This window comes from Semicossyphus pulcher, unplaced genomic scaffold, assembly GCF_022749685.1.
Source record: "Semicossyphus pulcher isolate SPU_LCO1_2020_fin unplaced genomic scaffold, fSemPul1.0.p SCAF_1, whole genome shotgun sequence".
Taxonomy (NCBI): domain Eukaryota; kingdom Metazoa; phylum Chordata; class Actinopteri; order Labriformes; family Labridae; genus Semicossyphus; species Semicossyphus pulcher.
Genome location: NW_027211603.1, coordinates 5913685 through 6057863, shown reverse-complemented (window position 1 = coordinate 6057863; position 144179 = coordinate 5913685). Strand labels below are relative to the sequence as shown.

Genomic DNA, 144179 nt, shown 5'->3' with positions numbered 1-144179 from the left:
CATGTGTAGTTATGTATTTAATACATGTTCTTACAGCAACATTTACATTTCATAATCAGAAAAGCATTGAGTCATTCTGTTTTTTGACATGATACATGTTATATTTGAAAAAGAAATACCTGATTGATTACTAAGTTGTAGGTCTAGCGTAAAGCACTAATCACACTGATTGGGTTGATTTGCCCGATGCATGTTTCAGCATTTAAAGGGGACATATTTTAGCTATGCAATTAATTTTCTATTATTCTAATGGGTTTTTGAATCACGAATAAAGTTCGTTTCGTTTTAAAATTTGTATGCATATTTTAATTCAATTATTTTTCAGAGCCTCTCCTTCCTCCTGAAATCGTTCACAGGTTAGACCTTGGCCACGATTGGCTGACAGTGTTTGGAGCGACCGCATAGCCCCTCCCCCACATGTGCGATCCAACATGGGGGAGCGGCCGCACTGCACTGTCACTGCAAAGTTATATGTACGAGCCAGAATCACCGGGAGGTATCTGAACGGTAAGTTCATCAACTCACGACTGGACTATTGCAATAGCATTCTTTGTGGCACATCCTCCAAAATCCTCAACAAACTGCAATACATCCAAAACTCTGCCGCCCATATGCTCACCCACTCTCGCAGAGAGCAGTGTTGCCAACTCAGCGACTTTCTCGCTGGCTTTAGCGACTTTTCAGACCCTCATGGCGAGTTTTTTTCTAAAAAGCGACGAGCGACAAATATAGTGACTTTTTCAGACCAGTGAAATATATAACATTGTAATTAATTCCCATGTATGCGGCTCAGAGTATATGCAGCTCCTCTGCCAACTGCTCCAAGTCTCTCCTTCTCCTCTTGTCCCGTGCTAGCTACTTTCATTGGAAAGCAGTTGGCAACACTGCACCAGAGACCACATCACCCCTGTCCTACAACACCCCCTCTGGCTTCCAATTCAAAATCCTACTAATCACCGACAAGGCCCTTTACAATCTTGCCCCCTCCTACCTCACTGACCTCCTTCTCCAATACATCTACTGATGCCAACCTCCTCACCCCTCTCAACCGAAACCAAACACCGGACCTGGGGGGACAGAGCCACTGCTGCCCCCTCCCTCTGGAACTCTCTCCCCCAACACCTCAGAAACTCTCCCTCAGTTCCTTCCTTTAAAATCGCACTCAAAATCCACCAATTTAAATCTGCTTTTAACCTTTGATCTCTTATTATTCATTCATGTCATTGTACATGTTCTTAATGTATTTGCTATTGCTGCTTCTGTTCTTTCTTTCATGTAAAGTGCCTTTGAGTACCTTTTAAAGCACTATATAAATATGTATTATTATTATTATTATTATTATTATTACGTTGAAATCTTGATAACGACTTGACTACAAGCTTGTGCAAGAAGGCAGCCTGAGGTGAACGACTGTGAATGACGATTGGTTGATTTCAGCGAAAGCAAGGTTCTACGTAGAAAAATGTTATAAAAATGTCATTCTGGAAAAACAGACGTATGCAGTTTTCACTTTTTGTGAGCAATTAACACCCATGCAAATTATGAGAATATCAATTCCACAGATGCACAAATGCTGGATTTTTATCGACCTGTGTTGTGATAACATGAAAGGGGCAGCAGTCTGTCTTAAAACAATAGACAGGTTCCCAGATGAGCATGGAAAGAGGTTTTGCCTGCAGTAATTATTCCTCCATCTCACACTGTCCGGTTAGTAATTCCTTTCTAATGAGCTTCCTAATGGGGAGGGATCCACAGTCCTCGCTCTGTGCAAATATGTAATCAGAGTTTATCTAAGATTAATATGAGACTGCAGCAGTCTGAGTCTGAGACAAATCAAGTGGGTATCTACCAAAGTTTCTTTTTCAAGTGATTCCCTTGTTTCCCCAGACGGAGTCCTACTGCTAAGCTACAGAACAGTTGAGGCATACATAGTTTTAGAGGAGGGGAATTTTGTGCTTAAGGACTAAATTTGGAAGATCCCCACTTGATTTGGATAATCCAGACTGCTGAAACCTCATCTAACCTTCAGAAATACCGAGCAAATGCAGCACGGTGGATTTCGCTCCGATCTCTGATGTTGGAAGTGCAGTGGGAAGGTAGCACTTAAGAGTCTGAGTACATGAGAAATTCACTCAGCAAGCAAAGTAAATTCCAATGTTCGGATGTGCAACAGACATGAAAAGAAATGGTGAAATCAGAATTAGTATTACTTGATAAGGAAAAATAAAATACATTCACACGCAGCAGTTCAAAGCAGTGATGCTTCAAAACCAGAGAACGTGACATGAACACCGCCTAGATTTATTTTTATCCTGGTAATTAGCAATGAGTGTTGCTCTGCAATTACGAAACACACAGTGTTCTTTCTTTTCTTTGTAAGTTCTTCCTACAAGGAACTCTGAGTGTATTTTAGGATTCTGCGGTGACATGAGGCGGATGAAGCTGACAGACAGCTTCTGTCTATGTGACCGTAGTCCCAGAATGACAGTGATGGAATTCATTAATCATTAGCAGCCTGCAGGCATCTGACCCACACCCAATATGCCTGCTGTGAAGCCTGTTAAACTGAGCCAGTCAGCGAGTGCCTTCACACATGGATGCCGAGATTATTGGGTTATACAAATATAGATCTGCCAAAAGGAATAAAACGGTGTTATTGGGTTTTCAGGTTTGCTCGTCTCTAACATTCCTCCTCTCCGTCAGACCCACCTGTGCCGTTTCAACATGCCATCCTTCACCTCCCCTTGGCGCATGGTAATATGTAGCAGGATTCGTGATGTGAGTGGCCAATTTTAGAGCAGCGCAGTGGGGTCCAAGAGGGAGCAGAATGATTTAAAATGGAACCAACTTGCCCTCAAGCAGACCTCGTAATTGAGAATGATAAGAAATGATAAAACTTGCACATTAAAGTGAGAGATAATGCATTTGAAATGAGTTATTTTAGAAGCAAGAGCAAATTGTTTTCTCACACTTACATATTGTACCACTTGACTTTCTGTTGTGTCCTGCGTGAAATGATTGCAACACGTTGTGGGTATGATTTCCCCCCGCCCACCCATCTTTTTGTTGCTATGCTACAGTGCCTCAGCCATTGAGGAGCAGATCTCTCAAAAGGTCCCCTGAGTTCTCAGAGTTACAGAGCAGCATTTTAGACGGTCATAAGGAATCCCAAGAAGAATGCTGGCTGGAAGATAATGGTGGTGTTTGAAAGTAACAACAGGAATGCAGCACCAGACTGCAGTTCAAAAATAAGAAAATAAAAAAACACTGTGCAATTTTTGTCTTAGCACTGTAATAGAGCCGCAGGGGTATGATAGTGTTTTTGATCAATAGCCGTTTCTGTAAATAAAGCTTCTCGAGGAATCTGAGGTGCTGATATTTCTGGCTGAAAAGAATAAAATCACTTTTGTCTTCGTGCACTGAAAGTAAATCACACACTTGATTTAATGGTCATTTCATATACCTGAGTACTGAGCTGTATGACAAGCGGTTCATAAAGGTAAATGCATCTTCACAATGCAAGTAATCAGGGTCACAGTGAGCTGCTGGTGCACACGCTGTACCCTGCAGAGTCAGCATCTTACCTGTGGTACACCTTTATTTGGACTATAGGAAGAAACTGGAGCAACTGAAGGAAACTCACACAGAGAAACAGTCAGAGAGAAAAGAGTGCAAAGAAAAAGATTTGTCCTGAAGAAAGTTATATTCTGTAGTACCAGTTATTGTTGCTGTAACAAGCGGAGGAAAGATTTCGCTCTTAGTGTGCCGACTCAATACCGGAGTTTCAATACAGAGGCAAAGCTGTATAAAACTGTGGCTTTTTTTTTTGTTGTATTAGTTTTGTAGGAGAAAAGCACGTCGATGTCTGTGAAACTTCTCAAATGATAAAAGTCTAATACAAGCTGAACAGCATCGATGCCTTAAAAAAGTTTTGAGTCATCTATACAGCATAAATTAATCCAACAAGACATTCTGACAATCTGGGGCTTCAGTTTATTAAATAAAGATTTAATTTACTCCAACAGCTGCACTGTAGTTCCAGCAAAGATTACTCCAGGAATAATGCTCTGACAGCCAGGTTTCTTTTGCTGATTACTGTGTTTTTTTTAAAATAAGTTTGTTGTTCATCATGTATCGTTCTGTATGGGAAAGATGAGGCGCTTCCAACAATAACAGAAACTTTATTGATCCCCAAGGGAAATTCACTTGTCTGGCATCTCATCGACCATTTACTGAAGAATTAAAAAGTCTGATGGCTGTGGGTACAAAAGATCTTCTATATCTCTCCGTCCTGCAGCCAAGAGAGAGGAGCGTCCAGAGATGTTTTGATTCAACCAGGTTTCAGCAAAATACAGAAAACTGCACTCACGGTATACTTTCTGAACCTTCACCAATACCTAGTTGGGCAGAGAGTTGACACCTCCCATGATGAATGATGGCAGAAAGGGCTTACATCTCCATTTCCAAGCCTTCACCTCTGCACCAGCACGGCAACCACGAAAATACCTCTCCATCTCAGCTGGAATAGGGTGGTTTCCTCCAGAAGCTCTTCTCTTGAACAAACTCTTCTCCCCACAGAAATGTCCATCAGTAGTTGACAAAACATGATAAAAATAAAGTAAAGATTCAGAGAAATTCAGAGCTACCAGACTTTGCTGCTGCTAGTTGAAGCGCATGTTGTAGAATGTTAACTGCGTCCCTTTAAGGCCAGTTCAGATCAATGATTCGCAACAAGTGTGGATGCAACTGCCAAAAGAACTCCTTAACATCTGATCGTAAACGTGGGCCGTTCACATCAAAGCAACACAAACGCACACAGACACAGCTGACCGTCTCCATAGCAACGACGCACTGACAGACCCCACTACTTCTGCATTAATACTATATCACATTAGAATAAGGCCCAGGTTACATGAATTATCTAGCTTGATTTCTGTTATCATTATAAAAAGAAGTGGGTGACATGCTCACAATTTAGCTGTAACATGATTAATAAACGTCGAAGACAGAGAGTTTGGAAACACAGGATCTGGAGCTGTCTTTGGCTACTGCAGCACCAGAGGCAGGGTGCCTCCGCCAATGTATGCTGTTTCCTGATTGGCTGAGGTGAAATAGCTACATCATTCAGTTCTAAAACTGCATTTAGAGATTTAACAAGTCAAATCTTCTGCAACTCCACGTAATGACTTCAGGCGCTCTGCATCTAACTAGTTCACAATGCTGCAATTTTCTCTGCAACCTGAACTGGGCTTTAGATTTGAATGCGTCAGAGACGCAGGACATGTGCCTAGCAGCAAGACTGAGTCTATGATATTAACAAAAAATTATAGTAATAAAGCTGGTTGGCATCACTTAACTGCAGTATTGCTACAATGCCAACCATAATAGCAAAAATATGTGTAATTTTGTAAAAGTATTGTCATGCCCATATACTGTAAGTATGACTAATAATAATAATTGTAGCAGTTGAAGTAAAACAGGTCTCTTAACAGTTAATGAGGTCCACAGCAGCAGGCGGTCTGCAGGCTTAGATTAATACACATTTAGTGCACAGCTAAAGTAAAAGAGTATCTACTAGCAGGACCGTGATAAACACTAAATAAACAACAGTGCCATTGTTCATTGAAATGAAGGAAGGTGTCGCCCCGTGCAAAACCCATTGATTTTGTAAATGTCAAAAATGAGTAAGCTTTATCAGACTCTGGCCACACAGGCAATACTTGTTGTTCTTCAATTTTCAATGTAATCTGTTTTGTTTCGGGGCGCACCGTGCCATGAGATGCAACATTCATTCCAAACCACAGTCAGCCGTGGTGTTTGCCTCTCGAGTACCACATAAAAGGTCAAAACCAACTCCGTCTCTGAAGCGTTTTAAGTGCAGTTTCATGTAGTTGTTGTCCTTCTCATTCAGCGTTTCACATTAGTGCGAACATGTTCTTTCCTTATTCTATCACATTTTTGTTTCCAGAAAAAAAACCCTCCTCTTTATGTCAGCCTGCCAATCAGAGCCTTCAAGGTTTAGGTTAAGTGCTTAGTTTTTGTACCACGTTGCCTCCAACACGAGAACACACACAAAGCAACAAGTTATATAAGACACCAAATACACAGGAACTACATCTAAAGTCAGTTTGCATATGGTGCTCGGCCCGGATCAAGGTTTGTAGTAAGCTAAGATGCATGAAGAATTCATCTCCCATATAAAGAACAGATGGCACTGAATATCAAATCACCTTGACATAACAGCTTTTTGTATGAGAACATCTGTCAAACCGCCCTCACACTGATCCATCTCCAAATGAGAAGAGAAAATAACAAATCCTGCTCTTAAACAGGGAACGGCTGCATTGGAAAGTTATCTGCAACCTCTGACTATAAGTCTCAGGGCTTTTTATTAAGGGTTTGGCATGAGGCAGAAGGCTAATTAAGCAAATTCATTGAATTAATGGTCTCTCCCTAACCTCCGGATTTCGAGCCGGTGCCTGGCTGCTTTAGAAAGCTGTTACTGCCAGCAAGAAATGCCGCAGAGAGCAAAGAGTCAATATGATAAATCTGCACTCGTGCTTCTAAATTCTTATTTGCAGACAATGTGCACGAAGGATTTATTCAGCAGTATAATCATTATAACTTCAACGAGACTCTGCAGTGAAAAAATTAATGATGACTGACAGGATTTTTTCCAGAGTTGCAACTCAGGTTCATATTTCAGTTCCTATTTTCATGGAAATAGACCCTGTGTGTATTGTTAGCACCGAGGGTAAAGGATGAAAGAGTATTCCGCTCCAAGCATTTTTCTCTCCTCACAAACATGCACATGCTCGACAAACTCCAAAGTTATTTGGCAAAGATTAAATGCCAACATTGCTTTAATGAAAGATGGGCAGCTGTCACAATTATGAAGAATTTTTTTACTGTCTCTATACTCTCAACGCATCATGGTCAGAATGTCTCTCCAATCACAAAGGACTTCTTAACTTTTACCCTGCATTTAAGTTTAATACAGTTGCTTTCTTAATTTCCTTAGATTAATTAAATATTCCTACAACTTTGATATTTAAATATGATATTATAGTCGAGGATCTCAGTTTCGTTCTCTTTGGTGGCACTCATGGCGATAAACGGTAATTGCGGGAGCACACTTCCCAGATATCCAGACAGTGTTGCATGTGTGACGTCCACGGTTGGCTCCAGTTGTAACTCTTGATTTTCCTCGCTGACGGTCGCTTTCCTTTTCAGACTGTTTACTTCATCTGAGCGTCGAGTTTGTTTCTTCTTCTTTGGATTTTCACTTATTGTTGAAGTTGTATCTGTAGTCATCCATCTTTTCTTTGTTTGTTCAGCCATAGTAGATTACTGTTTACTCGCAACACATGCAGAGACCGGAAAAGCGGCCGCTTAGCTCCGCCTACCCTCTCTGGCAGACCAACCACTGCTGGCTGATGGAAAACACGTCATTAACTTGGCACCGCTTGTGATTTTTTTCCACGAAAGTTGCCACAGATGCAAAGGCTTTCATCAGTGAGCCATCTGCTCAATCACCATCGTGTTACCTCATTCGGCAATAGTGACTTAACAGGCGTTATTTAAATGAATATATTCGAGATTATTACTTTAACTCACTTAGTATCGGTGTTAAAATCAAGGTTTGACACACACTCTTGGTCACACAAACAAACCATTCAAGCATTTGATCAACTTCCCAGTTTAATATAAAACCTGACGTGTCTCTTAATGGGTGCATGAAATGTTAACATAACCACTGAAGTGTAACTATATGTTGGTATAATATTCCCTCCTAGTAAAAGTCCCCTGCTAGAGTAAAACATTGTGGCTCTATGTTTTACGCCTCCTCACCACTCAGCTTAGGGGCACTGAGATTGGTCTCCTTTTCTGCATTTCACTTGTTGGGTATAGACACAGACAGGAAATGTTAGTAGACAAAGAGGGTGTATTAAAAATTCAAAGCCAAATGTAAAACTTCCTTTTTAAATTAAAGTGAAAAAGTGCTTCATCAAAACAAAGTTGTCTGCCGTCTGGGTCTTAAACTACTTGGAACATTCAAAATTCAACAAAATGTCTTTTCTTTTATATCCTGTTTATATTTTTCTTTTTATACTGACTTGTACTTATTGCATCTTGTCTGCCTTTTTATGTCCTATGTAAATCTGAATCGACTTGCTGAACTTGCCTTGCTCTTGGCAATGCAAAGGTAAATGCACATTTTATATATAATAAATACATATATATACATATATAATTACACGCATGTCATATTTAATGTTCTTAAAGTTCGACTCCAGTTTATTGTCATTCCTATATTTCACATATTTTTGTTGGAAAAACGTAAGAAGGTTAAAAATGTGAGCTTTTGCTCAGATGAAATGACGCATGATTTAAGGAGAAGCTACAAGTCATACCGCATCCTTCAAGTTTGTGCAAGTGAAATGTCATGACCTGAGGTCGGCATTGTGTTAAGGTTAAAGTTCATGAACTTCAGTGTATTTCTGGGGCGCAGGCCTCACTGAATACTGTACAAAAAGACAGATTTCTGACTGTATTCACTGTCTGCTGTGAAACTGGATCATATTTTATAGAAATAACATCTCCTGGTTTTCCATCTGATGACTCCCGGCTGCTCTGAATGAACTCTCTGTGATATACACAGTGTCTGATGGACAGATTGTTTACTTGTTGCCGTTAGCTACTAAGCTCAGTTGGAGTCTGAACTGTGAGCACCGGAGGAGTGTTAGTGTTTACACTGGGACTGACAGAGGCTATTTACAGGTTCAGACAAGGACTTCGACTCTGTGGACGATGAAGATGGCAGGGTTATGGCGGGGTCATTTCCAGGGTGCCAGGAACCAAACCCAGCAAGAAATACGACCTTGTTCTGGCCACTATGGGATCATGTTGCTGTCCAACAGATAAATGCTAGTCCAGTATTAACTCTCTCTTAGCCCTATTTTAGTTCCCCAACATCTTTTGAAGGGATACCTCGATGTTAAGCAGCTAAATGCTCCATTTAATCAATAGCTAGTCTATGAAAACAACATGCAACCGCTTCCACGTGTTTTCATGATGTTATTTCTTACATTGTAATAACAAAATGCCTTTTCTACAAACAATTATTACTCACACATATTTCATAAGGTTAAGTGGGGCTCTGGTATGCTTAGCAGGTGCAGGAGCATGCAGAGGGCTCTGGTCAAGAGGATTCATCAGAAATAAGGATCGGCGGCATGGCTCTGCATCTTGTGATGAATATATTTGAGCTCAAGAGCACATGTAATGTGTGACATGCATTAGGTCAGTGAATACATTTAAAATGCCCTCTGAATAAAGGACCCATTACCCAGATGCAGCGCTGCACTTGAATGAACAATGACATGAACGCTCTTGGACGGTCCGTAGTGCAGAATGTAGGATGACAGAAGCCGTGCCAATTTCCTGACATTTTATCATTAAAAGAGCGTCTGTATAAAGCTTAAGAAGGGTTATCCTCCCTGTGCTGAATATAATGAGTATCTCACTTCTCGCTGCTACTGATACTCAGGCTCCATCTCATTGGAAAATCAAACATTGTATCCGGCAGGTCACTGTTAATGCTCCGACTGTGTGATTATGCACTTATAAGAAGTACATCTAATGAGGGATAATGAGGTTCTCTGCCTTCACACCTGTTAAGGTATAATATTTAATGCATTAGGTGAACTTTTGTTCAAGGCCGCCATTAAGACACAAATACTAAAATGGATGTTAACTGAAAGCACCCACACACTTCGAACTGTGTGAAAAATATCTCTGGCCTCTTTACAAAGGAAATACATCAGTTCACATCACATGGTGTTCTGCATGTTGGTGCTTAGATGCAGAGCTGCAACAGTTCGTCCATTAACCAATGAGTCAATATTAAAATTAGGGATGGGTCATGAATTTTGAATATTCGAAAAGTCATTAATTTATAAGAAATCGAAGAGTTCATGCGGATATTATATCCTCTTAAAAATATATATTTTCCATTGTTTTATCGGCGCCTGGTTGTAATGCGGTACTCCCGCCTGACCGTGGCTGAAGCGGATCTGAAAGCTGTTTGCTAACCGCCATTAAATAACAAGAGAAGAAGAAAGCACGGCGCGAGGTGCCGGTAAAACGGGTGTAGCGCTGTGACATTCGGAAGTGGAAACTGGCAGGTAAAACTACAATATCATAAGTCTACAACAACTATGCACAATATGATTCTGATTGTCACCGTAAGAGGAATGATCCATGTCTGTGTACTATATAGGGAAGATGCACAGTTTATTATAACTAGGGCTGTCAAAATAACACTAATTAATTAATTAATAACAGAAAAATAAGGAGTAAAAAAATGAACGCACTTTATTATATCCCCGGACCTCATACGTCATCGAGCATACAACCGTATACGGCAGCTTTGGAAACGGGCCGATGCTTCGAGTAATAGTCAAATAGTTCCCGGTGAATATCAAATAGTGCCCATCCCTAATTTAACCTTTATTTAACTAGGTAGTCCCACTGAGATTAAGAATCTCCTTTTCAAGGGAGACCTGGCCAAGACAGCAGCAAAAAACACAAAGGCGCACAAACAGGGACAAATTAAAAAACGAAACGAAAGTTGTACAAGCAGGCAATTTAAAGACATCAACATCTTATGGAATCTGCCTCTAAGTCTTTCATTTTAGATTTGAAAGCATTTAGCGAGAGCAGTTCCTTCAGTTTCAAGTCATCCTGCAACAAATTAAAATGTATTTTTTAAGCAAGTTGACAAGGAGCCATCATTTTAAACTCTTCAAATGTGCTGTTTTTGTCTTATGTGACAGTAAATTACAGTTTTTTGACCTTTATGATGTAATTATTTGACAACTGAAAGACGATCAGGTTATGGATCTGAAGATAATTGTTAGCAGCACCTACGTCAATGCTTTTTAAAAACTGTGATAGCCAGCTAGCTGCTCAGCAGACACGTCCCTGTGCTGTGAGCTGGTGGTGCTAACAACTGTCCTGTGATGTGTTCCTGCTCAAGGTGCTGCTGCAGTCTGTCAGAAAATGTCACATACATGTCAGCTTCACCTTTAAGGACAAAGTCTCCAATTATCCACAGCTCTGAAACCCTTCTTGTCGAGGCAGGTCTGACTTATTTAAGATCAGACACACACTCTCTCTCTTTCTGTCTTTGATACAATCAAAAGATATGAGGATATAATTTGGGGCCGCCTGATTAGGCATACTTGATGCCTATTTTTAATTGCAACAACAAGTAGCTGCTTCAAACAAAGCACTGAATCTAATGTACAAAATGCAGACACTAAAGAGATTTACTGACTGTTCAGCTAAGGTGAGGTACATGGCTACCTTTTAAGGAGCCTTCAGCCCCTTGTGATTTACCTGCAATAATGTGTCTAGTTTTTATGACAACAGAGCAATACACAGCAACACGTGTCGGTGGCATTACCAGGCAGATTTGAAGCCGTACACTCAAACCCCACAAATACACAACTATGTGTGTGCAGAAGGGAATCTCTGAATGCATAATTCATTGAAACCTTGAAGCAGAGGGGCTCCAGCAGCACAGGACTGTGATGGGTTTCACTTCTGACAGCCAAGAGCAGGAAGATACTGTTGTGCTATAAAAAGGGAGATTGTGATTGCCAAAAAAGTGACTGATGATTGAAGAGAGGAGAAGTTGACTGACAGGACAAATCTCCCTTTTTGATGGTTAGTGAACCTTATAAATCCATGAATCCTGTCTAGTGTCAAAAGTCCAGGCTGGTAGTCAACAACTTTGAGATGAGATGGGAATATATTTGCAGCTTGAATATCAGGCAGTCACATCTGCAGGAGCTCTGTTATATTGTCACACCAGCGGGGTCCTGTGTTGAATATAGAATATCGTCACGTAGATGATGCCATCCTAAACAGGTTTACTAAATCAAGTAGTAACAGAGTGTCTGCTCGATACAGCAAAGAAATCTGCTTTAAAGATTAGCACTAATTAGTCACAGATTGCAGAGAGTGCTGCAAATGTTTTGGGATGCTCAGACACAAGAAAGATGGATAAAGGGAAAGAGTGAAAAAAGCACCACATTAAGTTGGATAATTCGAGGAAAGAATTTAAACTAATAGGAAAAAGAACAAAATCTTCCTGGATCGATGTTAAACTCATGTTCATCAAGCGGAAGCTAATGAGAGATCTGCTTCGGGTTAATTGTCCTCCGGAGAATATAATACCGACAATCAGAGACGTTTATAATGAAATTTGAAAATCAAATAATAGCTGTTTTAATAGCAGGGCCTGGCCATTAATAATGATTTATTTTCGATTAGGATTTTGGTTCAGAAAGATTTTGAAAACAAAATAATTGAGGTAAAAAGCCAGCATTCTTCTGAATTCTGCCCTCTGAAAAGTCCAAAGTCGTGCTGCATTTTAATGGATCCAGACAGACGGCAGACAGCAGAGGGACAACACCATCTGGACGGCATGGTATTAACAAACAAACAGTCAAGCAGAATAGCAGGACAGCAAAATTATCAGCAATTGTTGTCTAGACTGCCAAAGGTTTCCGCTATTTATGGTTGTATTTTCTGTCAGGGAGGAAGAAAACTTCTAAAACAGTGTAACTTTGGACGGCGATGTCTTCCATTAACGTTACAAGTAGAGCTGCAAAGAAGAATCAATCCAAAGATGATAATTGCCAAATATTTTGATAATAGATAATAATTATATAATAATAATTTGTGGTGATTTTTCTAAAGAAAAGATGTCAACCATTTGCTCATTCCAGCTTCTTCAAATAAAGCATTTGCTGCTTTGCGTCTTCAACAATCAAATCAAACGAAGCAATTTAACTTCATCACTTTCTTGAGGGCCTGTCCAGAGCACCAGTGTGAGAAAAATGTTTGTTTTTTTTACTGTAAATTATGCTAAGGTGTTCCACACAGTTACCACAGACTGAAATATGAAGCTTGAAATTTGCATAATACCCCACCTTTAAGGCCAAGCTAAGCTGTCTGAGTTATTGTGTGAAATTATTCTGACCTCGATATTGGATAAATAATAGTGATTGAACAAATACCAGTTTAACACAGTAGGCTACTATTTGGTAACCACAAAATGTAGGCTCAGAAATGTTCATATAGGTGATTCAGTTATACAATATAAGTTTCACGGAGGTAGAATCCATTGCAAAGTTGTTTGTAGTTTAGATATTTGTAGCCTATAACCTGGCATCTTATTTTATATTCCTTGTCATTCTTTATTTTCTCAAATCACTGGAACGAAAACAGGAAAAACCATAAAAACAGAGTGATGTCATGTCAGCTTTTGAAAGAGAGATGTTTGTTTGGCTACCTGGTTGTCCACCCAATTACAACTGTTTCTGTCTTGAGATTGACAATCAAATTATTTTGCGCAGGCATGCGCCAAAGAGGAGGTATTCTATTAAATTTGGTGACCCTGCAGGCAAGCTGAGACAACGTCAAAAGTATTTGCAAGATGGACCAAAAACAGGAGGACATTTAATCATGCTCAGAAACATCATGCTAGTAAATCTGATGACCGCCTGACTTTCCCTGTATTACAACCTTCAGCAAACACTGCGTCTCCCTCACAGTCCTCTGTATCACTACTTCTGTTCACACTCATTATCAGAGCTGTGGGGAGCAGTCCTGTAGTAAGCACTGTGCAGGCAACAGCCCTAATGAATTTGTCCTGTTTCTGCTGAGATAAAAGAGGAATGACTGCAGGGAAAATGCTGAACAGCCACTGCATAAGCCCTCCAGCACGACATCAACTCTAAATCTAAGCATTGCTCTTTTCATCACAATATAACAGCAGATCATAATCTGTCAGAGGGAGCAGAGCTGCAGCGTGAGTTGTTTCACTTGACGGCACAACATGCTGATGAGTTATACACACATACAGGAGACAGGAACAGAGAGAGACGATGATGTGGATTGATGTTACAAATCAATATTTAACCATTAACATGGCGTCACTTCCCGAGCTCCGCTTCCAGCACCAAAAATCCCAGGATGTTTTAAAAACAGAATTAAAATTAAAATTGAATACGGTGTCATGTCACTTTAATTATGAGAGCACTTTTTTGAATGCATAATGTTCCCCGCTTTAACTTTGTAATGTGCGCAGCAGAATTGCTTTAACTCTTAGACATCCCGCTAGCTCTTGTGGGATCTGAAGTCTCATCAGCTCACTGAACAGCTGCTCATTTAATACATACACTATGACAACGTGTAGATATAATTGAAAAATCAAAGCCTGCTGTCATTTCACGGTGAGTCTTGGATGTGCAGTGTCTTTAAAAATAGTTCCTTATTATGTGGGTCCTTTCAAAATCATTTTAATGCACATACTGTCCTTTAGGGCTGCAACTCACATCTGTTACTAATCTGATTTATTTCCAATAAATCAATAGGTCAAAAAATAAAAATTCATACTAAAATTCTCTGCGGCCCTGATAACAAAACCTTAAAATATTCAGTCACGAAAAAGCAGCAAACTCCCACAAGTTAGAAGCTAGAACGAGGGAATAAATGGATATTTTTTTATGCATGTAAAGTCACAATGTAATGTAACATATCCAAGATGGCGGATAAAGTCATACGCTTGATATCTTGCCTTGCACTGCCTGTCGGCACCAGTGTCCAATCACACTTGAAGCTGTCTGTTGGCACTTACTGACTTTGTTCCTTCCTGTCTTGATTGTTGCTTGTGTTCCATTAACTCTCAGATGTATGTTACATATCAGTGCTACATGTTATTGGACGGATCCACAAATCAATGAGAGAGTGGAAGAGAACATACTGACTGACCCATCGGTCGCATGAACGTCATCACCTTGCCCACTCACTGGCTGTGAATGTTCCTGACTATATCCCGCTGTGTTCACACATCGGCTCACCCCGACGTCTGAGGACGCTTTGCTCGGAGACCGGCTGAAAAAGTCTGCATGAAGTCGGGGTGAAAAATCTGGCTGTTAGCGTTCACACATGCAGCCCACCCGCGCGGGTAATTATCAGGAGTGCAATGCATGTGTGAAATCGGCTTCAGTCTCAACTTAACCCCAAAAAAGACTTTCAGTGAACTGATATGGTAAATGGTAAATGGACAGTACATTTCTAGTCTTGCGACCACTCAAATATGCTTTTACACTACATGTCACATTCATATTCACACACTGATTGCAAAAACCTAAGTGCCAATCTCCAATCAGATCTATGCCCATTCATACCCGATGGCTATGCCACCGGGAGCAATTCGGGGTTCAGTGTCTTGCCCACACTTCCACATGTGACTAGCAGTCAGGGATCGAACCCCCAACCGATTGAGAGACGACCGACTCTACCACTGAGCCACAGCCGCCCCATATAACTTCTCTAATACAAAAAAATCAAGTTTAATTTTTCATCTGCTTGACTTGTTTTGTTTTAGGCTGCTTATTGAAAAGCACTGTGAAGGAGAATTACAGCGTATAATTGAAAGATTTGCTTTTCTTCTTTCAAGACAATAATTTATTTAAAGCTGAAGGCTGAATTTACACATATTTAAGTTCTTGCTGATCAAATTAATACATAAACAACTTAATTTGCCATGTCTCTCTGTGACATCACTCAGCACGCAGTAAGCATCAGTGTTGCCGAGGTTACTGTGGTGCCATGATTTTCATGTGAAAATACGAGGACTTGGCAGCATGAGCTGAGCCTGCTGAAAATAAAATAGACTGTACTGTATTTCAAGCCACATTACGCCACTGCCTGGCTGTCAGACGTGTGGTGGGGGAGGGGGAGAGGGGGGTCTGCGGTTACCTCGGTCCTGTCCCTGTCAGGGTTTTCATCTCACACGGTATATCACATTCACATCTTATTTCATGGCACGCAGAAAACTGAAGTCAACTCACCCTCAAGTGTGCAGTGCGATTCTCAAGCGTCAGTTCAATATTATGACGTTGTCCTGTCAGATTTGGCGGGAGGAGAGAACATCGCAGCAGAAGGTAGTCAGATTAGTGTCTGTTCAGAAGAAAAAGCAATGATCGTTTTGATTGTGAGGCAAAAGATAGTGCTCTTTTACCTGAAGCAAGGTTGTATTCACACATTTCAGTCACACAAACCTGGTTATCAAACACTCTTGGCCATGAAAAATTAAATCTGCTTTCCCAAAAAAGTGCATTTGTTCGCATAACCATTTTAAGATATAAATATAATTTGAGCTGAAATTGTACCGCAATCACACGTCTCATATTTAGGAGTCCCTCTCCTGTCAATCTACTGCTGCTAAAATAATATCAGAGGCTTTGTTCAGACTGCAGGCAAATCTGAGCTGTTCTTAAATCAGCTCTTAAAGACAGGCTGACCTCTCTGCTATTTGCAGAGTGATCAGACTGGATTTGTGTGCTCGATCATCACCAACCTTTCTGCTTAGGTTGCTGGGGTTATTGTGCAGGTGTCCATAACTACGTATGCTGGGGACACAGCTTTCCAACATGGAAGCATGGGGAATGGAAATCCATTAACTCGTCATCCAAACAATCTCTGTCTTCTCCTCTGTTGAAACTAAGATTTGAATTTCAAGCCACCTTTAAAGTGATAATCTTAAAGATTTACATTTAAATAAATGTCTGTTTAGTCACTATCTATCGCCGAATGAGGCAACACAATGGTGATTGAGCCTATGGCCCTCTGATGAAAGCCTTTGCACTTGCAGTGTTATGGACTGGGTGTCTGGTGCGACTTTGGCGGGAAAAAATCCATCAGCCGGCAGTGGTTGGTCTGCCAGAGAAGGTAGGCGGAGGTAAGCGGCTGCTTTTCCGGTCTCTGCAAGTGTTGCGAGTCACGGTAATCTACTATGGCTGAACAAACAAAGAAAAGATCGATGACTACAGATACAACGTCAAAAATAAATGAAAATCCAAGGAAAAAGAAACAAACTCGACGCTCAGATGTGCGTCAGTCTAAAAATGAAAGCGAACGTCAGCGAGGAAAATCAAGAGTTACAACCGGAGCCAACCGTGGACGTCACACATGCAAAACTGTTTGGATATCTGGGGAGTTGGCTTTCGCAATTACCGTTTACCCCCATAGTTGCCGCCAAAGATTACAACTTTAAATGAGGCGTAGATTTACAAAAGTCCTATATGGTGTCTTGCAGTTCACGCCTTCTAAAAATCAACTTGGATACAATCTACATATGGCAAGACGAGCAGTTTGAAGAAAGCCTTAGTGAGCCAGCAAACTTCCTTCACAGAAGTCTTTTTGGCTATAGAAACATCTCGTGTCATCATCACAGCAGCTTCATTTTGATTATGCATGATTTGCTTGGTACATTGGTTCGACAGCCGGGCTAAAAAGCACAAACTGCAGAGCTTTATTAAATGCATCCGCTCAAACTTATGTTGGTAGTAATGGATTCAGAAGGTAGGACTGCTGCAAGTACAGCTCAGAGTACAACTGTAAGACCAAGGCCAGTGTGAGTTATTGTAAGGTGCCTTGAGTGAATGATGTAGCCAGAGGATGTGAGGAGTGGTATCAGGAGTGCATTAGTATTGCTTTTAGTATTAGTATTAGTATTTGCAATGACATTCGTACTTTAGCTGCTGTTTTTTGATGTTATTTATTAATTTTTGAACTGATGTTTTTGGAATTTCAAGATTGTGTTGTTTTTGTTTCCATGTTGAAAGTCTTGTGCTTCTTTGAGTTTTCTTTGTCTTCTCTGTTCTTCTCTCTGTGACTGATAATCCATAAATAAAATCAATCAATCAAATTCTCTTTTCGTCCCAGCACAGACTCAAAGGGCTACTCTAAAATTATGAGTGTCTAACCTCTTTTGAAAACTTGTTTAGGCTATCGGATGTTTGCCACCAAAGTGTTCTTCTAACAGAATTTTAGATGCGGAGATTAGGCGAGACGTAGATGTCAAAAATAGTTTGAGCCTCGAGTAAACAGACTGTCTCCTTCCAATGATGCAAAAACTGAAGTTTATATCACATCAAACAATACTATCTTCTGTGCTGTTGGCCGTGTGTAATGTTACAAACAACTTTTTAATTTACTTCTTAATTTCATTGTTATGAGTTTATTAAAAATGTATGAAATTTAGGAGAGTTGCAAAAAACATAATGTGTTTACATCCCGAAGCAAAGTAAGCTCGGTCAATCAATGAACATATCAAGCTCAGTTCACTGCAAGACTTCATTATGCGACGCCTTTAACTATTTACTGCTTGTTTAATGGCTGCTTGCATGTAATTTTCATTACAGTAATTACTGCAGAGATGAATTGCTCTTGACCAATTTGTTCCGTCAGACACAGACAGCAGCCGCGTTAAAGCATGCTATACATTCACACACATGACTGCAGGCCACTGCACGAGGCAGACGCTCAGCAGGACAATCAAACCATTCCCTGCCTCAGTTGGACTGTGAATGCTTCATTCATTCTGTCATTGTCCTTCAACTTATTGTTCCGATACCTCCTGGAGATTCTGGCTCGTACATATAAGGCCAAATAAACGATCCTAGAGCGGCCATGTTTTCTACAACTTTGGAGTGACAGTGCAGTGCGGCCTGAGGGGCTACGCGGTCACTGCAAATACTGTCAGCCATTCGTGGCTCAGGTCTGACCTTTGAATAGCAAAACGGCTTGTTCGTTTCAGGAGGAAGGAGAGGCTCCAAAAATAATTAAATTAAAATGTCAATACAATTTTTAAAACGAAACAAGCTTCACCAACGTGATTCACAAACTTGATTGCATAGCTAAAATGTGTCCCCTTCAAAACCAGTTTAAAAAACTGAGTAAAGCCGTTATACATTAGGAAACAAGTGCCACCCCCCACTGGGGGTTTGATCACTTTAAATTAAATTGGCTTAATATCCCGCTGACAGCCAACAATATTCAAAAACTCTGACAAACCTCCGTTTTACAGGTTAAACTTGAGACTCGTAAGCTGATATTGGAGTTTTCAAAAAGCACTCTTCAGAGTGGGATCCAAGTTTAAAGTGCCAGTTCATAAACGGCCTTCATGTCTTCAGGGCTACAGACTCGTAGTAAAAACATGTCTACATTTCAGCCATCAAACACATAGGCATCAGGGCAGGCCTTAAAGGCTGAAAGGCATAGGCATGTTTTCACTATGTGTTTACATCCCGTAGCAAAGTAAACTCGATCAATCAATTAACATATCAAGCTCAGTTCACTGCAAGACTTCATTATGCGACGCCTTTAACTATTTACTTCTTGTTTAATGGCTGCTTGCATGTAATTTTAATTATAGTAATTACTGCAGAGATGAATTTCTTGTGACCAATTTGTTCCGTCAGACACAGACAGCAGCCGCGTTAACAAAGCATGCTATACATTCACACACATGACTGCAGGCCACTGAACGAGGCAGACGCTCAGCAGGACATTCAAACCATTTCCTGCCTCAGTTGGACTGTGAATGCTTCATTCATTCTGTCATTCTCCTTCAAAGTGGACCTTCAAAGGAAGAATGTGTCATAAAGATCTGACATGGCTGGCCGACTTCAAAAACCTTCAGCAATGCATGTTTTTAACTACGGCTGCCCTCTAAAAGTCGATGATTCAAATCATCATCCAAGCAGACCCCGATTCGACAGGCACTTTTGTTTTTTAGCTGTGTAATTTAACGCAGAGCAGCAGCTAGGCTTTCTACTTTACAAATCAAGTCTCAGAATGACCCCTCAATGTTCAACATTCACAAGGTTTATTATTCAGAGCTGAATTATCCACAGAGGTCACCTCTTCTTCAAAACAAACTGGCCCTGGGATAAAAACCTGTAACAACACTGGATAAAGCAGTTTCATGAATATATCTGTTTCCAGGTGCTGGTTTAGCTCAGTGGGCAGAGCAGGCGCCCCATGTGCAGAGTCTCCTCCCAATATTTTCTGTCTATCTTCAGCTGTCCTATCAAATAAAGGCAAAAGCAAAAGCTGATGTTCTTAAGTGGACGCAGGACTTCAGACAGGGCTGGGATGGAATCCCTTTAGTGTTCATTGTTAAAGATCTTTACCAGGAACCAAATTATTGGAGACCTAGTTATTAAAGGGGCCGTATCTTTGGAATGGATACTCATATTTTCATGGGTTTCACATTTTTGGGTGTTTATTGTTCACAGTGAAAAAGTGAAAACTGCATAATTCCGTGTTTTTCCAGAATTACACGTAGAACCTTGCTTTCGCTGAAACCGACCAATCGTCATTCACCTTCGTTCACCCCAGGCTGCCTTCTTGCACCAGCTTGTAGTCAAGTCGCTGTCAAGATTTCAACTTATTGTTCCGATACCTCCTGGAGATTCTGGCTCGTACATATAAGGCCAAATAAACGATCCTAGAGCGGCCATGTTTTCTACAACTTTGGAGTGACAGTGCAGTGCGGCCTGAGGGGCTACGCGGTCACTGCAAATACTGTCAGCCATTCGTGGCTCAGGTCTGACCTTTGAATAGCAAAACGGCTTGTTCGTTTCAGGAGGAAGGAGAGGCTCCAAAAATAATTAAATTAAAATGTCAATACAATTTTTAAAACGAAACAAGCTTCACCAACGTGATTCACAAACTTGATTGCATAGCTAAAATGTGTCCCCTTCAAAACCAGTTTAAAAAACTGAGTAAAGCCGTTATACATTAGGAAACAAGTGCCACCCCCCACTGGGGGTTTGATCACTTTAAATTAAATTGGCTTAATATCCCGCTGACAGCCAACAATATTCAAAAACTCTGACAAACCTCCGTCTTACAGGTTAAACTTGAGACTCGTAAGCTGATATTGGAGTTTTCAAAAAGCACTCTTCAGAGTGGGATCCAAGTTTAAAGTGCCAGTTCATAAACGGCCTTCATGTCTTCAGGGCTACAGACTCGTAGTAAAAACATGTCTACATTTCAGCCATCAAACACATAGGCATCAGGGCAGGCCTTAAAGGCTGAAAGGCATAGGAATGTTTTCACTATGTGTTTACATCCCGTAGCAAAGTAAACTCGATCAATCAATTAACATATCAAGCTCAGTTCACTGCAAGACTTCATTATGCGACGCCTTTAACTATTTACTTCTTGTTTAATGGCTGCTTGCATGTAATTTTAATTATAGTAATTACTGCAGAGATGAATTTCTTGTGACCAATTTGTTCCGTCAGACACAGACAGCAGCCGCGTTAACAAAGCATGCTATACATTCACACACATGACTGCAGGCCACTGAACGAGGCAGACGCTCAGCAGGACATTCAAACCATTTCCTGCCTCAGTTGGACTGTGAATGCTTCATTCATTCTGTCATTCTCCTTCAAAGTGGACCTTCAAAGGAAGAATGTGTCATAAAGATCTGACATGGCTGGCCGACTTCAAAAACCTTCAGCAATGCATGTTTTTAACTACGGCTGCCCTCTAAAAGTCGATGATTCAAATCATCATCCAAGCAGACCCCGATTCGACACGCACTTTTGTTTTTTAGCTGTGTAATTTAACGCAGAGCAGCAGCTAGGCTTTCTACTTTACAAATCAAGTCTCAGAATGACCCCTCAATGTTCAACATTCACAAGGTTTATTATTCAGAGCTGAATTATCCACAGAGGTCACCTCTTCTTCAAAACAAACTGGCCCTGGGATAAAAACCTGTAACAACACTGGATAAAGCAGTTTCATGAATATATCTGTTTCCAGGTGCTGGTTTAGCTCAGTGGGCAGAGCAGGCGCCCCATGTGCAGAGTCTCCTCCCAATATTTTCTGTCTATCTTCAGCTGTCCTATCAAATAAAGGCAAAAGCAAAAGCTGATGTTCTTAAGTGGACGCAGGACTTCAGACAGGGCTGGGATGGAATCCCTTTAGTGTTCATTGTTAAAGATCTTTACCAGGAACCAAATTATTGGAGACCTAGTTATTAAAGGGGCCGTATCTTTGGAATGGATACTCATATTTTCATGGGTTTCACATTTTTGGGTGTTTATTGTTCACAGTGAAAAAGTGAAAACTGCATAATTCCGTGTTTTTCCAGAATTACACGTAGAACCTTGCTTTCGCTGAAACCGACCAATCGTCATTCACCTTCGTTCACCCCAGGCTGCCTTCTTGCACCAGCTTGTAGTCAAGTCGCTGTCAAGATTTCAACTTATTGTTCCGATACCTCCTGGAGATTCTGGCTTGTACATATAAGGCCAAATAAACGATCCTAGAGCGGCCATGTTTTCTACAACTACGCGGTCACTACAAATACTGTGAGCCATTCGTGGCTCAGGTCTAACCTGAAAAGGCTTGTTTGTTTCAGGAGGAAGGAGAGGCTCCAAAAATAAGTAAATAAAAATATCAATACAATGTTTTAAGTGAAACAAGCTTCACCAACGTGATTCAAAAACTTGAATTGATTGCATAGCTAAAATGTGTCCCCTTCAAAACCAGTTGAAAAAACTGAGTAAAGCCGTTTTACGTTAGGAAACGAGAGCCACCCTCCACTCTGACAAACCTCCGTCTTACAAGTTAAACTTGAGACTCGTAAGCTGATATTGGAGTTTTCAAAAAGCACTCTTCAGAGTGGGATCCGAGTTTAAAGTGCTTAAAAAGGTCTGAGGCACTCAGAGGGCTAGTTCATAAACGGCCTTCGTGTCTTCAGGGCTACAGACTCATAGTAAAAACATGCCTACCCATTCCAGCCATCAAACACATAGGCATCAGGGCAGGCCTTAAAGGCTGAAAGGCATAGGCATGTTTTTACTACGAGTCTGGCGCCCTGAAGAAATAAAGGCCTTTTCTTAATGACCCCTCTGAGTGCCTCAGATCTTTTCAATAACTGATATTGGAGATTGTTGTGCCACTTAACTCCAGAATAAAACAAAACAATAGTTGAAGCTTTATACTAAGCAACATAATCAGGCTATAATTTGGTACAACCAACAACTGCAGCCCTTATGTTCTTATAATTACCTTAATGAGCCCATCTGGGAGGCTAGTAAAGTTTGAGTCACTCCTGTTGATTGATAACTCTTTACAACTTTTAAAACTTTCTTTCTGAATATGGATTGCAGTACTTCTAAGTGGGAGTGAAAGTTTTAATGCAGCTCAAAATTTATGGCCTTCACAAAACAATTTTTTGGGGGAAAACTCTTAATGGCCATAACTCAGCTTTAGTTCAGTCAGCCTACTCACTGAACAGGATGTTGTGTGAATACAAAATCAAGTGGAGTTGATATCTGGCATCTAGACTGACATTGTCACTACAGCCACAAGCAAACACCGAGCTCAGCACAGCAGAGATTGGGAAGCGAGGATGATAAACAAACCACGTCCAACCATTTCTGGGAATATACTTCTATCTGGTGTGTGAGATGGATCAATCTAAAAGGCCTGAAATCCAGCAGATATGCAGCAACAGACTGAAACACAGCAGCTTTGCAGCAGATATCTTAAGCATATCAAAAATCACAGCATTTCACAGCTTAGCGAGCAGAGAGCCTCTTCATATTAAATGTAATGTGGTGCTGATAAGCAGCAGATGACCATCAGTACATGGGTATGAGCTTCAGGGTTGACAAAGAGTGCAGCAGACTGAAGCAGCAGGGTGAGAACAGGAGCTCAGCAGCAAAGATGTAATTATGATATGATGAGCAGTAAAGCAAGCTGTCACACAAATGCATTACTTAGTTTCTCTACTGCTGAAGTGTGTGGGGGAAATCTGAATTACAGTGTAGTGTGTGTGAGAGAATGTAATATTACGGAGAAATAATTATGTGAATTGCCTATTTGCGGGACAACAATTATGATCATGTCTATAAGTGAGGCTGCTGTTCATATTTTACCACATGGATACAAGTCACCAAAGCACCATTTGCTAAACCACAAACAACTACAGAAATAAAGCCAATATAAAGGCAATATTCCCCATTAATGTTAATGCAAATAGTGCACAAGATAAAAGCCAACATTAGCATTGCAGGGCAGCACTCAAACAGTAGTAGCCACAAAAGCAACTCTCAACTTAAAACACAGCTGAGAGTTCCACTCAAAACCTAGGCTTTAACAAAATAGGACCAAATAACCCACTTACCTTGCAGTAGTGAAGCAGGGACTCCCAGCATCTCAGTGCAGTCTGTGGGAAAAGTCAACATCGACCAAAACCTCCAAAAGCAGGACAGGTAAACTTCACATGAGGCTTGAAATTCTCTCTGGGGTCGACAAAGTCAACAGAAGTCCGCAGTAGCAGCAGAGGAGCCTCTTGAAGACACTTTATTCCTCCACTCTACAGCGAAGTTGCAACGTTAGCTTATTATGGAAGTTCTACCTGAGCCGCAGGTTGTTCAAACACGCTGCGACGCCGCAGAAAGGAGCTCGAGAGTGGGCGGAGCTTCTACAGTGTAAATAAATAGACTCATGGCGCATTCACTTTATTACGGAAATATTAAGTACAGCAGCTTTTGCGTACGCTTCTTCATTATTTTGTAGTTGACACTTAAATAAATAAATAAATAAATACATTTCGAGTTGACCTGTTTACTACGGAAGCCCTTGGTGGACATGCATCCATACATTTTATTTACTTCGTTTTCCTGTGATAACGAGTTATTTCTGGCCGTTTTCTCAAAATCTCAACTTTGCAAAACAAAGCTGGTTTTCCCATTATAATCCCTTTTTTGTTTTTTTCCAATTCATTATAACAGATTAATTTGGCCAATTATCTCTAAGTTAACAAAGCTCGTTTTCTCGTGATAATGGGATAATGTTCTGGCAAGAAAACAAAACAACAGTCTGGTCACTGTGATATTACAGACAAGGACATACCCACAGGAATGAGGTAAGTTTTCTGCTTTTGGAACTCTGGGGATACAAGTTATGATCATCTGACATTATGGTGGTGTCGCGTTGTTATCTCGTGATAACCTGATAAATAAGTCGAGATCTTGAGAAAATGACCAGAAATAACTCATTATAACGGAAAAAGAAAAGCCATCTTTGGACTTCCTGATGGCTTGCATGATAATCGACAGACAGGAAAATAAGAATAAGAAAACTTGAAAGAACCAGAATATGACTTTAATGATAAAAAGCATTGCTGAATCATTTTTGCTTGATTTCCTGACTATTTTGTCCCCATAAAATGAAAGCACAATAAGTCCACAGGAAGCCTATTCTTGATAAGAAATGTTTCATCATATAACACGGTAAGAATAGAGAGGCCAGAACAAATTAAAATTAGAAGCCTCTACCCACACATATTTAAGCACAAATTTTAATTTCCATTGACTGACCTTTTCAACTCTGAGGCAGCCGCTTTCAAAAGGGACTGTGAATAGTTTCTTAAATGGACAGTGACAGCTGACGAAGACTGCCTTTAATCCTCACAAAATCCAGCATAGTGGGGTATGTGAATCTTAACTCGAGACCCTTCATTATGTGGACATAATGACATTTTTGAAAGGGCACTACAAGTCTGCAAATTGGGGACATCTTCTGAAGTCAGTGGTGCGGAGTAGTTCTAAATGTAGATTCACGAAAAGACAGTTTGGGGTTATAAAAGACAGAGTTAAGCACACACTTGAATTTGTTGAATTGTGTATGTGAGGATGTGATGTATGTGATCTATAGAGCCAGAGAAGGTGTCAAAAAGGGAAAGAAGAGAATTGTGTGTGTGTATGGATGTGTGTGTGTGTGTGTGTGTGTGTGTGTGTGTGTGTGTGTCTGTGTGTGTGTGTGTGTGTGTGTGTGTGTGTGTGTGTGTGTGTGTGCGTGTGTGTGTGTGTGTGTGTGTGTGTGTGCGCACGATTTAATAATTCAGGCCCTCTCTTCAGCATAACTTATCACCTCCATGCCGTTGGCTGCTCTTCTCTGCATCTGTGAGATTGTTAAACATATTTTACAATATAACAGACTGCTGCAAAGTTAAAACTTGATAATGCAGCAGATGTCATCCATTGTATTCAAACTCCTGGCTGAAAGAATGTGCCGTGCGATTAACCACTTTAAGTAGGACCACAGATTACTGATGAGTGCACACAAAGGATTAAAAAGACAGCACCGAGTCCAAATATGTGTGCACAAATTATAAATGAATACATTTATAATTATAAATAAACATTAATAATTAATTCAAGTGATACACAGTTCTGTTTATACTATTATGTGGGAGTGTGGTTCTAAATAAAGTGGAAACAAAAGACATCCACGTTAGCTACTTTGGCTTTGCTATCCCTACAATTAACATAAACCTCACAAGATGGACTAATAATGTTCTACAATTACAGGAAGTAAACAGTGCTTAACAGGTGTTAGAGACTACAACAGAAATGCTTCTCAATAGGCTATATATGAGACGGATAAAAGATACTACTTAATACAAACTAGCTTGTAAATTGCTACATAAACAGCTGGTAAACTTACAATATTAAAGTATAAATTTCCAACAAAAACTAGTCTTAACAATCAAAAATCAGCACTTCCTTGTGGTCATAGACGCACACAAACTGTGGAATCAACTGAAACTTAGCTTGTTAGGATTGACTGTTTAACCCTCTAACTATTAGCTAAAACTAACTGCCATTCTTTAGGTCATTGCCTAGCAACAGGTTAAACCTCACTGTTCATACATCTTACCATTCCTTGAGCCTTTTGCACAGGTGGTCTGCTTTGCATTGCTAGTTAAGATGTAGAGGAGTCTGCAAATTGGGTCAAAATGAATTTTTGACCATGTCTTTTATGTAATTTTATGTTAATACTGTGCAACAGGGAGTAGAACATCAAAGCTGAAATGGATCGGTTTGAGATGTAAATTATGGCCTGAGAAAAACAATATTCCACATTTTCCTGCCTCCTGGTAAACTGGTTTAATCCACTGGAAAGTGTAATTTCATTAAATGGAACCCAAATATAGGCTTTAAAAGGAGATATGCCCTTTTAGATAGGAGGGGGGGCTTGGGACGTGGTGAAACAGCCAGTACAGGATGCTAATGTTTCGTATGGTTTGAGTTAATGTTCTTATGGTGTTTCCAGAGGCCACCTGGGAAGTTCAATCAACCTCCAGGGCTTTCCCAAATAATAATTTCCATAAACGCCTTTTTATCCCAACTGTAGAAACCATTTGATCCGTACAGTACGTATGCGGCATGACTTACAAGCTAGTGATTGCATTATGCCGCCCACTTATTCATGCTGTTTTGTTCAACCCTGTATTTGTGTCCACAGAGTCACGTTCCCCAGTTCTGCAGCCTCAGATAACTGTTCTCAGACTCAAAGCCTCAGTTGAACCTTCACAGCCGTGTTTCCTCTGTGCGTATCCCCACTTGCATGTGCTTGGTTTCAATACATAAAAGATACACAACACTACTTTCCAAATATGAACTGTCAGTTTTCCAACATCCATTAAAAGCAAAGCAATGAGTCTGTATTATCTCGTCCACCTCGTAAGCTGCTGTTTAGGAAATTGAGACATGTACCCAAACTAAAATTAAATCCTCTTGAGGCATTGTTGCCTTTTGGCCTCTTGAGTTGGACAAACTTGTCTTTTAAGTGTAAGTCACATTTATAGGCTGCATCAATACTTTATTATGTACAGTGATGGGTACTGGCATTGGACATTTGGATTCCCTGAGGCTTAGAAATATCAAGACCATTACAACACATCCTCACACCAAACTTGTCGTTTGATCTGTAACCCTAAGCTCCAGACTATCGAAAAAAAGCTGTCAGTTTAGCAATAATATCCAAGGCACATTTTACAATTTTTGGAACGTGACCAAGCACTACTGCCTGGTTTAGCTTGTTATGTCAGTTTGGTTATATGTAAGCACAAAAACCACCGTAATATTCTGAATCTAAATTGGACCAGAATGTAAGACGCAGTCTGTTTTGGGGGTTTATTTATTGCTATTTATTAATAAAAACGTGTATAGAAGTTATTTCAACACATTACATTTAAAACACATTCAAAACACACACAAATTACAGCCTACCATCTGTTTGCACCATGTCGACCCTGCTAGCTACCGGTGCTGTAGCTAGCGGTAGCTGGCAGCCTACGATAACACTGATTGTTGTGAGGGTGGCAATGGCGATCATGACGGTGCATATCCGTGAAGCGCTTAAAACAGCGAGGAAAACAACACTGCGGCATATTGTAAATATGAGACATTATAGCGGCTCGAACCTGGAAACAGTATAATGCAGAGATGTGGAGTCACCATTTAACAACTGGATAGCGCCATTATCTGGGTAAAATACCGTAACACAATAAAATATCTCTCTGCATTTTATACAGGTATATAGGTCGCACTGGTATAAAGGACGCAGCCCACTTTATAGATGAAAAAAATATATTAAAAGTGTGTCTTATACAACAAATTTTATGGTACTTGGTTAGAATAAGGAAAAAGTTTATGCTATTAACACCTTGTTGTTGATGTAAAAAGGACATATGTTGTTGTTGCTCTCTTTGCCTGAATCTATCCTGCATCACCTTCTATCCCACTTTTGGGCCCATCCAGTCGAGGCAGGCGGCTGTTCAACATGAATCTGGTTCTGCTCGAGGTTTCTGCCTGTTAAAAGTTTTTCTTTGCCAATGTGCCAAATGTTGTTGAGTGCTACTCATGGTGATTCATGTTGGGTCTCTCTTTAAATAACATAACAAAGAGTCGGTCTAGACCTGCTCTTTCTGTAAAGTGATAACTTTGGTTATGATTTGGCGCTACACAAATAAAATTTGATTTGATTTGATTTTGAATTTGATAACCTACATACTTTAAGTAACTAATGCATATGTCATACCTTTCATAAGTACATTACGTAACTAATGTATGTTATTAATGTATTTGTAGTCATTTTAAAAGTAATCAACTTCCTGAAAGAAATCCATGTTTACTGGTTTCTAAAAGGAATCAAACCCTGGTCTCATGGATCAAAGCTTGGTGTCTGTTTGACCCATCCATCCTCCCACCTCTGCCCAGAGTGGACTTGATTCCCCTGACTTCTCGGCCAAACAAGAAATAACAGGACAGCATCAAGAGGAGTGCCTACAGCTTCGTATTTTGATGGGTTGTTTTTGACTACTTGGGACTGAGAGTGGGCTGATATTTACAGCAGAACGATCACAGATTCATCAAGATTTGACCTGTGACCCACTGAGAGACTGGATCCAATTACTTTGGCAGTTTGGAATGAAATCATCTCAATGGAAACACATTGAGTCACTTCAGTCAGACCCTTGTTCTGTTATTGTCACAACGGCTCCTTTATTAGTCATTTTGCCCTGTGGGTGCCCTCTGTATGTTCCCGCCAATCCCCCATTCTTTAAATATCTCCCCTGCATAAATCAGCCTCTCTCCCCAGTCGTTTGCTTGATCGTCTAAAGTAGTACCCAGTTTTAGCTTTCCAGCCTTCATCCCTGTTTCTTGCCTGCCCCCTCGCCTGCTTAGTTCACCCGCACTGACTGATTGCCTGTTGCCAAACTCTGCTTTGAACTCTCACCAAGTAAATGATTGATTGCTTTCAACCGCTCTGCCTCTGAGTCCTGCTTGTGAGTCCACATCTCTGTGCTCAGAACTGCAACACTCTCTGCCGCTTCTCCCTGTAGCTATCTCATACAAACAATTGCTGCTCTCGCCTCTTCCCTGTCTTCTTTCTTTAAAAAACACCCGGTTCATTTTTTGTTCTATTTTACACTATTCATTATACATCACAGTCCCATTTCTTTGTTGTCATCCGGCTCCTCTTCTCTCTAGCTCTCACTTTCCTTCCCTGCAGCCGCTCATCTCCCATTCCAGACAGGGCAGTGCTGGGTGATGTCAGGATAGGAAGGGACTGCTTCTGCTCCATAGCACAAGGCGGGACAAAAAACCCCCGCACAATGCACATCTCAGAGTGCTGAGCGTGTTGACTGGGCTTACACAGAGCTGAGGCACAGAGTCTTACAAACATCTCTGCCAAGCTGTTGAAGCATTGTTTCCCCAATTTTCAGTTTGCAAACAGTCCAATGAAATGAAATCTGTGTCACACCGAGAGTGGACAAGATGTCTGCAAACCCACTCCGAGAAACATATCTTAATTTTTATGGATCGCTTGGATCTCTTACATCTAGAGAATATTGATTCGGCCTCTGTAATCTGGGCGAGTAAACCCAATGTCACATAAGTGGGAACACAGTGCATCATTGCCAGGGTATTACAGAACAGTGTAAGCCAGTATGCGTTCTTAATTTCTCCAACCGCTGACAAATGCTGGAACCCCAGACAATACTGTTCCCAGAAACATCTCATCTTAGGGTTGCCCCTCTCACTAAACTCAGCAGACCACGCTCCACTCAACAGACAAGAGTAATTTGTTGGATCTTTGAGACTGCATAGACCAACTGCTTTTTTTTCTTCCGCCTCTCTGACCAGGCAAATATGTGCATCAAAGCAGAATTAAAATAGTAATTTGATATTATTACATAATTTCCAGCTGATGCAATCGTTCTCAACCCTACTTGATTAAAGAGAGACTAAATACCAACTGAAAATCGTCTCTTTTCTGACTGAAGTAGTTTAACCACACTGTGGCATTGCTGTTGTGTATGGTTACTGGGGCAACTTATTTTCAACCTGCTTGAGCAATGAAAACTGAATTTAAGTCTAATTTAACTAATCTAATAAATCCATCCATTAACCTACTCAGACCTATATCTACTGTGATACATTTCCATTAGTTATTATCGGCATGTATGGGCATTTGTGTTCTCTTTAGGATGTACATGTTTTTGCTGATCCCATCAATTTCTTTTAGCATCATTTTAAAACTTTAAAGACCAGCTCCAGTCATGTATTGGCTTTTTTTTAATGTCTTGTAAAAATCCTCCCAAGGCATCTCCTCCTTCTCCCTCATTATAAATTCCAGAATCTGCATAGGCCCCTCCCATTATGCACATTTCCATCCGCCCCCTCTGTCGCGAAAACAAAACACGTCTGCCATCATTTAGTGGCAACTTTGATGCTAGTATTCAGTAGTGAGTTTGCAAAAATTATAATGACGGTTACAGCTGGCTCACACATCGCCAAAGTGGTTGCCATTGGTTGCACATAATGATATGCATAGCGTCACCCCGTCCATTAACGGGATTGGCTCCTTAGGTTTGTGACGTCTCAAACCTGCCAATCTGAAAACGTGTTGTTCAGCCTGTCCTTGGTACACTGCAGTTTAAAAGCAGACAGGCCCAGCCATGGAGATGACTGCTTATGTTGTCCCTGATATGTCTTGTAGCACATGAAAAACACCACATGTTTACAAGGTTAAACACTCGATTTTCACTGGAGGGGGTCTTTAAAAACTCACCAGTATCTCCAATTACACCTGTAGAAGTGGGGCTTTTTTTGGCCACTTTAGGCTGCAGAGAAACCTTTCATTTAGAGACTTATCTTTGGCCACATGATGAACTACAACATTCACATTCACTATTTCACATTACATATGGCAGCTAAAAGATATTTTAAAACAAGAAATAAACAGGTACAAGTCTTTTGTCATCACACTGGATCCCTTCAGCCACAGCACTGCTGCACACTGGGAGCTTCTCATTAAACTCACAGCTCAACACACAATCTTATAGTTGCTGAAAAAAAGCGTAAAAAACGTTTTGGTTGCAGTCATGTGCATAATAATGTGTGACTTGCGAACACGCTAGTCTGACAAGCTGAATCAGTAAGATGTCGTATAATGGCCACTGCACAGCCCATAAATTGCTTTATTTCAGTAACAACTCTATCAAGTCGGCCCAAGCACCCCTAATTAAGGCGTTTTATTATTTGAACAATGTCATGCAAACCTTCACATTTCCCCCTTTTAAGCCCCAGTAGTGCACTTGTTCACGTTTAAGCTTTGACCAATACACTGAAAGGCTAATTCACAAGCATATCATTCTATAACCCAGGAAACCCGGCAGTAATTACTTTAGTTGTGTCCTTAAAAGACACAGACTAATGCTTTTATATCATTGTAATCTGATTTATCTCGACTGCTCCTCAGTAAGTAGGTAATGCAACCCTGGTGTTATTACTGATAATAACTGCATGTTAGGTTTTGATTTGATTTAAATATCTGACTGATCATTGTTTGTGCTTAAAACGATGTGGCTCCTAAATCTTCCATACAGTCTGTCGGCTTCTGAACTCCACTGATCAGAGCTTGTGCGGTGCCGTAATCCCCCAGACAGTTCTCTGTAATTGGCTATGACTCATCGCATAACACATTGTTGATCATGCATTGGTGGATTATAAGTATTGCATTCATGTTTAAATTGTTATCTTGATGAATATACACTTTTTTTTTTGCAATACATGGCATATGAATGGTGGGATAAGTAGGTGGCCGGGCTCCAAGATCCAGCAAAGAAGAATGAAAACAAGCAGTCAGTCGGGCTATCTGTTCCTTTAGATTGGATACCCACAAACACGTTTATTTAAGCGCTGCCATGCAACCCTCTTATACAACATTTATACTGGATTCATATTGCATAAAACTGTATTACAGAACACAAGGAAGAAGCTATATATAGAAGCTGTTTGGGAAAAAAAGGAATGACAGTATTCTCTGCTGCAGCTGTACTATCATCATTACTGCAGGTGCCACAGTTACAGCAGAGCCGATCAATGACAAGAGAAAGAAATATCCCAGTTTGGCTTTCCTGGGCTTAAAGGGCAGTCCTATGTTCAATAATAATCTATTGTAAATTAGTTTTCAACCAAAATCTCCAATGATATCTATCCATTCCTCTATTTTTCTACCAATTATATTTGAGGGAAACTCAAAGGAAGCGATGAGAGAAAGCACTTATAGCTGAGGGAAAATGTTGACATTTTAGCTCCTGTCAAACACACACAGTCAGTGTTTTTTATATTGCATGAGTAATTCATTATGATGTACATTCTGCATTACTTTTCAAATCCTGCTTTTAAATTTAAGGTTCTTGCGCTTTACTCTAACTGACACAGGGAAATGTGCCTCTTTAAAAGCGGCTAACCAAGTTTTAGTATTTAAAATGAGCTTCATAAATTCCTGAAGCAGATTGACTCTGTAGTTTGTTTTCTTGCAGAATATACTCAGACAGGAGTAAATAGTGCATTTGTTTGGGGACTACTTTCAGCTGTGGATTAATACACATTTGGCGCTCTGATGAGTATTTACAGCAGCATTATGGTGCATGTGTGACGGAGCCAAGATAAACTAAAGTTCTCATTTATATTCTATTGAAGAAACATGATATACACGATGCGACGGGCGGGCCCATTTATGTGTTTTTAAATGGAGATCCATGACACAAAGAATAAAGATAATACCAAAGCTGAAATTGAATTTCTTTATGTTTTAATATTTTTATGACATTTGTATCATAATAAAGGAATTATAGAATCCTTAATCCTTCAAACTGACCAGCATTGCTGCTTTCTGCTGGCTGTGTGTCAAGTTCAATCATTTCAGTGTTTTAGCTGCTTCTTACACTTGCAGTATGTGCAGTCTAACACTAAATAGAATCAGCTTTAACACTGCGCCTCTGCAGCTTCCATGTCTCTCGTGACAGTATTAACAATGCTGGCTGCCCTGGCTTCTTCTCTGCAGGCCGTCCAGTACGGGCGGCATGAGAAGCACTAACACCCCGAGGACACAACAACAGCAATTACACTTAACTCTTGGCATTTGAGTGACAAGGAAACTGATTCAAAAATAACCTGTAGCACAGAGTAGTGTTAAGTGCTAAAATCTTTGCCTGAGGGTGCTATCAGGGAGCGGGGCCAACACAACAAGCAAGTTGAGTTACTGTTTGGAACAGGATCTGCTCTCTTTTGTACATTTTAGAGGCTTCAACGAGAAATATGGTAATGTGCTTTCTGAGACACAGCATGCTAACTGGATGAGACAACATATCAGCATGGACTTTGGTTTAAACACTAGCAAGTCTCCAGCTGAAGAATAGATACAGGCAGTTCTTGGAGTGTGATTTCAAGGGTAGAATGTTAAAATTTTACCTTTTGAATTATACTCTCTAAAGCTTTGTCAGGGACATGGTTTGGCTCGGGGTGGTTGCAGGGGTCTGCATGGGTTAGATGGTTGTGTTCTTTACTGACACTTTGTGAGGGAGCTTTGATTTCTAACAACTGTTCTCTCCAAGGTCCACTTCCTGGTTAAGGATGGTGCTCTTGTGAACACGCGCACTTGAATGCCCCTTGCTCCTCCAGGTGCTGCCCATCTGGACTGTACCAAGTGACACTTTGGGATGGGGGAGGATGCAAAGGTTTTCCTTTTTGTGTTCTGTTTAAACCAGCCTTGGAAAATTAACTCTAGCTTGATGAATGATTTGTAGTTATTGTATATTTGAATGCCAAATGGAAAGATTATTGTTACACATATTTTTAATAGCTTTAATGTTAAATTTAACCCATGCTAGTAGCATTGTGGTTTGACCTGGAAGTATTTAAAGCTGTTGTTTGATCCGTGTGGCCTCTTTAATGCATCATTAAGCTGGTTTGCCAACTGCCAAGAAACACAAAAGAAGAAGAATGTCTTTGTCTGACAGCTGAGGACCCCCACTAAAGGGAGGTTCCTTTTCTTGGTAGTTGTGAGATTTTTCCATGTATCTAAGCAACAGTAAAGCAGAGCTCTTAACCAAGTTTCTGGATAGTGATTAGTTTTGTTCTCCAAACCTCTCAAATCTGCTGGTTTACATCCTGCTTAACAGGCTTTGAAATGAGTACCCTAACACAAAATCACTACTTATTCGCCTTCAGTCCCTTGAAAAAAAAAACCTTGTTTTTTGTTTCTAACGGCTTTAGAACCGTATCTTGAACGAGCAGGACAGTAAGTCAATAATTGTTTTTTTTATACAACAAGTTCCCTAAAGAATGTCTAAATGGTTTGTTGCTCAATGCTGTACATCCTTTACCCTCGTTCAGACTCATATGGTTTGAATTAATGACCAAACAAAATGCAAATAAACCTTTCAAGAGCTATAAATATTATTTATAACTTCTAAAAGGCTGTAGTTTACGGAGATGGCCTGAGAGTCTGTAGAGACATTTTGTAGTGGTCGTAGCTGGCGGTACATAATTTATAAAAGAAACTGCTGCACAGAAAAGTCTACATAAAAATGATTGCTTTTGCCATTTCATGGTTTAAAATGTCATGACTGACTTATCACTTACAAGTGTTACTGTAATGTAAAGCTCGATTTATACACAACAGCATTTGCACACAGGAAACGATGCCAAAAACTGCCCACAGCACTTGCAGGCGTGCCAAATGTCTTTATGCACACATACAGCCTGAGGTGACTATAATCTATTTAGCTCCGGTAATACAGTTACAAGTTTATGTTGGTCACAGCTGCTCCTGTGTCGGTCTCATCCCCTACCTCACTTTGTGTGTGTGTTTATGTCTCTTTTTCGATGATGACATCCTCCACCTGTCCACCAGTCAGACTCGCTGTGTTTTCCCTCGTGCCCGACTTCCTGCACAGCTGGTATTCCTCTACGCTACTGTGTCTCAATCGCACATTACATACTTATTCCTAATGTGTTAAAGGTATGTAGTGGGTGAGAAGAAAAAAAAGTAAGCTGTCAAAAACGAGTGTTTTTGGTAGATATGCTCTTTATAGTGAGAGGTAGAGCAGATGAAAGGTTGTGAAACCACATTTGGAAGACATGGGTCATTAAAGGGGTGTAATGCAGTCTCTTTGTCTTATATAACAAACATTTGTGGTTCCCATATGTTCCCCAGTCCTGAATGTTATATTTGATTTGAAGCTCAGGTGTATGCTGTTTTCAGAGGGAAGTGCAATAATGCAGTGATGCAGCTTAAATGAAAAAAATGATGAACCCGATAGAACTGTAATCTATAGATGAATCTTGCTTATATAAAAGGTACATTTTCTGGTTACAAAACAGCAAAGCTTCACGTTGTTGCTTACCAGGAATATCCCCTTGTGGCAACAGTTCACCCTTTTCCAAATGAATACTTTTTTGAAGAATATGTAACTGGACAGTGACTTAAGTTTACTCCAGTGACCTCCACAGTCGCTGGGTTGCAACCCAACAGACAACCTTCAGGACAAGTCACAACAGACCGGAAAATCTGCAAGATGGACCAAAATGTTTATGTAACACTCACAGCTCTTTGTTGAATCTGTTCCTCGCAGTATTTGCCATAAACCATAAAAGGGTCCATGGGTTGCAGTGTTTCACGTTTATTGGCAGGCTACAGCAAAGGGAAATGCAATTTGGTTTGAAGTCATTCATTCAGCCTGTTATGATGCTTAACTCTTGTAGGAAGCATTTGTGTTGTTTTTATAGCCCTAACCAACCACAGTGTGTAATGTAGCTTTCTCATCATGAAGTTCTCAGGTAGCACACCCATGCATGCCAAAAATGGGATCTTCATCTGAGGCCCAGCCTTTGTTTATCAGCAACTTCCATAGAGGCCCAGTATGGGGTTGGCCCCATGGGTTGATGAATGGCATTTTTGGGATCCATACAGGGCCCATATGGGTAGAATGTAACCCACTTGGGACCCAGCTCGTACCCATGTTGGATTTAAATGGTATACCCATTTTTAGCTCTTATATATGCCCTTATTGGACCCATCACCAAACCACTTAATAGCCCACTCTGAGCCCATGTCCGGTAGAAGCCCCCTTAATCTGGTCAAGCCCATGTAAGCCCAACCAGGAAATGTTGGCTTGGTTTCAGTGTTACTAAGAAGCAGTTGATGTTTTGAAAAAAGTTCAACACATTTTTCAAATAAGATTTATTTCTGTAGGTTGACTTACAACAAGCCCTCCTGCTTCTACATCATATACGCTTGTCACCTTTTGTCGGCCATTTATCTCTTGCTATCTACCTAGCATGCTAGCTTTGAAGTTAGATGAGGACTCATTCAAAATCCCACCTACAAAGTTGTGTGTCGACTATTTTCTTTCCTCCCAATGGTTGCAAGACCTATCAATGGTTGCAAAGCAAGAACTGTTTTTTTCTGTACAATATGAATTGGGGGAGATATTTCTTGGATTGGAAAACAGTTTTAGAAACAGGGAATCTAGAAAAGGCTGCAGCAGTGTTCTCGTAAAAAGCTAATTCTTCACCATATCAGCATGAGGCTCTTTCCAGAAATCCCTCGTGTCAAGCAGTTGCTCCAGTTGGTCAGTCTTAAAGTAGTGTATAGTATACATTTAAAATGTATCGTGTGTGTAGCTGACAGAAGGTAACTGCTGAAACACATTGAGGTTGAGCTAACAACAAAAGACTCTTCTAGATAGACAACTGGCAGATACCATGCTATGTGAAACCAGCAGACTTGTTTATTTCTGTAGTTCTTTTCAGCCGTCACTGTAACATTAAAAGAAATATACTTTAACATGGTAGACATTTGAAGCAAACAGGAATGACTAAACATACATAAGCTGATACAACTATCAATGTATCTAACTTACATTTAAAGAAATAAACATTCTGTGCGAGGGCAGGATGGGATTTGCAACTCATTTGCAACATAACAGAAAATAAAAAAACAATCTATTTCAATTTTCATTGCGAGACAGTTGTGCAGGGACAGTATTGTTTTCCTATTTCAACCTCGAGTTTCTGCAACTAGAATGAGCTCCATGAAGGATACACCAATTGCGTCCTTCAAATTCAGGCATAAGTGGGAGCCATTTCTCAGGCTGCATTCAGACGGGTCTTTGGAAGGGGACAGCCTTGTCATATTTGGTCTGGAAGCACAGACTTCAAAAGATGCAGCCACAGCTGAATTGGGCCACAGTGAGTACCACAGCCTGAACTCGGTGAAGCACAAGCTGGAGAGATTTCATCATTATTAATTGGGTTATTTCCTAAGATAAGAAACACTCATCCATCTTTACATGTTATATGCTGCAGCTTGATCAGCCATGTCTTAACAGGAATAGGCTTCGTCACTGATTTGTTTATACGACCACCGAGGGATGGCTTCCTCCTCCCTTTATGAGTTTATGTTGCTCATAAATATGGAGTACAATACAGACTGAGATGCCATGACTAATCATAACTGACTGTCCTGAACGCTTGGACAGAGCTTGTTTGGAAAGGATGTCTGTGAGGTACCATGCAGAAACATTTCAGCCTTATGTAACCGCACATGAGCTCAAAGCATGTATGACAGAAAAGATGAATCTATTGAAACTGTTGGTGCTCCAGCTGCGATTTTTAGGATGCTTTCCCTGCACCGTCTCAGAGTATCTTCCCCTCTCTGCTTTCTTTTATTCGACATCATCAATTAATTATATGAAATGTTATTGTTTGTTTCCTCCTGCAAACCAAATTATGCGTTGCTGCCGCGTCAGCCGGGGCTTGGGAGAAAGCATCCCTTAATCTCATATGGATCAGCCTGGGCAAATAACAGTTAATAAAAAAACAACCTGCTTGGTGTGCCTTCATGGAGGGAGATGTGCCTCTACATTTCTTCTACCTTATTGCAAAGAATGACACCAGACTAGCATAGCTCTCTGACTGCCCTCTGGCATCAACTTCAATAGGAGGCTTTTTGCTTCTCAAGGGAAGCCAGCCTGTCAAATTGCTTGTTGGACATGGGTTAAAATGCATTATATTATTTGCTCACTGGAGAACGAGTAAAGGATGATGCAATATGAATGTTACAGGTGATGTTTGGTGTGAAGTGGGGGAATTGTCAATTAAACATATAATACCTGTCTGGACTGGTGGAAAATATTACAATATTCACATCTTTGGTGTGTCAACAACTGAAAAATAGGAGCAGTTTTCTCCTTTTCTGGCCAAAATTGAATAGAAATGTCTTGAATAGGGAAAAAAATAACTATAATGAACATGTTTCCGCTTTACCTATGTAATCAATGTGTGCAACGTCAACAGGGCTGCAGTTAATAAATATTTATATTTAATATATCACTTTCTGTGACACGGTTGTGCAGCGGTTAGCACTGTCGCATCACAGCTCGAAGGTTTCTCGGTTAGAACCCCGATTCGGACAAACTGAGCCTTTCTGTGTGGCGTTTGCATGTTCTCCCCGTGCGTGTGTGTGCGTGTGGGTTATGTCCTGGTACACCTGCTTCCTCCCACAGTCCAAAGACATGCTCCTTGTGGGGAATCTGAACAGGCAACGTATTTGAAGCTTATTTTGACACGCGTGGGCCGGGACGGAACCGCCGCACCGATGTTGTTCAATGCTGCAATCTCCACCAGCTGCGTATGCTACGCAAGAAGCGGTGTAACACGCGGGTAATTTTCTGCTGCTCTGTTCGTTTTATGTGTCGAGTCTATTTTTCCCCGCTGCTGCGCATCAGTGAAGCGTAGAAAGCCACTGACTGCTATGTAAACACATGCCCACAAGCAAGGAATCATGTTAAACAATGTGATCTCTTCTTTTTGGCCAACTTTGATTTTAGTTTCCTGTTGAAGTTATTGATAGGCTTAGATGAGCAGCAATGAATATGTACATTTCCTCAACATCTGGGTACCAATCCTATTAATTCATTCTCATTTGACTTCTACATCCCACATAAATAAATGTTTGTGCACAGAAATCACTGCCAGGAATCACAACTACCATTGGCTAACTTTGAGACTCATCCTTGCTGTAGTCGCAGCCGGTGTAGAATGCAAAATAGATGCTGCCGTGATGCTTGCGTGTCGCGCAGTTTTGTCTGACACTACAGCGTCAGTGTAGATTCCCAGGTAGGTTAATCGGTGACTCTAAACTGCCTGGAAGTGTGACTGTGAGCGTTGTGTCAGCCCTGTGATTGACTGGTTGATAAGTCCAGGGCGAACCCCGCCTCTCGCCCAATGACAGCTGGGATTGGCTCCAGGCTCAAACACCATGTAACTTCAGACCTGATCATTTTACTTTTTTCAAATCAATTAATTTCCTTTCCTTTGAAAAAATCCTTCTAATGTTTTAAAAATAATCAATTGATTACCTTAAATGTATAAACTTAAGATGTTCAGGTTACTTGCATTATGGCCTTAGAAAACCAATTAATGTTGCTAATATTGCTACTCACTACTTTTATGCAAATGCAATGATCCAATCAACTAAACACCAACATCTTCTTGAACTGGACATGCCCTGAGAAATCCGACATTGCATTTCCTTCACACAATCAAATCTGGAAGCACTGTGTGACCTTCAGGAGTCCTGCCCTTTCTGTGTTAATAACCAAAAATCAAATGCTGTTAGTGGCACTGAACAGGAAGAAGCGGTGAGAGTTGTCTTTAATATCTACCTGGCAACAGATCCTGTCAACACATGAAGCCTCTGGACTCTTATTAAAGTCTGCTGCAGTGAACTTGTTTTCCTCCTCCTTGGACTTACTGAGCCAAGGTCAGTGCAAAAACAATCCACAGGGTAACCTTGTCAGACTAAGCTGCATGTGTCCACAGAGTTTCCTTGGATTACACTAACACCTGGGCTGACGGCTTTACTTTCAAAGTGTAATAAATCACACAAAAGACAGGAAACGGGTTCGGTTTTCCTGACACATGACCTATTTTTCATCATTTATTGGTGCTGCTTCTAAATTAAACAGCTTAAGGTGGAGGGGAAAAGAGAGAGGACGTGTTATTTAGATGAAAAACAGAACATAAAAGGCCACAATGCAGAGCTGCAACAGGCTCCTTCTTACAATATAGATCTGAGTACTGTATGTAGAGAACTGGTAATAACTTCCAAACATGCCAGCGACTCGCACGATGACTTCTTACTTCCTTCCAGCTGACAGTTTAATGAGGGAAAATGACTCACTGTCTGTATGTCATCTTGAACAATGGGAGGCCATTCTATACACTTCTGCAGAAACACTGTCTTTAGATATTAATTATTCTGACTCTGTCACTCTCTCCGCCTGAATTCATGACAATCTACAGTACAAAAATTAAAGCTATGATATAAATCCATTTTATTATGATGAGTATAACTAGAAGCTGAGGATGCATTACATGTCCATCTCAGAGACATACGCTGTGCATGCATGTGCAACAATGCATACAAAACAAGACAGTGAAAACAACAGCATTATCAAATAAATTCACAATCAATATTAACAATTCAACCTTTCTTTACTTTTGTGGTTATACACATTATACAACAGTTACTTCCAACCAAGTAATCTGACTGAATAAGAGGCATTGATGATGATTGATGTAGAGTACAACATGACTGTGACTTAACACTCTGTGTGTATCGCTCCGCCTCAGCCAGATGTTCTGAATACTGTGACAGCGCATGTCTACATTGATCAAGCTGGTACCTCTGAATCACACAGCACACTCTTAGTTCACCGGTTGATGATCAATTAAAACAAACAGATACATGTACATGATAAAAAACAGCTGATCTGTGGTAACCTGTAGACACAGAGTGCAGGAGAATGTTTGGGTTGCTTGGCAACAAAAGTCCAGTTTCAGTTAAGTTGTGGAGCGAGTTGAGTTGGTGGAGCAAAAAATAATCAGTTGTTGATTATTGTTGTTTACTACTATTTGCAGCTTGTATAACTGTTGCATAAAAGGAATATCACACTCGAGGTTGTGACTGAATATCATTATTATCTGCGGCCTTGTGCCAACGAACGAATCACAGCAACACCACTCTCATGTGATATTGCTTAATTGTCTATATTAATATCTTGTACTAAGTGATTCCTTATAGACAAAATCTATTCAGATTTCACACTGAAATTCACATTTTGAACACATATTTGAAAGATACTCGTCTGTATTATTGCTGACCTTGACATAAAAAATGAAGCAGGTTTGTTTTTCTGTTCTTGCTTTGATATGATGTCAACAAACTTGTCTGCATCATAAACAGTAACAAGTCACATTTTGTTGTTTCCTATTGATATTATCAGATTTTTTTTGCAAGAACGTTTTACTTCTCTTCACTGTCAAACTCCAGGTAAATACATTTCTTGTCTGTTGCGCATTTATTAGCGTGCATTTAAGTATTCACACATGCATAAATGCCTGTGAGAGTGTTGTTTCTCAGACATCGATGATGCGCAGACGATGAAAAGAACTTCTGTTGACACCGGCTTGTTTGTATGAGCATAGGTTTATTACAAAGAATCAGCATCAGTCAGGCTTCATGAATACCTGGGAGATCACCTCGCCAAATAGTGTCTCCTCGAAACACTTTTCTACTTGCACTTATATGATCGGGGTGTGTGTTTGTTTCTCTTACCATGTGTTCCACATTAGGACGAAATCCCCTTTTCTTTCCACCCAAAAGACTCCAAACTCATCAACCCATTAGACGTGGTCCTCTTCTCATTGACATGTTTATAGTGTCATGCATCATTTTAGACAGGGCATAGCATTTGTTTTACTACTCCTGCATAACAACATTCCAGAGCCACTTGTAGCAATTTCAAACCCTTTAACTACTAAAACTTTCATTGTATTTTTACTGAATATTTACCACAACTGCACTCACAGGTTTTTAAATATATTCTGAGTTTGCATATTGTGTTAAAGCTGTATCGGGGGGAAACTTAATGTTTCCGTGTTTTTTTCCACACATATTTTGGGACGAGTTCATCAGCTGCAAATTGCTTTCAAGCAGTTTTGCCAAACAGTAAAATGTCTGGACAGCTGGCGACTCACAGCGCACCGCCTGGCGCCCACAGCTCTCCAGGCTGATAAGTGCTCTGACAGAGGTAGGGGATATTCATTCAGGGCTGAGACTCGCCATATTCTCAACAACCCAGAGAGCCGTAAAGTTAGATTAAAGAAACACCACCCTGGTGATCTAGAGCGGCAGTAACTCAGTTGATGTTGCACTTTTATGCACCCCAACAGAAGGTGAGCGCGCATGGACGAACATTTGTCCGTTTGAGGGAGACAAAATAAGTGTGAAAAAGTTTAACAAGCGTCTGAAAAATAACGGAAAGGGACAATGGCTAATTCCGGATTGTACCATGGGAACAAACTGAGGTCCTCTGGCGTGGCACGTGGAAACAGACCACCGGATTTGGAGCTGTCGGAAACCACGTTTAGTGCGCACGATCCAGGAACAACTGCGGACAACGACGAGTTTTCTCAAAGAGAGAATATGTCTGAGGAAGGGAACACTCCCACGGAGGTCCCCCATATTCACCTCCACCCGTACTTATCTCATCCCCGCATGTCCATGCGGATGTCTGTGTACAGCACCGGGGCGCGTCCAGCTCTCACCCGCGCCTACATCCAAGGACGCGTGTATAACTTTTTGGAAAGGCCGTCTGGCTGGAAATGCTTCGTGTATCACTTCGCAGTGTGAGTGTTTTTTATTTTCCTAATCATCCACATCCACTGGGTATTCAAGGGTATAATTGCAACTCGAAGATTCTAATTAAACAGGGAGTTAATTGCGCGTGTAGAGCCTTGGAAGCCCTCACTACAAAGAACTGTTAATCCTGTGAATTTGAGAAAGATGCTGCTCAGATATCACAGCACAACCGGAGGTCCCTGCAGGAATATTACTAGGATGTTTAAGTCTAGCTATAACCGATTTAAAAAAGACCATATAATTCATCACAGACAAGACAATCTGAGACAAAATACGTCCTCGTGGGAGTACTAAAGGAATATTATACAGATCTTTCATTTGGGAGATTGTTTTCCTCAGCATCAGTGAGCATTTAATTATCCAGAACAGTTTGAGTGCAGCAACACACAAGTGTTTCTGCTTTGTATTCAGGGAGTCTAAAACAACCAAACTTTTAAAGCAGCTGTACAGGGGGAAGCTTTAGTATGGCAGGTGTATGAGACTACCTGCTTTTATGAGGTAAAATAGAAACAAAAGACAATAAAATACTTAAAATCTCCAATCTGAGTTTTATCTGCTAAATCCCCCGAATCATAAAGATGTCACATCTCGGTTCAGCAGCTAAATCTGATATGACAGCTTTGTCAGACTGCTTGAATTTGACATTTTTTGACAAATGATGATAAATATCTGTCTTTACACCACTGGTGTGTTTTCAAAGGATGCATTTCACTGTTTTCCTCTCTTGGTCTAACACTTGTCAGTACAGTAGATCCAAACTGAAGTGTTCCTGCAGAGGTTTAGGAATGCAGGATATGATCTTCCAGCTCCCCCCATGCGTGCTGCCTGTCCCCACTTGCTGGCACTGATAGCAGGCAGCTAAACTTGGCAGCATGTGTGTGCGCGCTGTGCAGGAGGCAGTGGCCCTGTCTGGCGCTTCCACCCTGTGACCCCGCGGTGTCGGAGGGAACGCAGGGGAATGCAGCCTGTCGGAGCAGGTTAGAGTCTCTGTGACTCAAAGGGAGCATGAGCCAACACAGTGCAATTCAAATAGGTTAAAGCATTACTAAGGATAAAGGCACTATACACGCAGGGAGGCTAGTGGCTACTATGAGTACAGGAAAATCTTTTGACTGCACATCAGGTAGAAACCAGCAGGATGAGCTGGCTTCTTATAAAGGCCACACACTACATGCTGATTCTAAGAAGGCTCAGACTGCAGGGAATAACAAGAAACACCATAAAGTGATAAAGTGAACCACAACTTTCACTTCCTCATGTGTTAGTTCTTGTGATTGGTAGAACTGCTGTTTCATCAGTATTTTAAGGCTGAAACACGGGGAGGTTCAGAATGTCTTTGCCTTGACTGACGGGTATTTCTGCAACTCTCACCCAGGGGGTGGACAGTGACAAAGTAAATTTACTTGAGTATTGTACCTAAGTAAAGTACAGATACTCAAAACATGTACTTGAGTTTTGGGGCAGCTTGTTACTTTTACTCCACTACTTTTAAAAGACAAGTATCGTACTTTTGACTCCACTACATTCTCTGAATGTTCTCGTTACTCGCTACTTTTGCTCTGAAGTCAGCTGATGAATTTTCTTTTCTTTTCTAAAATCCTAAAGACAATAAACTGTGTCTAAGTGGTGTTGCTGAACCTGTACCTTGTGTGTCTCCATTGTTGAACGTAGAGCAAAGGCAGAGATGTCACTCAGATCAGGCAGTTCATTAAGCGGTGGTAAAGGTGGCTACGGCAGAGACGGATGACGATTCTCCACCTGAGCAGCCACAGCCTTATCTTCAGGCCATGTTTGAGGTTTTTCTAATGAAGAATGATTCGTATCATTTAAAATGTCCGCTCTGTTTACCACGCGCAAACTTCATCACTGCCTACAAAAAGAGTAGTTTGAATACTGTAGATAACTCGAGTAATAATTTGACTGAGCAAATTTCACTTGTATTGAAGTAATATTTGACCAGGAGTATCTTTACTTTGACTCAAGTAATGAAGTGCCGTACTTTGTCCACCACTGCTCTCACCCGGCCCGCTTGGTCTGCAACTCGGCTCCTTACAGAGCCCTGTTTTTACCCACATTTAATTTTCTTCTGGGTTTAATATAGAGGCAAAGGTCACATTTTCCGAATGTTGAACGGAACTGCTCAAACATATACACAGTTTCTTTATTTGTTATACATTTAGAGTGGAGTGATCACAACTTGTAATCATGCTGAGAGAGCGATGCTGCAGTTTATAGTCTTGAAGTTGAGCAAAGGTGATCTTCAAGCTTCAAGCCAGGAGATTGCACCAAATCACGAAGCATCCTTGAATTTGAAGTGAATCAGAGTTTACTGACAATAAAGCTGTCAAATCCTACTTTTGAAAAGCTTTGGATAGCAACAGTCAAAGTATCTAGAGATAAACACATTTCCCTGAAGTGTAAACAGTGAAATCAGATTTCTAGTTTTGCTAAAAATCAAGCTTATGGATCTTTTATACATTCATGATGTTTACTGAGGGGATGGAGGGAGATCTGATCCATCACAGATGCTTAGAATAATATGATTTATGTATTGTGTTTCTTAGAAAACCAGATCCAATGTGTCATCGAGATTGGAGATCTGGCAGACTGCATCCCCAGATTTTTAGGCAATTGATTTCAGTGAATGTTCACTGATCTGCAGCACTGACTCTGCATGCCCCTGTGTGAAAGGATCTAGAGTATGACACAGATATTAACGTGAATGGATGGCATGTTTACTGATTTGTCAGAGATGCTCACGTATATTATGAGTAGCCTAATCTGTTGCAAATGCCAGAATTTCCAGGTCAGAAAGCGGTCTTTAGAGGATTAAATTTGAGGATATTATATGTATATTTCACGGTTGGGTATCAAGATTTGGGGATTTTTGGGTCTAATCCTGTGCGTTTACGGAGATATCTGCAAATGGAATCCCTCAAATATCCGGTGTGTAATCTTACAGACATTACTCATATGTTTAACGAACCGCCACCTTGCACAGGAAGGTATTTTTAATCGAGTTGTGTAGGTTCAGTTTGATAGTGAATATTCTACAACCAGGTGTTTGTTGTAAGAGCATAATGTTGGGATGTAAAAGCACCCAGCAGGTCCTCTGGGGTCAGTTCAGTACTTTGTTTTTAATGTTCGAGGTGGAGACAAACAAGAACAAGCTCGGCCTTATCAATGACCCAGAACTTGAACGTGACCCTCGGCCTTATCAGAGGAAGGTGTGTGCGTGCTTGCTAATGCATATGATTGTCAGCTTGTGTGTTTGGTGTTAAAGGAACAGAGGTGAAAGACAGCAGTAGTTCACTTCCCTGGAAAGCATCATAGTGTATATTCAGTTTATGCATAAGTAAAGTATATCCTTTGCTCTCCCTGGGTGTCTGTGCTACGAGTAAATGGGGTGTTTTGGTGCGGAGCAGCATGGATCCATCCCACATGCTGGTTATAAATGAGTCGATCAGTAGAGTTTAGAGAAAACCCAAATCAGACTCGGCTCCATTAAACTGAACTAGATGTTCTGTCAAACAGTATCAATCTGGAGGAAGTGAATCCAGACACTATTTTTTATGATAGAACAAATATGTTTGTGAGTTCGTGCACTGTTATTCTTTTCAATTTGTGTAACATGTCTGACTCCAGCGGTTTGTATTCTGCCCTATATGCTGGGAACTGGGGTAAAGGCATCAGTGCTTTTATCTGTCTCTCTCATGAAAGCACGGGAGCTAGGTTTGTTAATGGAGCACAGAGACAAGGTCACTCATTGTTGACCATGTTATGTCCCTCAGCTGTTAACCCCATAGTTGCCAAACTTTTGGCTGAGGCAATGTCCCAAAGCCTCCTGCGTGATCAGGCCTGGATAACTTTAACCCTTTATAAACAAGCATTATTTTTAATATTATCCTTTTTTAATCTATCTTAAATTAAATCTATGATAACTGGAGACGAGACGAGAGTTCATTATTTGCTGCTGAGCAGCTCACTTCTGTCTTTTGCGTCATCATGTTGTACTTTCATTGATGGTGGCATTACATTATGATACATGTGATGTAAAATGTAGACGTAAAATCTGATTTGAAATAATGAAAAATAAAAAACAATTCGAGCCTAATTTTGTAACTTATCTTTATGTTGCACAGATTTTAGGGATTTAAAGCTTTTAGAGATACTTCAAGAAATTACATCACAATAAGCTAAAATACCAATGTATGCCAATGTGTTTTTATTGCAGATGAAACTATGAAAGCCTTTGCACTCGGCTCACGAAAATCTATCCTTCGATATCTATCTATTTATCTATCAATAAAATAACTTCTGTGATCGTGTTGTATCAATAAGTTTTATGTTTATTTAGCAGTAAAGTCATATTTTTTGTATTTTTCAAATTAAAGTTGTAATCTCGAAGATCTCAGTTTCGTTCTCTTTGGCGGCACCTATGATGATCAACGGTAATTGCGGGAGCACACTTCCCAGATATCCAGACAGTGTTGCATGTGTGACGTCCACGGTTGGCTCCAGTTGTAACTCTTGATTTTCCTCGCTGACGGTCGCTTTCCTTTTTAGACTGTTTGCTTCATCTGAGCGTCGAGTTTGTTTCTTTTTCTTTGGACTGTCACTTATTGTTGAAGTTGTATCTGTAGTCATCGATCTATCTTTGTTTGTTCAGCCATAGTAGATTACTGTTTACTCGCAACACTTGCAGAGACCGGAAAAGCAGCTGCTTAGCTCCGCCTACCCTCTCTGGCAGACCAACCACTGCTGGCTGATGGAAAACGCGTCACTGATTGGGCGCCGCTTGGGATTTTTTCTGTGAAAGTCGCCACAGACACCCAGTGTGTAATACTGCAAATGCAAAGGCTTTCATCAGTGGGCCATAGGCTCAGTCACCATTGTGTTACCTCATTCGGCGATAGATAGTGACTCAACAGGCATTATTTAAATGAAAATCTTGGAGATTATTACTTTAAGTCATAATCTTATTACTTTGATGTATTATTATGGTTTATTGTCTCACTAATCTCTGAGCTTGTGTTGTACAGATTAAAGGGATATGAAGCCTTTGAAGATACTTCAAGATATGACATCGCAATAAGCAAATGCATGCGCTGGTGGACTCATTTCTCCAGCAGAGAACAAAGGGTTAACACATTCTGTTTTATCTTTTGACACACTGTATTCATGTAAACCTCTGTTTTGCTTGCATTGCTTTAATTTTATTGTGTTTTCTGACTTTAAAGCACTGTTTGTTCTAAACAGGATATTTGATGATAACATCCTGTGACACGGTCAGCAGTGTCACTTCTAACTCTCACTCTGTCCCCTGTTTTGTCTCTACATGCAGCGCACACAGCACACAACAGACTACAATTGTATCAGTCCATCAATAATAGATAGGAGCTATGCTTTGAGCTTTTGTTCAGAGTTCAGTGGTGCCTCTGTAGATGAGCCAATGTGTTATTTTATGTGTAGCTACACTGAGCCCACAGGAGGTAAAGGCAGTGAAATATGATGGTGCAGTTAGTATGGAGGGACAGACGAGTCAGATCGTCTCAGATGGATTAAAAGTGAAGCTGCAGTGCATGCGCGGCATACTGAGTGTGTATGTTTACAGCCATTTCTGATGCTCTGAAGTCATCTGAGCAGAGCTTCTCTGACAAATTACAACCATTAGCATACCAGAGTGTTTGGTCTGGAAAGTTTGATGTTCATTTTTGTTTCTTTTGATCCTCTTTTTAACTTCCTCCGACACATTTGAACACAAGCTTTTATCTATTTCACTGCATCCCGCCTTGTGAGCATATTTTGTTTGTGCCCTGCTTTTTCTGTATAGACACATTTGCTCCTATTTACACTCTGTAGATGTAATTTTGCAGACAACCCAGACACCACACTGAGTCATTTTCCCGCTCTGCATTGTCTGCTTGTTCAGTTCTTTCAGACAGGAACTGCTGCTTTGTTAGCCGTGTCGAACACCAGTCCATCCTCCCCAAGAAGGTCTCTTTCTCTCTCTGTCTTTTATCTGTGTTGAAGTGTGGCGTGCACGTTTAAGCCTGTGTGTGTGGTTGAGTTAGTTTGAAGGGGGGTATTTGGATTCCTGGCCAGTGCTCAATAAACTCAGGCTGTAGCATGCAGTGATAAGGGCCTCCATGGTGCAAACACTGACTGGAAACTAGAACTCCCTCTACACATAGTTTCCATCAAGTGTGCTCATATAGACAGGACAAGACAGTTATTCTTAACGGCTGCTTCTGAACAACCAGAGGACAGTGGAGCAAATAGATCCACCAACGCTGTCCAGTTTTGTCAAGATAACAGTCTCTCTCTTTGATCTTTCCCTTATGTGAAGAAAAAACTGAACTACTAGTTTTTATGTTCTTTTTTAGATCTTTGATTCTTCTTTACAAAGTTCTCTTGAGTTCTTTTGTACATAGCTATAGCTGGAAGCAGAGGTTGGCCGTGCATGCAAAACCATTTTAATGTCGGTATCTCAATATCAGAAGTTAAAGTAATAATCTCAAAGATTTTCATGTAAATAAATTTCGGTTCAGTCACTATCTATCACCGAATGAGGTAACATAAAGGTGATTGAGCCTATGGCCCACTGATGAAAGTCTTTGCATTTGCAGTATTACAGACTGGGTGTCTGTGGCGACTTTTGCGGAGAAAATCTCGAGCGGCGCCCAGTTAGTGACATGTTTTCCATCACCCAGCAGTGGTTGGTCTGCCAGAGAGGGCAGGCGGAGCTAAGAGGCTGCTTTTCCAGTCTCTGCAAGTGTTGCGAGTAAACAGTAATCTACTATGGCTGAACAAACAAAGAAAAGATGGATGACTACAGATACAACTTCAAAAATAAGTGAAAATCCAAAGAAAAAGAAACAAATTTGATGCTCAGATGAAGCAAACAGTATAAAAAGGAAAGCGACCGTCAGCGAGGAAAATCAAGAGTTACAACCGGAGCCAACCGTGGACGTCACACATGCAACACTGTCTGGATATCTGGGAAGTGTGCTCTGCAATTACCATTTATCACCATAGAACGAAACTGAGATCTTCCAGATTACTATTATTGCAAATAGGGCCATTCTCAGCTTCCATACCTATTGACACTTTTGATGTATGTATTTATATTACAAAGATACAACAGATGCATGGCACATCTTATTTTAAAGTTTTCCATTTTTTTTCAAAAAGCTCAGTTTTGGTTCAGTGACTTATAAGAAGTGCTCTTCTGTCTTTGAACCAACTTCCGTTCGACCTAAACAGAAACAAGCTTCTCAGGGCGTCCGTGTTTCCTTTGATTGAACCAGTTGTGGAAGTTTGTTCTTTCATCAGAGTTTGTTTGTCAAATGAACTCAGACGCTGCTAACGTGAATCCATTCACGAGTTCTGCCCGTCACCGGCACATCTCCTGCCAGCGGAAATGAAAACCTAATGACTTTGTCCTTCCCACAATGCCAAGCTTTCTACGAGCGCTAATGCACATTCATTCTTAATTTTGTATGATGTTCTGCTAACAGACAAACATAATGAAAGAGGGTGAAACATAACACTGACTGCGAGTCTGATAGCCGAGGCGATGCTGCAATAACAAGCAGGAACTAAAACAAGGGTGAACAAGGTTAGGAGCATGAGAATGGATCATCATCTATACTGTAGTCACTCCCATCATACTGCACTGTAACCACATTAGGACCTCTGCCTCTGACTTTTATCAACAGCCGTGAGAGAGAAATTTATTTGGTGTTTGAAGGCCTAAAATACGAGTTTCTTTTCTCTTAACTGCTAAACACATTAAAAAAAACAGTTTCCCAAATCCTACTTCTGTTCAAATATGACATTTTTGATCAAGAGTTTTAAAGAAGAGTTTTAATTCTCAAAACTCAAGGTTTCATTAGGGAACGAAATAAAACCTCCTTCTATTAAGAAGGTCGAGGAGTTACAGGCTTCTTTTTGTTTCTGCAGTGAAAACATATGTGACCTTGGCGGGGTATACGCCGCATGTTAAGAAGCAATTTTAGTCTTCCTTGATACTCTGTGTGGCCTGTGTGTATGTGTGTGTTTGTGCGTGCCAACCTGTGTGCTCATTATTTGGCAAGTTGTCATGCACTTTGCATTCATATGGTGGAGTTTAAAAGGTTCACAGAATTTCCTCCTGAGAGCTGTCCTTGAATGTTTGCTCAAATTCACTCAGACGCTTTTCATGACAGAAATATAAAGTAATGTTATGCTGTCTCGACTTTCTTTTTTTTTTCAGAAAGTTGTTCAGGAACTCCGACTCGAACCAGACTCCAAAGCTGACTGACATTTTGGTGTTTAAATCAAAGACTGAGATGTTGACATAAATATGAGGTGGAACGTTGAAAAGTGGATTGAGGAGATTTGTGTTTGCGTAACTCGACTGATGACGATTATGTAAAGCTTTGATTAATGGAATATAAGTGAGAAAGAGTTGGAAATCGTATCAAATTGGATTACATAAGAGTAGGCTAAAAAAAACCAATAAGACTAACCCTCATGAAACTAAATAAAGATCAATAATGTTTCATCTCTTTATTTCCCTGCAGGTTTCTCATAGTCCTGGCCTGTCTCATCCTCAGCGTTCTGTCCACGATGCCACAGTACACGGCCCTGGCTTACTCAACGCTCTTTTGGGTGGTGAGTTTTTAATTATTTTAAACAGAAAAGTAACACGTAGGGATTAACAATAAAAACATAATCTTGTTTCTAATTTGCCTCATGGTCAGATTCAATCTGTCTCCAAAGCTGTGTTCCAACCCACGGGCTGCAGCCTTGGAAGGAGGTGGTCCACGGAGGATGCATTAGTCATAGCCTGTGTAGACCGCTAAAGCCCAACTGAAATGAGACGATCTGGTCTACAGAGGATTTCCTGTTTGCGTCACCAGCTGTTCCCGCCCTTTCTCTTGCGTCACCAAACGCCGCTCCTGTCGCTTAGCAACAGGTAGCTAGCGGGTTAACTAGCTAGCAAAACTATCCATCCATTATCTATACCGCTTATCCTGTTCAGGGTCGCAGTGGGCTGGTCCCTATCCCAGCTGTCATTGGGCGGAAGGTGGGGTACACCCTGGACTGGTTGCCAGTCAATCACAGGGCTCACACAGAGAGACAGACAACCTTTTCTTTCACCAACCTTCACTAATTAACCTAACAAACTTTGGACTGTGGGAGGAAGCTGGAGAACCCAGAGTGAACCCACGCATGCACGGGGAGAACATGCAAACTCCACACAGAAAGGCCAACTTTGTCCAAACCAGGGTTTGAACCAATGACCTTCTAGTTGTGAGGCAACAGCGCTAACCACTGCATCACAGTGCAGCCCACTAGCGTAACTGTCATGAAACCTATTATTTTGAAGATCATTTGGTTTTTTAACATGTGTAACGCTAGCTACTCGATTGAGGTGAAACCAAAAACTTTTACATATAAAGTGTATTCCTCTCTCGCGTAAGAATCCGACATCTTGTGTGAATTGGTGCACAATGCATCTCAGGAGATGTTGGGCCGTGAAGGATTCACCCGCGGCCCGGGAAAAGGAGGACGCATTTGAAGGAGCCTTTGAATTGGGACAGCCTTGGACGTGCTGCTGTGACGCGATCTGCCGTTAAATGCAGCCTTCGAAGGCTGCAGCCCCTGGATTGGGACACAGCTCAAGAGTGGTTTTAGATTAAAAGCCAAAGATCGCATTGGGGGATTGTAATCCCTGTTGGACCGTCATAACCCTCGGTTGAGCAGGATTTGGGATCAGATTCGTGAAGGTCATGCTGCAGGGAATGTCGGCAAAAAACAGGAGACTTTGTGCATCCTTACCAACATGATGGTTCTGAAAAGTTGGTGATCTATTGATTAGTTTTGGAGCTTGCTAGTTTGGTCACGGACATGATGAAAAGGTTAAATTAGTTAATTTAAGAAATGTTTTTGTATCGACTGCTCTCTCACAACAGATGCTTCTCCATGCACACTGCAGCAGCATGTCGTATCAGGTCAGACTCCAGCAGGCAAAGGTTATACAAAGTTGGATGGAGAGACACAACTAACACGATAGCTTTCTCTTCTTTGAACCCCCCAGGTCTATTTTCTCGAAAAGGTCAGCAGTTCTAAGCAAGTGTTCAACTGGTTGGCTGTGTGAACTCAAATCAGTGTGTGCGTGTGTGTGTTCCAAAAAATCCATGTGGATTTACTCTGAGTGAGGATCTGTGGATTGCAGTGTTTTTAGAAAATCTACTTATTTCGTTCATACCTCTTTTTAATGCAGGTGTAAGAAGACAATTTAGGCCACGTCCACTGATGTGTTTTGTATTTTAAAAGGGCGTTTTAAAACCAAGAAGATTCACGTCCAGACAGAGGAGTTTTTGCACCATTTCAGATTTAATCCCCGTCCATACTAAGAACCTGAAAAAGACATCACATGACCAATCATATACACTGGGCTTGTACCTGCACACAGAAAACAGGCACTGGCTTTATAACCCAAAACAGCAGCTTTAATGTAGGGCTGATAATATTAGACACGGTAATCGCTTAATAATAGCTTGCTTCCTGTGCTTGTTGGCACTGATAGCAACAGCAGGTATCATACACAACAAGGTCAGCAGTGCATGTAATTTGTTATCCATGTTGAGTTAACCGCTGCATGTTGAGGCTGATGTTGTCTTGTTTTCTTCTGGAAATAGGTGAGCTATTAAAGGTGTGAAGTATCAGGGAAGGACACTAAGTGCCTGATAACACCCAATTTGCATCACCATGTCTCACTCTCGCCGATACACACTAAAAAGAGAACCCCAAGAGGTTTCAATTCAAAGGGGGAAAGTAGCATTTCAAAAAGTCCCCTGTTTAAGTGTAAAAATATCAGAAATTATGTATTTTAAAATGAAAACTGATAATTGGATGTAAGCTGAGATTTAAGATCCCTTTATGGTTTCTTACAGTGAGTTAAATTTTGCTACATCAGTCTGGTTGTTCCTGTGCAGTTTGAAGCAATGAAAGCCCGAAAGACTGCAATCTGAAAGTGGTCCAAGGAGTGTTAAAAGAGAACAATTCCTGCAGGTTAAAGAGCAGCTCCAGTCATGTTTTAAGACATATAAAATGCTCTGCTTGAAATCATCAATTGTGTCTGATATGTTTTTTCCCAAGGCATCTCCTCCTTCTCCCTCATTAAAAATTCCCGACTCTGCATAGTCGCTGTCAACCGACCCCTCTGTCGCGAAAACTAAACACATCTCTGCCTTTGTTTGATGGCAACTTGTTAATACTTAGCTAGCTTCAAATGTAGCCATTAGCAGTAGTAACATTAACGTTAGTAGTCAGTAGTGAGTTTGCAAAAATTACGATGACTGTTACAGCTGGTTCGCACATCGCCGAAGTGGTTGCCATTGGTTGGGCATAATAATCTACATTACCTCACCCCGTCCATTAACGGGATTGGCTCCTTAGGTTTGTGACGTCTCAAACCTGCCAATCTGAACACGTGTTGTTCAGCCTGTCCTTGGTACACTGCAGTTTAAAAGCAGACAGGCCCAGCCATGGAGATGACTGCTGATGTTCTCCCTGATATGTCTTGTGGCTCATGAAAAACACCACATGGAGATGTTTACAAGGTTAAACACTGGCTTTACACTGGAGGGGGTCTTTAAGCTATCTCACGCTGTTTGTTACATGTTCGTATCTACCAAATGAAAGTGATAATAGCAGGAGAATCTCTCACCAAGGTAATAATCACTTTTGAATTTTTCCTTCTTTTTTTGTTTTGTTTTCAATTTTAGTTTAGTTTTAATTAGTTTTTAATGCTGATTTGGTTTGTTTAGTTTTTACTTTTTGAAAATGCTTAGTTTTTTCAATATATGATATGACAGGGGTCAGACACAAAAGGTCAAAGTATTGTGTAATAAAAACTCAAAACATGATTCAATCACAATCCTCTACAAAAGACAAACCATGAAGGATATGTGTCACAGTGTGTTTGCATCATTAACTAGAAAAAATCAACAACAGTACAGTAATTGTACATGTGGGCAAATACTAGGCATATGATTGAAATAGAATCATAGAGAAAATGTCTTTAGTGTTTATCTTTGTCAATTTATTTCAGTTAGTTTTGTAAAAGCACAATACAGTCATCGTTTTTTGTACAGCCTCATTTTTATTTTCATTTCAATTAAAGCTACTGTGAGGAGTTTTTTTTTGCTGAATATGAAACAGCCTGGCGGTTCACTTCCTGCTGCCAAATCAGCCTTTTTTCTATATAAACAACAGCAAAGATTCACGGTGAACGATATGTTTGGATGTTAAAAGAAAGCAGGAGATTTTTTTGTTAAAAAAACACTACTTACACATGTACAGGACGAGATCAGCAAAGAGATAAGAGGCACCACTTTGTCCAGAGGGGTTGCGTGATTCCACACAAACTGAAAGTTCCTCACAGGAGCTTTAAAGAAAAAGATTTCATAATCTAGTTTTTGCTTCCTTTGTTAGTTTTTGTTGACGATAGTAACCTTGTCCCTCACTGTCGTTTATTGTCTTTTTATACTGTTGATGGTAACAATGCACCAGTGCACAAGAAAAAGAAGACAGTCAGTCGATGTGAATAATGCAAGTTTAAAGAACAAATAATCAGCCTTATAGATGTGTTTCCATGCCTTTTTAGGCCTTAAGGATGCACATGATGTTTGTTTACAGGAAAAGGCCACAGTGTCTCTTTAATGATCTTGTTTAGTGGTGCATGAACCACATGTGTCTGAGCGCTACGAGACGAGCGGTGGAGATTTGAAAGCCTCTGAATCTCCAAAGCGAGATGCACCTCAGTTTTTCTCATAACAGCTCTGTTTGTGTTGTAGATACAGCCTGCAGCTTTTCCTCCTGATCTGATCTTCCCTTTGACTTCCACCATCTGCTCTGCTCTTCTGTTTTCTCTGTGTTTGTTGGCTTACATCTGCAAACAGGCCTGATTCTGATATATGAAGTAGTTAAGGAGGAGTCTTGTTCCCTTCCCATGTCAGACGACTCATTTAAATAAACGATGATGCTCATAAAACAATGCCGCTAATAGACATTGAGTCATTGTGCACCTCTTTGAAATGACACCTACTGTAGATTGGATCAGCTTGTTTAATAAAGCACCAAATCAATTTGAGAGTAAACACAGATGTTAAATTTATTTGATTGATTATATTCTGCAACAATCAACACCGTGATTGTGAACAAGCTGCTAAAACAACAAATTTCAAACTGCAGTTTCTGTTGTTTGAAAAGCAATTTCATGGGTTTATTGACCTACCCGTCGCCTCACAAAAAAACAATTTAGGGACACTTTAGCTGGAAGAACAAAGCCTTTTTTTCTGCAAACTATTCCAGGGTGTCCTGCTGGCCTTGGAGGGCAAGGGCTCCTCCTCTGAAATCAATAGTAAATGGGATAAACTTAACCCCGAGACATCAGCCGCTGAGCGTAGGAACTGTTTGGGTGCTGGGTGAGTCACTCAAGCTCAAACAAAAGTAAAACCAACCAAGACGGGATAAAAAGGACTCGAGGATTTTCTTTAGAGGAGAGACTGGAACGTGCCACATGCGACAAGTTCACCTTGGCCAGGGGATAATAGGATAAAAAGGTCATGATGACACGTTATTATGGTGGCCGAGTAAAATGGCACATCCTGCAGGTTCCTTGTTGGATTAAATGCACCCGTTCTCGAGTCAAACCACAGATTAAAGCATTTCCTTAATAAATACCCAAATATAATGAAATATACATTTTGTTTCCTAATGTTTTTTCCGCTTTAAGTTCATCCCCTGTGGGTATTTAATCTTCTTATTCTTCTCTTCTCCACAGATAATGAATAATTAATTTTTGCTACGCTTTTAAAGCCTCCAAAATCTCCAACATTCATCTTTTCCAGCCTCTATCCCAGAGGAACTGTTTTGTATTTTGCGCTCGCTACTTTAGGGATTTGCTCTGACCCTGCCACTCTTTCATTCTCTCCTCCCCCATCACAGAAGAGGCTTCTTTGTCTTCTTCCTTTCTTCCTGCAAACTCAAGGTTAACAAAGACCACTGGGTTCTGTGCTTGGAGAAGCAGCGCTGGCTGACAGTGTTTGTAGTAGTGTGTTGGGCCAGATGCTTGGCGGTTTGCCCAAAGGATCCAAATTCTCTGAAGACTCTCTTTGCTGTTTGGATCCAAAATTGCTGTGAACTAAAGAAAAGTATCTTTACACTTTATTCTATTCTGCCAAGTCCAATATAAAGCACTATGACATGTTCTACTTGTGATTTCAGAAACAGAGAGAGCGAGATGACGGGGTGGAGATTAAATGTGGGATGAAGAATAAGAGTGGGTGGAGAATGAAGGGATGAAGCGAGGGTCGAATAAGGATCGATGACGGCAGAGGCAGAAAGATGTTGTGTAGGGGAGCACTGGGAGTGAGAGTCAGTGTGGGGGTGATGACTTGATCCTATCCTGGCTTTATTGTCCCCTTCGTGGTTCCTGTAATGAGAGAGAAGGAGGTGATGAAGCAGAGAAAGGGGAATTGGAGGAGTGAGGGATGTGAGAACAGAGATATGGAAGAGAAAGTGATTTATGAATGAATGTATCATTTCTCACCAGGTGTGTAAAAGATTTAGCTGTAAACTGTCAATGATGACTTTAAGATGTTCCTACTTGCTCTGTAGTTTTGGACTGAATCCTACTGTAGATGTTTTCTCAGGTCTGAATAGTTGGACTTGATCAAAAATGATCCAATTCTGATTTGGGATCAATAGAATCTGTCTGTCTTGTCTGTCTCTATATATCTAGATATACAGTATATCTGTAGATCTCTCTCTCTATATATATATCTATATCTGTCTCTCTATCTCTATATATCTATATCTGTATCTCTGTCTCTATATATCTGTATTCTTATCTCTATATATTTATCTCTATCTCTATCTGTATCTCGATATATCTGTATCTCGATATAACTGTATCTCTATCTCTATATATCTCTAAATATATATATATGTCTATATCTGTATCTCGATATATCTGTATCTCTATATCTGTATCTGTATCTCTATGTATATATATCCTTATCTCTATATATCTGTATCTCTATCTCTATATATCTGTAACTCTATCTCAATATATCTGTATCTGTATCTCTATACATTTGTATCTGTATCTCTATGTATATATATCTTTATCTCTATATCTTTATCTCTATATATCTATATCTGTATCTCTATCTCTATACACCTGTATCTCTATCTCTATATATCTGTATCTGTATCTCTATCGCTATCTCGATATAACTGTATCTCTATCTCCATATATCTATATCTGTATCACTATCTCTATATATCTATATCTGTATCACTATCTCTATATATCTATATCTGTATCTCTATCTCTATATATCTGTATCTGTATCTCTATCTCTATATATCTGTACCTCTATATCTATATATCTATATCTGTATCTCTATATATCTGTATCTGTATCTCTATGTAGTGTCCTCTGTCCCTCTCAAAACCAAATGGATCTATAAATATTTTAATCAGCAAATCTCAATCAACAGATGGAATTTGTTCAGTTTTTGTGCTGTTGGTTCTCCATCCATCCATCCATCCATCCATCCATCCATCACTATAACCGTTTATACTGTTTAGAGTTGCAGGGAGGCAGGAGTCAATCCCAGTTGTCATTGGGCGAGAGGTGGGGTACACCCTGGACTGGTTGCCAGTCAATCACAGGGCTGACACAGTACCCTACAGAGTACCTGGAGAGAACCAAAGCAGACATAGGGAGAACATGCAGACTCAACAAAAAAAAAAAAATGGAGTCAAACCAGCGCTAACCACGGCACTTTTGGTTTGAAACTTTTAATTGTTGGGGAAACTTTTTGGAATTCTCTTCAGTGTTGGATTTACAGTTGAACTAGACATTTCTTGATTGTGGAAACGAGAGTTGTCAATACAATCTAAACTTATTGTTCAGTTTCGTTATCGTTCTGGAGTTCAAATCTTATCATGCAACCTTCTGTTTCTGTGTTGTACAGTCAATAGCTCTGGAACAAGCGAGTAAGTGGACATTAGATTCAAATGGTGTGTCCAAGGTCAGAACAAACTTCTCAAACACAACCAATAACAACAGTTGTGATTCTCTCCGGTACCTGTTTTTGCATCCTTCCTGTTTGTTAATGGATTGTTTTTTTGGATACACCATTTGTTTTTCATCCTTGAAGTACAAATCCTCACTGAATAAATTAAGGAATACAGCATTTTACACATTTGCTTCCAAGAACACAATTTAACATATTATTAATCCAAATTTTTGTTTTACAAGACGTGCTGTTTTACATTTGCTGACGTTTTTTAAATTGCTGGCACGGATGGAGATAAACACCTCTGTTAAATCCAAGCTGAAAACGTCTCTTGCTGTAAGACATGAAACACATTTTCTGCCTGAATCCCCCGCTGAGTTCCTCCCATCGTTCACTGCAAAGGGATGGTGTCACCATTAAAAATCCATGAAAGGCTATTGATTCACTTTCAGACAGCTTCATTTCTAAATGTTCGTCAATGATTAAGAGACGTGCAGAGGTAATTGCATTCTCATTCACACCAGTTCATTTATTTCCACACGTTGGTGTAATTGTGTGTTGTAATTGATTTCTTGAATCCATCTGTCCTCGAGGAGCACTGGAGGGAACTTGCGTGGAATTGAAATGGAGAAGCTTTAATTGAGAAGCTTTGATTGAAAAGCTTTGATTGTATGAGCTCAGTATTTAGCATTGGACACATGCTGTTGTGGCTTGTTTCAGTTATTGTCATGTGAATAGAAATAACAATGAACTGGAAGGAGAGGCAAAATGAGGACAAGATCGAATACAGTAAATATGAAGGTACCACAAGCAGCGGGTTAGCTTAGCTTAGCACAAAGACAGGAAACGGGGGAAGAGTTAGCATTAAGAATCCTGCATAAAGTGTAAAAATAATACGTAGTGTATTTTTTTGTGTGATTATGCCTGGAGTCTTGTCATCACTTTAAAGTTGCTAAGCAATCAGCTCAGACCAAGGAAGCTAGCATACTGCGCCCAACTAAGAAACAGTCAACAAAGCACGAAACAAGTCCTTAACCACAACATTTCATTTAAGCATTACAGTTTTTGTACTCTCTAGACAAATGTGATTTGACCCTTTAACTTATTGACCTTTACAGGTGCTGTAAAGTTAATCTGCTGCTACTTTTGGACAGAGCCAGGCTACATATTCCCCCTTTTCCTGTCTGTTGTGCTTAGCTAAGCTGACTAGCTGCTGGCAGTCGCTTCATATTTATTTGTACACACACACAAAATGGTATCTGTCTCTAATGAGGAGTAAAATAAGTGCTATCCCCCAAATTTGGACTTTTTCTTCACATTGAACTTTATAAAATCTATGGCTGTAAAGTCAAAGATTAAAAACTTCAGTGGAGAAGACATGGAGTGTAGTAGCATTTTGTTAGCTGAATCTTTGCACAATCGTTTTTTTTTTTAGCTGTGACATTGGACACGGAGACAGTCATGAGAAATGACCTGAATAATAAACGTGTTGAAACACCGAATAAGGCAGTTTTACATCAGCGTCTCTTCGACTCTCCTTGGCGGGGCTTGGCTGGCTGGGCTTGTTTCTTTGGTCACTAAAGATCCAGACATCAGATGACTTAAATCCTTTATCCAGACTAAGGACAAAGTAGAAAATGACGCGGACGTGACTTGAAACACTTTGTAAGAAGTTGGCGAGAAATGTTTTAGTGTTTGGCTGAAAGCTGCCGTTTGGTGTGGTGTGCCACTGAACTTAAATAGTCGAATCTTGGTATTGAACAGACAAATGCAATTCCACCGTCAAAAGTGCGCAGGTCCTAATTAAATGGAGTAAGTATTGATAGCTATTATCAAACTATTTTTAGGCTACATACTGGCTTTTTAATGTAGGCTATGTGTTTCCAGTACATGTTGCAGATGAAACAAAGAATAAATCAATGATATGGTGCAAATGAAACGGTGACAAATGGTGTATCTTCTGAGTGAGAATCAATAATCCTTAATGAAATGCTGTGACATGTTTGTGAGGGAAGCTGCACTTAACAAAGGAAAACAAAGAGGATGTTGAGAGACAGTTGCATCTATAATTGAACAATATCAGTTTTAAAGAACACTTTGCTGAAGTCTGAGCAGATGTTCGGGTGTTGTTGCTTTGAATAACCTTCTGAAACATCGGAGGTTTTTTTTTTTCTCCACCTGTTCTTCTCCCTCATTTGCCTGCTCTGTTTCCCTCATTTCTCTGACAGGAAATCTTCCTTGTGGTGTTTTTCGGTGTGGAGTATTTTGTCCGCCTTTGGTCAGCAGGCTGCCGCAGTAAATATGTTGGCATCTGGGGCCGACTACGCTTTGCCAGGAAGCCAATATCTGTAATAGGTGGGAACCCATCGCCCATACACACCTATCAGTACGCATGCAGACACACAGATCCATCAATCCCCACCCACACACGCTATTTAAACAATATCTGTAATATATCCCAAAATGAAACATCTCAGACAAATTCAGCATGAAATTAAAACCTGCACTGCTAATGTTGTTCTACCTCAAGCTTTTTATTCATAAAATTGGAACCTCCAGGTGTTTGGTTTTAAAATATGCAATATGAACATGAGCATTAATATTATTCGTAACCCCTCTCACCTCAATTGATATATATAGAGTATTTAGAATGAAAACCAATAATTATGTTTTAATGGAGAATTTCTGGTCTACTTTTAATATCTGCTGTCTTTTCTTTGACTTTTCCCAAGCTCATAAGAAGGACAACGCTTACTCGAGTTATTCCCAGCTCTGTGTATTAATCATCTGCATAATACTGCCTATTCATACTTAATTAAAGTCTCACATTCTCTGTCAAAACAGATCTGATGGTGGTTGTAGCCTCAGTTGTCGTGCTGTTAGTGGGCTCCAAAGGCCAGGTCTTTGCCACGTCCGCTGTAAGGTGAGAGATGTGCAGGTGGACACTTGTGGGCATGGTATGGGGCCTGTTTCATGGTTTAGGTAGACAGCATGTAACATAACACTTTAGGCAACAGTGTTCTTCTAACTTTGTGGAAACTATTTCAGCCCTTTACTACATCAAAATGAAAACATTCACCATGCCAGGTTCATAAGAAATGTTTTTCCCTGCTTGTTGTTGAAGAGCTTGCCTGATCTGCAGAGATCCTTCAACTCAACCTCTTCTAACACCTTTGGGATAAATCTGCCCAACTGTGAGCCAGGCCTTAACATCAGGGGCAGACCTCACTCTCAGAGCAAAACAAATTCTGCAGCCAGGCTCCAAAGTTTTATTTAAAAAAATAAGACTGAAACCAGAGTATTGGAGTGGTTACAGTAGCAGATGGATGCCCATGGTTTTGGAATGGATATAGGGGTCAAGTGTGGGTGTCCACCTGAGTTGGGGAAAGCACACACATCCTTCGGTCAAGTAGATGTTGAGATATATATGTAAAAAGTAGAAGTATTTATTCAAATTATTTACTGAATTAGAGTGAAAAAGTAAAGGCTCCGAAATATACTCAAGTTTAAAGACCCCCTCCAGTGCAAATCAAGCTTTTAACCTTGTAAACATCTCCATTTGGTGTTTTTCATGTGCTACAAGACATATCAGGGACAACATCAGCAGTCATCTCCATGGCTGGGCCTGTCTGCTTTTAAACTGCAGTGTACCAAGGACAGGCTGAACAACACGTTTTCAGATTGGCAGGTTTGAGACGTCACAAACCTTAGGAGCCAATCCTGTTAATGGACGGGGTGACGCTATGCATATCATTATGTGCAATCGATGGCAACCACTTCAGCGATGCTGGAGCCAGCTGTAACCGTCATTGTTTGGCAAACTCAACACTGACTACCAACGTAACTAATTACTACATTTCAAGCTAGCTAAGTTTGAACAAGTTGCTGCCAAACGGTGGATGAGACGTGTTTTGTTTTTCGGAACGGAGGGGGCGGTTGAAAATTTGCATAGTGGGCGGGGACTACTCAGATTGGGGTATTTTTTATGTAGGAGAAGCAGGAGAGGATTTTTACAAGGTAATTACGTTAATAAACGTATTTTGCAGAAAAAACATATCAGACACAATTTAGTTTTTCAAGCAGAGCATTTTATATATCTTAAAGGTATAATAAGTAGGATGTTCCTAGAAAAATAAAATATAGACTTTTACAAATATAATATAATATAATCATCACTTATGGGCCTCTATACATGCGTGTTGGTGAGTGTTTCTGCAGACCCTTGTGAGACCCTTCCCTCTGCATCTATTCTGTTGTTTTGCTTTGCACGGGACGTTTTCAGGAGGGGGGCTGTTGTGGTTCCCTGAGCCAATCACAGCGTATAGGTGAGTGTGGCATGGCGAAAGAGCGATGCAGAGTTGGCCTTCTTTCTGTTGGGCAGGTAGGTGCCTCAAACTGGGTAGGACAAGGTAACCGGCAGTTAGCATGCTAGTGCAAAGCTAATCGGTGGTTAGCATGCTAGCACAAAGGTAACTGTGATGCTGTCGGTGTTAGCTTGAGGGGGTTCTCGCACGAGAGAGTGAGAGTGAGCGTCTGGTGGCGAAGAGCCCAGGGGGAGGGGCCCAGTTTGAATGTCTTGAAGGCAAATTATTATACCTTCCAGACATGACTGGAGCTGCTCTTTGAAAGTAAAAACCAGCCTTCTGAGGGAAATTTCAACAGGCTGTTTTTGTGCAAAACTAACTGAAGCTTGCGTAATATTTGTAAGACTATTACACTTCATTCTAACTTCAAATAAGAGAAAAGAGCAATACTGCAAATATTGAACATTAACTTTGCTCTGCTCTTCTGAATTGGCAATGTTTTGTTGCTCTAAATCTGCCTTGATGTTGTTGTTGAATATTTGCTGTTCCACTTTCAACCATGTCACTGCAAGTTATCCCTGTTGGTCACAGACATTGCATTCACGAGACACCTCTTCCCTGCGGTTTAGTTTCCCTCTCTTTTACTTAAATGTATTTTCATGTCTTATCTATGTGTTATTGTCCCATCCATTTAGGTTGAAATCAGTCTTGATGTTGGGAAGGTGGCGCGCAATGATGCCAAATTAAAATATTCAACAGTCAATCCCCTCAAATAACACAGCTAAATTCAAAAGCCTGTTTTAGAAAATGTAAGAAGTAGAAAAAAGAGATAAAACATCAAAAGAATGTCAGTAAAATAAATACTCAAGGTGCCTGAGTTTATTCCATCTCTGGTGTCCACATACTTTTGTGTTTATATAATATGCACTTATAAATAGCTACTTTACATACATTTTGTATGAATAAAATACAAGCATTTAAACACCGGTGTTATTCTCCAGAGGGATCCGCTTCCTGCAGATCCTGCGAATGCTCCACGTGGACCGGCAGGGAGGAACCTGGCGTCTCCTGGGCTCTGTTGTCTTCATCCATCGGCAGGTACACGTTCACAGCTTTTAGAAACACATCACACATCAGGTCCAAAGTCATCAGGCCATCTGATAATTACTATTAACAAGCTTGAGGCGCTCTCTCCGGAGACTTAGATAGCCGCGTTGTCATTTATTATTTTCACTTCTGCATGGTGCAGCGTCCACATGGGAATGCATATAACGGCAAAAAGAACATCCTGCAGAGCCAGAAGAAAAGAGCTTCTGTGCAGCTATGTTAGGGCTATAAGCTGTTCTGTTCGAGATGACTGCAGCCCCTCCAGAGGATCATTCTGCAGAGGCACAGAGGTGGTCGTGATTATCCCCAGTGGCTGCTGTAATTCTCCTCGATGTCTGTGTAAAAACAGAGTGGTGAAGGTGAGCAGGGTATCAGGGATGTTGTGCAGCCAGTACTGCCCGCTGTGCTTCCTTGCATCGGCCTTGGCTGATGACCATATTGCCCCTGGCTGAAGCTGGTCATCAGCAGCCATTGACCTCAGCAGTACAGAAAGTGACTGTCAGAGCATGGTGATAATGGAGACCTATCCCAAACCGATTCCTTCTAGCTACAGGGAGTCACTCTGCATGAAGTCACACAGTTTTCTACAGAGGGCACTTCAGAAAGAGGATAGAAAACAACCAGGAAACATCTGTCGCCCTAGATATTCATAGGCCATGTTTGCTTGTTAAGCTGTTGTCATGTTCCATTTCCCTGCAGGTTAATAACGCCACACAAGCAATCCCCCATGTGCACAAGAATAGGTGATTCGTTCAAGCTTAATACATTGACAGAAATGTGCATTGGGTATAAGACATATTGATTGAATTTGGATACAAACCAGTCATGCTTACTTTAATTTTACAGTTACCTAACACCTACTGAACCCAAAATAAAAAGGCAGTACAGGACAAGTTCAGCAAATGTTTAGGCCAGTTGTTCCCATCCTCTTTAGCTTGTGACCCCTTCAATCAAAGCAATGTCTGCCCTCAACACTCTGTCAGGTTAAGGTCTGTAATTGTTTGTGTGAATAATTTATGAGAAGTTTCTTCCGTTTTGTTTTTCTCCCTCTCAGATTGATCATTTTATAAACCTGTTCAGAGGCATAAAGATAGGACATTATTCAATAATCCAGGCAAAACAAGAAAAATATGACCATAAGTCATAATACTGTTGGAGCTGATCAAAACCCACATTATGCAAGATGTAACGGGTCGCCATATAATCACAGGGCTGACACTTAAGCCCCTTATATGCTGCCAGTTCAAGGCGGGAATATTACGCCTCTGTTACACTCCGTCTTCTATCTAAAACACACGGAGGTGGAATGGTGGGGCGAAGTCGTTCCGCCTCTGAGCCAGCATCGGAGGTAGTAACAGAGTCGTAACAGAGGCGAGATGGCGTTTGTGTAAACAGCAGAGACGACAGGGCGGAACGGCGTGTGTGTGCGTGAAGCACGTGCTGTTTGTTTACACCTCGCACACGCTTTGCTTCCACAAAGCTGGAACGCTATGTAATGTCATTACATTATTTAAGGTCATTCTCACTTACAGATCCCTTCAGGCTCAGGCCACAGAATATGTGGCTGAACTTATTCACCCTTATCTGTCAACCTTAAGACCTGCGGTGATAGAGCTTTTCATTCAAATCTCAGTTAAGGCATTTGGCTAGTCAACCCACGTATTGTTATTGTACTGTGTACTTTATTATTTCTTGTATGAGGGGTTGATGTTTTAAATGTTGTGCGCTTTTATTTGTGTGGCTTGTATGGCCATCGTATCTGACATGTTTTATATCGCTGTATTGTGTTGCCAATGTAAAGCTCTTTGTGATCTATCTCTGTGAGAAGTGTTATATAAATTAACTTACTTACTTACTTTATGTCGGTGTTGCTTGGTCGAATGTAAAATGACAAAGGCAGCATGATGGCGGAGCTTCGTTACGAACGAAGAGACATACAGTCCCATAGGTTTGAAAAGGAATAGGAGTTGAGTAGGAGTCTTCACTTAACCTCAGTTGCATGCCTTTGGACTGTGGTAGGAAGGCGAAGAATTCAGAGGAAACCCACAAACACAAGAAAAGCATAAACACTCCACACAGAAGGCCACAGCAGTCCGACAGGTTCAATCAAAGCTTGTTGCTGTAAGGTGACCCCTTTGAAATATATACTTTTTTTATTCCATAAATCATCTTATGAAGCCCTCAGATACATCAGCTCCAAGGTTGAGAACCTGCAGTTAAGGCTATATACAGGTCCAAAATAATATTTACCAAAGTAGTAGGGTAGTGGGAGTTAGCTCTGATATAGTCTATATTAGGGTTAAAGTGGCCAGTTTTTCTACCACGAGTTGGTTTGAGATGGGCCTTAATATGAAAATTGAGGTAGAGGGGAGGTAAGTGCTCAGGCGACAGACTGATATTGACCTTGTGATGGGATAATTAGTCCTTATTGGGCTTTAAAGGGCCTGCACGGTGGTGGAGTGGTTAGCGCTGTTGCCTCACAGCGAGAAGGTTCCCGGTTCGGACCAAGTGGGCCTTTCTGTGTGGAGTTTGCATGTTCTCCCCGTGCATGTGTGGGTTCACTCGGGGTACTCCGGCTTCCTCCCACAGTCCAAAGACATGCTTGTTAGGTTCATTGATGACTCTAAATTGCCTGTAGGTGTGAGTGTGAGCGTTGTCTGTCTGTCTATTGCTGTGTCCGAAACTGCATACTAACGTACTGCCTACTACAAACTCAAACAGTACGTACTGCATACTGCCTACTAACCTGACTATTAGGATGCCGTTGGCATCATACTCAGAGCCGTCTTCTCCGTATCACGTGACTTAATCGTTTACGTATGTCCGGTCTGATCTCCGGTCCATCTGTGCCATAGTAGAAGCTGAATAGTCGCAATGCATTTTGGGGCGGTTGAGTTCAACCAGTGAGCTCCCGTCTCATACTCAAATATCTGGGCCGATCTAGTATACATCCGGGGATTTCTCGCATACACAAAATTGCATACTATGAGATGGGAATGCATGACATACTCAATTTTACGCCACGGTTAGTATGATTAGTATGATAGTATGCGGTTAAGGACACACCGTATGTGTCAGCCCTGTGATTGACTGGTGACCAGTCCAGGGTGTACCACGCCTCTCGCCCAATGACAGCTGGGATAGGCTCCAGCCCCCGCTACCCTGAACAGGATAAGCGGTATAGATAATGGACGGATGGACAACTGTGGTTTTGTCTTTTTTTTATCCTTTTTGGACTTAAGAATACTTTACTTGCTATTAAGCAATGATGGGCAAAGGCCCCCCACAACCCTGCACAAGGAAATACAGTGTGCTATCATACTACAGTCATTACAGTAGAGGTCAAATAGCCATTAACCAGCTGGATGCCTGTGTGCATTACTTCCGCTATTTGCTTCTTAGTGATTCTCTAGCTGTTATGGTTTAGTCAACACAGGACGGTAATGCTTAGCACAGCCTTTCTCCTACATACACACACCAAACTGCAGCTTCTGTGTTAACAGCTGGAGTTTTTAAAGTCAATGGACTTTCATTTACTCCAATCAGTAGCCAGTCTTTGTGGTACAACAGCATCTAAATACACACTGAGCAGCAGGCTAGTGCTTGTGGCTTGTAAACACAATTTGCTCAGTTGCTCCTCGCTGACTCGCTGGCGGATTGGAAGCACACGTCTCCTGAATTTGTTTGCCCGGTCACAGCAGCAGAATCTATATCTCCTAAACCTCTGCTCGGGACTCTAAGAAGATGTAGCTGAATGCATTTAAAGCTGTCATACCCAAGAAATTTGTACAAATAAGCTGCGAGCAAGATGTTAGTTGAGTTGAAGGCTCTCATGTTCACTGCTTGAGATTTGATGCTCAAACTTTAATAAAAAATGTGCTGTTGTATATTGCAGACACAGATTCTGAGCAGCAGTATGAGGTGCTCCTATCAGTATGGGGTAATGTAAGGATACAGTTATGATATTTCCAGGGAGGTGAACATTTCCCTGATCGTTTTCTGCATTAATCTGCTGCTGCTGCTCCTCCGTGGCGCTCTGAAAAATCTGGGAGTGACAGTTTCGGGCCGAGACACGAATGAGAATTTCACTCATCAGAAATTCAGTCCGATTTAGTGCAGGGGGTGCTCTGGCACCGTGAGTGGCTAAACACAGTTTAAATCACAAAGTAGGTGAGTGCAAGGAGAACATTCACTTACAGAGCTCCTCGACAAAGAAGTATTCCAATTACAGTCCGACAGGATTAGAGCCGAGCCCAATTAGACCTCCCGAGCAAAGCAAACCACAGACGGTTCCTCATTCAATCTGCAATAAGATGCTTCATAAATATTTTAAATAGACAGGGAGAGATCAGCTGTCTGGGTTTCAAACGGATTTATAATGATTTGGTCTTCATCTGAATTCAATCAATGTCCCTACAGTGATCAGTGCTTATTTTTCAGCATACTTTCAGTTTAAACTCAGATGCACTTTTACTTCCTTTTGAGCTGAAGCATAATAGCACAGAAGAGTTATTTTGTCTCACTTTGTTGTGGATGAATGATTATATACATAATGACATTCAAGCTCCATCTTAATCAAAGAAAGCCATAAACATTTTAGTCTAACTGTAATTAGCAAAACACTTGACGTTTTAGTCTTTAAACATCAGAAATGCTGTAAACATTTAAGTCTAATTTCAACCAAGAACAAAAAGAAGCGTTTTAATTAAACTGCCTTCAAATAAGATGTAATTGCATTTATTTAAGGATAAGAGAAATGACAGTTAAAATGACTGATTCGGGATGCAGCTCTGCAGAGTGGGTGTCTGTTCTGATGCTGTTTATTTAAGCACCACATCACAACATGAAAAATGTTCTTTTTTAGTTTGTTTTTAACACAGTTCAACAAACGAAGCCCCCAGAAGAACTGAACATATGGTCTTTAAAATAAACAATTATAAAGACAGTCAACAACAACGAGAACACTCACTCAGGGAATAGTTGATTTAATTCTTTAAATGTTTTAATGCCAAAGTGGTAATGTTTTTCTACACCGTTGTTCTATGTTAAAGGCTGTGTTATATTCACGTGTTTGATAGTTTGTAGACTTACCTTGTTGCATACATAGTACATAATATGTTAAAGTTGTAATCTCAAAGATCTCTGTTTCCTCCTTTTTGGCGTTTTCTTTTTGGTGGCACCTATGGAGGTAAACAGTAATTGCGGGAGCACACTTCCCAGATATCCAGACAGTGTTGCATGTGTGACGTCCTCGGTTGGCTCCGGTTGTAACTCTTGATTTTCCTCGCTGACGGTCGCTTTCCTTTTTAAACTGTTTGCCTTCATCTGAGCGTCAAGTTTGTTTCTTTTTCTTTAGATTTTCACTTCTTTTTGAAGTTGTATCTGTAGTCATCGATCTTGTCTTTGTTTGTTCAACCATAGTAGATTACTGTTTACTCGCAACACTTGCAGAGACCGGAAAAGCAGCCGCTTAGCTCCGCCTACCCTCTCTGGCAGACCAACCACTGCTGGCTGATGAAACGCGTCACTAACTGGGCGCTGCTTGTGATTTTTTCTGCGAAAGTCGCACCAGACACCCAGTGTGTAATACTGCAAATGCAAAGGCTTTCATCAGTGGGCCATTGGCTCAATCATCATTGTGTTACCTCATTCGGCGTTAGATTGTGACTTAACAGACATTTATTTACATGAAAATCTTTGAGATTATCACTTTAAATAATCTGATGAAGTGTAAAGCAATGAACTTTAGTTAGAACCAATATAATTGAATATGAAAGACACAGGCTATGTTTTCTGAAAACCCATTCAGCACAGTTATATCAGTTGAGAACTCTATAAGCAGCTGAGCTCCTGAGCCTCCATCAGTGTGAATCCAGTCAATACAATCGCACACCAGATGGCAATGTGGCAATTAAATTGAATGATTCACAGTTAAAAGCAGCAGGATATAGATGCAACATGTGCAGTGCGACCTGTAGATTTCATTTAGCCAGTAAATATCTGGACATTTTTCCAGCATTGAGGCTTTCAAAAAAGTAAAAACCTGTGTTTAGGTTTTAATTTTATTTATTTTTGTCCCACCTCTCTATCAATGCTGCCTTTTGTAACTATGTTTGCTTACGTAATTATGAGTTATAGAGTAAACCGCAATCATAAACATCTTATGTTACTGTAACAGTACTCGCACAGAACAAACTCTTACTTTTAGAGTTGATTTAAAGATTTCACTGATCACTTTTAGAACACGTATGGGTCTGGCTCCGAGCTACATAGCAGAACTTTTGACTCCTTATGAGCCAGCTCGCAGCCTTAGATCCTCAGGTGGGGCCCTTATGTTCGTTCCAAAGCCCAGTGTAAAATCTAAAGGTGACGGTGCTTTTGCCATCAGGGCCCCTCGGCTTTGGAAAGACCTGCCTGAGGAGATAAAGTTTGCAGCATCAGTGACATCTTTCAAATCACTTCTGAAAACTCATTTTTATGTGATGTTTTACTTCTTAAGTTTTCATGTATTGGATGAACAAGAAGGCTGGAATCTGGCTGAAGATAAAGTGGAAGTGGACAGATATAGGTGCGACTGGAATAATAAGAGAGAGAATGGAAAACAACCACAATGAGCAACCACAGTAGAGTAGAGTGAGGACACGGTCACACAGTGGAGAGGCAGGGGGAAGACCGTTGCCTGCCGAGGCTATATTCATATCTTGTCGGCTAAATTTGGACAGTGCCAAGCGAGGCCGACTGCGCACACTTCTTTGGCTGAGGACATGACTCTGCTTTTTAAAGTTAAACAAAATATAACTCCAGTCAAAGCGAAGATGAGAATTTGCTTTGCCACTGCAAGGAAATGTTTTATTCACCCCTGCGCTCGCACAGATTTGTGAGTGTGCCTTAACAGGGAAACCAGGAGGAATCAATTAATATATAAATGAATAAAAGATCAGGAAGGATTTGGTGACCAATTTCCTTTCTGTGTGAGCCTCTATAAAAAAAAAAAAGAACCAATATTTTTGTGACCCATTTTGAAAGGATTAACATCAAAGAATGAGCTTTGAACTGAGAGCCACAGGCAGGAAGGCAGAAAATATTGAAGAGTTGACCAACACATTGACCAAAAGTCTTTTCAGGAAATTGAATGCTAAAAAAAAAAAAGAGAGATGAAAGCTAGATTTTTCCTAAAAGTGCGAAGCAGCTACTGAGCTTAAAGTGAGTGTGAATCCACTCATAAGCGAGCGGGGACAGCAGAACACTCGGAAAAAGATTTTAATCATCATATTCACAGCACATGTACATGAATATTCACATCCATATGTCATATTATTAGCACACACAGCCACACCACACTCCAGGCAGCTCACCGCTAAACTGATAGGAGGAACTGCATAAGAAAGTACATATAGATTCACTATACCCTATCATATTCTTCTTCTTATTATTATTCTATTATTCGTTCTTATAAATTATGTTGAAATAATACTTCTGCTGTTTCAGTTGTGCGTTTGTACGTGTGTATTTCAGGAGCTGATCACGACCTTATACATCGGCTTCCTGAGCCTGATCTTCTCCTCCTACTTCGTCTACCTGGCAGAGAAAGATGAAAATGAGAGCTTTGGAAGCTACGCTGATGCCCTGTGGTGGGGAGTGGTAAGTGCTAATCTGTGTGTGTGTGTGTGTGTGTGTGTGTGTGTTACCGTTTGATGATTGTGCAAGGCAAAGGTCAAATGTGTGTTTTGTTCATTGATGTTTGAACACAGCCCCAATGTTGACATTAAAATCACATCTGGTTCAGTCACTATTGCTCGTGTCTGATATTTGAAGGATACGATGATGTTTTGTCGACTGTTTTTATTGCAGAATGTTTAATATTGGTTTATTTATTCAAAGCAACCGTTTGACATTTTGTAAAATACACTTGGGATGATGAAAAGATTGATTCCATTGTTATAAATATCAAGCTGTACGCGGGGGACTGTATAGCATAAAGCCTGGAATAGGGGGAAACAGCCAGCATGACTGACAGGACTGTGTCCTACCATCACAGCTAAATGCTACTTGACACATTATTTCTTGCAGTGTTTAATTTTGGCAAACTTTTAACACTTTAAATTTCAGCAGATTATCTGTACAGTAAAAGAACGATGAGGGCAGATCCTCAAAAAGGCTGTAGGTATTTTAGCTTCTTCAGGACAGGCTCCTGTAAGTGAGTTTTCCTGCTTGTAAAACTAACCGCTTTTCCAAATCCTTCGTCCCCTCTGCAATCAGAATGCTAAAAGCTCCTTTTATTTCTTATAGAGTTTTTCCTCCTTTTATCAAGACTGATCAGGCCACACAGCAGATCTTATTTCATTTTTTAGCTTTTATGAATAATCTACTGTTGTCTGTACGTTGCTGAGTTTTCCTGTCTTTTATGTACAAGCTGCTCCAAATCAATTGCCCCTAGAGGGATTAATAAAGTTGTTTTGAATTTGAATTTGGGGGCACAGCATGTAAGGACACTGGATTACGTTTTTTGCTCGTTCCTAACTTTTCATCATCACTTCTAATTTAAACAGTCTGACTGTAGCAGACAGCCGGTGATCGCTCCCATTGTGCCGAAGAAGCGTCAGATGACGCTTAAAACGGCCCCTTATTTTGTGAGCGTGGCGAGCACAGGGCCTGAAGCAGAAAGCCTGAGTAAACAGAGAAAGTTCATAACCACCTTCGTCATACCTGTTATCTCTAACTGGTGCTGGAGGCATTAAATATCATGGATTTTAAATGCCCAACAGCCCACCACTAACATTTTAGTCCTGTCTCGTCTCGTTAATGAAAACAATCAATACCAACGATCTATGTTTAGCTCGTCAACGTCTCGCTTAGTCATGGAAAAAACGCTTATTGTCATAATTTTCGAACTAAATTAACGATGATGTCGTGTTTGTTGAATCAATGCTAAAACAGTTGCATAGAAAATATAATGTGTCTGACTTAATAGGACAGAGCTTTTCTACCTGTTTCCCTTTGCTTCAAATGCAAATAACAAAATGGTGATTGAGCCTATGGCTCACTGATGAAAGCCTTTGCGTTTGCAGTATTACACACTGGTCGTCGGTGGCGACTTTCGCGGAGAAAATCACAAGCGGCGCCCAGTTAGTGACACGTTTTCCATCACCCAGCAGTGGTTGGTCTGCCAGAGAGGGTAGGCGGAGCTAAGCGGCTGCTTTTCAGGTCTCTGCATGTGTTGCGAGTAAACAGTAATCTACTATGGCTGAACAAACAAAGAAAAGATGGATGACTACAGATACAACTTCAAAAATAAGTGAAAATCCAAAGAAAAAGAAACAAATTGGACGCTCAGATGAAGGCAAACAGTCTAAAAAGGAAAGTGACCGTCAGCCAGGAAAACATGCAAAACTGTCTGGATATCTGGGAAGTGTGCTCCCACTATTACCGTTTATCACAATAGGTGCCGCCAAAGAGAACGAAACTGAGATCTTCGAGATTATAACTTTTAATACATTTAACTGTTTCAATTCATTTTAGGTTTTTTTATTAGTATTAAAGATGATGGTCAAATGGTTGATTCCACATTTATTCAGACACAAAGCTATGTGAGACTTCATTTCTACCATTTACAATGTCAATAATTGTATTGTGTTTGAAAGAAAGTTGAATTGACTCATCCTCTAAATATTGTTTCACTGACTTTCCCATCTTGCCAAAAGACAGATTTAGCAGAAAACACTGGCATGTTGTAAACAGTATTTTGCAAGTGAAAGGTCGAATATAGACTCTGTTTTATCTGTACTACTGTTGTTACAGTAGGAGTTGTGTGAAAACCCTTGGGCACATCCAGTGGGCTGCTAATACAAACAGCGAAAAAACAAGCAGTGTAGAGAATACCAGATGAAATTTTATTTTCAGACAATAAGTCACCACCCACTCTGCTTCTTGGAAACTTCAGGGACTCTGATATTAAAAACCATACACACACACGGCAGAGTTATTACAAATGCTCCCATATATATATATATATATATATATATATGAAAGTTTACTTACAATATTTACGCAGTATTTACCCTGAGTTTTATCGGGTCAGGTTCCGCTCTCACATACTCGACTGTAATGGGAACTTTCTGTGCATGAAGATAAAAGTGAGAGTCAGAGGGAGGGAATTGGTCAGAGGGGAACATGGGCCTCAGCGCTTCAGTAAAGACTGAAAGTAGATTGATGACACCCAACCAGAGCTGTTTTTAAGGCTTTTGAGCCAAATCCAAGTCAACTCAAAAATTGTTTACATGTCAGACATGTTGTAAAGTATAATAAGTAGGATTTTTACTTTTATTTTGTCAACAACACATTCAATCTGGGCCCCTCCTCCTGCGCTCTTCGACACAAGAAGCTCACTATCACTCTCTCGTGTGAGAACACGCCCACCCCGCTGAGCTAACACCGACAGCATCACGTTTACCTTTGCAGTGGCATGCTAACCGCCAGTTACCATCGTGCTGGCATTCTAACCGCCGGTTAGCTTGTCCTACCCAGTTTGAGGGACCTACCTGTCCAACAGAAAGAAAGCCAACTCTGCATCGCTCTTTCACCATGTTCGCCGGTCTGAATGGGGCCCAGTTGCTAATTTGAACCACTCCCACTTTCACCTATAGGCTATGCTGTGATTGGCTCAGGGAACCACAACAGCGCCCCTCCTGAAAACGTCCCGTGCAAAGCAAAACAACAGAATAGATGCAGAGGGAGGGCTCTCACAAGGGTCTATTTTTCTCGGAAAATCCTACTTATTATATCTTTTAATTTAGCATGCTGAAGGTGTTATTGTAAAATTACATATTAAACACAACAAGATTTAGTTTGGCAGCTGTCCACTCCCATTTGAAGCATACATGCACATGTCTGAAATGATAAAAAATATAAACACATGCATAGAAATATAAATAGTCATAATCACATAAAAACATTGGGCAAATAGTATAAAAAACTTTAATACACAAAGACTGTTCATGAAAAATATTAAAATACAAAATTGTACATTTGCATTGACTGCTATGGCATGTTTTCAGACTGGCAGGTTTGGGATGTCACAAACCTAAGGAGCCAATCCCATTAATGGACGGGGTGACGCATTATGTGCAACCTATGGCGACCACTTTGGCGATGCACGAGCTAGCTGTAACCGTCATCTCAATTTTTGTGTTAACGTTGCGTTTTTTTGTAGTAACGTTAATGTTACTACTACTAATTACTGAATTTCCAGCTAGCTAAGTTCCAACAAGTTGCCACTAAACAATGGCAGAGACGTGTTTTGTTTTTGGCTGTCAGTTTAGGAAAGGAGAAATGTAACACATAGTGGGCGGGGAATATGCAGATACAGGAATTTTTAATGAGGGAGAAGAAGGAGATGCAAAACAAATCAGACACAATTTATTATTTCAAGCAGAGCATTTTATATGTCTTAAATCATGACTGGAGCTGCTCTTTAAATAGTAAGTTAGTCTTCCCACCACTCTGAGCTCTTTACACTACTGCCACATTTACCCAGTCACTGATGGCAGAGGCTACTATGTATCATGACACGGCTCATGAGCCATAACTAAAGGTGAAAATACATAGTTTAGAATATACAAAGGGTACGGGTTGTGTTATCACTGTTATCAGGGTGTCTGCCAATGGGTGAGTGATGTGTTTAAAGTGTTGCATCGTGTGAAACAAAACTGCAAAGACGGTCGAAGGCATCCAAACAAAAACTATTGCTAGGCCTTCGCAAGCAATACAGGGTTCCATGTGTTGCCCAAGGACACTTAGACACTTGGATTGCAGGAGCTTGGGATCAAACGCTCATATACTGATGAGAAGATGACCTGCTCTCTGAGCCACAGCAGCCCTGCTTGGGGATGTGGTACTTGTTTTGTCAAGGGGAGTGAGGGTTATGGGTGCATCAACCTGTCCACGGCTCTGGGGAAAAAGACGTCCCTCAGCACCTTGGTCTGTGTGCATATGATTGTGAGCCCGAAGGAGAGGTGGTAAACTGGGTATGAGTGGTCTCTACTGATGTCAGACTCGTTTGTAGAGTCGACTGTAGGGGATGTCTCTCAGGTGTAGGTGTGGGGAGCCGACGATCTACTGAGACGATTTAACCATCCAGAGCAGGTCCTTCCTGTCTGCTGCAGTGCAACTAGAGTACCACGCTGTACAGCAGTGCGTCATGATACTCTCTAAAGAGGAGCAGTAGAAATTGATCAGCAGTTTTTGGAGGAGTGTGTTGTGCCTCAGGGTCCTCAGAATAAACAGGCACTGCTGGGCCTTCTTTACCAGGAGGGTGTTCCCGCTGCGGGTCAGGTCTAAGGATCTTGACTCTATAACCCAATCCACCTCTCCGTTCATGCACAGTCAGGAGGGGTGTTTCTTTTTTCTGGGGTTCATATTGTTTTTTGGGGGGGTTTTATTATGAGGTTGAGGTCATTGTCCTTTCTGACAGCGTCTGGATATTTTCCTAGTTGAACTACTGTTCTGAAAAGTGCTTATATTATATCAAATATAATCGACATGGCTCTGGGGCCAGTGCTGGTCAGTCAGTCGATCCATCTTTTAGTCTAGACTGACATAACTGTTTGATGGATTTCCATTAAATTTGTGATGAATTCATGTTGTATTACTTTATTGCAATAATTACAGTTTCATCATTCCAGACAGCTGTTTCTTCAGTACACTGCAGTTTAATATTAAATTTAAGTAACATATAAATGGGGAAGAAAAATAAATACATTAATAAATACGAAACAACAACAGCAACACTAACAACAACGAAACCACAGAAGAAGAAATGAAGAATAAGGAGTGGGGAGGTTGGGGGAGGTTAGGGTTTAGGGGTTTAGTAAATGTGTATAATTAGCCAGTCTACCAAGTGTCTTTAGGATACATCTTATTTACTTTTTGTATTTCATCTCTCGTTCTGTACGTTCATTTATCGGCATCCAAAACCTGTTCTATTGTTGTTAACCATAGTTTTAGTGTAGGTGGATATTGCTGTTTCCATGTCCTTGTCACCTGCTACATAGCTGTCACACGCCGTATGTTAAAGAGATGCATGTCAGCAGTTTTTTTAATGTTCTCAGTAAATTAATTCCTAAACAATTTTCTGGTTTCAGAGGTTCATTTAACTCAGAGACATTCATTAACGCTTTCTCCACCTCTTTCCAGAATGGTAACAATACTGTAAAAATATGTGAATAATTAGCTTTTTGTTCTCCACATCACCTCCAGCAACTAGACCCTTCTCGTGGGTTATATTTACCATATTCACAGGGCGTAATAAAATACATCATGCTCACTTTCCAGGCAAATTCCTTCCAGTATTTGGATTTTGAGATCTTAAGATTCCCACTTAAGGAGTCCTTCCAATCATCTGCTGCTATATTCATTTCTAATTATTTTTCCCATTTTTCTTTTACCTTATTTTCTACAATAGCGTGCTTCTGCAATACTTTATATATGTTTAAAGGTTTCCTTTAGCTTTATTTCTATTTTGAGCCAGGTACTGTACCAACTCATTTGTTGGTTCATCCTCCCCTAGATGTTTCAGGATGTAACTTCTCACCTGTAAATACTTTTTTTGAAGCTATCACCTCAAATGATCTCATCTCAAATTTGTGATGATTTCATGATGCCCCAAGGGAGAAGCCAAAGACACTTTGGTGGTCCCTTGAGTTTTTCCACTTATGGCACTATGCTGTCCAGACAACTTGATTTAACATGACATTTATCACAGATATTCCTGCTTCACTCAGGATGAACTGTAGCAACTGTGGCGATCTCTTAACATCCTTGGTGCCATCATTAAGTCAAGGTTTTAGTTTTTCGAATACTTTACTTCTACTTCTGCTATTTAGCCAATATTAGCAATCTAACACTCCATTCAGGCTGTGAACGTGTTAAACAGTTTTGGCCTTTAACAGGGGCAGCTGTGGCTCAGTGGTAGTAGATCGTCTCTCAATTGGAAGGTTGGGGGTTTGATCCCTGACTGCTACAGTCACATGTTGTGTGTGTGTGTGTCCTTGGGCAAGACACTGAACCCTGAATTGCTCGGCAATAGCCATCAGGTATGAATGCATAGATCCTGATTGGAAATTGGCACTTAGGTCATTGCCATCAGTGTGTGAATGAGTGTGTGAATGGGTAAATGTGATATGTAGGCCTAATGTAAGAGTGCTTTGAGTGGCCGGAAAACTAGAAAAGCGCTAGATAAGTACAGTCCATTTACCATTTAACATTAGCATTGTCATTGTAAGTGTTTTAGCATGCTCAGGTTAGCTTTCCGCTTTGGCACACTGAGCTGCCAGCATGCTCTAGTGCTAACTATTAGCTTCAGATCAAGTCAAGTCTCAGATTATCATTTTTGTGAAGTATACAACTCTTTGTAGTTTTTCCTCTTGCAGCAGCTATTAACCAAATGTTGACATATGTTAAAAGGTTCCTAAAAGAAGAGTTTGTTTTCACAGAGTGAAACTGCCACTAAACTCATTTTATGCTTTGAGCCTCATAACTGCCAGATTTCTTGCTAGTTGTGTTCTTATCTTCTTCTTCTTCTTACGTCTTTTCAAAGGTGACAGTGACCACCATTGGATATGGAGACATAGTGCCACTGACCTGGGTTGGAAAGACCATTGCATCCTGTTTCTCAGTCTTTGCCATTTCCTTCTTTGCTCTGCCTGCAGTAAGTGGAAAGGGACATTTATAAATAAACATCTCACAGGCTAAAGTGCTCACAATTTTTGTTTAAAGACGAATTACCGGGAAAAGAAAATCCTTGATAGAATGGTAGTTTTTACCATGATACTGTTTCCTTCAGATGAATTCCCACTGAACTGAATTTGTAAGTAGTTTGGTCTTTTAAGTGTGTATTAAGAAAACATAGAGCGCCTGATTTAGGCTCAAGTGTATCTATGATTTATGTGTAAACAACAAATTAATATATCAAAGCTGCCTCTGACATGTTTTACCAGCCACTGCAGAGATTTCAAAGCATTATAGATTAGATAACAGCACTGAGAGCATTATACTTAAAATAATATTATGCATTAAGGACCTTGACAAGGCATACGATGGACTTACATTTGACTAAAGTTCTCTTGCCAAGTTATTGTTGAGGGCAGAATACAGCTCATTCAGCAGCTCATTTTAGTTAAGGAATGACCGTTGACAGTTGGTGCTGAGTGACAGCCATCCTCTTACAGTATATAAGGTCAGGTAATGCTGCACGAGATAGTTGAGGACCCTGAATGCAGTAAAGATTTTCAGTTACTGACATAGCTTTGTGCATAAAAGAATGCGGTTTAGGCAAGTGATGTTTGTTTCCTAATTGTTCCTGTGTTTAATAATTGGATTATTCTTTGGTTCAGTATTCAAAGTGCTGTGGAAAAATGTCCTGTATCATATGCTTTTTAATTTTCAGTGAAACAAAATTTTAAAAAGCCCTCAAATTCAAGAAACTGTGGCCAAAAAATAAAACATAATTGGCTGATAAAAAGACTAAAGTGCTTCACGTTTTAATTAATTAGTTGAATGAACAAACTGAGTAATAGACTTTAATGTTTCAGCAGATTACTCCCTCATTTTTGGTTAACTTTGTGTTTATTTCCGTCTCTGCTGCCTCGAAGTGTGTCGTTAAAACTGAATTAATGAGCAGTAACTCTGCTGTGCTGTTTTTCACAGGGAATCTTGGGCTCTGGCTTCGCCCTGAAGGTGCAGCAGAAGCAAAGACAAAAACACTTCAATAGGCAGATCCCTGCAGCTGCCTGTCTCATTCAGGTATTTGTCTAAAAAATACAGAAACAGAACCCCGATACAGCCGGGGGACTGAACTGTCTGGGAGCCCCTGCCTTATTATTGGGCCCATCTTTTCATGTAACTCTTACTTTCTTTCTCGCATGGCAGACTAGTCAGCATGAAATGTGTCCTGTCCAACCAATATATTGCTATTTTCATGCCCCTCCAGACATCATGGAGATGTTTTGCTGTGGAGAACTTTGATTCTGCCACATTCAAGCTGTTTTTGAAGAAGAGATCCAACATGACTGCCTCCTCTCTGTCCACCCCCAAGGCCAAGAAATCGGTTAGTAATCATTTTATTGATTTCAGTGTAACTGCTTTTTATATTCACTCTCCAGTTTATTGTGTACTTCAAGGCAAAACTAATGCTGTATGAAGCAACAGCCCTGCAACACTGCAAACTTTACCTCCATGAGGGCTGTAGTATACTTGTTTTCATTTTAGAGAGTGTTAATTCAACTTTATTGTAATTTTGAAGGCTGTTGCTTAATGCAGAATAAAGGTGAAGTTTTTTAATGGTGGCTGTGCAGCTGTAATTCATAATATATTAGTGTGAGGACAAGGACAGATATAATAATGTGTTGATACTATAACTGTCACAATTCAAGAAAAGGAAAGCTGTGCCGCAGAGACAACAGCTAGCAGCAATATAACATTAATAATGATTATTCTGTACTTCTGCTACTGGGGTTTCAGACCATGCACTCACTAATGCAAACATTGTTTACTGGTCAGAAGGGTTCCCTATAGACTCTGCAGGGCCTCATCTTAAAGTTCAAAATAACAGAAAAATAACCCAATTTGAGCGTCACTGTAAGAATAATTCCTCTGCTCCTGCGCTAAAACCCTCAATCAAACAATATGTCATTGCTCATATACAACAAAAATAGAAAGTACATCAATCATGACTCCTTCATTGCTTTATAGATTCTATAAAAGGTCTGATAAGCTGACAAGTATAAAGATGTCTGCGTTCTTTAAAACGACAGCCCTCTTCAAATTCTTCCTAACACATGAGGTGAACATGATTTATGCTGTTTGTGTCACTGGGGTGTCAAACAAGTATCTAAATTTATCCGCAGGAACACTTTGAGCTTAGATTTTTGCATTTCTTGGGCAGGTGAAGATAAAGAAGACGTTGAAGAGCACTGATAAAGACAACGGTCCTATTTTTCCCACAATTCCCAGCATCACCTACGACATGTATAACAGTGGGAGGGAGCTGAATTCAGATGTGTACAGCACTGTGGGGACAGGTAAGAACTGAGCAAACCTTACTGTGGGTGTGTTTCTGATGCTCTATGTTGTGTTCCAGTTCACTTAAATCCATGCTAAAAATATTATCTACAACAAAACACTATATTTAAAGGAGCAATTCACCCCTGGAAAAAGCCACTGTCAGTCAAAGCTGGTGTTCTCTGTAATCAATAGAAGCAATAATGTTAGAAATTGGCGCCATAGCTGTGGAGAAATTTGTACAAACAGCTCGTGGTTTCGCCCATCCAACATACCTACAACACCCAGCTTGCATTGGGCTGCTCCCTCTGAAAGGAACGGCCCAACAAGAGACACTGGAGTGAAAACTCTTCAGGTCTGCAGTCTACATTTCACCAATTTTGAACGTGAGATGACATCAGAGACGGGCTTCCTAGATTGGAAGTGTAGTTTAGCGAGCTCCCTAGCAGAGAAGTCGCTGGGGGGATGTGAGGCCCTGTGCAAACTTGACGGCAAGGCCCTGCTCACTGACATGCATGCATGCATAAACATCTCCACATGCTGTGAATGACATGAACTGGAGGTGATGCACGTGTAGTTTATCAGAGTGTATCATCATGCCACGCGGGGATACAAACGTTAGGAGAGGAGCAGATATGACACAGACCTGTGTGTGTGTGTGTCTCATGCTCAATAATGTCAATCTGTCCGTATTTCTGCGCACAGTTACTATAAAGTAAAAACTCCCTCTCCATATGCTGTCATGTGTCCATATGCTGTGTAGTTCATATATTTTACTGATAAACACAGAGCTGTAGAGGTTTATCAGGCACCTTCAAACAAAGTTTAATTTCATTTATAATCACTTCAACCCGTACTCGCCTGCTCCCTCCCTCCCTGCTCATGCGCAGGAGCTCTCCCCCTCTCTGTGCTGCGAGGCTGCATTGTATTATAGTATGATGTGTTTTAAAGTCTTATTACGATGCATAATGGAATTAACAAACAGGAATTTCATTTCAGAATCATGGTGGGTCAACAACAGTCTTGAAAATATTATATATAGTAAAACTAAAAAATGCAGGAGGCGAAGCCAGGGTTGCCAGGTCTGTGGTTTTCCTGCAGAATTGGGCTACTTTTGAAGTGTTACTGCGGACCTGTGCGAGGCCCTTTCGAGGCGCGAGGCCCTGTGTGGTTGCACACTTCGCACAGCGGATAGCGTCTTCAAAAGGCACAGAGCAAGATTGCATTTTTTAACCTACCATAATGGCATTAGCTCCCCGTAATAGCATGATAGGACTGAGGTTGAAAATTTGCGAACTGGCCCTTTAAGAATACACGGGTGAAGTAGCCTGGATGTAACATTAAACAGGGTTCATTTATTTCACTGAAATCTAAAGAGTCTTTCAATAAGAGGTACCAGTCAGCGTCTGAGGAAATGAAATTGGCCTCATACAAATCAGGATAAACACTCTGAGTGTCGCTCACACTGCACATACCGGTAAGCTTAGAAAAGAAATGACCAGTGCTGCCCTCGCTGCAAACCTCACATTCAGTGGTGATACAATAAAAAGAAAATGTTTGATTTGAGCTCCTTGTCGGGTTGTAACCACATGAGGCGGAAAGGACAAAGTCCAAACTTTAAAGATGGACCATTAAAGATGGATGAGCGCGCTGCAGCGATAAAACGTGAGGTTGCATTGATGAGCATGAACTCCAGAGGTGCACTGCTGAAACGCCACACAACATTCAGTGCTGCCGGATCAATAGCGGACGACTGAGAGTGATGCACAGAAGCAAGACAAATCATATCCTTTGCATCCTTCTAGTGTCATTTGAGGGAGCCTGTGTGAAAGGCAATTCCACATTTCTCCATCAATTCATTTTAAATTTTTGAAGTTTTTTTAACCGAATCTCAGAAGACTTTCATTTTGCAAAATGTCTTTGCCTTCAGTGCTGTCACGGTTCCGCACACAGAGACGTCGACTCAAAAGAAGGACTCAAAGGCAGTTGAAAGCAATCAGTCATTTACTTGGTTAAAAGTTCAAGGCAGAGTTGGGCAGAAGGCCATCAGTCAGCAACAAAGCAGGCAAGGGCCAAGCAGGCAGAACGGGGGACAGGCTGTGTTCAGAAACAGGAAGGCAAGAAATAAACAAACACTGAAGCACTAAAGCAGTGCTCCGACTGCAGGAGTTTTGGGCCCATTTATCCCTGATTCACCCCATCCAACAATCAGAGGAGGAATCTGATCCGAGACCTTGGTCAGTATTGACGTTCCGCCCAGGATATCAGGTAATGTGAGGTGTTTACAGATCCAGGCTAAAATCCCTTAAACTGCTAATGGAGTCATTGGGGCCGCCCGGATAAACCAAACATGTTTGATTTTTAGGATTTAAAACCTAGATGAGTATATTAGTTCTTCCCGAGCTGCATTAGAAAAGCAAATAAGAGACAGAAGTCTATGAGAAACATGCGAGCATACTACTGCTGACAGGTATTAAAACTGACAGGCACAATTTCACCTACAATTCTCTCTGAAAGAAGATGACCCGTCTTTATTGCATTTCCCCCAAAGGTTTTCTCATCCAGACTCGATTAACCTCAATTTCAAAATTGTTTAACATTTAAAAAATGATGAAGTCTGAGCCTCAGACTGGGTAGTACATTAAACGATTTGCAAATGTCTGTGGAGAGAGGGCTTGAATATATGCAGGGGGGGTAATGAGAGAATGGGGGACAGGTGTGCTGGTTAGTGAGGGCGTCAGGTAACTTTAAGATAGGCAGTTAACTGAAAGGAAAACAAGCAAAAATCATAAATGTGTCAATGTAAATATGATGCAGGTCAACAGGTCTTTTTTCCGTTTGCTTCCTCCACATATCTCCACATATACTGAATGTATTGCCACCAAATTTGGTACCGGGAGTCCCAAGAGGATGCATCCTAATGACATTGATGATCCTTTGACTTTTCCTGTTGTGACTATACGGTTGATATTTGTGGTTTTAGAGAGATATCTTGTTGACTTTTGGTTTGGAAGATATTAAAGGTCCCCAGATGATTAATGGAATGATTTTGGTAATCCCCTGACTGTTCCTCCAGTGCTACAATAGGGTATTACTTTTTAATTTGCTCCCAATTATGGTCTGGATCAAATGCCTGCAAAGTCAATGACATGACAATCGGCACTAGCTGTTGTTTGTGTTGATTACTAATTAGCATTTGTTAGCATGCTTACCCTCTAAACCAGGGTGGTGTAGCCTACAGAATGAACAAGCCTTACGTCTTCATGTTGGTATTATCATTAGCCCCTTTTACACTGCCAGTTCAAGGCAGGATTATTACACCTCTGTTACGTTTCGTCTTCTATGTAAAACGCACAGAGGCAGAATAGTGGGGCGAAGTTGTTCTATCTCTGAGCTGGCATCGGAGGTAGTAACAGAGTTCACAACAGAGGTGATGTGTGTTAACAGCAGGGCTGACAGGGTGGAACATCGTCGTGTGTGAAGCGCGCGCTGTTGCTTCAAAAACGCTGGAATGTTAAATGACAAGGGTGGCATGACGGCAAGGCTTCGTTATGGTGCAACTGCAATGTAAAGACTATACTGAGAATGTTAGCGTGCTGACGTTAGCATTAGGCTCAAAGCACAGCTGTGGCTATGCACAGCGTCATGGAGCTGCTAGCATGGCTGTAGAACTGTAGTCCTGTTACTATATAATGTTGTAAATGGACTCTTCTTATAAAGCGCTTTTCTAGACCACTCAAAGCTGCTTTTACACTACATGTCACATTCAACCATTCACACACACATTCACACACTGATGGCAGAGGCTGCTACGTAAAATGCCTAACTGTCAATCAGTTATCACATTCAAACCCGTTGGGAGCAATTTGGGGTTCAATGTCTTGCCCAAGGACACTTCGCCATTTAGAGTGAGGGAGCTTGGGATCGAACCTCCAACCTTCTGATTGAAAGACGACCGACTCTACCACTGAGCTACAGCCGCCCCAATTTGTAACAATTTTGTTTAGCAGATGCTTTTGTCCGAAGTGACGTACATCTGAGAGTTAAAACAACATTAGCAAGGATCTAGACAGGAGGGAACAGTAAGTGCCAAAAAACAGCTTCAAGTCTGATGGGACACAAGTGCCAACAGGCAGTGCACAGAGGCAATGCACAGGGTGTATAAAAGCAGATTTATTTATTTTTTTATCATCATGATAATCGTCGTCATCATCAATATCATCAACAGCATCATAATCAATAAGATATCCGAGGTGTTCATGAAAGAGCTGGCTCTCTGGGGAGCGAACGGAGTTTGGTAACTCATTCCACCACCACCACTATACGAACACTTTTTACAAAAACCTTTTTGTTTGTGCGAAAAGGATTCGTCTGTATAAAAATCGACAGAAGAGTGCACAAGAGGTTATTTAGTCCTGGTACATCATTCTAGTCATTGTACAGCATCAATACAATTTACTTTTAAATAATTTTCAATACGCTGTGCTTTTACCTTCTATCCTTCTGACAGATATTGAATTAAACTGACAGAGTTGTTTCATCATAGTTAAAAACTTTTCCAGAGTAGCGAACGCTCGCTAATTCAATAGCACCTTTGTAATTGCCTCATTACTTTTTTCTAATCATTTCATTTTCCATGTTTATTCATTTTCTCCTTGATTGTGCCCCTCAATGTTTTCTTCTTATTTAGTATTCAACATTTGTCTGCGAACCCTAGCTTTTGAAAAGATTTCTATGAATCATCATCATTTTTATTATCAGCGCTGCATGGAGGGCATTAATGGATGAATGTAGATGAACATAATGAGATAGTGGGTGCAGTCTGTTTACTGTCCTCTCCAAAAAGATAAATATGGATACTTTTAGCGTGTCTATATAATGTGAAGCGCTAATTGGATCGCTCTCTTTGTTGTGCTTAGTTATATAACCTTTTTCTTTAACACCAGCTGGTTAACTGAAAAGCTGCCTGGATGCGTGACTGCAGCGCTGCTCCCAACATGTAACTGCAAATGGTTTTGCTTTGCACTCAGTCCTCAGTGCAACAACAGAATTTAATTTGCCCAGTTTAAAGATGTATGAATGTCTGTTTGCTTCATGTTCGATGAAAATCACTGTCTTGTATTTCAGACAAAATAAAATCTACAGGTCGCACTGCCCATGTTACATCTATATCCTGCTGCTTTTAACTGTGAATCATTCAATTTAATTGCCACATTGCCATCTGGTGTGCGATTGTATTGACTGGATTCACACTGATGGAGGCTCAGGAGCTCAGCGGCTTATAGAGTTCTCAACTGATATAACTGCGCTGAATGGGTTTTCAGAAAACATAACCTGTGTCTTTTATATTCAATTATATTGGTTCTAACTATAGTTCACTGCTTTATAGTTTACATTGTTCAGATTATTTAAAGTGATAATCTCAAAGATTTTCATTTTAATAAATGTCTGTTAAATCACTATCTATCGCCGAATGAGGTAACACAATGGTGATTGAGCCTATGGCCCACTGATGAAAGCCTTTGCATTTGCAGTATTACAGACTGGGTGTCTGGTGCAACTTTCACGGAAAAAATCACAAGCGGCGCCCAGTTAGTGACGTGTTTTCCATCACCCAACAGGGGTTGGTCTGCCAGAGAGGGTAAAGCGGCTGCTTTTCGGGTCTCTGCATGTGTTGCGAGTAAACAGTAATCTACTATGGCTGAACAAACAAAGAAAAGATCGATGACTACAGATACAACTTCAACAATAAGTGAAAATCCAAAGAAAAAGAAACAAATTTGACGCTCAGATGAAGCAAACAGTCTAAAAAGGAAAGCGACCGTCAGACAGGAAAATCAAGAGTTACAACCGGAGCCAACCGTGGACGTCGCACATGCAACACTGTCTGGATATCTGGGAAGTGTGCTCCCGCAATTACCTTTTATCACCATCGGTGCCGCCAAAGAGAACGAAACAGAGATTTTTGAGATTATAACTTTAATAAACAGATTATTAGACTAGATAACATCAATACAGACATAGTGTCAAAGGTGTGTAGTTCTGAAACAGAAAGTAAGAGTTAAAAGTAATTCATTAAATAAGTTGCTGAGGTTGAAGGTAAAGAGTTGAGCCGCAGTTATGGTGGACCGGGGGTTACAGTAGGAGCTGAAAGCACTGCCGAGTGGGGCAAACAGACAGACAGAGATGAGTGGTTTTTTCTCACAGGGCTCGGCTTACACAGTGGTCTCGTCTCAAATTCGGAGTTTGCCGTGGCTAGTAGCAGGTAGGAGGGGTGAGTCAGTGAATGAGTTAGTGGAGATGAGGACTTCTGAGGCTGTTCGAATGATTGACTCATGACTCGCGCATCACTACAGCCGAGACCATGACGAATAGTCAATCACATGGTGGTTGAAGCGGCGGTGGAAATCAACTAATTACTACTAATAGAATAACTCTGCCCATTTGTATCGACGATAACTCCTCTCTGTAGGATCAGATGGGTGACTGAGTAATTGAGTGGTGAAACATGACGAATGCCACACAAGAGCACTTTATGCTCCAATGCTCTTTGACATGTTTAAAAATATCGAGTGGGCCCCATTGATTCTGAAATTGTGTCAAGATGACAAGAAGGAAAGAGTGGCTTTGAAATAGGGTTCATTGTTGAGGAACAGATCGCAGGTTATTCTGTCACAAGGACTGCGCAACTGGTGACATTTTAGACAGGGCTCTCCCACTTCCATCTTCAAAACACCTAATGAGGGAATATCTTTCGGAAGAATGAATTCCATCTGTCCGATAAAGTCCAGAGAAACGTAGAATCATTGCCATAAGCCTTGAAGCTGTTCAGGCAGGTCGTGGTGGCACTTTTATGTGACTTTCCTTTCATTTGTCTCCTGTAATGTTTCTGAGGCTTCTGCCCTTTTTATCTTTGTCTTTACATGTGCTTTTTCAATCCTACTTAACTGCCTCTTTCCTTGCTTGTGTCTCTTCTCCTCTCTGCGTGGATTGTCCGTGTCTCCCAGGTTTAGCAGGATCCCTCACTTTGGGAGGAAGTGGTGAGCTGCTCGTCCTGCACACGTCCTCAGTACAGTTACTGTTAGATTTAACAGCCTCCTTTTTGTCTTCTTAGTCATTCATTCTAACATGTTGTTATCACTGCATGGGCCTGTAATGATGCTTTTGGTTTAGCAATCGATATAAAACTGCACCATAGTTCCTGACTAACATCATTGTTGCTTTTGTCCTTTTTTCACCGATGGTAACTATTGATCATGTTTGTGTTGCTCTTCTTGTGCGCTTCAGATCGCGAGCAGTCCTGGACGTCTTTGTCTTCCCTTCAGTTCAACGCACCACCTCAAGGTAATGCCATGTTTTTATATGAATGCTTTTGCTTCACATAGGCCAGGTGCAGAGCTTACAATAATTTGAAGAGTCAGTAACCAGGTGCTTGGACTCCGAGGACTAAAGAGTTGATGTATTTAGATTTGTGATGTCATATTTTGGTTTAAAGTTGTTAGCTCAAAGCTCTCAGTATTGTTCTCTTTGGCGGCACCTATGGTGATAAGCGTCGATTGCGTGTGACGTCCACGGTTGGCTCCGGTTGTAACTCTTGATTTTCCTCTCTGACGGTCGCTTTCCTTTTTAGACTGTTTGCTTCATCTGAGCGTCAAATTTGTTTCTTTTTCTTTGGATTTTCACTTACTGTTGAAGTTGTATCTGTAGTCATCGACATTTTCTTTGTTTGTTCAGCCATAGTAGATTACTGTTTACTCACAACACTTGCACCGCTTAGCTCCGCCTACCCTCTCTGGTAGACCAACCACTGCTGGCTGATGGAAAACGAGTCACTAACTGGGCGCCGCTTGTTTTGCAAATTTTTTTCCACAAAAGTCGCCACAGACACCCAGTCCGTAATACTGCAAATGCAAAGGCTTTCATCAGTGGGCCATAGGCTCAATCACCATAGTGTTACCTCATTCGGCAGACAGACATAACACAGACTTAACAGACATTTATTTCAATGAAAATCTTTGAGATTATTACTTTAAATCTGTTACCAATAAAAATATTTAGTGGAGGTTTTGTTCTGGGAAAAATTTGTGTTATGCATCAGCAAGCACCGTGGACTCACACTCTGTGTGTCAGCACTGTGATTTAGTGGTGACCTGTGCAGAGCGAACCCCGCTTCAAGCCTAATGCTGCCTTGGATTGGCACCAGCCCCGCACTGATCCTGTAAGGATAAGTGGTATATCTAAGAAGTGGATGGATGGATGATTTAGGAAAATCAATGAAAGACAACCTGTTCTTACTTCAGTTGAAAGCTGTGTTTAGAAACAACAAATCATTTATTGATCCACATGTGTGGTGGAGTATCACACAAACCAATTGGTTAAATTGGTTCTCTTTATTCTGTGATCATAAAAATATCAGTTGTCCTGGCTCGTCCTGTCACATCTGTCCTGATCGACTGCACCAATTAAATACATTTCAGTTAAAAGCATTTCACACCATTTCTTTAGTTTCACACGTCAAATATTAAGCATCAGACCAGTTGCATCACAACAGGTTTCCACACAGTCTTCCACAGCCAACTTCTTCCAGTTCTCTCTCTCCTGGATTTAAAATAGCCCTCTTTGTCTCGTTTATTAATATATATTTTATTTATGACTCATTCTTTTTCTTAGCACCTGAGCCTGGTTTGTATTGCCAAATTTAAGACCTTACTTCAAACAAACTTATATAATAAATCTATTTATAACTCCACAAAGAAGAAGGGATTTGCTTCAGTCATAAGGTTTCTTACAAGTACAATATCATATTCTGGATGTTGCCGTGTCATGCACAGATATTCACAGAATAAGACAAGGCAGCAGAGCAGTAAAAATCACAAGTAGCTTTGGGCGGGATGGGGTAGTGTGGGAAGATAGATGGGGATTCTTTCAAAATTATAATCATATTAGTAATGCAGCTGTTCTATGCTTGTGCACATTCTCATTTCCAATAACTGCTGCTCACAAAAGTATGATGTGTTTAATTGAGAATTCAGTAAAAATGCTGATCTAGTGAGAAAAAATGGCAGCCATTTTTCAGCGGTTAGCTCAGGACATTTCAGAATCACACTGTTGATTGTTTCTCTAAAAGAAAGCCCAGCTTCACCTTGTTACAGCATTAACCCAATGAATGTTTTTTTTCTCATCTGAAAGGACAGCTCTGTCATAATCTAAAACAATTACAGTCAGGGTCACTGTCACACAAGTCACAATATTCCCACAATGAAGAAGCTCATCCCCAAAGCATTTTTGGGAAGCTTTGTTTATCCAGGAGTGGAAGATGGCCAATGAGTCTGGTTCTGCTTGTGGTTGCCTGTTGGATGGAAGTTTTTCTTTGCCACAGAAATGTAATTCTGATTTGGCGCTATATAAATGAAAATTGATTGGGTGATTGATGGTATAATTTATTTATTTTCCTATCTTTCAACCATTTCCTGTGGCTGGGACTTACGCAAAGTAAGCTAATGCGACATGTAGGCTCATTTCTTTCCATTTTCCTGCTGAGCATTGTAGGATGCACGCCATTGGTGCAGCAATGGATCCAAGAAGAGCTGTTGAATAAATTAGATGGTAAATCACCTAAATTTTACTATTGCTGTTCAGTTACCACTACCAGTATCAGTACTGCTGCCTAAAATGTGATATCGGTGAGTACCACAGTCAATGCACCGATACAAAACCATGATTAGCGACACCAAAAGTCAACAGGTTTGAGGTAAATTATCATGTCATTATAACACACAACAGTACGGTGCTGGTGGAGAATGTGATATAGTTAGCATAATGTCAGTAATCAGAAATCAGAGGGTACTGTGTATTTGCTGATACTCAATCTGAGTCTGTATCAGGAAGGAAAAATGGTATCAGAACAGCTCTAAACTGACCCTGTCCTAATTCCAAATTTATATGGAACAAAAAGACTCAATAAAAAGCCACAAAACCTAATCAGTTACATTGCCTAACGGATGCACAGACATAGTGATAACTCTAATGTGTGTGTCTGATGTAATCGTGCAGCTAAAAGAAACCCCGGCCTTTTGGACGTCCACTGCTCTGGCCCTCTTCCGAGGAACTGCAGCTTTGCAGACGACCTGGAGCTGGAGCCGGAGCGAGACAGCGGGCTTGTTCCCGCTACCTCTGTGTCAGAGTGAGTTCAACACCATTGCACTGAAATGCCATCGCACTGAGCTGTGTTTAGGTGTGAGTGTATTTTAATGAGATATCAGAGAACATTTGCATGTGTTTTTTTTCTTTTCATAATTAACCTTTGCAATATACCAAACCCCAGAGCCTTTTTGTCTCTGCTGTGTTATGATTCTCTGTTCAGGAAAAGTGCTCAAGCTTGCTGGCACTTGCACAGCAAGAAACTGAGACTGATATGAGGAAATGAGTGTTAAGTAACTGCAGTGTAATGTAAGTGCACAGTAAGTGAAACAAATGGAGCGACAGTTCTGACCCGTGGGACTTCCTTTCTAAACGGTGGGGTAATGATGCAGAGTGGGAATTGCATGCTGCAGCATTGTTGGCAAAGATCACTCCGTGCTCTGCTGACTCCAAAATACGTAACCAGCTGTTCTCATAGAGCAATGCCACATCAAATCCCACGCTAAATTGAACCATTATGAGATACTTGTTTTATCCATGATGAGTGAACACCAAGTTTAAAAAGCTTGAAAAATGTGCTTCTCTTTTTAACTAGCTTGTTGATTTTCTCTGGAAGATCTTTGCTTTTAAACTAAATTTCAGTTTAAATTGTAAATTATTCATGTTGTCTACAGTGGTGAAGAAAGATAAGTCAAGTTATTGTTCAAATCTAGGATGCAGCACTATCAGACTCTTGACGTGGAACAGTTCACAGAAGTCATTTTTCCGCAGCTGCCTTGGTAGTGACATCGCAGTGGAGTATGTTTTGGGAAATTGAGGATGATTGAGACTGTTAACAAAACTGCCACTCGTTTGTCACGAACAAACAAAAATCACACCTCTGATAACACAGCAGACAGGGTAGTTAAAGTGAAAACAAAAATGTTGGGGTTGTGGCAGTGAGGTAGGCGGGGGGTAAAAGTTTCCGGTCCTCTCAAAACTGTCTCTGTGCTTCTCTTGTTGTGTTGTTTGTTTCTATCTTGTAAAGCAGTTGGACCAATGGCAAGAGGAAAAACAAAGGTTGCAAAGGGTGTAATTCTATTTGAGAATGGCAGCTAAGAAATGAATTAGAAATGAATCGTTATGGTTTGAGAAATTGTTTTTCTGATCTTCAAGTAGGGAAAACAGCAGGTTAAAGGAGACGTTCGGTATTTTTAAACCTGGGCCCTTTTTGTTCAAATTTGTGTGTTGAAATTACTCTTAAGAACAAAAAGTTTTGGAACCAGTCCAGTGGGTAGCTCCTGCCATAGCTGCGGTACGGACTGGGGCATCTGCGCCTGATCGAAGTATGTCCACTAAAAGTGCTTCCTTTTGCCACCGACAGGTTCAGATTGTTACTCCAGGTGTCCGACAGCATTACGGAAGATTTAATGTTAGAAGTTAAAAGACTACATCTACTACTCATCTCAGATACAGACATATACATGCTTGCACACACAAAAGATTCAACACTGGGTTCAGCAATTGCATTTTGGTCAATGCTTTTGGTTCTCCTGCTTTGAAACCCAAAGCTGCTCAATCACGATTGGTCACCTTTCTCCGACTACAAACTCTCGCCTATAGATTCTCTGTTTACGTGCAGATATCGGTTTATAGATCAATGTAATGCTATTCAAGCTTCCCTTTTAGTGCATTTCAAAATATGTCTGTGAGAGCTGAATGAAACTGTGTCTGCCTATTTGCCTCACTGCCTGTTCTCTGTTATATCTCCAACATTAGCGGTGGAAAATGGATTCCAGTAATAGCTCACAGACCAGAGTATTTACATTTCATTATATAGTGCTAATTTGACCAAATGTTATGAAAGCTTTATTTAAAAACCGGACCACCGCTCTGCCTGTGAAAAAGTCCATTATGAGACAAATGCTGACCTTTTTCTCTGGTCTTTCACCCAACTGGTTTGACAAAAGCTCTCCCCCACACAGAATTCACTTTCCCATGCTAATGAACCCTGCTGAGTAATAGCAGCTTAATAAGTCCTGCAACATTATAATGGAGGCTAAATGTACCACAATTACTCTGGGCTTTTATGAGCGACTTTCAGAAAAACACACAGACCCCCAAAATGATCCATCCTTTGTTCTCACTGTAGCTCACCTTGATCACATTCAAAGGGAGGTAAGTCATAACGGAGAGGCTTTTGATGTAGCCTGAAAAGCAATCACGAAACTCTGCTGCACTGAATATTTTCCCCTAAACTGTCAATGTTTGGGTGTGAAGGCCGTGTCAACCATCTTTTTATATTCCCACAGCAGTACCTCTTTCATAACCAGGTAGCAAAGGAAGCAAACAACTAACCCAGATGTTAAAGTTGCATAGGGTTTCTCTCTGTTTACTTATGCTTCTCTGATATCGATTCTTTTCTAAAAATCCCTTTCAGTACAGTTTAATCCTAATAGTTTCATTGCATTTCCTCAAGAGGTTTATGAAAGGCACTCCAACGCATTCATGTGAAACTCTTTCACACAGATTGACGGAGTCGCACCGAAAAGCCATCCGGGTGATCCAGAAGATACGTTATCTCGTTGCAAAGAGGAAATTTCAGGTAAGAGTGACACATTTAAGAGAACAAACTTTTTAAATGATTTGTAAGTGTCATGATGACAAAAACAGCACTTGAAATTCTCTTACCCTGAATGAAGACATCCATCAATTTTTCTATAAAACTTATCCTGTTCAGGGTCCCGGGGGGGGCTATCCCAGCTGTCATTGGGCGAGAGGCAAGTTACACCCTGGAATGGTCACCAGTCAATCACAGGGCTAACACATAGAGACAGAAAACCTTTCACGCTCACATCCTACAAGTAATTTAGAGTCACCAGTGAACCTGACGAGCTTGTGTTTGGACAGTGGGAGGAAGCCGATAGGGAACCCACGCATGCACGTGAAGAACGTGCAAACTCCACACAGAGAGAACCAATTCGTCCGAACCAGGGTTCAAACTAGGAACCTTCTAGCTGTGAGGCAACAGCGCTGACCACTGCACCACTGTGCAGCCCTAAATGAAGACAATTCGGTGTTCATCTTGGCCTGTTATTTCAATGTTAACAAGTCGGTAATCTAACTTCTTGATCTCTTATAAAGTACTGGTTGTTATTCGATCTACATTCTGACTTCCCTCTCCCTACACGCAAACAAACAGCTCAGAAGTAGAGCTTGGGGAGTGGCCATAATAAACTTACTCCCTGCTTAATGTAGTTTTATACTTTCAGGTAGAAAGAGGTTGGGCTTATGATAATAGCAGAAGCAGCAGTAACAACAGCAAGTATTTGAATTACTTTGCTCTGCTCTATTGCTGCCCATATCTGTGTTTTGCTTTTACTAAAATAGATAATTGTTTAGTATCTTGATTTAACAGTAGCCCTTTTTACAGATTCTGCAACAGCACTATAACGAAGCTCTGCGATTATGCTGCCTTTATACTTTTACTCTGAACCACGCAATGGTGTAATGTCGATGTCCCGGTGTGTTACTTTACACGTCACACCTCCTTTGCTTCCATAATGCCAGAACGCTGTGTAAACAAACCGCAGGAGCTTCACATACACATGCACAGCACGGTTCAATCCTGCCGGCTCCGCCACTTACAGATACCGTTTTGCCTCTGATACGCTTCTGTTACTACCTCCGATGCCAGGTCAGCGGTGTAACGACTTCGCCCCACCATTCCACCTCGGTGACTTTTACACAGGGGGCGAGGCGTAAATGTCCCATCTTGAAAAGGCTGTGTAAAAGGAGCAATTAGTTTTAAGGCGCCAGCATTCGACCTGGCCAGGGAGTACAGATGAAGACTATTCTTGCATGAAACAATATTTTAATACTGGTATTCACTGTCCCAGTGAAATAAACTTAATAATGTGATATTATTTAATTTATTTAGTGTTCAAGCACAGTTTGCTACTGAACATTTCAGCATTAGCATGACAAAACAAAAAGTGGGCAAAGCTTTGACAGCTTTAATTTATTGCCTTATTGCAAAGTGTTCTTAAACCGTTTCACAGTCTTTGTTCCATTTAAACTCACCTGACATCAAATTGTTTTAATATTCAACGTGTTTGTACAGAATAAATATTTGGTGTCAACTTTCACCACGCTCAGCAGCAGGGATAATTGGAAGCAATGAAAACAAAAACATTATCTCTCAAGAGCTTTAGAAATAAAGTGTCGTGTAAATGCATTATTTTCCCAGCTCAGCTCCATGTAAGACAGGTAAGTAAAGGTTTTATGTCTTACAAGAAGTATATGATGCATTTTCTTTTTTTACCTTTAGCAAGCTCGTAAGCCGTATGACGTGCGAGATGTGATCGAGCAATACTCCCAGGGTCACCTCAACCTCATGGTGCGAATCAAGGAGCTGCAGAGAAGGTAAACTGAGCAGTAATGAAGAGAAATACAGAGAGAGTGTGCAGCTAAACGTATATTCTTCTGACTTGAGCCTTACATTGTTTCCCTCAGACTGGACCACTCTTTAGGGAAGACAGCTTTGTTCCAGACGAGCTCAGGTGATCAATCACGCCACTGCTCTCTCAAAATATACAACAGTATCTATGAAATAACCTATAGTTCTCATCCTCATGTCTTATAACTAAATTGACTTGTCTCCCTCCAAAGAGCGGGCGAAAGACAAAGGCAACAACTCCATCGGATCCAGACTCAACAGGATGGAGGACAAGGTGGGATTTTGTGCAACTTTAGTTTGTGAAAGAGCAAAGAGAATTTTTTTTATATCCATTCATTTAAGATAAGATAATCCTTTATTGATCCCCAGGGGAGGAAATTAGAGAATTTATTACTTTTTAGGAAATGTTACCAATAAGCTTACATCAAAGTTTCGTATATTGTAATGAACCAAAATATGGGCTGGTAAATGGACTGTACTTGTATAGTGCTTTTCTAGTCTTCCAACCACTCAGTGCTTTTACACTACAGCTGTGTCCCAGTCCAGAGGCTTCAGCCTTCGAAGGAGGCGGTCTATGGAGGATGCGCCATTCATAGTCTGTGTAGACCGTTAAAGCCGGACTGAAATGAGACAGTTTGGTCTACGGAGGCTTTCTTGTTTGAGTCACCAGCTGTTCCCACCTTTACCCTTGCATCACCAGATGCAGCTCCTGTGGCCTAGCAACAGGCTAACTAGCTAGCATAACTGGCGTCATGTAACTTAATATATTATTTTAAAGATAATGTGTTTCCATGTCCCTTTCATTATTTTAAAGCATGGTCTATCGTTAGCTATCCGACTGAAGTTGAAACCAAAAAGCAGTTGGGTTCAGTGTCTTGCCCAAGGACAGACCAACCTACCGACTCAACCACTGAGCAACAGCCGCCCCCAGCCACCTAAATAGGGAATGCTCTTGGATAATGCACGAAAGGTTTGACTGGCCTTTGCTGACTGTAACATAATATGAAATATTTGTGCATAGACACAAGGCCCTGTTTGTTTATTCAAATATTAAACTTTAACAGCTTGTGCCAGATCTGCAGAACAAGCAGAAACAATTGTTCTTTTTTTCCCTTTTAAGATGTGTCACAAAAGAGAAAAACAAAAATGTTGAAACACAACTTACCCCAAATCCCTTCGAACGTTCCTGCCTTACAGCCAACCAAAGAAAAATCCTTTTATTTGGTGAGCATTATTGTGATTTTCACTTTTGTCATCAAAGCAAAAAAGAAATGTAATGTTTTCATAAAAATGTGGCTTTTAGGGCTCATCATTTTTACCGAAGCATTCTCACTCCCAAATTTATCTTCTTGAAATTTAATTTGGTTTGATGCATAATACAGCAGCAAAATAATTCTGCACAAGTGGACGGTAATTACCATAATGCTTTTTGTCAAACACATGTTAATTAAATTACATTAAGGACACAATTGTAACATCCTCCTCTGTTTAACCTCACAAAATGACCCTCGAAGGTACTTGACTCAATTTGAGTAAGTGAAAAACATAATTAGTGGTAAACCCAATTTTGAGCCAAAATGTTTTTTGCTTTTGTTTAGTAATCATTTGATTCAACTCTCGTAGATATCTCACTTAGACCAGACGGTAAACCGCCTCGCAGAGTCCCTCACCTTGTTCCTGGACCAGAGGGACGTCGGTGAGGCTGAAGGTGGAGGCAGGACCACGGCTTGATCCGACCTTAAACGTCCTCCACAGCCAGGACAGCCTGCCAAGCTACGACCAGCTATCTTGATCACCTTCGTCCTTCGCCTCCAACACAGCAGCCTGCCCCAGACCTCACTTTAGCATTGCCGCCAGTGCCAGTCAGGACGAGAGCTGTTGAAACCAAATAGTAACACACTTTTAAAGCAGTTTCTACCTACCTACCCACCCACGTATCTATCTATCTATCTATGAAGACTGTTTTCTAATTTTTTTAAAGAAATATTTACAAAAGGAGCTAAAATGCAGGATCTATATTTTTGTAATGTCTGTAATCTAAGTGCCTTACTTCGAAATGTTTATACTGCCACAGAGATACAGACAAAAAGACAAACTAGAAAGGAAAACAACTAGAAAGCTAAAGCAACACAGCTGTATCAATTGAAAGCTAGATGTTAGCTGCTAGTTTTACCTAAAGCTAATTTTGCCAGTGTGTGTTTTAAATTTTCTAGCCATTCGAGACAGTTGGCTAAATTCAACCATGATAACGCTAAATCTAACATTACATCACTGAGCTCTAACCACCTTTGAACCTCTTGCATTGCAAGCTAACTTGCTGTTGAAATCTACTTGATGCGATAGCCATGGCTAGCCTTGGCTAAAACTAAATTTGGTTGACTGTATCATTGCTCAGTTGTTGTCTGTCATTTAAAATAATTGATTTTAAAGAACTTACATTTTGGCAATTCAGTTCGTTTTTCTACATAACTTAAAGTGATAATCTCGAAGATTTTCATTTAAATAAATGTCTGTTAAATCACTATATATCGCAGAATGAGGTAACACAATGGTGATTGAGCCTATGGCCCACTGATGAAAGCCTTTGCATTTGCAATATTATGGACCGGGTGTCTGTGGCGACTTTCACGGAAAAAAATCACAAGCAGCGCCCAGTTAGTGACGTGTTTTCCATAAATTAGCAGTGGTTGGTCTGCCAGAGAGAGTAGGCGGGTAAGCAGTGTTGCGAGTAAACAGTAATCTACTATGGTTGAACAAACAAAGAGAAGATCGATGACTACATATGCAACTTCAAAAATAAGTGAAAATCCAAAGAAAAAGAAACAAATTGGACACTCAGATGAAGCAAACAATCTAAAAAGGAAAGCGACCGTCAGCCAGGAAAATCAAGAGTTACAACCGGAGCCAACCGTGGACGTCACACATGCAGCACTGTCTGGATATCTGGGAAGTGTTCTCCTGCAGTTACCGTTTATCGCCATAGGCCGCGCCAAAGAGAACAAAACTGAGATCTTCGAGATTACCACTTTAAGCAGGCAGCGACTAAATCCAATAATGTTAACACTATACTTCTGCTTGAGATAACGTTACAAGCTAAGCAGATTTTAGCAACTGTTATCTTCTCTCTACACTCCAGTGGAGTTTAGGAGTTTGATTATTATGGAAAGACAGACACCTAGCTGACAGACACTACATTTGCAAGGTTTTATGCTTTGGACTGTGTTTTACAATAACATACCTTGTCGGTAGATAGACTAACTCCGGCATTATTCCCTTGCATTAAGCTAATCCAAAGGCACATAGCAAACCTAACCTTATCTATATGTTACACAAGTTGCCTCACAGCCTTACAACCTTGAGCATTATTTTTCTAACCTCATTGCTTTGCTGAATGTTTGCTGAGATATTTATTTGACATATCTCATCATAGAATAGGCCTGTAAATAATTTATAAGAAAGACTAACAACAGTTCAACACTGATATTTTAGGAAAGTGTATCAGCATTAGTTATATAACCTCAAAGTGAAAAGTCTCTTGAAATAATTTTCCTGCAGTATTGTTAGTTGCTTTTTTTAAAATCGTACTTGAAATTTATTGAGATTAATGTTAAGGATATATCCAAAGCCATGGCTTGATGTAATGTGAAATTATATCCAATGTTCTTTTGAAATAACATTAAATTTAACAGTTACAAGGCTTCACATTTCAATACATAACCTTCAGTTTAACCAAAATTGTTCCTCTATAGCAATAAAATAGTTTCTGTGTAATGCAATATTGGTAATCCAGTTAGTTATTCAATCTAACAGAATGAGGCATTAAATAATAGTGTTACATTAATAATGATGACCTTCTCAAGCTAAGGTAACAATCTTTGCAGGTTTCAGTAGCTACACTTTGACGCTAGTGTTAAATGTCAACACTGATATTTCAGCATTTTGTCACAGCATTAGTTTCATTACCTTGAAGCGCCTTTTGAGTAATGTACTTGAAATGTATTCTGGTTGGTGCAGAAGACATTTCCCTTGCCTCTTTTTATGTGCTGTGATTCAATATGCTGTATTGTTATAAAAAACATTTAATTAAATTCATTAATTCAGGGGAGAAGTCTCGCATTTCAATACTTCATTTTGAAAGTTTCAATGTTTTAGTTTTATTTCGCTTTTTTTTAATGTTTGAATATTCTGTTCGTAGCCTAATAAAAGTTTCTGGTTATTGTAACCAAGTGTCTTTGTATTGTGTCTAGTGCCTAAAGGGAGGAATCTCTGCCTATAACAAATGAGCTGAATATTTCGCTTTCCATGAGTTCTTTTATCCTTTTGCCAGCGGTGGTTTGATAAAAGCAAAAAGTTTTGTTTTTACATTTAGAAGTGAATGTTTTCTCAGTATGTTTTCTTAGTCGTCAATCAAATGAATGATTCACTTTTCAGTTTAAGAGATTCCATTCGAGGAACTGTTTCCTTTATAACCATGTACCCATGGTGGGGGAGGCTGTGTCGTGTCCGTACTGACTTATGATAATAGCCAAAAGCATGGCGAAAGACATGGGTGACCTTTGGGCAGCAGATGGTGACCTTTCTCCTGCTGACCATCAATGGGGTGTCCAGGCATTCCTTCACACAAGTGGCCATGTGGAGAAAAGGCCCAAGTGACCATCTGCCTCTGGTTTCCACAACAATGGACTCCACCCTCCTAAAGTGTGCTGAGGGTGGTTGGCCTTTGTGCTGGCCAGGAGGTGGGCGAAGGGAGGGAGTCATTACAGGGAGGGTGTGGAGGTTTAATCAGTGGAAGAGGAAGACTGTAATTAGCATTACGGTCATAAACACTCGAACAATATTGTGGATCAATCGTTCCAAAAATGTGCTTCTATTACAAAAAACTGCATTGGATAGGGTAAAAAAAGTATGGTATGTGCATCTAAGGCCAGGGGTGTAGCACTCTGGACCCTGTACATAGGAATCTCTATAGGCCCCTCCCCCATCCATGGCACTTCATTCGAGTATCTTTGTTGTAAAGTTGCAACAATGAAGTGCTCAGTCAACTGTTAAATTAGGCTGAACTGCTTTGTTAATTTCTACATTACCTACATTTAATTCTAAATTCTCTGATTCCAGCGTCTTTAATGTAAATATTTAAAGTTTATTTCCTCCTCTATAACAGTTAACTGAATAGCCACACATTTGAGGGCGTCTTCTTGGACTTTGGGAACAAATAATAAAGCTTTTATAAACCAAACAACTAACTAATGAATTGAGAAATTAACAATCGACTATGTAAATAATATTTACACACAGCCCTACTATTTGGGCCCTCCACAAATAAGGCAGTGGTTCTCCTGGGGTCCGGGAAATAATTATGATACATTTATAATGAATAATAAAATTGTGCTCATATCATTAAAAACTGCATGTCAACAGATGATCACTCAACTTACTCAGGTCACAGCAAACCGTTCCTGCAGCTGTCTTGCTGTTGTTAATTGTCTGAAAGCTTTTAAGATCAATGACTTGAAAAGTATAAATGCTGTCAAGTTGAGTCCACAAGCAATTTGAATAAAATGAGCCTCTGTTTTAAAGTATGTAAGTGGTATTGACGTGATTCAATTGAAATGTTTTTCTGTTTATCACTATGAAACAGCTCTGAAGTATTTAGGTTGAAAATTTTACAATACAAATAGTTCCAATGGCATCTAAGAGTGCAAGTGGTAGTAAGCATATGCTTATTTGATGTTATAGTTGTGAGGGAGTCCTTGGAAAATGTCCAACAAAAGGTTGAGAACCTCTGAGAAAAGGGCCCATAGTCCCCGTTCCCCCCCAAGCCCTGCCCCCCTGTGTCAGGCCAGTATTAACTAAGATCATTTTGCTGAATCATCTTGCTTGCATGTCCAAAGATACAAGTGTTTTAACGTTTTAAATCATTTTTTAATGTATTTGCGCTTCACAAATATGAAACCCTTGTAATCTATATATGCCCTTTTATGGCTTATGTATCAAATTAAGAACATTTTTTGGGGGGGCTATCAAGTTTAAATGTCTACTCTTCCTGCAGTGTGATTAAAAGAAGCCACTATCATGCAGATTAACTACCACTACTACCACTCTTGAGTGATTTCTTGAGAAGATTTCATTTAAGTGCTTTTCTGTGAGCATAAAGGTACATTTTTATGCATTAATGGACACGATCACTGCATTGCTTTTAGTAAAAGCTTTTTTCACCGATGATATACTGAGCAGCTTGTAATGTACATCTTTAAGAGAATATACTTAAGCTCGTGGGTGTGGTAATGGGGAACTCGAGGGACCATCAGGACCCATGGGATAGTTTGATTATTGATTTCTTGACTGTTAATCTTGACATATATCCATTAGCACTGAATGTAAGATCATCTGTTCCTAATGCAGAAATAACACACCTGACATTTGTTGTCCTTGGTAATAATGAGGTGTTTAAAAATGTAAATATGATGTTAGCTCTTTCTTTCTCTGTTTGAACACACTCCCTTTGCTTCCATACAAGTAAACACGGGCCAAAGTGAGAATACACATTAGCGGGATTGGTTTGGGCACATGTCAGTGATAATAGCCGCTTTGACTATGAAAAGAGACGGAAAGAAAAGGAGGAAAGTCAGGGAAAGACCTGGGGGGTGGAGGAGCTCAAAGGCTGATTTGCAGGTGAAATAGATGGCACACTCTGCATTGTGGCCATTGTCCTGCTCGGGTCCAGATGGCCTCTTGAAATCCTTTAGAGCTCAAACTCCAACACCATGGGGGTGAATACGCTTTCAGTGGGATTTGGCCTCTCTGATGGGCTAATTTGGCATTTGCAGCTCAAATTAATGGATGTAATTTTTAAGCCTGACAATGCAAGGCATATGATTGTGAAACATCTTATAATGCAACCCAGAAAATGCAATTACTCTGAAATGTTTTTCTTTTTTTGATTGCCAAATTGGAATTGATTTTTTTCCCCCAAAACTTCAGAGGAATAGTTATTATGAGTTTAGTCATCTGTGACTGCCACAAAGTCAACAGAAAAGCAAAGATTTGCTTTCTCATAAGGCTGCGCTCATAATGAAAACCTAATAATTCAGATTTCTGTTCTTAAATGGCTTCAATTATAGAATACAATTATAGACCACAAGGGTCAGTTTCTATGCAAGAAAACTGTCACAGCAGCTGTTAGATAAAGTGTTAGTCATCCCCATGTTTAGGTCGGTGTTATTGTACTTTTAATACCTCAAAATGTGGAGAAAAATCTGAACATTTTCAGTGTAAGAGTTCATCATATAAAGCCGAGGCAGAGAAGATGTCAGAGTGGGATTTGAAGTCTTTCTGTTTAGTTCAGACTCAGAGTTTTCAGATTTTTGCTCAAGGCAAACTGCAAAGGAGACATGTTGTCGCACATACACATGCATTATTTGTGTATCAGTGTTGTGCATCCTGCATGTGCTGCAGGGCTCAATTTAGTTTAACTTTTAGACAAGTAACTCTTGAATAATAGATTTGTAAGACTTTTTTCACATTGTGCACAAGATTGGATATGATTTAACTTGTCTGATATTGTGGATGCAAGCTCATTTAATTGGAATATCTATAAATAGATTATAGTGGATTGTTGTGTATTTGTATATAAAGCCTTTAGAAACCAGAAAATATAATATAAATAATAAATAAATAATACATATAATATAATAACCCCTCAGAGTCAGAAGTTATAATGACAAAACACTTTATTAACATTGCAATATTTTTAGGCATTCACAGGCGTTGTGATCTGAATCTCAGGTCATTGAGACAAACATGACAAGGACAATAGTGCTTTTTATAGTACACAGAAGCAGCTCGTGTTTTAAAAAAACAACAAGATTGAAAAAGAGATGAAACACAAAAACAACATTTGATACTGATGAAAATGAGAACAAACATATTTGTGGCATTATCATGAACAAATGCAAAGAAATTAAATAAAAGTTAATAAATAAAATAAATATCCCAAACAGGTTTTACTTCACCCCTGTTAATAAGGACTAAATATTAAAATTATTTTAATAAAATAAAATAAAATAGAACAAAACAGAAAACACGAAATAAAATAAAATCCTTTGGTGCAATGAAAAAGGCCTTGGCCCAGAAATATAATTATAGTCCATTTTTCAGAAGCAGGTTCATCTTATTGTTTTGCACGGAGCTGCTTCACTGGAACTTGTGTGGAAAGGATTCAAGATGCTCTTTGTTTCTGTCGACCTCCTTCTCTTTGCGAAGAAATCTGCCAAGAAAAGCAAGAAGAAAGAAGACGTTAATTCATTTATTTTGATTGGATACAAGTAATAAAGTACAAGATCAACCAAAAAACTCATTATAGTTCTGTAAGACTTGTTCCTCACCTGTAATTCGTGCGTTATTTCTGGGCTTGGCTGCGCATTTGGAGTGCGTCCTCTTCCCCCGGACGGGCGTCACTTCAGCGGGACACTTGGGCGTGTTGGAGATGCTGGAGCAGTTCTCTTGGTCGGTCTTCGCACTCTCCTCGCGGTCGCTCAGCCTGTTATCATCCTCCTTGTTTGGAGAACAGACAACTTTGTCCTTCAGCTCTGTGGACTCTTGATAGACAGTGGCGGCGCAGTCTGCGGGAATTTCCTCCCACTGAAACCTGCCACACATCGGCGTGTCAGTCTGGAAGTTAAAGTTCCAGCGGCGGCTGTCCTGCTCGGCGATCTCCTTCAGCCTCTGCTTCAAATCCCGGCGCAGCTGCTCGTGGTCCACCGGGCCGAACAGACTCCTGCACACAGACTCTCTGCGCCTGAGTGGATCCATTCTTAAGCTGGTTCTGGTGAAGTTTTTGGTGCTAAAAGTGTTCGTGTAGTTCAAGGGAAAGCTGTTGCTGCTCTCTTCCCGTAGTCTGCTCTGGTCATCAGAGTGCTGCAGGGGGATTTAAAGGCTGCAGGGCGCACGATGCTGTGTTTGTACACAATGAGTAGAAGCAGCTGATTGGCTGCAGCCCTCTGAATTGGCGGATCACGAGAAGGGGCGACATCCTCTTATTGTGCGATGAAGACAACTGAGCCCAACAATAAAAGTCCCCGGCTCCTTTCTTCGGGGCACTTTGTGCAGCTCGTGCTTATTCTTAAGTCGTCAAGTAACAACGCTTTGCCACAGACTAAGGCGTTTCATGGCCTACGGACACAGAACAACGCTACACCAGAGGCAGGACTTTGTTGTTTTTTGTGTTCTTCTTGCCCAGCACATGACTAAACATAACCAAATGGACCTTTTTTGCATTAAAGCTCCGGTGAGGAGTTTTTTTTGCTGGTTATGAAACATACTGAAATGAATTCTGATTACTCTACAAAAGCAAACCATCAGCAACAAGACTATAGTTGGGGGGGGGGGGGGGGGGGGGGGGGGTGTTAGGTGTCAGGCAGTGCGAGTAACTGCACGCTGCCTTTGCTTACATTTTCCATGGCTAAATTTTAAAGTGAGTGATACTTATGACTGTTAAAAGACACTGATTCTTATTCCTTATTGTTGCCCTTTATCTATTAATGTTCATTTAATTCGCTATGGCGCTATGGTTACTTATCGGTTCCTATCTGCCATCCATTGCTTTGGTCTCATGATCTATTGTGTTTTGTTAAGCCAGCAACATCGTGTCCGCCTCAGTTCTTTATATTTCTCCCCTTACAGGTAAGAGCAATGTTTGAAAATGCATAAAACTGTGTACAAATGTTTCTTAAGTTATCAAGCACATCTTGCTGGGGAAATAACCGTGTATAAAGTCATTAAAACAAGTTTATTGAGTTACTCTGAACATGAACGTGTACGCCGATCGGCGTACTTGCTAGCTTGAATCACGGCAGAGCGTGAGAGACGTGCTGCACCGCTCTGCAAGAAAGCGTGTGTTTATCTTTTCATTTTGTCTTGTGTCATTAAAATATAGCCGATGTGTTACGGTTTAATAAATCAAACGTTTGCTAAATGTGTTAGTGCATAACATTGAATTTATTGATTTAAAGATGCAATGCAATGCTTTTGTACATTTCAAAATGTGTAATCCTTAAGTAAACAATGTAATTTGTTTAAGGGTAAATGCATATATTTGTTGTACTGAACAGTGCATATTCTGTTGTGCATAGCTTCGAATGTTAAGTGACATGCAATGTACATAATCAAATCGTTCATTACATTTGGCCTTGAAGCCAGCAACACCGTGTCTGCTTCATTTCTTTATATTTCTTCCCTTTCAGGGTTGTAACATTTGCATGTACAGGACAAAATCAGCAAAAACATAAGATGTACAGCTTTGTCCACAGGGGGCGCCAAAATCAACACAAACTTAAAGCTTCCCAGAGCAGCTTTAACCAAGTGTTAGAAATGAAGAAAATTGCATGAGCGTCTGTACGAGACACAAACGAGATGTGATAATACTTGGATGTTTGACGACATGGGATGAGAAAGCAAAGACTGACCAAACTATAATAATCTATTTTTAATGTATGAATGAAGATGTAGCCTATTCTGTCCAACAGCATTGTTGTTGCACATGTCCTATTTAAAGATATATTGTAATAGTGAGTTCATCTAACCTTTTATTTGCAGGATAGCAAACTGTTAGCAAAAGCAAAACAGTCCAAAATACCTCAGAACTGCAGTGTTTACGGGCCTGTTAATGTTTCCTTTTCAGCCTGAAGGGATTAGTAATCATTGGTCAGTACATGCTTGTCTGCCTGCAGGCCATAGAGATGTAAGTCGTGCCTGCCAAGATGTGAAAGTAAGTATATGATCCAAACCGAAAAGTAGTTCAAATCAGGATAAGAACTTAAGTTTAAGTTATATAGGCCAAGACGGCAGTAATTAAATGTGCTCTCAATGCCTTAATTGCTTTTTTTTTTTTACATCCATTTTAAGAGTTTTCCCTGCAGGTAAGAGTTGTAGACTAATTTTTGCATTTGCCTGAATCAAGCTGCTAAATGTTGATTATATTATAATATCTCCTTGATTAAACCTTATTATTATTATTTTTTTCTTACAAACCTTCACTGAGAAACTTTAGGAAGACATGGTTCTCACTCATTCAGAAAGATAAACAATCATTCCTGCCAGTAACACCACTCTGATTTGCTGTTCACTGAGCAGCTCCACAGGAAGAGCTGGGGGGTTACTGGCCTTGCACGATGGCACCTTTGTGGCACTTCACTTTCATCTCCTGATCAATCCGGTGACCTTCAAGCCCTCCTTACTTCTTTCACCACTGACTAGATTCTCTCCTCCGCAGGGCTCTTTTATGTGTGAGAAATGCAAAAAGTGTGAATTCATGGTTTGAAAAAAAAAAAAGAAACCACATAGCTCCCTCGGTTTCCCCTACATGGTAGATAAAACATGATGAAGAGCCCTCTACGGTGTCAGAATGTGCAAGAAATTATGATTAAGTGTCATTTAGGGTGCTGTTCCAGAGGAGAAACTGTGATGCAGCGCCATATATGAGTCCCTACATGCTTGTAAAGGCTTTGGAACTCCTTTACCATTAATGCATCAGGACTTTCTGTGCACTTGTGCCCTTTTTACTCATTTTTTTATTGGTTTCCCCGCTGGCTACTTCCCTGAAACCTGTGCATCTTTATGTATTCTTAATGATGTATTGATGGCTGAGCATAAGACTTATGAAGATGCATGTAATCCAACATTTTATGATGAAGCACAATAATTATCTGTAATTCAATGTACAATGATTTGGATATATGCTACATATCTGCCTCCATTCAGCGATATTAAATATTGAAAAGCTGCCACATTAACAGAGCGATGATCAATAATGACGGTAACAGAAAAGATTACACTTTTTATATGAATCTATTTTCTTGTACGTTATTTTGGAATTAGGGCTCAGTATAATTATTTAGCCGTCCATTAAGGTGCCAGAAAAATCTATAAAATAAACGTTTACTTAAAAGGAAAGTCTTTCCTCAGGCAGCAGAAGTATCTGACGGCGCTGACGAGAGCAAAGTGCAGCGGGTGCCCTAAATGCAAAGTGAAGGTGCACAGCAGCGTCCGGGATTGGCTGGAGGGAGAGCCCCACCTTTGTGCCACTTCCTGATGGCCCAGGTGGATCACCTGCAGGGAAAGCCCTCAGCTCTTACAGGTGTGGTCCAGCACCAGCAGGAGGAGGATGAGAGGGGCCGCCATTTCAGACATGCAGGAGAGACAAGGCACACCTCTGGTGAGTATGTACAGTACAGCCGCTGTCAATCCTCTAATTATCTCTGTAGGGACGTCTTAATTTGTACAAACGGATGGATGCTACGATAATTATCAGCCATGATGATCAGTCAGATTGTCAGTTTATGACACACAGGTTTGCACCCGATTGTAGGTCAAGGGTGCATGAGCAATATGGGTAATCATTCTGTGATTTGTGTTTTATATAAAGAAAACTATGAATGGTATCATATCTGGAGAATGTATTTATACAGCTAAAGAGTTTACCTTGAAGAAGAAGCAGAACTTAAGTGTCTGGTTTAAGCTAAAGAGATGTACTTAGTACGAGTGTTTCTTATTATGTAGACACACTTTATTCCATTTCTCACCAAACCCGATAAAGCAAATCGTATATTTTGGGTTTTTCTAACAATAACAAACACTCTTCATTGCCATATCACACTTCTCTCGGTAAAGTGAAAGAGTTTTTTTCTATAATAAATAGCTCAGGGACACAAGAAAGTCTAACCACAGTCTCAACAATATTGGTTTCTCACTATGCTCTTTTATAAGACTCCTTACGTATCACTACATTTGGTAACATTGTTGTTAAATTGAGCTTCTAACAATGTTAAGATTAAAAACAAGTATTGGTTTGAAACATTATATTTCTCAATAATACATGTTTTTAAATTTCAAACGTCTCCACATGTGATAAATAGGGTCGCTGGGCTGTATAGCTTCACGCAAACTCATATTCTGCAGCTATACCGGTATGTGTTTGCTGTCTGCTTGTGTAAAATAGTAGAGAGAGGAATCCTACATCAGACTCTTTTGCTTGAGAAAGAAGTTTATTATGCCAGACGTCAAGCAAGATGTAAAGTGTGTGTGCGTGTAATGGCTTCTGCGTCTGTGAAGCATACACACACACACACACACACACTCAGCTGGGCGTCCTTACCTCTACCTTTGCATGCAAATTGTCCCGTTTGCATGCCCAATAGTCCTTTCCCTCCCAGACCCAGACCTGCAGTCAAATAAAGGCTTCCACAAGCTGCTCACTTACATTAAAACAGATGGCTAAACACAAATGGACTCTCAGTCTGTGTGTGTGTTAATTATTGCACCACAATGCTATTAATACACTTCCCTTAGTCGAAGGTACCGAGGGAGACTGCTGCTTTTTATGTCAAAGAAACTATGCACTTGTGCTGCATTTCTGTTCTAATCATCTTTCACAGGCAGCTCAAGTGCCCACGCAAATCAGGCTGCCTGATAAGAGTCTGTGTTTACTCAGGCAAATGGATAATCTTATCAATTATGAATAAGCTCTCTTTCTGAACTCAGTGTCATTTATTCTATGCAGAGATAAACAGACTGTGGCTGTTTTCACTGTAAAACAAAGAAAATATACAAACCAACTCATGAGACAGCTTACAGTAAAACATTTATATACATCATTGTCATTTGACATAATATCAGAGGCATTTAACGTTCAAAGGGTTCCAGTGGGAGCCCACAGCTCTGTGGCCTAGTTTTTGTTGGTTTCGTGAATATGAGTGACAGCGCTTTGTGTATTTTCTTCTTTAGACACCATTCAGGAAGCACTTTGCATATGAAGCGAGGATGAAAATTCTGCCGACTTTGCATTGACCACAAATACTTCTAAGAACCTTCCCTCTCTGTGAAAAGAGTGGTGAGCGAGTCATAATAGACTTAGAGGAAAATGGACATAATATGCGTGTGTTGATTTGTTTACAGGCCACGCTGCAGCCGCAGACTCGATGCCTGCGATGTGGGGACGTGCTGGAGTGGTCAGAGGAGCACAGGTGTGTGTGTGTATGTGTGTGTGTGTGTGGAGGTCAGAGACAACACAAACAGACAGGCTTATTCTCTTCACATTGAGTTATACATGCAGCATGACGGCTGGCAGCAGCTCTTATCTGAAACAAATTACAGTGTCGAGATTAAGAAGTCACCAACTGAAAACAGACATTTGCAAGCGATCAGATCAGCTCAGAGATTAGCAGGCTGTAAGTGAAGGAGGTGCTACAGGAAGCAAGCATTTGTACTGGACTAACAAGCCTTAACTACTTCCAAGTACAGTTTTCTATTTTAATTATTAATGAGGGCTGGTTGTGAGTTCCAAGCTGAAGAACAGAAAGCTTTGTTGAGTGTTAAATACTGAGAGCAAAAGCAGAAGTGATACATTCTTGATATAGCAGATTATGGAGAATGAATAAACCATTTAAAGCACTCATAATACATGAAACGAGGCCAAATCGTCATTTTTAATAATAAAGCGTGAGTCAAGATTTTTGATTCCCATTTTGCGACTGCATCTGCTTTTACATAATATGCATCTTGCTACTGTAGGAAGCTTTGACTATGTCCTTGTTAATCAGGCTCTGCCTTTTCAATGATGAAAGTGAGTGTTGCAGTGTAAAGTAGTGGTTCTCAACGTGGGATCCAGGAGAGCCCCAGGGGTTCTGGAGGGGGTTCAAGGGGATCACAAGCAATTTGCTTCACTATAATTTCATCCATATTTAACACAATGGCAGCATTAATAACTATTTTCAATCGATGGTTCAAACACTTTGAGCAAAATGTCTACCTGATGGGGCAAAATCTTATCATCTGTGATCTGATTTGTGTCAGTTTAGAGTCCCAAACATCCATCCATGATCTATATCACTTGTCCTGTTCAGGGTCGTGGGGGGCTGGAGCCTATCCCAGCTGTCATTGGGCGAGAAGCAGGGTACACTCTGGACTGATCACCAGTCAGTCACAGGGCTGACACACAGAGACAGACAACCTTTCACACTCACATTCACACCTACTGGCAATTTTAGAGTCACCAATTAACCTGACGAGCATGTCTTTGGACTGTGAGAGGAAGACGGAGAACCCCGCATGCACGGGGAGAACATGCAAACTCCTGGCAGAAAGGCCCCCTAAGTCCGAACCAGGACTCGAACTAGGAACCTCCCAGTTTAGGGGTCCTTCATATGAAACACTTTGAGAACAAGCGGTTAAGATTAATAAGTAATGTCCAATTATATCAAACAGAAGATATATGCATGATCAATATGCATACAACAACAAAATAATAATTTCTGGTGGGGATCATTCAAGTACTTTAAATATGCTGAAAACGTTCCAAATCACGTAAAAGGTCTCATAACAAGTTCTGAAAAAGATGCAAATAAGTGGAAAGTCAGTTTGTCAAAAATAGACTTTCCATGTACAGAAATTTTCCATGAAACTTTAGTTTGCCTTACTGCTCAGGAGTTATGATCCAAACTGACTTATTTTATTTATTTCTTTATTTATGTTGGCGTTAATCAGTTCATAACTTCACTTTCCAGAAAACTTCTTTTACATATTTTGAGAAGCTTTTGAACCTTTCTGCCAAATGGCATCCAATATAGCAACCAGAACAACACAGTAAACTCTTTGGCAGAAAAAAGGGAGATTATTGCAGTTTGTTACATGAAGCACTGATTGGATGCTTAAAGGACAGATTATACCTCTCTATTTAGACTATAAAGTCGTAGGTTTCAAGAGTTCAGTCTTGAGTTTGTGTTGGGTTCAGCAGTCCTATCCGGGTGCTACGCTATTAAGAGAAGGCAGACAGGGTGTTTTCATTTAGTGAGATGTTTTTGACTATTGTCACTGGAGCTGTAAAGATCCAGTGTCAAACAAGTTATGGATCTGTACCGTATCTGTAGTGTTGACAGAGAGGACACAGGGAGTTCTGCTCTGTCATAGATGCTTATAATGAGATTTTTCAGATATGATTTCTGTAAAGTTTCTGGAAGAATACCAGATTCATATATCACAAAGATCACAGATATAGCAAATTTGCATTATCGGATTTTCAGCCAACTGCTTATAGACTAATCCGGCGACCAATGTGTGTGTAGCCGCCATTACAGCGGTGGTGACTTGTCTGCTGCTGCCTGCAGACTGCATCGATGGTAAAGATGTTAGCTGCCTTCGGTTATTGATGAAGATACCTTTATCAGGCGATCGTTATATTATTTAGATTTTACATATTAGAAATCGGTTACAACAAAAGCTTGATCACATAATGGAGAAATGGAGAAAACGAGAAAGACCATCCGCCACATGTTTGTGATGAACTGCTGTGTAATATAAGGTTATTCTACTAGCTAGCTACTAGCTAGCTTTAACCACTGCATTTAATCTTCACAGACTAGTTGCACTGGTAACATTTATATACATGAAGATGTATATCCATTTAGCATATATCTTCTATTTATTTGCTAATGCAATGTGTCTGCAAAGATTCCATGCAGCTCTTACTTGATTATGCTAACTGGCTAGTAGAGGAACGTTATATACACAATCTTTTCATTAATCACCTGGCGATGAACAACCAAATGCCGACTACAGGTCACTCAGAAAGGGACAAAATTACTGTAATAATAATATTAATATAATAATAATTATAACATACCCAACCACTTCTAAAGAATATCTAAGTCCTCTGCACGGCCAGTGAATCTATGTAGAGGGGGACTCTTCATGACGGTTAATGCTTGTGTATTGTACACTGTTTTTTACCAAAGTTAAAGTTAACCACGACTGTGACTGAGCAGCCGATGACTCCACAGGTTCTTCTTGATGTCCTTTACATGGTTGTCAAAAGAAAGTGGAAAGTAACTTGTTCACTTCTTAGGACACTTTGCATTCAGATGCACAGATATTGTAGGGAGACACCACCGCAGTGATGGCGGCTTGTCAACTTCCGGTAATTCCCTGGATTAGTGTATAGTGTGAGATACAAAGACATTGGATTATATTATTTCACAGTTGGGTATCTGGATTTAGGATTTTTCAAGGACCGATCTTCTTCGTTTACAATATATAATCCTTCATAGATCTAGTGTGTAATATTGTGGATGTTGTCCTCGTCTTTGAATAAATCAACACGTTGCGTAGTACCATATTTTTGTGCATTTATTCCAGTGTGAGTTTTGGTAGAAGAGACTGTATCCTGTATGATACAATATTCATCTCCATTCAATGCATGTGTCTCTCAGCGTCCTGCTGGGCTGCTCCTGCTGCTCTACAGTGGATGAGACACTGGAGAATGTAGCCAGAGGCCTGGCCAGCAGGATGAAGAGGGAGAAGAGTCACTGGGCAGCTGGCAGAGTGGGTGACATCGACTTCGTTGGCTCTACCAAGATGAGAGGAAAGGTGAAACCAGATAACAAATACTCAGGGTTATACAAAGGAACATTCTGAGCAGAATACTCACAACAACTTGTCTCTTTTGATCTAGTTTGTGAGGGTGCGCAGCAACACAGATCCAGTGCAGATCTACCAGATGCTGACAGAGGAGTGGGGCCTTGCTCCTCCTCACCTGGTGGTGGCGCTGGTGGGAGGAGATGAGCTGGCTCAGATGAAGCCCTGGCTTAGGGACACTCTGAGGAAAGGGCTTGTGAAGGCTGCACAGAGCACAGGTTATAATCTAAGGGCGAAAGCTTGTCTTGCAAAATGAACAGTCATTGTTAGAGAATGGGTTCTCTGTTGCCCTCTGGTGGCTGGCAGAGCCACATCACAAAAAATCAAGAAATCGAAATAAGTGTCATGAATTATTTATATTTTCTATGTTTTTTTTAATTGCATAATAAGTAAAATATTTTCATGAATATTAACGCCTATAAGGATGACTAACACAGGATGCTTTACACGAGGCAGTAACCTACTTAGGATAATCAATAGGCCAGCTGTTTATATGGAATCAGGATGCAACTTTCTGATTTGATGCATTTATTGGAGACTCCAGCTACAGAGTACAAAAAAAGGTCTTAAAACTGCCTGTCTGTTCTCTAGGGGCATGGATTTTGACTAATGGCTTTAACTTTGGCATCACTAAGCACTTGGGCCAGGCAGTGAGAGATCACTCTTTGGCCAGCACCTCGTCTAAAGTTCGTGTAGTGGCCATTGGCATCGCACCCTGGAACATGATCCACAACCGAGAGGCACTTCTCTCTGCCAAGGTTTCTCTCCATAAACACACAATATAGAGCTAATATATACAGCAGCGATGCATCTATAGGCGAACACTTACATCTTTCATAATAATCTCTGTCCTTCTGCATCCCGGCACTCCTGTTCTCAAGGTGGACGAGCCTGCAGTATACAAGCCCCAGGACTTGCCTTATGGATCGGTCTACTCCCTGGACAGCCATCACTCTCACTTTGTGCTGGTGGAGGAGGACCCCAACAGACCAGGAGCCACCAGTGAGATGAGGGTGAAGCTGCTCAAACACATCTCTCTTCAGCGCACTGGTTACGGAGGTAAAGCCCTTTAGGTCCCTGCTGGGAGCAATAACGGAACCAGAATTACTTACTTTAACTTCTTTGAAATGTACATAAAAAAATAAACAGTTAAATTAAATTAAATATTCAAACTAGTACTCAATCCTGCAACTGGTTCCATTTATGGTGTTAAATTATGTATAGGGATACATTAATTTAATCGTGGCCCTATTTGTGGTACAGGGGGCTGCTTCATATTTCATGACCTTTCATATGGCTTGCTGTAGAATCAAATGCTTCAGTAGTGCAGTCGTTGAGTAAATGCACTTTGCTCAAAGCTCTACAATCCAAACAAAACATATGGCCGTTCATAAAAAGATTGCTCCAGTGTGCTGTGGTGGTCGAAAACTTTGCGGGATCAAGTTCAACATTGCTTTACAAATAACTCTTTCTGGAAAACCCTTGAAAACCCGGAGGGGTCACAAGATTAATATTTATTTTTATATACATTTTATTGGGTGCCGGTTTGGCTTAGTGGTTAAATCGGCGACCATATACAGAGTCTATGGTCCTCAATGCGGCGGTCCTGAGTTCGGCTCCTGCCCTCAGCCCTTTGACACCTGTCATCCCCCACTCTCTCTTCCCCTGTTTCTGACTCTATCCACTGTCCTCCCTTCAAATCAAGGTATAAAAGAACCCCAAAAAAATCTTTTAAAAAAAAAGCAAAAATGTATTTAACCAGTAAAAGCCTCATTGAGATTAAAAATCTCTTTTACAAGACTGTCCTGGCCAAGACAGCAGCAGCACATTTTAACAAAGTTTCAGACATACAACACATAACAATTCAAGTCAGCATATTCTGGGTCACATAGCAGAAAGCCATTAATCAAAGCAACTACAACCTGATGCATCTTCCTCCAATGCCTTCAATCTACTTTTAAAAAGAATTTAAGAGATCAGTTCCCCCAGACCCAAATCCTCCCGCAGCAGATTCCAAGCAGCAGGAGCAGCTTACCTGAAACCCTTTTTCCCCATTTCAAGACGCACTTTGGGGACAGATAGCAAAATTAAGTCTTGCGAGTGGGTCACAGAGCCAAGACTGAAGCTTCCAGCATTTTTCAGATTAATAAAATTATATAAATAAGCGTATTATAAATAAGTTAAGAATTGCCTCATAAATAAGGACATGCCAGTGATTAAGTCTACAGTTGGACAATGCAGGCCAGCCGACTCGAGCATACAGGGAGCAATGATGAGTTAGGGCCTCAAGATTTGTTAATGAACCTCAATTCTCCATGGTATACAGTATCCAGAGAGTGAAGTCATTTATGAAGAGTTATGAGATGATTAACAGCAAATCATGTCTATTTGTTAGCTTATTATCTGCTCTATAATTGTTGCATGGTTTCACCCCTTCAAAATATCTCTTTGGTTTACCTGCTCACGCCTTGAAGACAAAAGGAACCTCTGAAAAATAAGTTTGTCGCTATATGTTTGAGAAAATGTTTTTTTTTTAGATAAATATATCGTTTTTGTTTTGCTGTTGATAGGAGACGCCGATGCACAATTCACACAATAGTGGGAGGTAATTCCAGACAGTGGTATTGATTTCCGACAATCTGAGATGCAAAGGGATATTATTATAAATGTACTTTTCGTTGCTTGCAGGCGCAGGCAGTTTTGAAATCCCTGTTCTGTGTCTGCTGGTCCATGGGGAACCCAAGATCCTAAAGGTAAGTTTCATTTCATTGTGCTGTGTTAGTTACTCAAGAACTCTGGAGACGTGACCGCAAAGAGACCTCTCGAAACCTGAGATATGAATGTGCAAAATCTGACTCTGAGCAGTAGCTTATAGGCTTGAGAATTATACTCCGAATCAAATTGTGGTTGTGCTTCCTCCTGAAGTTGCGGGCCAAAACGAGAGTGAGAGACAAATTCTTTCTGTTCTCACAAAACTAATCTCTTTGGCTGAAAAGCCTGTCAGAGCCACCAATTTATTTGCATATTCAGAGCCATAAACAATATCACAGAGTACAGCTCACATTGATCAATATAATTCTCTGTTTATGTTTAGTTGCTGAGTTATTTATTGAAAATGAGGCGGTTTGTGAGTTTCCCTGCCAGTCTGAACACTGTGTCTCCTCTCTGCAGAGGATGTATAAAGGCATCGGCAATTCGACACCGTGGCTGATCCTGGCAGGCTCAGGAGGCGTGGCTGACATCCTCGTCACGCTGATGAATAGGGGCTGCTGGGATACGGACAGCGTTCATGAGCTGCTGCTGGACACCTTTCCAAATGCCCACCACAGCACAGACATCAGTAACTGGGTCAAGCTGGTGAGAGCGATGTGCACAGCATGGCGTCAGGCACACACGCGCAGATATGCACATCACAAGACTTGAACGCTGCCAGGAAAATGGGGCACACTGGGGAAGCTTGTGAGGGGAGCTAATGTGGGATTTTCATCCTTATCTTCAAAATTTGTATTTGACCTAATTAAGGCATGAAGGAGGAGGGAAAGACACCAACAATGTAACATATTTTCAGGCTGACATACACGGGGAAGGGGTTGTTATTCAGAAAAACAATGCAATAGCGATAAACAAAAGGGCACATTATTATACTGAGAGGACGTATTAGTAATAACTGACTGTCAACCTGCCAATCAGATCCAGAAGGTCCTTGATCATGGGCATCTTCTAACAGTCCACAACCCAGAGCAGGAGAGCTCCGAGCTGGATACGGTCATCCTCAAGGCTCTAGTCAAGGGTAAAGTACCTCAAGAGAAGTGTGTTATCAGGAAACTTGCAATTTTCTCAGGCTGGACAATTACAGGTTTTGAGACTTGACAGTTGCACTGAGAGAGAGCGCTGTGACATTTTAAGCACTTCATAGGTTGTGAGCCTTTCGACATTTTGTATATTGTGTGTATTTCAGTGTGTGTGTGTGTGTGTGTGTGTGTGTGTGTGTGTGTATTTATCAGCTTGTAAGAGCCAAAGTCAAGAAGCTCAAGACTTCCTGGATGAGTTGAAGCTGGCTGTGGCCTGGAACAGGGTGGACATTGCCAAGAGTGACATTTTTAACGGAGATGTGGAGTGGAAGGTGAGGCACATAACAGAGGACTTTGATAAGAGGTTTGTCATAGCAGAAGCTCAATAAACAATCAGGTACAATGTTAGTAAATGTAACAAATTAAATGAAAACAAGACCTTAATATCTACCAATGAACTTACAATCACGGAAGGCCCAGTGGAGCTATTAGATTTATGCTAACATCAATTAGCAGCATGCTAATATGCTCACAATGACTTTGCAAACATACTTTACCAGGTAATGTTTACACCTGCAGTAGCCTATATGAAGAAAATCTGCTATGTGTTTTAAAATTGTTTAATATAGCGATATGATTTGAGATAATTAAACATACATAGGCCTATACTGAAATGAGCATATTAGCTAAAACGTTGCAGTTGGCTTCCTGCTACTCGTCATATTTTACAGGGTACCTGCTAGTAAAATATTGTCACTATAGGGTCTTTTTCATCGCATTTACCTCACTCGTCTCTCTTTCCCCAGCCATCATACCAGCTAACCTCAGTCAACTGAAACCAACCAAAGGCCTAATTTGAGTGTAGCTGACATCTAGCTGGGGCTTTCTGCAATTAGCCAAATGATTTCACTGCATGGCACTATTACAAAAAAGGTTAATTTCTTATCAATGCGATTCAGGCGGTCTTCTTTATTGCAGATATGATGATAAAGATGAAAATGCAGCTTGTTGTGCAGCCCTAGCTATGTTTTCTTTCTTACTCTAGCATGCTAGCTTGCTAACATTTGCTAATCAGCACACATCCATGCAATAGTGGTCAGTACAGAAGCCCTTAGCGGACATGCATCCATACATTTTATTTACTTCAGAGTTATTTCTGGTAGTTTTCTCGAGATCTCGACTTATTTTTCTTGTTATTTCGGGACAACAAAGCTGGTTTTCCCATTATAACGGATTAATTTGGCCCATTATCTCAAGACAACAAAGCTTGTTTTCTCGTGTTAACTGGATAATTTTCCGGCGATCTAGAAAACAACAACAGGCTGGTCACTTTGATAATACAGACTGCCACATGCCATGCTGCCATTCCTCATGAGCTAAGTTAATCCTGTTTCTATGTTTGTTTTGTGCTTTTAAAACTCTGGGGATACGAGTTGTGATCATCTGATGTTAGGGTGGTGCCGCGTTGTGCCGAGGTAACGTGATAAATAAGTTAAGATCTCCAGAAAACGACCAGAAATAATAATAATGAAAATAATGATAATGTTTATTACGTTACACGGAGTAAATATAATGTATGGATGCATGTCCACTTAGGGCTTCCATAGTTTAGGACAATTCATTTAAAACACCAATTTCAACCTGGTATTTGCACTAGAGGAAAAGTCAGGATATCACCAAAGTCAGTTGGATTCAACCTCTGGGGAACATGTATGTCATGAATGTCATGTGAGATATTTTGAGATATATACTGCTGTATAATGAACCATAGTAACAATGACACCTGATCCTTGCAGGCTTGCGACCTTGAAGAGGTAATGATGGATGCGCTGATCAATGACAAACCCGACTTTGTACATCTCTTTGTGGACAACGGTGTGAACCTGGGCGAGTTCCTTACCTACGGCCGCCTACAGGAGCTTTACTGGTCTGTGTCTGAGAAGAGCCTCCTTCACAACCTGCTCCTCAAAAAGTACGAGGAGAAGCAGCTCCTGCTGGGAGCCGCCAGGACGCCGGGTCCACCGGGATACCATCCGCCTGAGCAAGGGGAGCGGAAACCTCGCTTCACCCTCTTTGAGGTCGCCAAAGTGCTGAAAGACTTTCTCCACGATGCCTGCAAAGGATTTTACCAAAAGATTCCCACAGTGAGTGATATGCTTTGTCTCGAAAGCTTAAGTAGATCATATATACTGCACTGAAAAAGAAATCCTTATACATGATGAAATATATCCAGCTTGTCTTGCCTCTTGCAATGGTTCTCCTTCTTTTTGCCTTGTTACACCTTGAAATAACAATTTCTATTTGTGAGCCTTCTTTCACAGTGTGAATTTGCTGATTAGTTGTTATCGTAGAGAAGATTTCCTTTCAAAACCTCAAAGACTGTGTCATTTGAATTTGTTAGATCCCTGAAAGATCCAATGAGATAGACTAGACCTATATTCAGATGGTGGCCTGTGGGCAGAATGTGGCCCTTTAATGAACTCAAACTGGTCCTTTGATCATTGAGCAGAGAAATACTTATTCTATAAAAAAGCTTTAACTTGACAGGCTGTTAAAGCAAAGGTAGTATAAGAGAGTCAAACAGAATGACAAAGATGTTAGATGTAATGTGTCCTTTATAAGTTTATGGGTGTTTACACTGATCATTTTTTTCACAAAGTAATTAAGCTTATTTAAATAAATGTCTGTTAAGTCACTGTCTATCGCCGAATGAGGTAACACATTGAGCCTATGGCCCGCTGATGAAAGCCTTTGCATTTGCAGTATTACAGACTGGGTGTCTGGTGCAACTTTTGCGGAAAATATCACAAGCGGCGCCCAGTTAGTGACGCGTTTCCATCATCCAGCAGTGGTTGGTCTGCCAGAGAGGGTAGGCGGAGCCAAGCAACTGCTTTTCCGGTCTCTGCAAGTGTTGCGAGTAAACAGTAATCTACTATGGCTGAACAAACAAAGAAAAGATGGATGACTACAGATACAACTTCAAAAATAAGTGAAAATCCAAAGAAAAAGAAACAAATTGGATGCTCAGATGAAGGCAAACAGTCTAATAAGGAAAGCGACAGTCAGCGAGGAAAAGAGTTACAACCCGGGCCAACCGTGGACGTCACACATGCAACACTGTCTGGATATTTGGGAAGTGTGCTCGCGCAATTACCGTTTATTGCCACAGGTGCCGCCAAAGAGAACGAAACTGAGATCTTCAAGATTAACACTTTAATTTATTTAGTTGTCATTTGGTGTAAGGATATGGCTGAATTAGTTTTTTTGCAACATTTGTAGTATCATCTAGCCCAAGTGAGGACTTGGGCAAGTGAGTATACCCTTTTGCTTTGAAGGTAACAGGAAGCTAAGGGCAGACTATGTGAAAAAATGTGATAGGGAGGAACGAGGAAGGGTGTGTTTTTTTTTGATAGGGCTTGAAAGACTGCAGACGCGGTTGTTCGTTGTTTGCTTGCTCAAATGGTAAGATAAACCACAAGAAATGTTCCTGGACAATGGACTTATTTTCCCTGCACAAGATCCACACCCTTTGTGCCTCATCGGCCTTTTGATTTTTGGTTTGTCTTGTTTTTCTTAAGTTGGTGGACAAACTTTCTTTAAAATGTCCGTCTGTGTTATGCTTACTAGGAAATACATCATGTTAAAGAAGGAAAAAGGCAGTTGATGAAGCTGTCAAGAAGTAAAACTATCAAGTATTCCTTCCCTGTTTGTGATATATATTTTAATACATGTCACATACTGTCTGTGTGCTCCAGGAGAAGCCAGCAAAAGGTCGTCTGTTCCACACCCAGAAGAACCTGGCCGAGTTAGAGGAGCGCTGCGAACATCCTTGGAGGGATCTCTTCCTGTGGGCCGTCCTGCAGAACCGACAGCAGATGGCTAACTACTTCTGGGCGATGGTCAGTCTTGTCAGCTTCTTTTGTCGGTTCAGCTCCAGCTCCTACATTCTCAGCTCTGTGCGGTTCAATCAATAATAGTCTGAATGTGACTGGAATGGGCAAGAACTGCTCCAACCAAACTGTAGTGAGCTGAATTATACTGGGATGGTTTGTATTCTGGATCCAGCGTGAACGATGGTGATATGGGCCAGCGCTGTGCAGGTGCAGGTCAGTCCTGCCATATGAAAATGTCACTCCAGATAAAAGAGCCCAACAAACGAGGGCTGAGGTGAACTAAAAAGCTATCTTATCTCCAGGAACATTATTTAAATGAAGGTCACATCGTTTCATTGGGCAATATATTCAACAAGCGCTGAGGTATTGTAGGCGTATTGAAAGTACTGGTAAAGCTAATGAGAAATATATCCTGACACAGGATTGATGCTGTATGAATAGCTTAAATGACACCATTCAGAGATAATTGCTCTTTGTTTTCAACATCTTATTCGTTTCTTTATTGCTGATCCCCAAACTAAGAGAACCAATTATTGCAATCTCATGAGCAGCCACCCGGATGTGCTCCTCTACTGCATCTTATCTCAAACATTATCTAAAATTATGGTAATTGCATTCAGCGTGTGTACATCTCCCTCTGCAAATCGCTTTACCACTCAGACTCTGGCCCGTACATCTGCATTCATAATTTGATTGTTTGAAGCATATCTCATGTTGAAGGCCTCATTATAATTACCCTCGGCGGCTAACTAGTGTGAGCAAAATAACGTCACATTTGATATGTACATATATATGAACCCAGGAGTGATATTATACAGCCAGATAGAAAAAGGTCATTGATCATTTAAATAAGGAGGCATCAAGTCCAAAACACCCAGTGCAACTTCAAATGGAGAGCTTTGTGTTTCAGTATGTTGCTCCTCATTCACACATTTGTCGTCTGAGTCGTCTACAAAGTTTAGGACCATTACAGTTTGCTATTACCTGTTGATTATTGGAATAATACAATACAAAATACACACTGCATAATGCCAAAATAGGCCAATTACTTCCCAGAAAGCACCAACTAACAGTTTCCTTTGTAAATAAGATTGCATTGGTTTTCTTTTAGCGTTCCTTCCCTCGTTCGATCCTCACATGTGTGGGTTTGTGGAGCTGACATGAAATCAATTGGATGTTCGATAACAAAAGGCTTGAGGTAATAGTTCAGAACAGATATATATGTCAAGACTGACCGCTTTCATGTCTAGACGTTTCATTTGAATTTGAACACACGAAAGAGCCCTGAAAACAGCTTGCCAACCTCCGTCCAAAAGGAACAATATAAACTCCCCTAAACTCACTAAATACCACGTTATATCTTGTTTGTTGATTTTTTTTCAACTTGTGCATATACAGCATGTCCAGAGATGAACTATTTCATGGTCTACAGCAGACTATTTCTTGGAGTAGTGCAGCGTCAGACAGAGCCTTTGCACTGAGCTAAACCAGCTGTTTTCCCTTTTCAAGTCATTATGCAAAGCTAAGCTAACCGCCTCCCGGCTCCAGCCAACATTGCATGGACATTACCAGGAGTGGTATCTATCTAGTCATCTGATTCACTGTAAGAGAACACATAATATGTTTCCTTAAATGTCTAAAAGGATTTTTATCTCGAAGATTTTCATTTAAACAAATGTATTTAAGTCTCTATCTACCGCCGAATTAAGTAACACAATGGTGATTGAGCCTATGGCCCACTGATGAAAGCCTTTGCATTTGCAGTATCACAGACTGGGTGTCTGTGGCAACATTCACAGAAAAAATCACGAGCGGCGCCCAGTTAGTGACGCGTTTTCCATCACCCAGCAGTGGTTGGTCTGCCAGAGAGGGTAGGCGGAGCTAAGCGGCTGCTTTTCCGGTTTCTGCAAGAGTTGCAAGTAAACAGTAATCTACTCTGGCTGAACAAACAAAGAAAAGATGGATGACTACAGATACAACTTCAAAAATAAGTGAAAATCCAAAGAAAAAGAAACAAATTGGACGCTCAGATGAAGGCAAACAGTCTAAAAAGGAAAGCGACAGTCAGCCAGGAAAATCAAGAGTTACAACCGGAGCCAACCGTGGACGTCACACATGCAGCACTGTTTGGATATCTGGGAAGTGTGCTCGCGCAATTACCGTTTATCGCCATAGGTGTCGCCAAAGAGAATGAAACTGAGATCTTCAAGATTACCTCTTAAAAAAACATTACTAAACATTTATTTTGCAAAAAGCGACAACAAATTTTAGGTCCATCAGTCATTGGTTTCTTTTCATTTGAAATCAACAAGCAGAGATGATGATGCATATTTTTTCAGACGCACTTTTAAGCACATCATGTAACTTAGAGTGAAGCGAATGAGGACTTGACGTTCACTATGAATCATGTCAGCTAAGTTTGAAAAGAGTTGATTTTCAGAGTGCACTGAGCTGAACTGAAATCATTGCCTGGAAGGAAGGAAGGAAAAACACATTCAAAATTATGAGCAGAAATTAAAGCAAAGATAAATTACAGTGTGGGCAAAAACATGATAAAACCGGTGATGTACTCGAAGTCACTAAGGATTGTAAGGATTATGGTCGTCTTTCTCTATCGCAGGTCTATAACAACAACACTTTTGTCACATGTGAATATAACAGTAATTTACATTGTCAAAAGAATCAGACTGTGGCCTTTAGTTGGTGGACTATCAGGTGACAATAATTACAGCCTGATGCTCACAGTACTGCTCATTTAGAAGCAACAAAAAAAGTCACATCCCCTCATCAGACCTATTTCTTGGATCCAGCTTTCTTTTAATCCTTCAGGGCCCTGAGGCGGTCGCGGCAGCGCTGGCGGGTTGTAAGATTCTGAAAGAGATGGCACGACTGGAATCTGAGGCTGAGTCTGCACGGAGTATGAAGGAGGCCAAGTATGAGCAGTTTGCCCTTGGTGAGTACACAAACTGCTCGACGACAAAAGCTGACAGCGTAATCAGAAAAAATAAAGGTCAAACATCGCATGAAGTACATTCTCTGACTTCAAGGAGAGGACAAAACAAACTCTAAACAAATGCCAAAGGACGGGAATAAAATATGGATCTGAATGTGCAGTTTGTTCAAATGTAGATGAACGGTTAACAGTGCGTTCCTACTGTTCTTTTTGTGGCAGATGTCTTTGGAGAGTGTTACTCCAACAGCGAAGACAGGGCTTACGCTTTGTTAGTGAGGAGAACACACTGCTGGAGCAAATCTACGGTCCTTAACTTGGCAACTGAGGCAGACGCCAAATCCTTCTTTGCTCACGATGGAGTTCAGGTAACCAGGGGACACTTTCACAAGCTCTCTTGCCTTCAATTTAACAGACTCTTTCAGCTATTGTATGCATTTAACTCTCACTAAACAGTGTCCATGTATTGTGCATACTTATTGTTGCGTCCGTATCAGAATACAGATTTGCCCTGCGGTTATTAAAAACTTTGCCATTACTTGTTTCAAAGTCATATCTTTTGCAGCTCACTGGACTCAGTTCAGTGCACAGTTTTGCCTAAATATCTGGCAGACGTCCTTGTCATTTCAAAGTCATCATTGAAAGTTAATTGGTATTCAATGTCAGCGGGGAAAGTTTGCGAGCAGAAAAACTCTTGACAGTGATGTAATATTTTATTTAAAGCACACAGTTGGAGTAATATATCCTTTTTTAAAGGGAAGTCTGTAATTAAAATTCAGTAGGTGTGCCATGTTTGAAGAGACTGTGGATTCTACTGGCCTGTTTTACTGATAAAGGACGGACAAGCCTGTGACTAAGCATCAGGTGTCCTTTCATGTGAGGGACCTCACAACAAAGTGCAGCGACAGCTGTGGAGAAGGAAATGACACATGTCAAAGGGAATGGTTTGATGAGGAGGGAAAATTTACATATTTTGTTGCTGTTAACCAGCTTGAGTTGCTTCCTGTATGATGCATTCACAAAGCTATAAGGCAGAAATATTCTCAGACCTATTCTGCCCTCTTGTGGTGAACTTTAGATGTGAGGTTAGTTTTTCCTTGTTATGAAACCCTGCCTGATGGTGAGATAAATTATAAAAAACTTTTACTTTGACAGGCTCTCCTCACTAAGATTTGGTGGGGAGCGATGACGACAGACACAGCCATCTCCAAACTAGTGGTGTCGTTCTTCTTTCCTCCACTCATCTGGACCAACCTGATAAAGTTCAGGTGAATGATCTAACCCTGTCCCGACTATTTGTCTTAGCCACGTGGATGTTATATATGTCTGTCTATGCAGTGTGCACTGACGCTCTTGTGTGTGATTCTCAGTGATGAGGAACTTGACAATCGTAGTGGCCGTCAGCAGTTTGCAGAGCTGGACAGTCTGGACACAGAGAAGGCTTTGCTGCTAACCGATGACGATGACCCTCTGTGAGTTTGCAACCAAATCAAACTCAGATTTCTTTCTAATAATCTCAAAATAATCATTTTAAATAACAGTTCAGTTCCCTCAGATATAGCCAGACATTAAGTCTCCAATTGAAGCATTATTTAAAGTGATAGTCTCGAAGATTTTTATTTCAATAAATGTCTGTTAAGTCTCTATCTATCGTGGAATGAGGTAACACAATGGTGATTGAGCCTATGGCCCACTGATGAAAGCCTTTGCATTTGCAGTATTACAGACTGGGTGTCTGTGGCGACTTTCATGTAAAAAAATCACAAGCGGCGCCCAGTTAGTGTCACGTTTTCCATCACCCAGCAGTGGTTGGTCTGCCAGAGAGGGTAGGCGGAGCTAAGCGGCTGCTTTTCCGGTCTCTGCAAGTGTTGCGAGTAAACAGTAATCTACTATGGCTGAACAAACAAAGAAAAGATCGATGACTACAGATACAACTTCAACAAGAAGTGAAAATCCAAAGTAAAAGAAACAAATTGGACGCTCAGATGAAGGCAAACAGTCTAAAAAGGGAAGCAACTGTCAGCGAGGAAAATCAAGACCAGAGCCAACCGTGGACGTCACGTGCAGCACTGTCTGGATATCTGGGAACTGTGCTCCCGCAGTTACCGTTTATTGCCACAGGTGCCGCCAAAGACAACGAAACTGAGATCTTCAAGATTATAACTTTAAGTTCATTTACTGCTACATATTCTTGTTCTGATTATTTCTTTCCAGAGAATGTTGTACGAATTTACCCTTCGTTTGATACTGATAATAAAGCTGTACTTGACCTACATAATAAAGCTAAAGCATTGAAACCAGATGCATTACACTGATTTGCATTTTAATTTCAACTTTATTGTTTCCAAGTAGAGATTGTCTTGGAGCAATGAGACACAGAGCACCGTAAACTTCAGATACATTCAGAACATGCTAAAACCCACAACACAAGCTTATAAAACATCAATAACATAACACAAAACATTGAACACATTAAGCCTGCATCTATCTATCATCTAATTTTAGGACAACATGTAAAATCTTTCTGTGTTCCAAGTCTAGATGTCAGGATGTATTATATTAACATATTTTACATATAGCCCATATTTCCACTTGTTAGTTTTCTCTTTTGTCTTTAAAAGGAGGCCAGGAAGAACTCTAAGGTCTGTTCCACTCTTTGTTTTGCAGGGACACTTCCCCTGGTGATCCTGCAGCTCAGAGCTGTGCGTCCGTCTGGTGGCGTTTCTTGCTGCGCCGCTGGCGTCGCTTCTGGAGCGCTCCTGTTACCGTCTTCCTCGGTAACGTCATCATGTACTTCGCCTTCCTCTGCCTCTTCACCTACGTGCTCCTGCTGGACTTTCGTCGACCGCCGCCTTACGGCCCCGGACCCGCTGAGATAATGCTCTACTTCTGGGTCTTCACTTTGGTGCTCGAGGAACTTCGACAGGTGATCAATAAAGCATCCGATCTGATTTCTCACTTCATTCTCAGATCATTAAGTAGTTATTTCTATCCATATATGCAGTGTGACTCTTACTTTGAAGCATACCATTCCCCTTAGATGTGTTTGCGTGACAGTGTCCAGGCCTGACAACTCAGACATATCTGAGTAGGAGGTGATGTGAATCGCTTCAATGAGCTCAATCTCCCTGAGGTTTTAAGGATTCATAAGCCTTTCACCTCTCTGCCTGACTCCCTCCCAGTGAGCCCGGTCAGAGAAGCATGATCCCTTATTGCACTGATCCCGCTGAGCCTTCCTCCCTCGGGCACAAAAGCCCCAGATGAGACAGGACTTCACTGCTGTTCCCTCTGCTCGCCTTTTCAATGTGCATCTTAGAAAGTCCCCGAGCTGAACAGAACTATGGCACAGGTTTCCAAAAAAGGAAGCACTCTGCTACGGGGGCCCTGGCATGTTTCCAAGCCCAGGGGTGAATGCCTCCCCCTGGGGGACGACAGCGCCACAGGGGCCCCTGTTCTTACTACACTTGTCATATACGACAAGGTTTGAGTGCCAGGCTGCTCACTTGCACAACGTTGTGACAGCCAATGTGCAGTGTCATGAATTGATATAGGCTTGTTGGCGATATGAATGTTCTTTATGTGGTGTCTCATTACATCAACAGACCTCACTAGTTTCACACATCGGCTGAGTATTTTCAGCTCTGTAATAAAACCCCAGTAAAACATTATATTACCTTATTAAGAGCATTAAGGAAACACATACAGCTGTTGAACATAAAAACTGCAGAGAAGGAAGAGACATTTCTTGTCAGACAAAAAAACAATCATATATTGTTTGGATATATACAGAAGCCCTTAGCAGACATGCATCCATACATTTTATTTACATCGTTTTCACGTGATAACGAGTTATTTCTGGTCATTTTCTCGGGATCTCAACTTATTTATCACGATATCACAAGATAACGATGCGGCACCACCATAACATCACATGATCATAACTTGTATCCCCATAACTTAACTCATTAGTGTGACTAATGGCAGCATGGCATGTGGTGTTTGTTTTTAACATCACCTTTTTTCCTTTGAGCCCCCCCCCCGCTTGTATCTAAGAAAGGCTGAGCCCCCCTACCCGCACACACGTACATCAAAACAATAAAGTGATTCATTCCAAATCTTTATTGGCTATAATCAATACTAATCAGCCGATAGTTCGCAGAGGTGTGGCCTACACAGTAGCCACTATATTTGAATTTTAATGTATTTATTTAACATGTGAAAATCAAATTTTGACAATCTCAGTGCAGACAAAGCCTCGCACACCCCCAGCTATCTTTGGCGCCCTCCTAAGGGAGGCCTGAACCACAGGTTGGGAACCACTGTTCTAGATCACTGGAAAATGATCCCGTTATCATGAGAAAACGAGCTTAGTTGTCTCGAGATAATGGGCCAAATTAATCTGTTATAATGGGAAAACCAGCTTTGTTTTCCCGAGATAACGGGAAAAATAAAAAGAGATCTCGAGAAAATGACCAGAAATAACTAATAATTATCACGGGAAACCGCAGTAAATGTACGGATGCATGTCTGCTCAGAGCTTCCGTAGATATAAGATACTTTATCTTACTCAGATTTCAGTTTTTGCAGCGTAAACAACAGATCTGAACTGAAAGGTCTGGGAGATGTGGTCTGGAGTAGATATATGCAGCGTGTTATATTGCTGATAAGGAAAATCTTTCAGAGTACTTTGAGAAGGCTTTGTGATCTGGAACGGAGGCTGCATATGTAGCAATAAAAACTGTTATTTGGTTTCTCAAAAGTCCACCATGCTGGGCAATTATTTGATGCTATAGCTGTTAGATAGTTCGGAAATTTTAGTTGAAAGTAATTGGTTGTAAAGTCGACCTTTGTGCTATGACAGTCAGGGCTTAAACTCCAGTCTATCACTTTATGAAAGCAGCACTCTGCCCTCCGGTTGTTCCAAACCAATTATGCCATCCAGGGACCGAGCTCTGGTTCCTGATGCATTTACAGGTTCCCTGTTAAACCCACAGGAGACGACTCAACCTTACACTCCAAGTGTGACAGACATTTTACAGGATTGAGAATTTGGGACACTGCAGCTGCCTCTGAAGCAGCAAAGGCTGTTTGCCAACCAGCTAGCTCCCTCTTGGCCCTGCAGGTGTGTCTGAATAGGGCTCCTGTATGAAATATTACGGGGGGGAAAAAATTCAGCTCAGACATATCCGTTCAAAAAGTTAATTTATCCCCAAACACCTAGAACTTTTCAGGATGTGAATAAATTTGCATGTGAAATGTGAAATTTGTTATGGCACACATTCTAAATTTAGATGTTTTATGCTCGTAATGTAATTTATATAACAGGCTCAGACTATGAGCCAATTGCACAGAAGTGTATTAAGGATCAAGCAAGGATGCAGCATTTTTATTTTCGCTGTCACAAACTTAAACTTGTTTCACTTCTGACGAAAAGACAGGGACATTTTTGGAATTAGAAATTATAGAAAGGCTCGATTTTCCAACAGCAAAAAATGTCACATGACAGACAAAATCAATCAAATCAATCAATCAATCAAATTTTATTTGTATAGCGCCAAATCATAACCAGGGTTATCTCGAGACACTTCACAGAAAGAGCAGGTCTAGACCGACTCTTTGTTAAGTTATTTAAAGAGAGGCCCAACATCAATCCACCATGAGTAGCACTTAGCAATTCGGCACATTGGCAAGGAAAAACTTCCTTTTAACAGGCAGAAACCTCGAGCAGAACCAGACTCATGTTGAACAGCCATCTGCCTCGACTGGATGGGCCGAAAATGGGATAGAAGGAGATGCAGGATAGAGACAGGCAAAGAGAGCAACAACAACATATGTTCTTGTTACCACAACAACATATGTCCTTGTTACATGAACAACAACAGACACATACTTATGGTTACAATGCCAATAATAGTGGTAGACTAGGGTGAAGATTGGCTAAATAAATAAATAAATAAATAAATTAGCGAGAGAAGCAGAGTAATGATAAAGGCTGAGGTAATCGTAATTGTAACAGTTGAAGTCAACAGGTCTACTATTAGCATTAGCAGCAACAATAATGATACTATGGGGAAGGCTGATGTTAGTAGGTGTTGCAGTCGAGCAGGTCCACAGCAGCAGGTGGTCTGCAGCAACGATCCTCAGGAACCTTCAAGACAAGGGAGCACAAGAACTCCCGGGAAGATATGTGGTTAGTAATGTTAATGGGACCAGAAGATACAGAGTTAATGAGCTGCATTAATATGACAGATAGAGAGAGAGAGAGAGTCAGAGAGAGAGGAAGAGAGAGAGAGAGAGAGAGAGTCAGAGAGTCAGAGAGAGAGAAGCTTGGTAAAAAACAAAAAAGAAAAATGTCTTATTATAACGCTGATCTATCTTTCATGACTCAGAGCTTCTTCACGGATGAAGAGATGAGCATCTTGAAGAAGTTCAAGCTCTACGTGGAGGACAACTGGAACAAGTGCGACATGGTTGCCATCTCACTTTTTGTTGTTGGGGTTTCATGCAGGTAAGAAACATTTAACAGCATTGAAAAAACACAACACAACAGATTGGAGATGCTACATTTGTTGTTATAAAGGTATAGTCATTCAAATTAAGGAATAAGTGAATAAATCACCGAATGGGAAAAAGAGAAAGGACTTACTAAACAGTCACCTCTATGATCTTGTAGGATGGTGGATGGCACCTATGAGGCAGGACGGACAGTTCTGGCGATTGACTTCATGGTGTTCACTCTTCGCCTGATTCACATCTTTGCCATCAATAAGCAGCTGGGCCCCAAGATCATCATCGTGGAGAGAATGGTGACGAACACAAGACACTACTATATAAGCATTTCGTATTATTATTACAAAAAGTGTTCAAGGTCACAGACTAAGTAGATCGTGTGCAGGCCATGGAGAAGATAAAACCGTTTCTGTTCTTCTTTTACAGATGAAGGACGTTTTCTTCTTCCTCTTTTTCCTGAGCGTGTGGCTCATTGCGTACGGAGTCGCCACCCAGGCTCTTCTCCACCCTAACGACCCGCGGATTGACTGGGTGTTTCGCAGAGCTTTGTACCGCCCCTACCTGCACATTTTCGGCCAGATCCCCTTGGAGGAAATAGATGGTGAATTACAGCAAATTTCTATATTGTGGTCAGCTTTTTAGATATTTGCTCATCCATGAATAACTGTTGTGTTATATTTAGACCATTTATGCAATCAGGAGGGCGCTCGGCTGGATGTCCTTCTAATCTAATGTTCTTGTTCTTTCGTTAAACGGAGCACAGCTGCTCGCATGCCTGACATTAACTGCACCGATAACTCAGAAGAGATTATCATGGGCCTACGGCCGCCATGTCCCAACATCTACGCCAACTGGCTGGTCATCCTGCTGCTGGTTATCTTTCTTCTCGTCACCAATGTGCTCCTGCTGAACCTGCTCATCGCCATGTTCAGGTTAGGGGCTACAAATCCAGTAAACATGTGTCCATATCTTATATGGTGAAATGAGTTGAGCTTGTGCCTTATTTGTCCTTTATAAAAATCAGAAAACAAAAGATGTTCTTTTTTTTCCCCATTTGCAGCTACACTTTCCAGGTGGTGCAGGGCAACACAGACATCTTCTGGAAGTTTCAGAGATACAATCTGATTGTTGAATACCACAGCCGCCCAGCACTGGCCCCACCTTTCATCATCATCAGCCACCTCTCTCAGCTCCTCCTCAGCCTGATCAAACGGCCTGAGTCCAAGCAGGAGCACCTTGGTATGAAGGTTATATTCCTGCATTAGAAACTATTAATCCCTTCTCCTCTACTTCAAGCAGAGATTTTAATAGTTTCTTGTATCAAATGTGGCTAAATTAAAATTTAATGAAATACTGGAAAAACACACTGTGTGCTTATCTCTGTCCTTCACCTGCTCTCTCCATGAAATTGCCTCTTGGTTAATTGGTAATTGGCCTGCTTCCCTGTGTGTGTGGGTTTTGCCAGAGAGGGAGCTGCCGGAAGGGCTCGACCAGAGGCTGATAACATGGGAGACGGTGCAGAAGGAGAACTATCTGGCAAAACAGGAGCGACAGCACTGGGAGAGCAGTGAGGAGAGACTCAAGAGCACCTCCTCCAAGTAATTGGGAAACTGTCATGTAGCTGGATTATGTCAAGAGGCAATCTTTTATTAAACAAGCTACAATAAACCCAGTGGACAGCTCCTGCCCAGCAGAAATCTGTAGCTTATTTTAAAGCTCTTCTGCCCCCTTGTGGTGCAAATTTGATAATGCAGCAGTGTATATGGTTTGTAACAGATTTTTGTTTGTGAACAAGGGTTCAGAGCTTGCTGAGGATTGTTGGTGGGTTCAAGGACCAAGAGAAACGACTGGTATCCATGGAGGCTCAGGCAAGTGACCTCAACAGCACCATTTGACATAAAATTTGGTTGCATTTTCTACCTTTTGAGTTATCTGAGACACAGTTTGTTGTGGCTTTGTCTCCAGGTCAGATACTGTGGAGAGGTGCTGTCCTGGATTGCAGAGTGCTTCGCTCAAAGCACACTCAAGTGTGGGAAAGAACCTCCAAAAGCCCCAGGTAAGACAAAAGAGAGAAAGAGTGACTTAAAATTCATAATTGTTTCTAACACAGTAGTGCAGTGTGGTTATACTCGTGCACCACTGAATGAACTTTGATCTAATGAAATATTAATAAGGTGTGAAATGTCAGTGTCTCTCACAGGCTACACAGCGAGCGGCAGCACCGACGCAGCTCCAAGTCAACCAGAGAAAGAAGCCAAACAAGAAGGAGGGGAGGTCAGCCCAGGTCACCCAGGATATGGAGCTAATAAGAAATTTCCTTACATTGATGAATGAAAGTGATAATGATGTGAGATATGGTGTGTGTATGGTGGTGTAAGTGAAGGGGACATGGTTTGGCCTGAGTCTATGCACTTGTGTCTTATGGTGGTTTTATTACTTTTATCACTGCTGCAAAAAAAGCTTTCATGTTTTAAAAGATTTAATTTATAATCACAATATTTATTTAGAGGTATCAGGACATGTTTTTAAAGCATACACAGCTTTCTGTTTTCAAGACTGCTCTCGTTGTACCTTCATCATCAGTAATATTTTACCAGGTTACTCGAGTTCAGCAAAAGATAGAGTTATTTAAGAGAATAAAACTAGGACCATTTTCCCTCATAGGGTATTAATGTATGGTCCAAGTCATTAGAAGGCATTACATGACAGACACTACAGTGGCTGTGAGTTTAAATAAGTTTTTTTTACTTTGAATGATTCCATAACAGAGAAACAAGATAAAAACAACAATACTGTTTATTTATTACATCATATGACGGCTTTACAGGCATTATGTGGTTTTACAGTGAAGACAGATGTTTTGGGATTCATGTGTACTCTTGAAATATGATTCCATGTCCCATTAGGAAAGGACGTGTGAGTGAATCGACAGACAGACAGACAGACAGACAGACAACACTTAGGGGTGGGAATCGCAGGGTAACTCACGATACAATACGATATGCGACATGTGGCCCACAAAAACAATAACATCACGATACAGAGATTCTGCGATAATTGATACATTGCAAGACAATCACATAATGATGCGTCACGATATCTGATTAGCTTCTTCTGCCAATTAATTTCCAATAAGTGCCAATAAGTGCCACCGCAAAGAGTCATGAAGTAGTGACGCAGTGAGTCAAAATGGCATGGAAATGTTTAGAGCGACATATAATTGTGAATTAAAATATCAATATTTGGCACAAGCGTATTGATAATTACATTGCACAATTCAGGACGACGATATTTTATACCACCCCGAGACAACACAAGGTGTTGCTAGTACTTCTGAAACGGTGGATTTGCATAAGCACACATATGACAGTTTTGCTATTCCTCTTTCTTATGACCTTTTGAAAAAGTTTCCCAGTGTAGTTTTGAAGAGCAACAAATGTTATTGTATGAATTTCATGCCTAATGAACCATTTGCAAAGTAGACCTTTGAATATTTTGCATTGTTTCCAAACATCCACACTGACGTCTTCTTCTTAGCTTTCTGCTGGAGCATGTTGCCTGCCATGTTGACCACCAACAGTAATCCAGTGATCCATGAAACTCAGGGATGTCATACAGCCTCCGCTTGGTTTAACGGACATGGCTTGACTTATTTGCTTTCACTGCAGCTTCACCTTCTCCAGTTGACATGACAGTCCTTCACATGTTTTGTACCGGTACATATATTAAGAGAATGATTTTTCATCATGCCCACTTTCATTACAATAAAGGATGCTCACTTGGTTCATAAACAAGCAAAAAAATCCTCAGGTTTCCATGTTTTTGGCTCCATTGACCTTCCACATCAAAATCCTCGTTTGCCTCTCCGCACACATTAATGGGGCATAAATAACTGCTATACTGTTATAGCCATGCATCCGAATGTGTTTCTTCTCTTGGACTAAGGTGTCAATTTTGATTATAAGAAGAAAAAATTCAGCGTTTTTGTGGCACTTCTTTAATTTTCAGCAATTTAGTTTACATTATATGGTATGAGGAAATGTCTTTCTGGACTCAAGCGAGTTTCAGTGGCTTAGGCAAAACTAATTGTACACAATGAGGTAAAAACTACAGTGCAGTATCTGCATTATTGTCCATCGCTGTCAGCCCCCACAGGGTATCTGTATCTTCCGCTGCTGTTTTAATCTGCTCTGTCGAGCCGATTTAATATTCCTGACTCTTTACACCATTTGAACTTATAGGGCTTGTTGTACCATATAGACGATTACATACATGTCAGAATATATATAATGCGCTGTATATATCTATTTAAGAAAATAAATCACAATGACAATAAAAGTTGGCATAAAATAAATACTTGCACACTGTCAGCATCAAAAGTTTAAATGGGTCAGAACGTCACTTTTCCTCCTCCTAAAGTCCATCACTATAAATGGGTTGAGCAATTTTTAAACACTGGGAGATTTTCTGTACTGCTGTCTTGGCATGATGACCCAGTAGAGAGGAGTTTGACTGAAGTCCCTCACACTGAGGCCTCTGGTCCTCTAGGTTGCACTGCTGGTCCCTCACGGTGAAGCATATTGTCAAAACGCGGTGTCACCTCACAGCGGATAAGTAGAGTGTCATCTTTAACAAAGGCTCTCTGATTCAGCTGATGCAGGTGCAGAAAAGTGACATAGCCGAATCCTTTGGGGTTGCGCTGGATGGTGGGCTTCTGGAAGGCCTGCAGGTCTGGTTTGGTCTCCATCACCTCCGTGTGGTGCTGACTCTCGGGACCCTGGTCTAGGATGGCGAGGCGGATGGTGCCCTGGAATGGCCAGGTCAGCATCCCATCAAAATCTCCTTGCATGGTGTGGACAAAGAGGGAGATATAGTTGGAGCAGCGTGGGGCGTTGGGGGTCTGCAGATGTAGTCGCAGGCACAGCTTGTAGCCAGGTCGGCCGGTGTAGAAACCGGGGCTGTGCTCGACCACTGGATGGCCAGCTTCTTGGTTACGCAGGTGGGCGGAGAAACCTTTCAGACGCCAGATAAAGATGCCATGACACTGGTGGGCCTCCAGCTCCTTCACCGTCTCCTCCAGCATTGACACTTTGCGCTTGAGCTCTGCAAGCTGACCAGCCTGTGGAAGAGATGGGAAAATGGTTGTAAATGACAAAGACTTGCGCAGAGTCTGTAATGAAGGCTTAGGATGAGATTCAAGTAAGCAGAGCAGCCACATCTTCAGTGCTCCATCATGTTTACACAGGATGTGTTCAGGTACAGCATTGAGTATAGATGACTTGCTTTTTGGTAGCGCTCAGAGCCCAACATCATTGTAGTTAGTTAGTGAAACTGAAGAAAATATAATGCAGTGCTTTGGGCTGCATTAATAAGAGTTTAGCCCAATATTTATTTGAATATAAGAAATTCTATTTAGCCAGACAAAAGTAAAATACAACACTAAAAATCACCTGAACCATCAAGAAAAGAGATTGAGACACAATTTTTGTTGTGTAAACAGATCAATATAGTTCTATGATCTGGTGAAGAAATGGTTAAAGACATCATGTTTACAATGTTACAATTTAATTTAGTAGATGCTGTTGTTCAAGGCGACGTACATCTGAGAGTTAATACAACACAAGCAACGATCAAGACAGGAGGGAACGAAGTCAGTAAGAGCCAACAAACGGTTTCAAGTGCAACCGGACGCTGGTGTCAACAGGCAAGTGTATAGGGTGTTTTTTTTTGTTGTCAATATAGTCATCATCATCATCATCATCATCATCATCATCATCATCATTATCATCATGATGAATATCCTAATCAACAGCAACAACATCCTCGATGTCATCATCTTCAATAGCATCAATAGTGAGGAGGTGTTCATGAAAGAGTCTTTAGCTTCTTCTTAAAGGTGAAAGGGACTCTGCGGACCGAATGGAGTTTGGTAGCTCGTTCCACCACCGGGGGGCTACTGAGGAGAAGAGGCTAGTTAACAACTTAGGGCCCTGTTGTGTTGGGAGTACCAGGTGCCTTTCATTGGCAGAGCGTAGTGGGCAGGAGGGAGTGTTGACCTGGATGAGGGCGTTCAGTGAGGCAGGAGCGGTTTTTGTTGCTGTTTTGTAAGCGAGTGACAGGGTTTTGAATTTGATGCGACTGGCGACTGGGAGCCAGTGGAGGTTTGAATGTGCATGCAGGAAGGCCTGCCAGTAGGGAGTTGCAGTACTCCAATGCGTGATATTACGAGAGCTCTTAGATACGAGATATTACCATGCTCTGAAAGGTAGGGTCTGATCTTCCTGATGTTGTTCAGGGCAAATCGACATGACCGAGCAATCGAGGCCACGTGAACCTTAAAGGTTAGCTGGTCGTCAATTATGATGCCCAGGGTCCTGGCAGACTTAGTGAGTTCAGTTTGTCCAAGCTGGATATTGATCTGTGGTTGCATAGAGGGACTGGCTGGAGTGACAAGGAGCTCAGTCTTGGATAGGGTGAGCTTAAGGTGGCGTTCTTTCAACTAGAGTTACTACAGTTTTATATTTCTACAGCTAACAGAATAAAAATGTACATTTCCTTTTTTTCCTCATTATTCACATTTTTCCTGAACTAACAAGGATCTAATTAAAAAGCTAAACAAGTAAAACGAAAAACAAAGAGGTATCCCTTTATGTATTGTAAAGATTAAACATCATTGAGAGATAATCTTCGTCCTTTAAAAGTTACAAAGGGCTCTGTATTAAATCCTTTGGAGTGTCAAGAAAGTTACAACTCAGGTCAGTGATCTGCTGTAACTCTATAATACATTTCTGCTCTGTTTGATACATATGACAGAGATCAAAGACCTGACAAGGTAGCCAGGCAAGAGACACATTACAAAGAAGACAACTTTGATCACAGAAGTTCTTTAAAATACTTTTCCCCACTCTGAAAGCTCAAAGACATCCTTTACCTGCGTTTCTTTTAAGATGATGAGCTCACGCAGCTGGTGATCCTGCTTCACCAGTCGTCCGTCCATCTCCCTGATCCTCTGCATCTCATCGCTGGGCTGACTAGGGCCACTGTTGGTGATGCAGCTAGCAGCTCCTCTGGGCCCACTACAGGCTGCTACAGATGCTGCAGCTCCCTGATCCTCAGTGGAAACAGAAGGTGCTTGCAACCACAGGGATTTGGGTGAGGTGCCATTCAGGGTTAGACCACGCAGAAAGTCTGCCATGTAACGCATGTGCATCTGTGTGAACGCCTGCATGTGCTGAGCCAGGTTGTGACGCTGCATCTGCAGAGGCAAGTATTTTTGCAAAGTCAAATCTTGCCTGCAGGGCTAATAGAACAAATAGCAGTGAAACAAGACAACAAACTTTAGCATTTGATTACTTACCCTTTCCTTACATCCAAAGGCACTAAAGTTACAGGCAGTTGGGGCTTTCGGACAATCTGTATCACAATGAGATTCCATCTGCAGAAAAAAACAGCATCAGTTTAGCTTCATTCATATCTGTTTATTAAAATTAGATTTTCAGAATTGCAATCTCTTCTCTTTGTATCTTCCCCAATCGGTCCACTCATTAAGAAGCTTGCATTCTCCTTCTTTTGTTTTGCAGCAGATATGTAGCTTAAAACGCTACAGCCCTCTGTCTTTACAGAACCTCTTTGACTGAATACAGGATGTTGAAGACTCCATTGTGAGAGGCTGCTATCGCAGACTGCGTACAACCATTCTTATTATTTCAAAGACCCCCTTGTAAACATCTCCATGTGGTGTTTCTCATGTGCTACAAGACATATCAGGGACAACATGCGCAGTCATCTCCATGGCTGGGCCTGTCTGCTTTTAAACTGCAGTGTACCAAGGACAGGCTGAACAACACGTTTTCAGATTGGCAGGTTTGAGACGTCACAAACCTAAGGGGCCAATCCCGTTAATGGACGTGGTGACGCTATGCATATCATTATGCGTAACCTATGGCAACCACTTCAGCGATGCGCGTGCCAGCTATAATCATTATTGTAATTTTTGCAAACTCACTACTGACTACTACCGTTAACGTTACTACTACTAATTATTACATTTCCAGCTAGCTAAGTTTCAATAAGTTGCCTCTAAACGATGGCAGAGATGTGTTTTGTTTTCGGCTGTAATTTGATAAGAGGAGAAATGTAGCACATAGTGGGCGGGGACTATGCAGATTCAGGGATTTTTAATGAGGGAGAAGGAGGAGATGCCTTGGGAGAATTTTTTCAAGGTAATGATACAAATCTTGCAGAAAAAATCATACAGACACAATTTATTCTTTCAAGCAGAGCATTTTAAATGTCTTAAAACATGACTGGAGCTGGTCTTTGGTTCTTTGCGTATGTCTGTAAAGCACTTTAGCCAGATAATTCTGTTAAATGTACTATATGATGAAATTTGACTTGTATAGAGTTCAACTGTGGACTTATGTAATGAGGGAAATAATTCACTTCCTGCCTCATACAAAAAAACAAAGTGGTGTGTGCCCAAATTAACTGTGACACGCACTCTATAGAGTTGTTCCCTTTTGTTTAAAACCAAAGAGAAGTCCCTGTTCCAAAGAGAAGAAGTGACATTTCCATGAGCATGGCAGACACTCACCTGGTCTCTGATGAGATCCATCTCACAGTACTGACACCTTACACTGGCAAAGGGACACTGCTGTTCATGCATCTGAATGAGCAAAGGAACACAATTGTAAGGAGACACAGAAACACAAAATATGGCTGTGAAATTTCAAGTAACCACAACTACATTACCTCGCTCTCCTCGTAAACAAAGCTCGCCACACAATCTGGACACGTCAAAATTCTCCTTCGGCACTCCACGGATTTGTGCTCCTCTAAGAGGCTCTTTCTCAACGACTGCTGGCACTGGGGGCAAGGCTCTACGGCAAAAGGACACCGTGCCAAATGATTCTGGAGGGAAAAGAAAACATCGAGGCAACGCAGTTAATTTTAATCTGTAACTACAATAACAGCAGTGCTTCAAATTTAACAATTTCATCAACAGGAGTACATGTCAAACAGTCAGAAGGAAGGGTCTGTGCTGACAGGAAAGGCTTTTAGCTGTCGTCATCTTACTTGAGGCCAGTTTTCTAAAAAGGTTATTTTGCTGGAGCAGTTATTTTTGGAAACTACAATCACAAAAGTATCGAACATTGAAACTATGATATAATCCAAAAGTGAAATAGAAAACAAAACACACACGCTTGCCCTACAGGAGTATCAATATGCATGAAAGCCGTTGAAAACTTCCCCTTAATTTCAGAGGTTTATGGTCAATGGTGGTGTCAAAGCAAGAAGGTTGTTGGTTTCGAACCCAGCCAGGGCCTATCTATGTGGAGTTTGCATGTTCTCCAGTGCCTGCATGGGTTTCCCCCAGGTACTCCCACAGTCCAAAGACATGCTCGTTAGGTTGATAGGGGACTCTAAAATTGCCCGTAGGTAGGTATGAGTGTGAGCGTGAAAGGTTGTCTGTCTCTATGTGTCAGTCCAGGGATTGACTCAGTCCAGGGTGTAACCCCGCCCCTCACCCAGTGACAGCTGGATATGGGGTATAGATAATGGATGGATGGATGGATTGCCAATGGTAGCCATGGATCTAGAGATATTCTACTACTTCACCTGTGTGAATATGATATAATGGCTGCCATTGCTGTATGGATTGGCTCAGTACGCGCGTCCTGTGTCAACCAAAAAGCGGGCTGACATTTTGCTAGCTCTGACTAATGTTGAACTCTCTGCTAGCTCATCATTGTTTATGTTCGTTACTGTCACATGAAAATTCACCTGATATCAGTTCTTCTTTTCTTCATTAAGTAGTTGCTTATTGAAGCCATAATATATATATTTTTTGTGTAGACTAATGTTTTGGAGAAGAAGAAACAAGTTGATATTTTGGGGGAGCTAATAAATTATGGTATCGGTTCATTAACTGGCGTATTGGCCGATACCTGAAAACACATTTTTGACCCTAACAAAGGAATTTTTGAAACTGGAATCCAGTTAAAAACAAAACTAGACAGATTATGGACTATTTATGGTCTTTTTAAACATAATTAAAGTGATAATCTCAAAGATTTTCATGTAAATAAATGTCTGTTAAGTCACTATCTATCGGCGATAATGGTTAGTGAGCCTATGGCCCACTGATGAAAGCCTTTGCATTTGCAGTATTACAGATGGGTGTCTGTGGCGACTTTCGCAGAAAAAAAATCACAAGCGGCGCCCAATTCGTGGCGAGTTTTCCATCACTCAGCAGTGGTTGGTCTGCCAGAGAGGGTAGGCGGCGCTAAGCTGTTGCGAGTAAACAGTAATCTACTATGGCTGAACAAACAAAGAAAAGATGGATGACTACAGATACAACTTCAAAAATAAGTGGAAATCCAAAGAAAAAGAAACAAATTGGACGCTCAGATGAAGGCAAACAGTCTAATAAGGAAAGCGACCGTCAGCCAGGAGAATCAAGAGTTACAACCGGAGCCAACCGTGGACGTCACACATGCAACACTGTCTGGATATCTGGGAAGTGTGCTCCCTTTCGGTCACCCTTAAAATCCTCACCTCTAAATGTCTGAGCTCCATTTTCTCAGCACAGTCCATGTTTGGACAGCGTACAGTTAGTGAAAGAATCTCCCGTTTGGCAAAGTTATCAGGAAACAGCTGGTCTTCTGACAGCATTGCATTATCTACAGGGCACCTCTGCCCTGTATCCCTAAAGCATGAGGAAGAACAATCATTCAGTCTGAGCATCAAGAATATCAGGTTCTGCAAGCTGCTTTATATTTAAGCAGGAAAATGTTGCATCTTTTAGACAAACAGTGTGTAGATTACATTTATTTTATTACTAATCAGTAATTTCATAGTGTTATAAGGAATTGACACCTCATCAAGAATGTGCCATGAATCTAGTGTGAACATTACTAACTTCAATGTTATTTAGAGAGCTGAAGAATAGCATACCGAATGGACTTCTCAATGCAGTTCTTGCAGAAACGATGACCACAGGGTGTTTGAATGGCATTCCTCAAAGCCATGAGGCAGATAGGGCACTCATATTTACTCTCCAGTGGTGGGTCAAACTCCACGTCATAGCCCTGGATGGGGACTGCAGCCTGAAGGCTGGCGGAGTTGCTGCTCATGAAGGTGCCAGGGCTCTCTGAAGGGCTGAGAAGTGATTCCCGTTCCTTTTCCATCATGGCCAACCCACAGCTAGAAAGCTCTCCACCAACAGCTCCGTCATAGCTGTCCTCCTCCAAACTTCCCTTATTACTGTCGAAGCAAGCCATCTGTGCAGAGTGAAAACGGCCAAAATGGGCATTCAAAGGGTGAGAGTGGCAAAAAAAATGTATGTCTTAGATAAAAATTGAAGAACACTTAGCAAGTCTTTAATATTTACAAGCTTAGAAGACAGAGAAGGTTTCGTGTTATGGCAACACCTAAGCTCAAAAAAGGCTAGACAATGCAGTGTAAATTGCATCCAAAAATCACAGTCCATGAACAACACTCCCTAGCTAAATTTGTACCATAAGGAAAGGGGAAAAGAGACAGGGGAATCTACAGGACTCATTTCACCCAACCAACTACGTAACTTCCTCCCTTTAGCTATTTCCTCCTTTTTAAAGACTGAAAAAGGAGCATATCAGACCTACAACCAACATGTTCTTTAAAAGCAGTTATCCATAGTCTAGTGTTATTACTGTCTATTACAATATACTGTGATGGTATGTTATACGATTAGAACAGTAAGCCCTAGAGTTGGTTTGTGGTTCTTACAGCATCGATAATGGAGTAATTTAATGCAGCTTGAAACAAGTACTATAATTTTAGAATCATTAGTCAATTGGTTTTTAAAATAATCAGCTAATCAGTTTGTATCATAATTGACAGAATATTAAAAAAAAAAAAAATCATTACAACTTTAAAGACTTGTTTGTCCAACCAACAGTTGGGCGACTTACTATCACATTTGACAAATAAAAGCAGAAAATTATCTAAATTGAGAACATTTAACCAGGGAATATGTGGAATTATATCTTCACAAAACTGGCAAATTAAATAAAGTACTCAAGTAATAAAAATAGACAAAAAGTACAGGTGGCAATAAGAAGATAAAAAAGATATGACAATATAAATAATAACGGTGACAAAATAATTTTAAAAATATTCACACTATATACAACATACTTAACACATAAAATAATTTCAGCATAAATAATATGTGTAGCTTTATTCATTACGTAGCTGTATAGCAGCATGTTTGTATATAGAAACCAAATCTATAACTCGTACAACAGCCTTTATCCAGTAACTTACACAGGGTCTTACTAGAGGTCGAAACTGTAACTTAGTGCCAGGGTCTCGAGACAGAAACGTCTATGTTAATAGTTTACCGTATTACCACAAAGTCCCAACTTAAGTGCTACCTAAGCTTAAATCAAGAAATTATTCCATAATACATAATTAAAAGCTGGTCCTCAAAATACAACAAATAGTGTTGACAATGTTGTCACTTGATAAAGAAGTGCACCCTGATGCGGAACTGCAACTTTGCAAGCTGACTGGGCTAAAAAGAGATTACGAGAAACATACTGACCAAAACAGCGAGCAGATAACACGCGTCCTCGTCGGCAACAACAGCATAAATATACTGGCTATATGTGGAAACGCAGATTTTATTCTTAAGTCATATTTGCCTTCGCTTTCAATACGTATTGAACTTTTCGTTTCCACTGAATTTCCTGTTTTCTTCTTCTTCTTTGTGGTGTTTAATGGCGCTTTGCAAACAGCGTTATGGTGCATTACTGCCACCAACTGGTATGGAGTGTAGATCAGGATTCTAACGACTGTATTCAATTCTAAATATTTTGAAAACAAAGTGAGAGAAACTTAACCAAATAAATTAATAAGTAAATGAAAATATTTATATATAAAATAATAATAATAATAATAAACAAAGAAACAAACATTCCTGTTTTAATTTACATTTTTTTCAATACAATTCAATTCCAAAGAGCTTTATTGGCATGGGAAACATATGTTTACATTGACAAAGCAAGTGTAAAAATAAAATTACAAATTAAGTACAAGAAAAGCAGAACTTCAAAATCCCTTCGAAAATATGTGGTGTTTAAC

The 144179-nt window shown here is 40.7% G+C and overlaps 4 protein-coding genes across 4 annotated transcripts; 2 read left to right on the top strand and 2 right to left on the bottom strand.

Annotated features, from left to right (window-relative positions):
- Positions 1 to 42939: 42939 nt before the first annotated feature.
- kcnq1.1 (potassium voltage-gated channel, KQT-like subfamily, member 1.1) lies at positions 42940 to 98666 on the top strand. Its single transcript, XM_069661553.1, has 18 exons — positions 42940 to 43298; positions 51879 to 51969; positions 61629 to 61755; positions 62245 to 62323; positions 64706 to 64802; positions 72327 to 72452; positions 79405 to 79515; positions 80514 to 80609; positions 80797 to 80913; positions 81751 to 81886; positions 88874 to 88906; positions 89154 to 89210; positions 91914 to 92049; positions 94515 to 94590; positions 96316 to 96410; positions 96501 to 96547; positions 96657 to 96718; positions 98068 to 98666. The coding sequence occupies exons 1-18, from the start codon at positions 42940 to 42942 to the stop codon at positions 98173 to 98175; spliced, it is 1953 nt and encodes a 650-aa protein (XP_069517654.1). The 3' UTR covers positions 98176 to 98666.
- Positions 98667 to 104609: 5943 nt separating this feature from the next.
- On the bottom strand, positions 104610 to 105255 carry cdkn1ca (cyclin dependent kinase inhibitor 1Ca). Its single transcript, XM_069659415.1, has 2 exons — positions 104829 to 105255; positions 104610 to 104710 (listed from the first exon to the last, which is right to left on the bottom strand). Exons 1-2 carry the CDS (start codon positions 105253 to 105255, stop codon positions 104610 to 104612), a joined length of 528 nt encoding a protein of 175 aa, XP_069515516.1.
- A 3373-nt stretch (positions 105256 to 108628) lies between these two features.
- Positions 108629 to 133385, top strand: trpm5 (transient receptor potential cation channel, subfamily M, member 5). Its single transcript, XM_069657896.1, has 26 exons — positions 108629 to 108655; positions 110395 to 110462; positions 113703 to 113859; positions 113945 to 114125; positions 114499 to 114665; positions 114789 to 114966; positions 116596 to 116660; positions 117079 to 117264; positions 117598 to 117697; positions 117912 to 118030; positions 119495 to 119842; positions 121454 to 121597; positions 124421 to 124544; positions 124764 to 124909; positions 125697 to 125809; positions 125912 to 126013; positions 127209 to 127467; positions 130931 to 131049; positions 131215 to 131347; positions 131478 to 131652; positions 131815 to 131983; positions 132112 to 132290; positions 132517 to 132649; positions 132847 to 132919; positions 133017 to 133107; positions 133240 to 133385. Exons 1-26 carry the CDS (start codon positions 108629 to 108631, stop codon positions 133383 to 133385), a joined length of 3702 nt encoding a protein of 1233 aa, XP_069513997.1.
- Positions 133386 to 133829: 444 nt separating this feature from the next.
- Positions 133830 to 143794, bottom strand: traf6 (TNF receptor-associated factor 6). Its single transcript, XM_069662710.1, has 8 exons — positions 143641 to 143794; positions 142008 to 142333; positions 141609 to 141759; positions 139803 to 139961; positions 139645 to 139716; positions 138409 to 138486; positions 137983 to 138306; positions 133830 to 136170 (listed from the first exon to the last, which is right to left on the bottom strand). Exons 2-8 carry the CDS (start codon positions 142331 to 142333, stop codon positions 135574 to 135576), a joined length of 1707 nt encoding a protein of 568 aa, XP_069518811.1. The 5' UTR covers positions 143641 to 143794; the 3' UTR covers positions 133830 to 135573.
- Between the last annotated feature and the right edge of the window lie 385 nt (positions 143795 to 144179).

Coding starts and splice junctions, on each gene's coding strand:
- kcnq1.1 (XM_069661553.1), top strand. CDS start 42,940: ATGGCTAATTCCGGATTGTACCATGGGAACAAACTGAGGTCCTCTGGC. Junction 79,516..80,513: donor CCTTCTTTGCTCTGCCTGCA/GTAAGTGGAAAG, acceptor TGTTTTTCACAG/GGAATCTTGGGCTCTGGCTT. Junction 94,591..96,315: donor TTGCAAAGAGGAAATTTCAG/GTAAGAGTGACA, acceptor TTTTACCTTTAG/CAAGCTCGTAAGCCGTATGA.
- cdkn1ca (XM_069659415.1), bottom strand. CDS start 105,255: ATGGATCCACTCAGGCGCAGAGAGTCTGTGTGCAGGAGTCTGTTCGGC. Junction 104,711..104,828: donor AAATAACGCACGAATTACAG/GTGAGGAACAAG, acceptor TTTTCTTGGCAG/ATTTCTTCGCAAAGAGAAGG.
- trpm5 (XM_069657896.1), top strand. CDS start 108,629: ATGCAGGAGAGACAAGGCACACCTCTG. Junction 118,031..119,494: donor ACGGAGATGTGGAGTGGAAG/GTGAGGCACATA, acceptor TGATCCTTGCAG/GCTTGCGACCTTGAAGAGGT. Junction 132,650..132,846: donor CTCAAGAGCACCTCCTCCAA/GTAATTGGGAAA, acceptor TTTGTGAACAAG/GGTTCAGAGCTTGCTGAGGA.
- traf6 (XM_069662710.1), bottom strand. CDS start 142,333: ATGGCTTGCTTCGACAGTAATAAGGGAAGTTTGGAGGAGGACAGCTAT. Junction 138,487..139,644: donor TGGATCTCATCAGAGACCAG/GTGAGTGTCTGC, acceptor TTTTTTCTGCAG/ATGGAATCTCATTGTGATAC. Junction 136,171..137,982: donor TCATCTTAAAAGAAACGCAG/GTAAAGGATGTC, acceptor TCTCTTCCACAG/GCTGGTCAGCTTGCAGAGCT.